This window comes from Haemorhous mexicanus, chromosome 21, assembly GCF_027477595.1.
Source record: "Haemorhous mexicanus isolate bHaeMex1 chromosome 21, bHaeMex1.pri, whole genome shotgun sequence".
Lineage (NCBI taxonomy): Eukaryota > Metazoa > Chordata > Aves > Passeriformes > Fringillidae > Haemorhous > Haemorhous mexicanus.
The window spans coordinates 3,954,930-4,058,747 of NC_082361.1; the positions used below are offsets into that span (position 1 = coordinate 3,954,930).

At 43.1% G+C, this 103,818-nt stretch overlaps 3 protein-coding genes across 10 annotated transcripts; 2 read left to right on the plus strand and 1 right to left on the minus strand.

The window, feature by feature from the left end:
• Window positions 1-882: 882 nt before the first annotated feature.
• TSC1 (TSC complex subunit 1) lies at window positions 883-27,506 on the plus strand. Of its 6 annotated transcripts, none has more exons than XM_059865573.1 (23): window positions 883-1,031; window positions 8,054-8,116; window positions 9,151-9,326; window positions 10,184-10,287; window positions 10,915-11,067; window positions 12,712-12,856; window positions 13,881-14,035; window positions 14,337-14,410; window positions 15,837-16,015; window positions 16,455-16,564; window positions 16,798-16,921; window positions 17,286-17,401; window positions 17,630-17,702; window positions 18,995-19,093; window positions 19,186-19,753; window positions 19,974-20,017; window positions 20,543-20,709; window positions 21,586-21,768; window positions 22,109-22,219; window positions 22,719-22,841; window positions 23,796-23,983; window positions 24,090-24,251; window positions 24,527-27,506. In XM_059865573.1, the coding sequence occupies exons 3-23, from the start codon at window positions 9,221-9,223 to the stop codon at window positions 25,005-25,007; spliced, it is 3,465 nt and encodes a 1,154-aa protein (XP_059721556.1). In that variant the 5' UTR covers window positions 883-1,031; window positions 8,054-8,116; window positions 9,151-9,220; the 3' UTR covers window positions 25,008-27,506. The 6 variants fall into 6 exon arrangements, with proteins under 6 accessions (XP_059721556.1, XP_059721557.1, XP_059721559.1 ...); XM_059865574.1 differs by having other exon boundaries at window positions 24,530-27,506; XM_059865576.1 differs by having other exon boundaries at window positions 23,799-23,983.
• Window positions 27,507-31,074: 3,568 nt separating this feature from the next.
• On the minus strand, window positions 31,075-34,586 carry SPACA9 (sperm acrosome associated 9). 2 transcript variants are annotated; one of them, XM_059865248.1, is made up of 4 exons: window positions 34,510-34,586; window positions 33,812-33,973; window positions 32,778-32,980; window positions 31,075-32,440 (listed from the first exon to the last, which is right to left on the minus strand). In XM_059865248.1, exons 2-4 carry the CDS (start codon window positions 33,953-33,955, stop codon window positions 32,110-32,112), a joined length of 678 nt encoding a protein of 225 aa, XP_059721231.1. In that variant the 5' UTR covers window positions 33,956-33,973; window positions 34,510-34,586; the 3' UTR covers window positions 31,075-32,109. The 2 variants fall into 2 exon arrangements, with proteins under 2 accessions (XP_059721231.1, XP_059721230.1); XM_059865247.1 differs by lacking the exon at window positions 34,510-34,586 and having other exon boundaries at window positions 33,812-33,980.
• A 171-nt stretch (window positions 34,587-34,757) lies between these two features.
• On the plus strand, window positions 34,758-102,574 carry AK8 (adenylate kinase 8). 2 transcript variants are annotated; one of them, XM_059865250.1, is made up of 13 exons: window positions 34,758-34,885; window positions 37,127-37,211; window positions 41,118-41,167; window positions 41,854-41,967; window positions 47,391-47,459; window positions 53,354-53,435; window positions 54,947-55,018; window positions 55,735-55,935; window positions 58,709-58,840; window positions 61,120-61,209; window positions 73,986-74,127; window positions 98,544-98,624; window positions 100,685-102,574. In XM_059865250.1, the coding sequence occupies exons 1-13, from the start codon at window positions 34,793-34,795 to the stop codon at window positions 100,920-100,922; spliced, it is 1,449 nt and encodes a 482-aa protein (XP_059721233.1). In that variant the 5' UTR covers window positions 34,758-34,792; the 3' UTR covers window positions 100,923-102,574. The 2 variants fall into 2 exon arrangements, with proteins under 2 accessions (XP_059721233.1, XP_059721234.1); XM_059865251.1 differs by lacking the exon at window positions 73,986-74,127 and having other exon boundaries at window positions 100,685-100,931.
• Window positions 102,575-103,818: the final 1,244 nt, after the last annotated feature.

A 103,818-nucleotide genomic window follows, 5' to 3' on the forward strand; every position in this document is an offset into this window, starting at 1 on the left:
TTTAATGCCTGTGGTTCCTGCTGGTCTCTGGGGACAATTCATCCAGACTCCAGAGCCAGACCGAGCACCCTCGGTGTCTCCCTTGTGAAGCTGCTCCTCGTTGGAGAAGGAAAAACACGGAGATCCCACCAGCCTGGAGACTGAAATGTTGAGTTTTAAACCTGTTGCACTGGCACACCAAGCCGAAGGCTGGAGATCCTTCCCCGTGGTGATTTCCTGTCTTCTGTCCTACCCGCATTTTCCACAGGCAGAAATTAAACTTTATCTGAAAGGATGGGATGTTGGTGTCCTTTGGTTGCTGCATTCTAAGGGGGGAAAAACAGAAAACAAAAACAAAGACAGAATCCTTGTGAGCGGATTGGATGACTGAGTCCTGAGGGATCCAAAACCAGGAGAAGGAAACGAGCTTTGCACGCTCATCAATTAAAATCAATGAGATTTGGGGCGCGTGCCCGGGGGTGCTGTCCGGGAGCCACCAGAGCCGTGTCCCGCCAGCACCCCTCCGCACACAGCGGCACTTCTAAGATGCTTTTTTATTCCCTTTCAGCACATCCCCGCACTTTGTACGGGACCCCCAGGTGAGACCCTAGAAAACGAAAAGAACCGAGACCCTTCCCCAGCCGGGCCGGGCCCCCGCCCGCCGCGTCCCCCCAGGGCCGGGCCTTGTTTACCGCCCGCGCGCGGCCCCGCCCCCCGCATCACGCGACCTCCTCCAGCCGCAGCGCTGACCCCGCCGAGATCCCTCCGCCGCGGGACTCCGCGGGGGCGCGGCGGCCGCGGGTTCGCCCCCCGCTCATCCCCCTCGGCGTGAACGTCCCGTGAGGCGGGAGGGGCGAGCGGGGCGGGAAGGACCGGGAGAGAAGCAGAGCAGACAGCGGAGAGCGAGGCGGTGAGGCGGGACTAGATTGTGCGGCGGAGGGATCCGAGGGGCGAAGCGCTGTGATGAGAAGGGGAGGCAGGGCCAAGATGGCGGCGCCCTGTGGGCCGGAGGAGCCCGGAGTGGTAAACAGCTGAGGGGAGGAGAGGGCGAGGTGAGTGCGCCGAGCCGCCCCCCGCCGCCACCGCCGCGGCGACACCGGGGACGGCCGCGGGGACGGAGAGGAGGAGGCAGAGCAGAGAGATGAGCGGCGAAGCAGGGAGAAGGGGCTGGGGGAGGAGGCGGCAGGAGAAAGGGAAGGGGTCGGGGGGATGGGGAAGGCGGGGGGGGGGGGGGGGCTGATGTTCCCCCTGCGTCCCCTTTCCTGCCTTCCTCTGTCCCCTTTCGTTCCTTCCAGACAAACTTGCTCCGGGGTGCTGCCCCTCCCCCCGCACCGCCCCCCCCCCCCCCCCCCCCCCCCCGCAGGGTCCCCCCACCAAAGTTCCCTTTTAATTACGTGCTTTTTATTGAAAAATGCTCAGCACCCCCATTGCAAAGGCTGAGTAGCCATTTCCAGGTTTCCCCTGCCTTGGTTACTTGCTGAGCAGGTTCCCTTGTCCGGGGTTGGGCTTTAAATAAAGCAGTTGGTAAAGTCTGTCCCCTCGGTGAGGAAGGCTTTTCTCATTTCCTTGCTCCTGGGTAGGTAATGTGAAGTCAGGATGTTGTTTACTTCTACAATAAAACATTTTGCTTCCTGTTATCACAAAGAACTTGGAAGGCTGCAGTTCTGAAGTTTTCACCCTTTGTTTGCTATGGATGCAGGCTCTGTCATTGTTTTATCAGTTTAGGCAGAGCTTCTTTCCTTGCTCTTTGGGGTTGGGGTTTTTTTAATGAATCTCTTACACGGCAATGAGTGAAAGGAAGAACGTGCCTTAAAGGAATGTATGATTCAAAACCCCTGGAAATGACCCAGAAACCAGGATCAGGTTTTGTGTGGAGAACTCTTTCCAGAGAACCTTCCAGTGGGTCCTAATACAGGTTTTCATTCTTTGTGTGGTCTGATCCTGCAGGTTCCTGACAATAACTTCTGGGGATAGTTCTTAGAAATCTGTCAGAATCAAAGCACTGCTGAAGTAATCCCATTAGGTGAAAAAAATCCCTCTTTAATTTACATGTATGAACAACTAGAAAGTAAATCTTTGAAAACTCTGGAAGTTCTAATAATCAGTGCAAACCTTGAGGATCCATCTGCCTGCTGTTGTCTTTGCTGAGCAGCAATCAGCTACTCTGCTTAGCAGAAACAGTTGTGCCCCACTGAAGTTTAAAATAAAATCAGAGGCTTAAAATCCTTTACTCCTTTACTCAGTGAAAAACCCTTTTTGTTTTGCTTTGGTTTGTTCGTTTGTTCTGGTTTTTAGCAGCCCAGTTCACCCAGGACTGCATTTGTGGGGAATTGCAGGGACTTACACCATGAAAAGATAGTCAGAATATCTAATAAGTCGTGAGATAAGCTTTAATTAAAATGATTTTATCTCTGTGTTTAATCCTGGCACCTTAACTCTTTCTTACCTTTGTGGTGACTAAAAAAGTGGCATTATTAATGGATTCCCATGTGAGATACACTGGCCAACTGCAGATGTTTTGGTGTTTGGACAAATATTTGTCTTCAGTAACTATTTGTAGTTTAAAATGAATGCTGGCTCTATTTGCAGCTGGACTGCTGGGATGTTGACTTGTCCTGATTCCTGAAATTCTTCCAACTGCCAGGCACCTTCTTGTCAGCCCTGACAGGAGCTGGGGATGTGATTCAGCCTCTGTGCAAACTGAGTGGCCTGGAACACATGCAGGGTGCAAACACACACAAATATATCTTTGGAATAGATGCCTTTTCATTTATTAGGAAGAAATCCTTCCCTTGGAGGGTGGGCAGGCCCTGGCAGAGAAGCTGTGGCTGCCCCTGGATCCCTGGAAGTGCCCAAGGCCAGTTTGGATGGGGCTTGGAGCAGCCTGGGATAGTGGAAGGTGTCCTTGCCCATGACAGCATGGATGAGCTTTAAGGTCCTTTCCAACCCAAACCATTCTGGGATTCTTAAATAATAAGCAAATAAAATAATGAAAGCATTTTGCAGTGGTGGAAGCAGGGGAGGGCACCAGATTTTGTGGCAATTGCAGACAGATGTGTATTTTAAGAAGGTTACAGCCTAGTGTCAGGTATTATATGTTCATGTAGTTTAATAAACATAATGGGGACAAGTAATGATGTTTCCTTTCTTAGCATAAGCATTTCTTTGAGTAGCACATTAAGATCCAGAGTAAAGTTCTTGCAGTGGTGAATTGCTGTCACTTTCCTGGGCATTATTCATGTTTTGTTTTTACTTTACAGTTACACATCATTTGCTATTGTTCTGTGTAATGCTGGGTTTCATTCTTGGAGCAATTAAGATGCCTTATGAGTACATTAGATAGGTTGCAGTGGTTTCAAGGTTTACTGAATTGCTGCCTAACTCTGTGAATATTTTAAAAGGCTCCTCTTGGGGGCAAAAAAAAATGCTGCAGAGATTTAGGAGTCTCAGTCCTTGTGTTAGTGACAAATTTAGAGCTCTCTGATCACCTGTTTGTAGTTGAAAAGATTCCATAGTTGGACTGACTTTCTGTGTGTAGTGTTAATTAAATTGTTCTGGAAAGCCAGGGCTTGTTCTTATTTATTTATTTGCTATTAATATATGCTGTTGTGTGTGAGGAATTACAATAATTCCCTGACTCCCTTTTGTGGCTGGTTAGCCTGGCTACTGCCAGAGGGTGAAGTGACATCCCTTCCATGTTTGGGCTTTTTATGACATGGATTGTTTTTAAACAATTTTCCTCTGACAGAAACGTGATGAGTAGCAATTAGCAGGAGTGTATTAGCACAGCACAGAGCCCAAAGAATCTTAAATATTGCTGAATATGATTTTCTCTCTCTGTTTGGGCTTGCTGGGTTTTTTGTGATATTCCTGTTCCCATGTCAGTTAAGCACCTGTAACAATATAGAGGAGAATGTGTATAATATCAAGTTATAACTATAAATAATGATCTAATTTAGTTATGGAATCTAGTATCAGATCTTAATACAACCAGGAAAATATTTACTATTAGAAAAAGCCAGACACCTTCCTTCTTTAAAGATGAATAAATAAATTGAATTGATTGTATTGCCAGTTTGAAATGAGGTTTAGAGTGTTTAGAGTTATTATTTCTGGGTGGTGAAAAAGGGAATTATCAGCTGCTTGCTTTCCTATGCCACCAGTGGTTTTTCTCCCTGCTGGAACTTTTCATTCATTGCTTATGTCACTTGTATAATGGTAATGTTCAGTTTAACTGTGAGGGAAATGTGAGATTGGGCATAGTTAGGAAGCATAAAATGGGCTTCAGTTTTTTGTGTGGTGAAAGGGAGGGGGTTAGGCTTAATCCTTTCATGACCAACATTTCAAAGATGTGAGTGAAAAGGGCTGCTGTGTTGTCAATCTGAATTTTTCTTTGAGCACAATTGCTGTAAAATCATTCTGTCCTCGTTCATGGCTTTTGCCAAAGCAGTACCTGGAGATGTGACCTGACCCTACCTGCAATAGAAATCAGATGGAAAAGTGCAAATCTGGAGCTTCTGGTCCTGTGGTGTTGAAATCCCCTTTCCTCTAGGGGCAGAGGGGGCAATAACCATTTACTGGCACACTCTAAATTCAGCTCTGCTTAATGAGGAGAGATAAAATGCTGCTGCTGATCCCCCTCCCCCAGAATAGGTGCTCCTGGTGTCTGAATTTGGGTGTTGTTGCAGCAAAGGCTGAGGGTGTGTTTGTGGTGTGTCCCCCTCCTCCCCACCCCTGCGAGCAGCATAACTGGCACTACCAGCTGCTTTTTCATTTGGCTTGGGATAAAAATACACTGAACAGAAGAACATCTTCTCTTGACAGAAATACTTACAGAAGTCATAATCTTTGGGAATACTCTGCTGTCTCTTTCTCTGTTTAGCCTTTTCCAATTAATATTTCTACAGTCTCTCACTTTGTTTCAAGTTTGTAGCTTAAACTGTTTTGTGTTGTTAAATTAGCTACTGAAAAAAAAAAAATTTAGACTTGGTTCTTGTCTTGTTGGCTTCTCCTTTTCCTTCTGTAAGATGGCTCCAAAGCTGTGTTGGTACTTTAATACTTTTTACTAAGTATATCTTAAAGAAGGCTCTTGAATATAAGAAATGCTGTGGGTGTGATATTTTCCAGTGAGACTAAAATGCTGCATTTTTAAAAGGTGTTTAAACAGACTTTTTTCTATGCTTTACTAACCAAGTACTTTTGGTCTTTTGTATAAAACTAGTATTAAAAGTTAGTGAAGAGTCAGTGACTCAAATCACATGGAAAACTTACTTGTTTTAATCCTGTTAGTTGCAAGAATGGCTGCAGGGATGTGGAAATTCTTCTGATGAGGGAATGATTGCAATATCTGGGGATGGAAGGTTAGGGAGGCTCATCTTGTAACTGTGTATTTGAGCAGAAAGCCCTGCTGGTGATGTGATACTGTAAAGGTGTCAGGGATGTCCTGCTCGCAGCACAAGTATCAATTCCAGATACAATTCCAGATATTCCAGATACCCTGACAGTCAGTGGCTGTTTCACAAGGTGATGGGAGCTCCTTAACCTGGCCTGTGCTTATCTGCAAGATTTGAAAATCACATCACAAATTCCTGGTGGGACTGTGATAAATCACACTGACACCACAGAGCTGAACTTCATCTGCCAGATCAGGGCCTTTTCTGACTAAAAGCCTGTTGCCTGTAAACTACTTACTCAGCTGCCTGTGCCTGAAAAAAGTGTGACATGATTTAAGACTATTGCTGGAATTTCCTGGCTTGGTCATTTGTGTCGGGCACGGATTTGGAGCATCTCAGTCTTACTTAGAGTTTAAAATGACAAATGACTTTACCTTGAGAAAGCTGTGATTTGCTTTTTTAAAGCTGTGGCCATTTGTGTACAGTGGGGTGACAACATTGACTGGTTTGATGTAACTTCAGATAAACTTCCACCTCCTGAGGTACCTGTGTGTAACATTGCCTTATTTTCAGATGTGCTTTGAAATACTTTTATTAATATTTTGAATACTTCTGGAGTGGAGACTGCTCTGCTTTAAAGAACTCAATGCATGATTGAAAAGTTGAAATAAATGCTGCTGGATTTATTGGCACAAGGTCACTCCAGCCATCTGTTTTAGTCAGGGAGCTTGGGAAATGATCCGTTACCTACCTGTGTGGCGTTATCAGAGCTGAGCTCCCTTATCAGCCTCGCCCTTATCTGATGGCAGGGTTTGTGCTGGCACAAAGTTTGAAATCCTCTTACCTACTCAACATTTAACAGGGCTTTTCCCCATCTGTCTGCAGAGGTATCAGGCTCAACAGAGCCTGACTTCCAGAGCCTGTCCAAAGTGTGGATGATTTCACCAGGCTGCAGGTTTTCCTCTGGCAATATCAGAATCTGTGAAACTGCTGTTGAGGTTTTTACTGGTGTGACAAAGATCCAGTCCAATATAATGATATTGCTCAAGGACAGTAAGAAAAATATCATTCTATTCACTGGTATGGGATGGGAATCAAAGAGAAGAGAGTTGACAAGGTTTTTTTGGAGTAAAAAAGCAGAGACTTGTGTTTCTGCTGCTTTAATTCTTAAAACAGGTTTTGTTTGCAGTTGCTCTGGGGATGTGGCCATACATCTCTTTTGTTAACAATACTTTAAAGAACTAATCATGTTGTTTAGGAAGCTGGTGAATCTGTTGCTTGACCATAGCTGAGACTGTATCCTGATGGAAATTGAGGGACAGCAAGGTCTGTTTGAAAGATGTGTTCTCAGAAATGAAGGAATAGTTTCCTTGGAGTGAGCTACTTCCCCATACAATATTGCAAATGCAGTCACTGAGTCAATTTAATATTATAATGATTACTAGAAGTGGAAAAAGCAGTTGATTCTTCAAAATGATTAACAGAGTGGAAGGCTGACTTCTTAGGTTGCATGGATGTGTGGCTTTAAACCTTTTGAAAGGATGGTGTCACTCTCTGGGCATTGTTTGTCTTCTAAACAGCAAATGCTTTGAAGAAGGAGTGGAAGCTTTGGAGTCTGCACAATGTAGGGGGAAAAAACCAATAAAAAAACCCAAACCAAAATCCTAAACCACAACAAATGCCAGCTCTGATTTTGTGAAAAGCATAGATCCATTCTGCTTTCAGTAAAGTGCAGCTTCCCTCACCCCAAGTCTCTATTATTATCCAAGTCTTGCACACACTACCAGCCAGTCTTAATGCAGGTTTAGCATTTTGCCAGCATTAGACTAGAAAGGAAATAGCATTTAAATCTAAACACTTCAGTGATCAGACTCTGCTGGCTGCTTGTACATGACCTGAAGTTTCATTTGGTCTATTCAGTTATGATCATTGAAAACTGAGGGTGAGGGGTTTTATGTTCTGCAGTGGTGATTACTGCAATGCTCCAGCCAGTTTGTTGCTACTGAAATGCCAGTTGGGAATGTGGTGCCATATTATCACCTTTGAATTTGCAATCAGTGCCAGGTTAAGTAAGCTGATGTCTGGTGGCACTAAGAAAAGTGACCTTGGGCAGTTCTGCAACTGCAGAGTGATATGTTGCAAATGACAAAGTTTACTGGTGGACACGTTAACTCCTGCTGTCCAGTGACTTTGTTTGAATATTTATGTTTAAATATTCAAGAAAGTAATATGTATATAGGTAATTACAGCATTATCATTTAAAACAGAGCAGTGATCTGTGGTCCTTGGCTAATGCCTAAAAATGTTTTGAATAGAATTTAAAGGCTTAAATTAATTCCTGTATGTTCAGAATAGAGAAGAATCCTTTCTGTGTAAGATTCTACCTGCCATAAATAAAACTTTAGCAGCTTTTGAAGGGTCACAGTACAAAACCATGGTCTTGTGAAAACCATCTAGTTTGAGGTAATTGCACAGCTTAACCTGTGGACAGCTCTGGAAAGGGCAGCTGCAGCACCATTTGGTGTTTTTCAGACTGAGGGCTGACTGTTCTCATGCAGGGGATGCACAACTCTTCTGTTCTGTGTAAAAAAACTTAGTGATGGTCTGAACATATACCTGGTGTGATAAAGAAGAAATAAATTGTGCCTTTTCTTAACCTCTCTCTGTTTTTTCTTTATTAGTGATCATGAAAGGTGTGTGGCTGACAGCATTGCAGACAGAAGCTCAGCTCATCCACAGAACAGGTGCTGTAAACACAACTGCAGTAAAAAAACAATTTTGTGTGTAAACTTGGTATGTGTCAGTCTTGCCTTCCATGGGGGAAGTGAAAAATGTATTCTAGCTTGGAGTGGGAGGGAAGAAGAAAGCCTTGCTGATAATATGAGGTGGGATCTAAAGCCAGATTTGTTCTTCCACTGGGAAAAGGTTTGGTATAGGATTCTTCTGGATGAAATAAAAACTGATTCATTTGGTGGTAGGTAGGTCAGTGTGACACCTCAACCCCTCTGGTGCTGTTATATGGGAAGAAGCCATTTTAAAAGCCTGACATGGCTTAGGTTTGCTCCTAGCTCTGTGCAGCTGACCAGTTGTTACCTGCACACTGTTGCATTTAATACTTTCTGCAGCTTTTGCTCTGCAGAGTTTGTGATCACAAATCACATGAGTGAAGTCAGAGTGTGTTGTGCTGCTCAGGCTGCCCAGGAGCAGCAGCTGCAGCAGCCCTGCTTGAGTTTCCCAACAGCTGCAGCCTGGCCACGTTGCAAAGTCTTAAAGCCCAAATCTCTCAGAGTGCAACAATGCAGAGCCCAGGGCAGTGAATTCCTGACCTGGTCACAGGAGTGGAGAAGGATCTGGAGGTGTGTATTTTCTCCAGATTTTAGTCTTATGCAAAGAACTGGAAAGGTGGTTTCAGGAGGAGTTGCTGTAAGAACTCAGGAGTTGAGGGATTCCAGGCAGCTTTTTGCATTTTATTCAAAACTTCAGCTTCAGTTTACTGACCTGGAGAGCAAATTAAAAAAATATGGTAAGAGAATGCTCAGACTGTGTAGATACTGAGGTCTTCTGCAAAACAGATTAATATCTTTGTGAAAAACACGAAGAAAACCCTGCTCATGACTCATTGCTTTTTGGAAACTCTTACAGCTTTTATTGCAGGTGTGGAAACCCTCACAATCCTCTCAGTGTTAAACGGGCACTTGTGTGGAAAAGAAATAGGAGAGATGAGAGATTTTGTATGGAAAGGGAAAAGTTCACTCATCTGCTGTTTCTTCTCTCCTAGTCTGGTAGAAAGACACCAATGAAGAACTTCCTGAAGTTTTAACCTCTACATTCATGTCAGTACGTGCATCATGGCACAGCAAGGAAATGTTGGTGAGCTCCTCTCAATGCTGGATTCTCCAATTCTGGGTGTCCTGGAAGATATAACAGCTGTATTCAAAGATAATCTCATTTGTGGTATGTATCCTTTTGTGTAGTTTTGGGAAGGGTTTTGTTTTTCACATCAATAAAGGTAGAACGATGTGGGATTTTTTTTTTCTATCAAGCACTGTCTTTGCAAATGCAGCTTGAAAGAAACTCTTGATATTTGGGGTTGAAATTGCTTTAAGGATTGAGGCTTCTCTTCAGTCTGTTTTGCTTAATGGCATGGCTCCTTCAAGGTCTGTAACATAATTGTTAAAACACTCTTACAAAATGACTGGCTTTTTCTGAGGCAGAGCCTCAAGTGTGAGCTGATGAAACTTTCTTTGTCAAGTGTATCTAGAAGGAATTAGGTGTCACCCACATTATGGGAACCAGCGGGATTTTGTTAATAAAAAAGCAAAATGAAAATCCTACTCCCAAACAAAACAACAGACTGAGACTTTGTGAAAAGTGATTGCTGCTGTTGAGGCATCACTTGTGCTGACAGAGCCTTTTCAGAGCATGAGAGCACTGCCAGTGTCCTTGTCCCTGAACTTGCTCTCCTTTATCTGCTGAAGGGAAAGAACATCAAGTCACTCCTGAACACTTTACTGGATGAAGCACCCTTGCAGCTCAGCTACCTTTGGGGTTTTATGGTGAGACAGGAATTGTTGGTTGTTAAAAAACCTGGTTCCTTTCCCTGAGCTGAATGCATTCACTTGAACAGTTTGGAACCAGGAAATGTAGTTGAGAGGTCTCATTTTCCCAAAGGTCTGCTGAAAACCAAGCATTATGTTAGAAATTGTGTAATAGTTGCTCAAAAGTTCTGCAATGTCCTTGTAGCAAGTGCTTAGTTTTTAGTCTATTGAGAATGTTTCTGGCTTTTTTCCTTGCTATCCCCAAACTGACAGACCGTGGGCCTATGCTTGTCAACAACCTGGTGGACTATTACTTGGAAACCAATTCTCAGCAGGCACTGCATATTCTGTCCACTCTGCAAGAGCCTCATGACAAGGTAAAAAAAAAAATCTTGTTATGGCAGATTTTAGCCTGGTATTGAAGCAGCCTTTAAATAGCATCCATTAAAACTCTAGGGGTTCCACTCTGGTGTAGAATTACCTTACTGTAGAGATGTAGTATCTCTGTAGTAAGAGTAGTTTAAGCTTTAAAAAAAACTTCAGAGGTCTCTGTTTCTTACAGAGTTGCTTAAACTGACCCAGTTAAGCAAAGAACATCTGTAAAGGAAAGGGTTTGGAGGATTAATGTTGTCTCTTTACAGTGCTCCTGGTGCAGGATGTGTTAGCCTAAAACAAATTGGGTATTTTGAGAGCAAGTCAGGATTTTGAATAGATTGGAAATGGCACTACAAATTGGCTGCTGCCCAGATGTTTTTTTTTTATTATTTACTTATAAACATTTCAAAGTGTAGGGACTGCTTCTGGCCTGTATAGTTTGCATTTGTCTATCAGTAGTCTCAAAGTTATTGCAGAGTTTTATTTCCTCTGGGATCTTTTATATTTGTAAAATGCCCATAATTTCCATATTGACAAACTGCTGAACGTAGAGTGGTGAAAAAGGGTATAGAGCAGTTAAATATAAATACCTTTCTTTTTCTACCACTCTCTGCAAAATCCTTTGTCAGCATCTACTGGACAAAATTAATGATTATATGGGCAAAGCTGCTACTCGTTTACCCACCCTCTCTCTGCTGGGACACGTGATCAGACGACAACCATCTTGGAAACACAAACTTTCTCAAGCACCTCTCCTGCTTTCATTACTTAAATGTCTCAAGGTAAGAACTGTCAGGGCTGTCTATAAAACACCTGATGTAAACTTGCATACAGATGCAAGGCATTTGATTCTTGTTTTGATGTCATTTAGCTAAGCCACAGTGCTCTTATGCTGTTATTGCTGACAATCTTGTTTCTAAAAGCCACTGTCACTGTAAGTTAGGAATGTTTATTAAAACTTTTCCAAAATAGGTTAAAGACAAGAAGGCCCTTGGTAAAGTTGGTGGATATCTTGAATATGAACCTAATGAGAATACAGTAGCTTCCCCTGGTGCAATTTGAATTTGTGTGTCCTCTACTTGCAGTGTAGATGGGCCATGCAATGGACTATTCCCAGGGGAAATTAACTTGGAATAGCAGACTTTCCCTTCTTAGCTACTGACATGCTGGATTACAAGGAGGTAGCTGTTCCCCCAAGCTTTGTGGGTTTTTTCCCTCATCTGCAGATTGGTCAGGTATAATACTGTACAGCACTGTACCAGTGAATAAGGAATGAAAAGTGCTTTGAGACCTAGAATGCATTGGCAGTAATGGAATTTATTATGATAGTGAAGAATCCACATTAGTCATGAAGTCACATTTAAATGCACGATGCAGTCAAGTGCCAGCACTCTTCAAAACAAAACCACCACAAATTTGTAACTGCCAAAGGAGCAGCTCCAGCTGCTGTTACTGGAACTCCTGATGTGCCTGACAAGTTTTGTTGTCCTTTGCAGTGTGACTGAGGGAGGAATGAAGTGTGTCAGAAAGCTGCTGGGAGTAGGACAGAGGTGTGGAAGTTCTGGGGATGTGGACAGAGGGTGGGGATGGACAGGAAATGTGCTCTGATAGGTTTTGTGTGACTGAGGGAGAGAAGAGGCTGTAAACACACAGAGGAGGATAAATCCCTAAAAACTGACTGTTCCATCAGCCTGAGTGGCTCCTGGGTGATACCCAGAGAGCTCAGCAGCACCTGCCCACAGCCTGACCAGTGCTCTGTGCACCCTGTGCTGACAAAGCAGAGGAGCTACCAAGGAAAATGTGCATTAAACTGAGGAAGCAAGGAAAGAGTTTGAACATTTTCTGTGTCCTTTCCTAAAATCTGATTCTCTTTTCCTGTTTTCATCCAGCCAAATGTTTGTACTGCCACATCCCTTTCTTGTGGCACAAGCCAAGGTGTTCTGGTCATTGTTGGAATTACTGCTGGGGAACTTTCCAGCAGCCAGGTTTAGTGGAAAAGCTTTTGACCCCTGTGTTGGTAACTGGCCAACACCCTTGAACACCCTGATCAGATCTGCAGTTTGTGAGCTTCTGAGTGCTGTGTGTGTTTAGCTGTGGGAAGGAAGGAAGATTGCACATAAGATGCTTCACATACCAGTAATTGTTTTTACTCAGCTGTGGAACTGTGGTGATGTTCTCTTTTTAACTAAGCCAAGTGTTTCTACAGAAAAGCAGCAGAGTAGGAGCAAGAATCCCAAATCTATTTTTTCTTCAAGTTGTTCTTTATGAAAAACTCAATAATCTTGGATCATTAAATTCTGGTAGGTTTCAGAGGGACTGTTTCAATAAAGAACTTTTTCCATGGTGATGATTCAATGTTCACTTCATCCTTGGAAAAAATTAGGTTCAACACATTTAACTAATGCAGGTTTTTTCCCTTCTTGCAGACTGACACAGATGTAGTAGTACTCACCACAGGTGTCCTAGTGCTAATAACCATGTTGCCAATGATTCCTCAGTCTGGCAAACAGTACCTTCATGATTTCTTTGGTATCTTTGGGCGTCTCTCAGCCTGGTGCTTGCAGAATCCAGGTGAGATTTCAACTTTGTTGCATGCAGTTGTGGTCTGCAGTATCCTTGTGACTGGTGTGCAGTTGGTGAGCACATTCTTTTGTGAGACTCTTAGTTTTCTGAGATTATTTAAACACAGAAAATGATGTGTTAAGCCCACAAGCTGTTCTGTTCTTTGAGAGCATGGGGGAGTTCTTTGCTCAGAATTTAGAAGTCTCTTAGAATCTTCCGTGTGGTGCTGCTACTGCATGAAATTTCACTGAACCAAAGTACTGCCCTGATGACAGTGAAAAGCAGAGATTGAATGGAGAGAGAAGGGAAAATGCTAATGTTTCAGGCAGATTTTGGGGAATCTGATATTCCCAGATATAAATGGGGGGGAGGGAAGAAGCAGCATATATAAGAGTTTAGTTTAATGTGCAACTATCAATAGTCATGAAGGTTGATAAAACTGGTTTTCTCAGAGCCCTGGCTTTGCTGAATTTGTTGTAAGGGGTCTGATGTCTAACACCAGCAGTATCTGTGAGTGTGGCTCATGGCTGAGTGAACAAATGCTGTGTTAAGCACATAGAACTGCTATTTAGAGAGCCATTCTGCATTGCAAGTAGGATTGGAACTTCTGAGGTGAATACTAAGATTTGTCTGTTATGATTGCTTTTGGTGTCTACAAGCTTTTAGTTTTTACCTTTTAAAGTGAAACAAACTTTAGTTTCCTTTTTAAATCATTCAGTCAGTCAGTCTTACTCTGGCTCACTATCTAGAGGAGTTTCAGGTTTTAACTTGAATAAAAACAAAGCTGTGCTTTGAGAATGACAGCACACTGGTTGGAATTAATGGTCCTTATCTTAATTCCTGGGTTTGCTATGAGCTGATGACTAAGTGTTGCTGTTTTCTGAGAAGACTTCACAGTTTCAATAGGGACTATTTGTACCTCAGAAGACTTGTTCCAGTTCACATTTCAAATTTCAAAGTACTTTGTTTACATTCTTAGAACTTTTGTTCTTTTCTCCAATGTAATGAAAAATATTCTAACTACTTTTTCCAGGTCGTGTGGCAGAGATTTATCTTGTCCATCTTCATGCCAGCGTTTATTCTCTCTTTCATCGTCTTTATGGAATGTACCCTTGCAATTTTGTCTCCTTTCTGCGCTCTCACTACAGTATGAAGGAAAACCTGGAGACCTTTGAAGAAGTAGTCAAGGTAAAATGCTGCTTATCTCTGTGTTATCTGAGGCAAGAAATTTATAGCTATATATTCCAATTTAATGCAATTAATTTGTCAATTTAGCTGAGGGCTGTTTGACAAAACAGTATAAAAACAAACGATTTGACTGAAAGCTCAGTTGGGATCAACTCTTGAAGCTGTGGTGATGTGTATTAACCTTATCTATTAAATGTAACTTTCTGAACTCTTGGGATCAGTAGTTAGCTCATCAGCTTTGTGTGGTTTAGTGCAATCCAAAGGTGCTGCACTGATAACAAGTCCTTCTTCTTCCTCGCAGCCAATGATGGAACATGTGCGTATTCATCCAGAGTTAGTGACTGGATCCAAGGACCATGAACTGGACCCACGAAGGTATTGTATGTTCTCTCTGCTATAAGGAAAGGCTCAAATTCAGCAGCTTTCTGTGGGTTTTTTTCAGAAGGTTGCAGCAAAATGTTTTGTATCAGCATTAGTTTGTGTGGGGGTGTTTTGCCACCCAGATTTGTAGGTACACCAGGTAAACATGTAGACTTTCCTCATCCCAGCTTTCAGCTGGATGAATAAGCAGAAACTGTTGTGAAAGGTCATTAGCAACAATGTTTGGGTTCTAAATTCATTTTGTGTCTGGGATGGCATCTGTCTTCTACTTTACTTTATCTTATTTTTATGACTTAATGATCAAACATCATCATAAGGATTTAAAACAGTTTGTCTATAATGAATAAAGTGAAACTGCCAGAGATGCTTCATTGGCTGAAGGTTTGGGTCATTTTCCTTGGGTTTCCTGAAGTATTTGATGGGATTTAAGTGTTTAAAATGGCTTCAGTGTGTCTTGTTTTGGTACCTAGATATTGGTTCATTTAACAGATCAGTTCTTTTAACAGGTATGTGTTAACATTATCAGCTGTATTAGTTTTCTTTAGCAATAGGCTCATTTGCCTGCAGCAGCACCACTTGCTGCTTTTCTCTTGTCTCCACAGGCCCAGCCACTGAAGAGGAGAATTTGACTCTTGTTGCTGCACAGTAGTGCTCTTGCCCTGCTTTTCAGAGCCACTAGGAAATCACTCCTAACTGGGAACCCATTGAATGTCACAATGCTCAATTTTGCAGGGGGGAGGGTGGCACCACTCAGGAGCACAATTGGCACAAACCTTCCAGTGGAAGCCTTCTCTTTTGGTATCTTGGACAGAGAGTATTTTACTTTCCAAAGCAACCCAGCCTTTCATAGATGGCCTTCTGGGCTTTCTCTTCTTTACAGTGAACTTCTATCCCCTGAAATACTGGGCAGATCTAATCTGGCTGTTTAATTTAGTGAGAAGTAGTTCTCAGGATGAAGGAGGTAGTAATAGTAAAAAACATTCCTCAAGCTTGGGAGGAAAAACACAGATCTGAAACTGGCATTGCAGACAGTGTTTGCTTAAGTAATACAGATTCCCTCCCTGCTGGCATGTCTAAATTTTGACTACCAACATCTGAGTGTAGTTGAGCTGATTTCTACAGCTGCTGAAGCTCAGGATCAACCAAGTCTTCGTATGCTGTTCCTCCTTTCCAGAGTGCTCCATGGCAGACCTTTATGGATCTCTGTGTCAAAGCTGTTTGTCTCCTCTTTGAGACCCCCTCTCACAAGTCATCTGGTTGCAATTTCTGTCTGGTGCCTTGTTCCAGTTTGGCTGGGAGCATGCAAAGCTGCCTGGAACAAATGAGCCATCCTACAAGCCAATTCCTCCTATCTCCAGGAACTCTTGTTTTTAACAATAATTGACTAACTTACTCTTTTGGATCCAAAAACTGTCTGCAGGTGGAAAAGGCTAGAAACTCATGATGTTGTGATAGAATGTGCCAAAATCTCCCTGGACCCTGCAGAAGCCTCCTATGAAGATGGTTATTACTCTGTGTCTCGGAAACTCTGCACAAGCTCAAAACATCATCAAACTGACCCCAGTGCCAGCTCTTACATTGACACACAGAGCAGCTATGGTAAGACCTGCCTGATGGCTAATCAATACCCAATTGCTGGAGAAGAACTGACCCTAGAGCAAAAAATCCTATTTCACTAATTTATCCCACTTAAAGTCTAATTCTTAGCCACCAGAAAATAAACTATCATTAAAGAAATAAATTCATAGATATAATTTCTGTATGCAGACATACAGAGTGTTCTCAACATTGTCTCTTCATCCTCTGTCCTCCCTACCCCAAAACAACAACAGCAACAAAAAAAGGCACTGTAGTATATTGTACTCAATAGATATTTTTTGGGGCTGGAGAAAAAGTCCCTAGCTACAAATGTGTATATTGAATAGATTTGAAATGCTTTGATTAAAAGCCTTTAAGTCCTAGCCAGAAGAATCATGGGTTTGTATTTGATGTGTTGGATGCTTCAGAATTTTGATTTTCTCTTTTATTTAACTTTCAGGGACTTCTACCCCATATTCCACTCCTCGGCTAACACTATCACAAATGCCAGGGCAGCTACCTCAGATTCTGAGCCCACAGTCCACGAGGCTGTCAACTGAGCCACAGCAGGTAAAGCAGAAGATGAAGCCCAGCAAGTTTTCATTCTTTGCACTTTCATAGTTTCTTGTGCCAGTCTTAAAAATCCATGGTTTTGAGCTGTGCTGTGAATTCTTCAGAAGATGGTGCTCGTTTCACATTTAATTGAATTTCCTGAGTTTAACTGGTTTGCTGTGTGAAGACCTGGATGCAGGTGCTTCACATGTTCCTTTTCTGAGCTCTGCTGTGTTTCACTCTGTGCACAGGTCACCATCTGGAGCCCTTCTGCAGTGTGTGGTATGACCACGCCACCGACGTCCCCCGGCATTGTCCCATCAGAGTCATCCCAGTCTGCATCACAACCCTCCAGCAAAGCTTTTGGCACATCTGGTACGTGCTGCATTTTGGAATTAGGCCTCCAAGGTTTGTTTTACTGGAAATTCTGGCTGTAAATTTTACTGGCAGTTTTTAAGTGGGAATGCCACATCATGCCAGTTGATAGGCTGGAGTGATTACTCCAACGAACTGAGTACCTCACCTAGAGCAGTGCTGGTGCAAACTGAGAGGGAATTTGTTAATTCAGTGCCAAAATCTGAAACAACTTTTGGAAACTGCATTTTTGTGTTGATGAACAGTTGAAAGGGATTTAAGAAGTAAATGCTATGAGGTGTTTAAATGTACAATTCTTCACATACAATGTTCAGCTGAAAGGAGGAAGGGGGAGCCTGCTGAGAGAACTTGTGCTCCTTTTCAGCAGGGGGGAAAGGAACACCTTTGGGAACACCAGCTACATCTCCTCCTCCACCTTGCACTTCAGATGACTTTGTGCATGTTTCACTCCCTTCAGCTGCTGCCACACCTCCTAAAAAGGTATTACAAAATTCTTCTGCTGAACTAATCTGGTTTTTTTTCATTGACTTGCCTTAATGCAGTGACCTTAACTGAGAAAGAAAAATCAGAGTAGGTGGTTTATAAAAAAATTTTGCATTTCACTGCAAAAACTCTTCTAAATGTAGACAACTATTGCCACTTCCAGCTGCACAGTTGCCAATGAAATCTAAGGCAATTAATGAGTTCTGGGTTTCTTTTGTTTTCCAGGAGGACAAACCAGATTCTGGGAGGCCTTTACTGCACCGACAGCAAAATGTCATAAACAGCGATAAATCATTGGGTAAACTCCATTTTCCTCTCCCCATTACTACAACCTATTGTAAACAACTCCAGTTTTTATTGATACTTGTTCCAATTCCCAAGCACTTTTTCACAGGTTCTTTTTTCCCCTGAGTTCTTTGTAGTTCTAGGATCCTGTTTTAACCTGTGATTCAACTTAAAACCTTCTTGTGATGCTTCTGATTTCAGTTTAACCATTCATGTTCAGAAATAGCTTGAGATTTTTTTACCTTGCTCTCCTGCATATTTAAAAATGCAAATATAAACTGAAGGCTGAAAAGGGATATTTATTTTTATAAAAGCTGCTTTTTTGAGGATTATTATTAGAAGCAGCAAGATGTATGTTAAATTGTGCTTCAGCAAGTTATCTGTCACATGTCTGCACGTAAGGATAGATATGATGCTCCCTCTTTTAAAGGCCTCTGGAAAAACTTTGTTTTCTATCTACAATTATATTGCTGTACTTGAACCTCTTTTAAAGTCCCATGGAATACTGAAATCAGTTTGTTGAGGATCTCAACTTTTAATAGATAAATGTAGATTCCATTTTCCATTCTCTGTCATCTACCTCTGTGACAGACAGAAGGGATTTTGGAACTGTATTTGAGACTTCTGTGCTGTGAATCTTAACCGTCTTCAAAGTAGAGATGATAGTGAAATTTAAAGCTGATTTTCTGGTGTAGTTGTGTAGTACCACTGGAATCTGAATATTCTGAATTCCAGGTTATGAACAAGCAAAGTTTTTCAGTGAGTTCCTGATCTGTGACTAAGCTGAGCATGAGATTTCTATCCTGCAGTGTGTATCCCACAGCTGCTGTCTCAGTTTTGATCAGTAGCCACATATTGGCAAATTTGTATTACATCAGATTGCTAAACTTCCCTTTTTCAGGCAGGAGCTGTGTCCTTGTGGAGCCAGCTCAGAAGCTAAAGGGAAGGTTAATGCTAATGTGGAAGTGGAGCAGTCACAGTGCACACGAGCCACCTTATTTTATTTATTTAACGGGTTAAATTGCAAAGAGCACATCCTTCCTTGCAGAGGTTGTGCAATAGCAAATGTTAACTGTACAAAATGACATTTTGGGATCAGGACTGCCCTGTGACTGATCTCTGAACTGTTTTCTATGTGGAATGGAACAGGAGTCAGATACCTTCCTCCTCTGAGGAAGCATCTAAAAGAGGAACAAGCTTTTATTCTGAGGACCTTGCAGCAGTAAGACTTGTGTTTTATGCTGTGCTAAGGCTGGAGAAAACAGCACCTGTACAACTGACTTTTTGTTTTCTGTTTTTTTTCAGACATCCCCAGTAGTAAAAGTTCAGTAACCTTAAGTGATCTTCCAGAGTTTTTAGGTGGGTTGTCGTTTGAAGATAGCGCTGAGAAGGACAGAGAGGAAGGTAATGTCTGCCCTCCTTACCTACATCTTAGCTAAGGAAATGCTTGTCCTGTTGAAATACCAGATGCATCATGGTGCTCCCCCTCTCCTCAGATGCAATATCTAAAGAGATCTCCGAGATCACCACCGATGCTGAACACATGGTGCCTAGAGGAGGATTTGACTCCCCGTTTTACCGCACAAACGAAAGTCTGTCAGGCTCTCAGAAGAAGACCCACTCAGCAGCCTCCAGTGTTCAGGGACACAGTCAGACCTCTGAGCCTTTAACATCTCTGGACAAGCCTGGGCCTGAGGGTGCACGGGAAACACCCAAACAAACGTTTACTCCCATAGACAAGCCCTGTGGAGGCCCTGGGGAAAGCCCTGCTGGGAACAGGGAAGGAACCTCTGGGGAGCCGAGTATTCTCACTCCCAGCCCTTGTAAAGTACCAGCACAAAGGAGAGTGGTGTTTGGGAGTGGGCAGCCTCCCCTCTATGAGCACCTCTTTGAGGTTGCATTACCAAAGACTGCCTACCTCTTTGTTGGTAAGAAGACTGAGGAGCTGCTAAAGAAAGCCAAGGGAACCCAGGATGAAGACTGTATGTCCTCGACTTCTCCCGTGGAAGTGCTGGACAGGCTGATTCAGCAAGGAGCAGATGCACACACTAAGGAGCTGAACAAGTAGGTGACTGAAAATCTTACTTTGCAGACTTTATTGTTACTCTTTTTTGTGCTGGCTTCATTTTAAGTTGTGCCGAAAAAGCAGCTGCACAGTTCCTCCCTAATCTTTTTATGCCAACTGACCTTAATTGTACTTTTACCAGGCTAAAAGCTCTTTTGAGGTGAACGTTTCATTTTTTTACTTAAACTTAGCTGTTAATGCTGCATTTTCTTTTTTCAGATTGTCTCTGCCAAGCAAATCTGCTGACTGGACCCACTTTGGAGGTGAGGAAATTTCTCATGTTTTGGCAATCTGTTCTTCTATTATTAGACTTGCTTAAACAATGACCTGCATACTTTTTGCTTGTGGGTTTTTAAGTAATACTGCAGAAAGATGATGCCCTCCACTAAGTCATGGTTTATCTGCTTAGCAAATAGCTATGTTCCAGAGAGATGAGCTGCTTTTTTCATCTTTGAAAAGTGCAGAATTCTAGACACTTCTTGCTTTTGACCACTTCAGCCTTGCTAAGCTTCAGAATGCTGCTGGTCATCTTACAGATCCTTGCACCTTCTCACTGCTCATTCAATCTAAAACGGATGGTTTTTCTTGCTTATTTATGTGTCTGTGTCTTAGTTTTGTGCTCTGAGGCTTTTGTGGTGGTGGTGGCTTGGTTTCTTTTTCTTAATCAAAGGAGCAATCGTTTTGAGGCATAAATCCATTGCTTTGGGAAAAATGTTTATGATTTTTTTGTTGGAGATCAAATAAAGCAGAGAGTGCAGCTCAGTAACCTCTTCTGTGTCCCACTGCAGGTTCTCCCCCCTCAGATGAGATTCACACCCTGAGGAACCAGCTGCTTCTGCTGCACAACCAGCTGCTGTACGAGCGCTTCAAGAGGCAGCAGCACGCGCTGCGCAACCGCCGGCTCCTGCGCAAAGTCATCAAAGCCACGGCCCTGGAGGAGCACAATGCTGCCATGGTGAGCAGGGACACAGCTCCACCACTGGCTGAGACACACTGGTGCTGCTGAAAGTGTTAATTGGCCTGGCTGGTGTCTGTTGGTACCACTCAATTAACAAAGAAGCCTCATTTGTCGCTTTATTGAAGTCGGTGTTTATGGAGTGACTCGTGTGTGAGTTCTGTGTGCTGCTGTTATTAATGTCAGTAGTTTGTAGTTGACTGCAGGCACCTGAATCCTTCCTGCTTGACCCCTGCCAGCACTTACCTTTGGGTAATGGTAAAAGCTTCCCTGTCAGTGGAGTGGATGTTCAATGCCTGGCTAAACACCTTGCTGCATATTGTCCTTTTGCTCCTCAAATGAGGACTAATAGCAAAAGCTTTGGAAACTCAAGTGTTGTTTTCCAGAGGTGTTCACTGTGATAGAATTTGAAGATATATCACTGAAGGATGTCTCAGTACAGATTTAGGTGTGTTTCATAACATTTTTTCATATTATAACTAATTCCATCAACAGTTTCACCTTCTGATAATTAACTACAAGAGCCAAAAATAAACTTCCAAGTAGGTTTTGGAAGATGGACTGTTGCTGCAGCAGTGAGGCCCCAGTCCCTGTTGAAAGCATGAAAGGCAATGGAAAAATAGACTGTTGCTCATTCATACTTTGAATGTGGCTGTGAGTTTTTAGTCTGTCCACCCTTATCACCATTTCATCTCCTTTTCAGCCAAAACCAAGCCAAGCCCCAACAGCCTTGAGAACATGCTCTGTGTAAAATGTTGTGTGTGTGGAAAAGTGTTTTCCTGTGTGCTGGTAATGACAGCTTTGCTTGGCTGAGCATAGATGTCCTAGCTGCTAAGCAGGTGTCTTGTCTGATGCCTCATGTGGGATTCTTAACAGAAAGATCAGCTGAAACTGCAGGAAAAGGAGATCCAGGCCTTGAAACTGAGTCTGCAGAAAGAACAGGCAAGGTACCACCAGTTTCAGGAGGAACATGATAATATTGTGGCTCAGCTTCACAGCCAGATCCGACAGCTGCAGCACGACCGGGAGGAATTCTACAACCAGAGCCAGGAGTTGCAGGTATGAAGCAACAACAAATTTGTTGTCTACTTAATGGTATTAAAAATAACCTTCTTTGTAACAAGGCATGAAATACCTGAGAGAAAGCTGCACATTTTTATTAGAGATATTGTCTTGATTCAGAATAAGGCAGTGCATAATTGAAAGTGCTTAACTTAATATCATCCTTTTATAGTTATGTTTTGTCGTGTCTTCAGCTTGGAAATAGGAAAAGGCAGGTTTGGAGGGGTCAGTATAGCTTGTTTTCCTGTGCTGGGGGTTTACAGCCTCCCAGCTCTGTGCCCTTGCTGTCCTTAGTGAAGTTTCAGAACCCTGAGTGATTTTTTTGTCACTTGAACAGACCAAGCTGGAAGACTGCAGGAACATGATAGCAGATCTGAGGTTAGAGTTAAAGAAGGCAAACAACAAGGTGTGTCACACTGAATTGCTGCTTAGCCAAGTTTCTCAAAAGGTAAGAAAAGTCAGTGTTCCCAGGGTCCCTTTGTGTCTTTCTGATTATTTTTTATCTGGTAGTTTTCATCAGGTGCTTTTTCTTTCTTGATCTGAAATAAGCCTGTGCTGAGCTCCATAGAATCTGATATTAATTGCACAGAAACAACACAGAAAAATATATTTTGGTGAAGAAACTCTAAACTCAGTTAAAGGGCTTCTGAAACTTCTTATTTTGGCTTTTTCCACAGCAGGGATTTGCAGATTGAGCATTATGAATTTGTATTAAAGCTCTGCTAAATCTTGACAACTGAGAGATATTGTTTATATCATAAGTTGAATGGAAATGAAAAGTTCTTTATAAAAACAATTTATTTGACACTTAACTACCTATGAAGCATTGGATTTTAGCCTTTGTTTCCCTTCTTCATAAAAATACCCTGTGAAGAGAGTGCCTGTCAGCTGTGACTCTCCTGAACCGTTCATCCCAATGTTGGATTCTGTTCCATTTCCCTTCCCAGCTTTCCAACAGTGAATCGGTGCAACAGCAGATGGAGTTCTTGAACAGGCAGCTGCTGGTTCTTGGGGAGGTCAATGAGCTGTACCTGGAGCAGCTGCAGCACAAGCACACAGACACTACAAAGGTACCAGTGCAGAGGACTTTTGGGGAGACTTCCCTTGAGGTCATCATCCAGCAGTTCCCAGCCCTGAGTTCAGAAGGAAAGGCTTTGTAACTTAACAGACTCTTTGTTCTGAAATTGATTTTCAGGGATTTGATTGTATGTTTGATCTTCTGTTCAGATGTTTTGTGCCCTGTGGGTTTGAGGAATATCTTCAGTGCCCCTTCTGAAAGTTAGGAAGAGATTGTTGGGGTACGCCTGGGGTCTCTTTTAGCCAACTGATGTAAATTCTAGCAATTTCTTTTCCAAAAGCCAAGACTTTACTGTGCTCAAATGTAACTGACAGCAGATTGTTGGTAAAATAATGCAGGGTAGTAGTGCCAGAATTTGTGAAAAGATCTTAACAAGGATTTTACAGGTTTTTGTGAGGTGTTACTTCAAAATGAGCATCTCAGCCTTCCCACTCAGTCATTTTCCTATTAAAAGTTAACAGTAACTTCACTGAAACTTCTGTGGTTCATATGGTTTTACTTCCTGACTTCAAAGAAACCTTTTTTTAATTAGAAGCAAGTAAATTACACAACAATATAACTGTTCCTGCGTGAGAGCACGTAATTAAAGAAGGTGAATAGTACACTGAAAAAAAGTTTTCTGCTGGTACTTAATGAAGGTCCTGTTGGAAAAATGGATTTAAAATAGAGTTTGTCTGCTCTAATCCAGTGCAGAACTGGCACGAGTGCTTTGATGAAAAGAGGTTTTCATAAGGAACATTAATGTGCTAATAAATTCCAGTGATGTGTTATTTTAATAGTGTACATCTTCAACAGGGCTGGTTTTCTATATCTGTTTTTAGAAATGCTGCTTTTATTCTGGCTTGCTTTAAAATGTGCCTATTTATAACATCAGAAACATGTCTAAACACCAATAAAAATAACACAGGATCAAATTAGACTTTACCATTGTGTTGTTTGCTTCGAGGAGGTTGAAATGTTGCACGCTGCTTTTCGGAAAGAACTGGAGAAAGCAAAGTTGTGTGTTCAGCAGCAAAGCCAAAGGCTCGATGCTTCCCAGAAAAGGATAGCTGAACTGGAATCTCAGCTTGCAAAAAAGGACCACCTCTTCCTGGAGCAAAAGAAATACCTGGAAGATGTTAAAATCCAAGCAAGGTAGGGGCTTCGTATGTAACATTTTAGCTGTGCTTTGACAGGTGCACTGTCACAGCTGAGGCAGAACCTGGAGATTTTGGACATTCTGGTTTCTCTCTTTGCTCAGGGGTCAGCTGCAGGCAGTAGAAAGCAGGTACAAGGCTCAGAAAAAAATCACCCAGGCCTTTGAGCTGGAGATCTTGGATCTGTTTGGGCGGCTGGAGAAGAACAGTCTACTGAAAAAACTTGAAGATGATAAAACAGAAGCAGCTGAAGCAGCAGAAGAAAGGTGAGGGTGGTGGTGTGAAATCTGCAGGACCCTTGTGGGATTATGTCAGTTTTGGACTTAAAGACACTGGATGTTGCAAAGCTGAGTGTGTGACACATCTGGTTACCCCCTGTCTCTCCTGCTTTGCCCCAGAAGTGTGAAAGGAAACCTGTTGAAGTAAATACCCAGAGGCAGAAAGGGAAAATAATCAAAGTAATCTGCCCTGGCCAGCATTTCCCTCTCCACTGTTTAATTGCTGTGATTTCCTTGACACTGTGTCCTCTCTCTTCCCCAAGCAGGCTGGATTGTGGTAATGAAGATACAGCAGGACACAGTGAAGAAACACTGGGTAGAAATGGAGAGACCAAACCTCCCAGCACCCGAGGCAGCAGTAGCAGTAAGGGGGGCAGCAGCAGCGAGCTCTCCACCCCAGAAAAACCCCAGAACCAGAGGCTGAGCAGTCGCTGGGAGACATCCATGTTGCTGGAGCCCTCCACTACTGTCCCACTGACTGTAGGTTCACTCCCCAGCTCCAAGAGCTTCCTTGGAATGAAGGCACGAGAATTATTTCGCAACAAGAGTGAGAGCCAGTGTGATGAGGAAGGGGTCAGCATCAACAGGCTGTCTGATGCCCTAAAGACTGAACTATGTAAAGATCCAGGCATGGAGTCAAAGGCCCCTCCAAGCCCCGAAAACCTCTCGCCTAAGCTCCAGGAAAGCAGTGTTGGACAGCTTCATATCATGGACTACAATGAAACTCATCATGACCACAGTTAAAGAGGAAGATAGTCAATCAGTGTTATTTTCATATTCTTGGCATAGAACAGGAGGCGTGAGTGCAAGTTTAACTAAAAGCTTTTCTGTTTCTTTGAGCAGTGGCTCATGCAGCGGAGCAGGATCGATGGCCAGGAACGGAAGGAGGCTGCTGAATGAATGCAAAGTGGATTTTTGGGTCTGGAATTGAAAATGCCCAGCCTAACTCTTGCTTCTTTCTCAAATTCAATCCTTAGCAGCGTGTACTAATTTGAAGGGACAACTGTTAGCATTTGCAAGTATTTTTTTTCCCTTTCTCCCTGTCCCCAGTCGAGTGGCTGCGTTTATGAACTTGAGTGCAATATGAGGCCAAATTAACATTTGTGAGTTTACTCTGAATGCTTTGTATTTCTTTGCAAACTTCCCATTTAGAGCAGTTGGTTGTGCTGCCTGTCCAGATGACTTCGGTTCCTTTCATCCTGGAAGGAAGCAGCACTAGGATTTCCAGTGCATTCTCTGTTTTTGCCTGTCCACTGTCCCACATCCCTCAGAGCCCAGCCTTCATTAAGTTGGAGTCTGATTGAGTACCCAAATGTTTAAAGAACATTGTACCTCTGCAAAATGATTCATTCACCCTAATTCATGATCACTGTTTATATTGTCCTTAACATTTCCTGGGAAGTTACATTTGAACAGACAAAAAGGAACTGTAGCTTGTAATGCAGAAGAGACCCTAAATGCTGAAGACTTGTTAAAACACCAGCTTCAGGTCTTCTTGGTGTTTGAAGTGTTTGCCTGATTGACCTCACCCTGGTTTGTATGGGAAAGCAGTTGGGGTGGGAGAAGAGAGAAGAGGAAGCTTTACTTAAGTAGGGAGAGGATGCAGAAGATGGAGGTAGAATTCCAAGCTTATGAAGATCTGCAGAGGAGGATTTGTTTCTCTAATCAGGGAAATGTGCTGCTTCACCCTTTTGTTCCTGATCTGAACAAGACCACCATGTTTTGAGTCCAAGAAATTGGCTTCATTCTTCCTGGCAATACCTTTTCAGGCTTGCCTTGCAGAGCATGGTTTCCTTTGGGTGCCCTCCTACTCAGATTGCAGCACATTTTTGAGTTCAGTGTCAATTTGGCTCTAGGTCTCTCCCCTTCACCCTCATCCTACTTCCCTAGGTGACAAGGCTGAGGAGGAATCCTGCTCTCACTGAAATCAGAATCCTGGCATGAAGCCTTTCAGTGTTAATCATGTTTTAAGTCAATTATGAGCCTTCTGTGAAGGAGGATTGTGGGATCAGGGCTTGTCAGTGGTCAGACTCAATCTCCTTCGTGACAGAACAGGGCCTGCTGTTAGGAAGGCAGTGCTTGTTTTAGGTGTCCCACGTGGCTGGGTCCAGGTGTACTCAGACGGTTCCGGCTTCACAGTTCCCCTGCATCACCCGTGGCCTCTTCTCCTAAACGTTCTGTGGGTGGCAGCTGCTGTTTAAGAACCACCTCACATAGAAATCAAGTCCAAGCACACTTGCATTTGTAGTTCAAATCCCTTCTTAGCCCAGGTGGGAACGATGCTGTCAGGGCAGCTCAGCTCATTGCTGACAGGACTCGTCCTCCCATTCCCGCCTCCTCCGTAACTCCAAGGTCTGAATACATTTCTGCCTGTCTTAAATTATTCTCCGTGTCCTTTCAGTTGGTCAGTCCAAACTCTGAGAGTAGAGGTGAACTTCAGTGGTTGTGTCAAAGCTGACTCTGCATGGAGTAGAGAGTAGAGAGTTGGTTGTAAGTGGCAGCCTGGTTTTGTCTTTAGGCTTTCTCAGACGTAGTGGTAGCAAACGTGGTAGCGCGTGTTTCGGTGAGATTTGGAGCTTTCCTGCCCCTCTCCTGCTGGATCCCAGCCCGGGGAATGAACAGTTTGCACACAAAGGGCCTGATGGGCCAGCTCAGCTGGGAATGTTGGAGGAGCTCCTTCCCATCCTGCTCTGCCGAGCCCGGGTCTGGCGTTCCCAGGAGAGGCAGGTTTTGTGTCGGTCACAAAAATGCCCTGGCAGCAATGCAAAGCTCTTTGGTAAGGTGGCTTTTTTTCTTCTTTTAAACAGGATTTTAGCACCAGGATAGTAATGGAAACCACTTTAGGTTTGTTTATGGACCACAAAGATTATGGAGGAACAAATTTTGCAATTTTCTTTCCTAAGTCTAAAAATCACGGATCTGCTGTATGTAGTTAACTTGCAGTTTGTTTGAAGGGGTCCCATCAGTGAAGTGGAAACAGATTTTTTTAACTGACTGCTTTTAGTTAAATCTAAAATTGCTGTCTTTGTCAAGTTAATCTGTTCCCTGCCTCGCTCTTTGTAAGCATGTTAAACAATCCACATTAAATGCCATAAATATGAAATACGAGGAAATGGTACAATCGTAAGCTAAAGAGAACTTAAACCAAAAGGAGGTTTTGCTGTCCTTATTAGAATGTTCTAAAATGTCAAGGCAGTTGCTTGTGTTTAACTGTGAACAAATAAAATGTATTGTTTTGCACTACTCTGTGTTAAATTCCCTGCCAGACCTTTTTGGGACCAAACACATGGAAGGGAGTTCAGTGTCCAAACATTTTCCCAGATGGGACAGTTCAGAGCACGTCAGTGCTGCTGCTCCTTTGCACAGGATTCACCATTAGAAGCTCATTTTTCTGCATGGAGCCAAAGCCTTTCTTTTCTTCTGTGACAAACAAACTCACCAACAATGTGCCAGCATAATCCATAAATGAACTGCAAACAGTTCAGTGCTGCAAGTCTGCTGGTGAGCTTCTGCATGGCCCTGCTCCTGCAGGCCAGGACTGCACAGTGATTAGAGAAATTAATAGCTGGAAATGTCAGAGCCTTGTTTGCAAAGCTGGGGCTGCTGTCAGGAGTTGGCTCAGTCTGTGCTTTTCAGTGCATACATGAGGACACTTCCCCAGACCACGAGGAATTTTGGGGCCACTTGATTCTAGTGAGGTAAGGTTGTTGTCTTGTTTTGCTTTTTTCTCCAGACTGGCACTTTCTCACTGGTTCTGGTCTTTCATTGGTTTTTATTCGTTTGTTTGGGGGTTTTTTTGTTTGGTTTTTTTTGGTTTTTTTCTTCTCTTCCTGAAATAAATGAATATTTGAAAGATTGCTCAAAGCAATTTAGTAATCCATACACAAGCCTCAGCATTCCAATTGAGGAATAAGTATAATTCTTAAATATGAGCAACACAGGCAATGGTCTAAGTTGTGCAAGGGGCACATTGTGAACATGCTTTGGCCAAGTAATGTTTATGGAGAAATTTATATAGAAATTACCATAAACATCATCTTAGAGTTCAGTGACACAGAAAGGTATTTGGAACCCTGCACTGGGATTAGTTCTACAGCATGGGGTAGTAAAATGAAAACAAAGCACAAAATGAATTTAACTTGCCCTTATGAAGAATGGGTTCAAATTAAGCCATCCCTTAAGCTTGGCATGGCAAAGCTGAACTTGCCAGTGTAGAAAAATCATTAGATAAAAATTACCCACAGAAGTGTATTACTGGGGTACAAAAAGAGAAAAATAAATGCCTTCCTTACTCACTGATGCCAAGTAGTACATTTGGTAGTTCATAACAGCTGATAATCACACAGGAGACATTAGGGAAGGAAATACTTCAAATTCAGGAAATGCAAATATCTTTGCTGATTGATTCTGATTTGTTGGAACTACTTAGCTGCTGGCACAATGGTGGATTTTTAAAGTGGTTACAAAATAGGAAATCACAGCAGCTGAGTTGCTTCATCCCTTCACACTCAGGAGCTCTGCAAAGGAAGCCTGGTTTGCATTCCCATGGGCTTTGCTTTCCACACAAGACTGTTCAAATACTTGACTTATGGTTATCACAATTTTGGTGTCTGTGGGCTTTACTTGGCTGAACCTTTTTTTCCTGAAGGTCTTTTCACTCCAGTTTTGGGCTGGCTGATCTTTCCTGCCTGCCAGACGCTATTCCTGGTTGCTGTGAGGCTGCCTCTGCACCTTGTGCTCGATCCTCAGCTGACTGAAAGCTCAAACTGCTGCTGCACCAGCACCAGGGGAATTGAGGACTCCCAGGAACACCTCTCCTGCCTCGGGGTGTTTATGATGTGGGGAACAGGCTGGTGGCGACAGGGAACAGCCGCTGGCTCTTCTGAAATTACAGCTCTGGGGATGGGAGTGGGAGCAGGCGGCCCCAGAGCTGCCCTGGGCTGTGTCCCAGGGGTTGGATACCTGTGACCAGTGGTAAAAAGGCCCTGTGGATTCAGGACTGGGGGACAGCAGGGTTGCTGGAGCTGTTGAAAAGTTGCTGGTGAGAGGTTTGGACACTGCTGTGAGGCGGCCGCTAGAGGCCCTGCCAAGCCCATCCCTTCGCTCGGCATCAGCTCCCGCGGCATCTCTGGGATGCTGAGTTTGCCTCCCTGGAATCGACCCTTCTGCTTCCCTGCAGAGCCCACCACCATTCCTGACCCTTCATCCTCCCCTCTCGGGGTCTGAGCTCTGGCCTGTCCTCTCGTTTTGTGAGAGGCTGGAACCCCATATTGAACATACAGAATGGTTTCTCACAGAATTGTTTGGGTTGGATGGGACCTCTAAAGCTCATCCAGTCCAACACCCTGCAGTGAGTGGGGGCACCTTCAACTACATCAGGTTCCTCAGTTTGACAAAAGCCTGATTTGACCCTTAGCTGAATCAAGGGAGCACAGAGATAATTCCTACAGAGGCCAGGATTCTGTTGATATCATCTATTACCAGCCCATGTGTCTATTTCAGCCTTTGAACAAAAAAGCAGCATTTATTTTCTGGACTAACTGACAGATCTGTAGGAAAGGCAGGCTGGTGCCCTGCCTGGTTTCTCAGTGTGTATCTTGCAATTTTATGCTCACTGAGGCTAAAGTAAAACTTTATTGCACTTTTGTGTTTGGCATTTACATCCTGTTTATGTAAATTCTTCAAACAGCTTGATTTGTAGTAGAGGAAAACAATTCTTGCTGTATCTTTTTGTCTTTTGAAGTGTCCATCCACTCTGGAAGAGGAGAACTTGTATGGAAATTAAGTAATTTGTCTGGATGTTTTTCTGAGACTTAACTTTGCAGTCTTCCAATAGACTCTGGTCTTGTCATTATCAAACCTCAGACTGCAAGTTTTATGCACTCATTTTTCTGCTTGGGTCTTAAAATTTTGGCTGCATGACACTGACTGAAAGGATAGGGCTAGGCTAGAAATTATTACTAACATTTGGGAACTGTTTCTTGCATGTATGAATCTTATGATTGAAATTAGGGAACTTTTTTGTGTGTATCACCTTGGTCAAGTGCAAAATGTCAACGGCACTGGAGTTTTGAGCAGCAGTAGTGGACTGGCTTTGGCAGGACTGTTCTGACAAACCATTTGTGCTGTGCTCATCCCTGGAAGCTGAAAGTGAGCTACAAACTGGAGAATAATTTTGGTCTCCTCACAGCCTGTGTGTTCAAATTTAAACCATAGGACAGAGCCAAAAAGGTTGGAAACAAGATCTGGGTATAGCATCTCTTGTGTCCCCAACACTTGTCATCATTCAGTCTTAACAGCTTGTCCTGAAAACCTTTCCAAGACAGCAACTGTGTCACTGGACACTTGTCTGCAAATGGAACACAACAGGGCAGCTGCCACAACTTGGATTTTTCACCCTGAAGCTGCCTCTGCACCAGGGATCTCAAGTGAAGCCAGAGAGGGTGACAGTGACATTCCACTGGCTGTGGCCCCAGTAGTGCCCAGGAGTTGCTCTGGGACCCTCTTGTTACCATTTTGAGTTCACCAAGGTTCAGCTCAGTTGGATCAAATCTCCCTAAAAATAGGGCTCTACTCCAGACTGGGTGGGTGCATTGCAGTGCAAGTGGATAGGGGAAAAGGAAGAAGAAAAAACAACGTGGGGTTATGAGAGGAATAAAAATGCTCCTGGAAACACTTTCCATTTCATCTGAGCTGTCATTCCTTCCTATGCCCCTCCTCTGTATTAATTCTTCCTTCTGTTTTTAGCTGCTTGTTGCAAAACTTGGTGATTTTAAGGCAAAAGCTTTCTCACAGCAAACTGAGCCTGGCATGCAAGGGGAAATTGTTTATTCAGGAGTGTCTTCCAGCAGGAGGTAATTTGGAGGGGACAAGAGCAGTCAGACACAGGGAGGAGACTTATTTAGAAAAGGCTGTAGGGTCTGAGACGTGCTGACCTCATGTTCTATATTCTGAGCCCCAGGGCCATCGTGGGACATCTGGCCTAATGTAATGCTAACCTTGCCTTGAAGCAGGGAAAGCACAGGCAGTTCAGTCTGCAATTCCAACAGGGACCATCTGAGCATGGTGCCCCCACCACATTCCCATGGATCACATGGACTGCAAATGGCTTTTATTTCGTAGAGATCTGAGGAGCACAGTGTTTTGCGGATATTTTGTTTGGCTGTTGTCAGTACACACAAACTAAAATGAACTCTGCTCTCCTTTACATCTCCAGCTCTGACAGCACTGGAGTCAAGAGGTGTAAGGGGAGATGTTCTGTGGTGTGAGGAGCTGCAGGAGGCTGCAGCAGAGCACAGCTGAAGAACACTGCACTCTGTAGCCAGTGGCAGGTATGGGAAACCTCCTTAGTGTGCTGAAAACAGGGATTCTGTGGTCCAGCTAGCCAAATTATTTCTGTGGGGCTGAGGGAGCTGCAGAGACAAGCCTAAATGTCAAAGACAAATCTGAATCCATAATGCCAGGTCTTGGCTGCTCTGCATCCCATCCTTCAGACAGGCAGGTTCTTCACTCCCTGGCTGTGGTAGGGAGGGGATGTTCCTCAGGAAGAAGGCTGAGAAAATGTAAAATCCTGTTTCAAATGACTTGTCTGAGAGATTAGAGCCTGATGAGTTCCCTGCTCCCACTGCTGGCCCAGGGAGCAGCTGGAGCTGCAGCTGCTTCTGTGGGGATGTGAGGAGCAGAGAGCAAATCTCAGCAAGGGAGAGGCAATGCTTGTGTCCCGGGCTGGCTGCAGGGCAGCTCTTCAGAAAGTGGACTCAGGATGGATCTCTAGTATTCAATGCAGTGTATTAGATCAGCAAAGTTCTTAAAGGTGGTGAGCAGATGAGGCAGGAGCTCTGATCCTTTAATAGGGGTGTTTGCCTGGTGGCCTCCAGGGAGCTTTCTTTTTTTGCGGACGTTGATTTGCAGCCAGGAATTTCTTGAAATCTTTTTCCTGCAATTTTACAGTATTTTCATTATTATTGGAGGTCAGAGCTGCAGGTGCTGCTGGGGAAGTGGGTGTCTCCTTCTTGCACCTGGCACATCCAGGACTCACAATATAGAGGACCTTCAGCTTGGAGTGTGTGACCCATTCCCTCATGCTGTCCAGCACGATGGGCAGCACGCTCACCACCCCTCCATAGCGGTGCCTCGCTTCCTCCAGGCTCAGGTGGTTCACAACCCCGTGGGGGTACCTGTGGGACAGAGGGAAACAATTGGCACAGGAGTCCCAGCCCTGGGAGCCACCCTGAGAGCCCAAGGGGGCTGCAGGGGCCTCAGGGCACCCCCCTGCCCTGCCATGCACCCGAGGGAGGATGGACAAACAGAGCAGCACTCGTTTTGTGCAGGGACAGTGACTCTGGTGTTTGCCAAGAGCTGGCACAGGCAGCTGGGCAGCACCTTGGACCTTCCCTACAGTCAGGGATGGGCTGTGACAGAGCTGCTGCAGAAGCCTGGGGGGAATGTGCAGTGCCAGCCCCCAGCAGCGACAGGCAAAGGCCAGGGGCTGGGCTGGGCTGGGGAGGCACCTACGTGGCTCGAAGGGCAGTGAGGTCGTTGCTGTCGTTCAGGAGCACTTTGCACTTCTCCAAAAGGCCTTTGGTGACGCTGTCCCCAGCGTGCACCGTCTCCATCTTCTGGCAGAGGCAGCGCAGCTCGTTGCAGATGGAGATGAACATGTTGAGGATGCGCCTGTCCGTGGAGTTGTAGCAGTGGTGGTCCTTGTAGCACTGCACCTGCACAGGGGGAAATGGCAGTGCTGCTGAAAACGGCACAGTGGGAACACCTCCATGGCAAGAAATGGCTCAGTGCAATGTCTGCCACAATCCTCTTCAAGGCAATGAGCAAAGCCCTTCTTAGGGAAGGGAGAGGCAGCCCTTGGAAAGGACAACCAGCTCCTTGTGTGTCCTAATCCTGGCAGCAGCCTGCCTTTCACTCTGCCTTTGGCATCCATCTGGGCTTTGGCCTGACTTCTGCCATCTCAAATCCACAGTTCTGATTTCATTTAGATTTTCCTTCCCTCCTCTGTCTCCAGGTGGTCTAAGTTCTACTTTTCAGTGCAGCATGCTATAAAAATTCCCAGACAATTCACTTAGCAGCCCAGCAAAGCCCTTGCCCACGTGGGACTCTCAGCCCTCAATCCATCATCCTCCCTGTGTAACTCAGCCATTATTTTTAATAAGCACTATAGAAAGATACAGCAGCACCAATACCAGGGGGAAGAGCCAGGCATGCTGCTTCCCACAAGCTGAGGATTACAGATTCCATCTGTGGCTGGGGAAGGAGCCTTGGTCTCATTGTTTTCCTGTAGCCTGTGTTTCTGGCTGGGCCTCAGCAGTGCTCAGCCAAAGCAGAAAGTGCTGCTCAGCCTTGAGCTTCCTTCTGAGACAACGGGAGGCCCCACACAGGTGATCTCTCCCCACCCCTTTGGTTACACACCAACCTTCCTGGGGACTTTTTGTCCATCTTCCCTTCAGGAAAAACATTTCTCCAGCCCCAGGTGCCCTCCAGCCCCGTGCTGTCCCTGTGGCCGTGGCAGGGAGCTCTTGGTGCTGAGGGATTTGTACCTGGACAATGGATGACACGGGTCTGATCATATCATGGGCTTCCTCCCGGGTGCGCTCCAGGGCTCTGATGAAGGTGAACTGCTGCTGCTGGAAGAGCTTGTACTTCTCCTCGATCTTCCTCAGGGTCTCCACCACCTCATTCATGTTCACTTATTGCTGGATCTGGGGGGAAAAGAACAGACAGGACGATGCTTTTTAGAAATGATTCAATTCTACGTCTGAGCTGGAACTGAGTAGGTTGGTAGAAAACTTACCAAAAAAAAAAAAAAAAAAAAAAAAAGGCAGGAAAAAGAGATCTGTTGTGCCGAAGCCCTGCAGTCCCGGGGCCCCCAGAAGTCACTCAGTGCCTTGGGAATGGTGCGGCAGAGAGCGCCGGGGGGAGCGGTGACAATGTGATGTCACAAACGCTGCCGGGCTGTGGGAAGGCGGTGCGGCAGTGCCGGAGCCACAGCGGGGCCGGAGCAGCCCCAGCGCCTTCTCTCCTGGCTGGGAACCATCGCCCCAGCGCCTGCCCAGCTCTCCCGCTCCCGGGGCCGGCCGGGCACGCAGCGCCGCCGCTCCTCAGGGAGCGCATCCCCGCGGAAAGATGCGAATCTCTCGGGGCAGCCTGGCCCGCGGCCCGGCCCGCCGGACCCGCCACGCCGTTCGTGCGGCCGTGGCCGCCCCGCTCCCGCCCCGGCGGGCCCTGCGGCTCCTACCGGCCGGTGTTCGGGCGGCGGTGCGGCAGCTCCCGGGAGGGGCCGGGCTGGCGGAGCGGCCGGGCCGGGCGGGAGGAGCAGGCGGGCCACGGGCCCTGGGCCCCGCCGCTGCCGCGGCCACCGCGCCGCCGTCTCCATGGCAACCGTCGCAGCTCGATGACGTTTCCCCGTTCCCGTTGCAGTAAACGAGGCTGTGGCCACGCCCCCGTGCGGAGATAGGCCGTTTCTCGTCGCGCGGTGATGACGTCTCCATTAGCAACGCATCTCGTTGCCAGGGGCGGCCATGGCGGAGGCGGACACGGAGGACTCGGCCCGGCCGTGGCCGCCGCCCGCGGGCGCTTACGCGGAGGAGCGGGGGCTCTTCCAGCTCCTGCAGGTGAACGGGAGCCCCCGCCAGCCCCTCCGCGGCGCGGGGAGGCCGGGCGGGGCCGGAGGAGGCGGGGAGGGGCAGCGGGGATCCTGTGGGAGGTGATGGGCGGGTGTCCGCCTGCGGGACGCGGCCGTGGGCTCTCCCAGTTAATTATTTTAATTGGCAATTACTGCCGCTGACACGTGTGATTTGATTTGCGGAAAAAAATGGCAACCCATGGCTAAAGGGGAGTGGAGGAAGAAGGGAGGGGCAGTGATAAATTGGGTGCGGGAGGACGCGGGGAAGGTTCTGCGGGGCTGGGCTGGGGCTGTCCCCGCCTGCTGCTCATCCCCCGGGTGAAGCCTTCACCTTGGGTCCCTCTTGTGCCTGTTCGGCGCTGTGTCAGAAATAAAGCGAGAAAAGCGCGCTTGTGGTGTGGCTGTGATTTCGGTACCTGGCAGGGCTGGCTCCCCTGCTTTAGGGAAGGGTGGGTTTAGGTCTGAAGTTCGGGAAAAGCCCTTGTGTCGTGCGTGGGGAGGTTTGTGGGAAGGACTAAAAATCCTGGTGCTGTTCTGATAGGAGAACTTGCTGTGTGGTGCTCTTAACTCTGTTAAAAAATCATTTCCACTCGCTCAGATCTCACTCAAATGCCCACACATGTTTAGTTCTTTTCCTATTTTCGTTTGTGCTATCATTTTTTTTCTCTGTTTATTCTGACTATTGCAGCGTGATATTTGTGTTTTGACTTGTTTTAGTTTTTTTTTAATGGAGTTCTGCGTTTTGCAAGCCACGAGGCATTGAATGCAGCTGCAGGGACTCATATTACATGAAATGTTTGTGGGATTTACTCAAGGTGGTGTTTTTGTGCTTTAGTTGTGTTGGAGCAGAATAATGACACCAACACAGGTTGAAATTGTTGTGCTAAAACATTTACAAAACACAAAATGTAAAAACTATGTGAGAACCAAAACATGAACTTCCCCCAGAGATTAACAGAACAACTCATGTGAAATTAAGCTGAGTTTAGCAGAACTGGATAAATAAAAGGATTTGGGCAAGAAACTGTGTCTATCACTATCAGCGTGAACATTTTTGAATTATAATAAACCAGATTTTCTTAGGTTTGTTATTTATAAAGGTGCTTATAAGCAAAATCCAGATTGCTTAAATAAGTGTTGCTGGAAAGTAATAATTTTAAAATGAACTTCCAATAAAAATACAAATTTCATCTTTTATGCCGTGTGCTACCCAGACCGTGATGCATCAGAACTTGCATGATCACCAATTTATAAACCAAATTGAGTGTTTTAATTATTCTAATGAAGTGGATGAAGTAGAAAAGGAAAACAGGCCGCTCTAATGACAGACAATCAGTTGGTGAGGATATAAAATTTTATGGACTAGATGGACTTTATGGAATTTAGTTGCAGATATGAAAGGGTTATGACTGCTGTTTGGAAATGTCTCTCCCAGCACGAGCATTTCTGAGCTTGTCTAAATTAGAGCATTAGTTCTGTTTGATGTTTAGTTTTAATTACAGGACTCGTGGCTGGGCTGAAATGTCTTGCTAGGAAATGTGTGGATTTCTCAGGGTTTTTCTTTTTTTCTGCCTGTAATGCCCAAATCCTCCCTCAAACCAGTGCAAGCTCCCCACTGTTACAGATGGGAGCTCAAGGGTTCAACATGAAAATGGGCTCCAGAACAGACATTCAAGGCAAGGCTTTAAGCCTTTTTTTGCTTTTTTTCCCCACCTTCTCCCCACTCCTTTTCCAGCAGGAGCCAAGGCTGGTGCAGGTGTGCAATGTGCCATTTCTGTGGGTTATGTTTTCCACAGCTCTCGTCCATTCTGCACTCCTCTGGGCTAGTCAGAGACTTGTGGCAATGTGCTAGAGAAGGCTCATCTTGCCTTGCAGAGACACAAAGTCAGTTAATTCTGGTTTTCAAACTCCTTGAATGATTTTTATGTCAGTGCTGCCTCAACCATTTTCGACCCCAGGCTGCTCGAGCCAAACCTTTCTGGTGTCCATATGTACCATAAATAAACTGAATTAAATAGGTTGGCGTTTTTTACTGGCAATTTTCTGACCCTCACCAGTTGTTCAGCATCTAAAATAGGTTCTGAAGTCTCAATTTTGTCTGTGAAAGAAAATAAATAAGCATTTATAAGCTGTTTAGGATCCTCATTGTAACATTGCTGTAAAAATGAGAGATATCACAACTGCAGAGCTGTGTTCAATTTTCCTCTGACTTTGTCCTATTTATTTCCAGAACATGCTTGAAGAGCTATTAATTCATAAGCCAGATGATCCCATTGAGTTCATGATAAACCACTTAAAGCAAAACAATGATGATGGTAAGTGGAAAAGGAGACACCAGAAATAGTTCAGCTCCTGATTTGTAAACAGCTGTTGGGAGCTGTGCTGCCGTTGGCAGGTGATGGATCAAACTTTTCAGGCTGAGTCTTGGGGAGGGGGGAAACAAAAAAAAAAAAAAAAAAAAAAAAAAAAAAAAAAAAAAAAAGGTGAGCATTTTGGAATACTTATAGGCAAGATGCTTTTAATTTCTTTTTTTAGTGGGTAATCTAATAAGAAATGCACTTTAACAGTTATAACAATGAAACCCTCTAAGGGAATAACAAAGAGTTCTGGTGTATCAATTATTAATGCCTCCTGTGCCCCATCTGATATTTCCTGTTGTCTTTAAGCTCGCTAATTACTCCTTTTGTCAGGTGTAAATTTGGGTTCCTATTCTACCTGGGCTGGCAGATTCTCTGCTTTCTGATTAGTTTGTTCCTCTCTGCTGTTAATGAGTTGCACAGCTCAGTGGCATCTCAGCTGAAGGAACAGTGAGTGTGTCTGCTCCTCTGTGGAACAAAACCTGGTAAATTGAATGGGAAGTCTGTATTCTGCACAATAAAAGCATGTACCCTCAATCAAATTATTTGATTTACAAACTGTTCACCCTTAGGCAGATTATATTTGGATATGCACAAGTGAACTGTAATTTTTGTTCTGCGTGAGCTGTCAGAGAGAGCTGGTGTCATGGAGCTTTGATGTTTCTTTAAAACCAGAGTAAACCATTATGAAAGTTCTGCTGCAGCATCAATGAAATCATTATCACTGGAGGTGCTGTGAGCTCTTAGTGGTGCTGATCAGATGGATGGTGATTGAAATGCTGCTAAATATGTTAAAGAAAAAAAAAAAATCAAATCCTGCAAATTGTGCCCAGCCTTTTCTGGTGCAGGCAGCATGAATAATCAATCTGGTTTGTAGAGCCATGGAAAATATGTGGAAGAATTTCCTGCAGTTTGATAGAATGCTGATAAAATTTCTTCACATTGGGCTAACATTTGTCCTGAAGCCCCACAGTATTATTTTAACAGAATTGGGCAGGTTTCCATCTCATGACTTCAGTACTTTGAGGCTAAAAACAGAATTACAGCAGTTGTTTGTCAAGGGGAAAATGCTGTCTGCTTTTGGTCTGGAAAACCCTGTTAAGGAAGGAGAGGAACTCCAATTAAAATTAAAGCCTAAATGTTGTTTTAAGAATAAATTATGTGGAAAATAATGTAACAGAAATGTGTAGCAGAGTTGATTTTACTTTTTGATCATGGCAGAAGGTGCTGACTATTTAGAAGAAAAAAAAAAAACCTTATTAGAGCCATCAGTAAAGTGATGAATTTTCATGATCTTGCCTTGCCTAGACAGTTTTAGCCCTAGAGAAAATTTCAAACAGAGATGTGTGGAAAAGAAGCATTGCATCTATCCCAGGTGTGAAGTTAGAAACCCTTTTTAATTAATAATAGGATCCAAAGTACTTTTAAAAATATAAACAAGTCTAATGGTGATTATATCTTGCAACTGCCTTGAAAATATTGTAGGTCAAATGTGTGGCAAAGTGTTTGTGCTTAGGGCTCTGTGCTATTGCTCTTTCATGTGTTCCTTCTAAAAACCTTCAAGGGCCACATAAAGACTGATAATTCTTTCATATTCAAAAATGCAAGTTTTCTACATGGTATCGTGGTTTGTGCTAATGAAAAAGGCTTTCAGGGTCCAAGTGGCATTTCTGTGAGCTCCTCCTTTGCACTCAAACCTCTGAAGGAATGTAAAAAAGTTCTGCCTGAATGTTCACTATGTACCCTGTGCTTCTTCTCTTTGACAAAGGATTTCTCTTACAAGTTAAGCAAATTTTGTTGTATTAATATTAATCATAAAATCTCTTGGATTTAAATGGAGCTCTGTGAGTCCAGGTGTTGTTTTGTGTTATTCCAGTATTCAAATAGGAATAGGAGTAGGAATCCAAATTTACACCTGACTGAAGGAGTAATTTGTTGTTGCTAAAATTGTTGTTGAATGTTAAAACTTGCTTTAGTCAAATGAGTAAATCCATAACATCTCATCAGACTAAATGCAGAATTAAATATGATTTGTTACCAAAGAAAAAGGCATTTCCCAGAATTTCCTGCCTTCATGTAGCTGCTGCTTTGGAGCTGCAGTATTAAATAGTGACTATTTGCTGGCTGGAGGGGTTAAACATTACACCCAGTGGTGTCCTGGCAGTGCCCCTGTGTCGTATGTTTGGGGAGAAGGCTTTAGAGGAGTCCTACAAGTGTGCAAATGAGTAAATCAGTGAATTACACTGCCCCATCTGCTGCCAGCCACTAAGCAGAGAGCAAACCAGATTTAGTACAAAGTGAGCATTTACAGTAGCCCTGGGCAATATTAAAGCATGAGATGGTGTATATAATGGTATGTTTCGTTTTTTATCAAACGTTTGTCCAAGAAAGCTGTGTATTAAAGCTTCAATACCTAAGGGCTTTCTTGTGAATTTTAAATCATGCTCCTAGTTAAACCTCAAAAGGATCTGTGGATGGAAAGGTTTTTTGATTTTCTTTGAAGTGGTTTGAAGAAGTTGATTAGTGTTGGCACCCAAGCACTCTTTTATGACGCTGTTTATAAATAATTCCTAAGTACCGGGCTGGAGTTTCAAGGTGTTAGATTTTAAAAAAACCCTAGGATTTAATCACATTACATTTGAAAGAAATTAGGTGATAAAAACAGCTGATGTATCCTTTTAAAGTATTTTTCTACATTGTGTACTAGTTCTGTTGCACTTGCAAGAACCAATAAGGGGGGAGTTGTTCTTAAACCTTCCAAGTCAGATAACTTTGTAAAGATGAATCTGTAATTTGGGTTTCATGTATGTTTAAAAATTGCACCTGCCCAATAAGTGCTAAGTGCATGGAAGGCCTCATGAAAATACATTTCACATCCTTGCCTGTCTGTTCCCATCAGACACGATCTCCCTTGGTTATGGAGAGCTGAGGAGGTTTTTGGGTGAGTGGATCCCCCCCTCTGCTCTGACCTGTGTTACTCCCAGTAAATACTAACCAGTCCCTCCTGCACAGACTCTGGTTTGGGGTTTTTTTTCCCCCCTGTGGTATAGGGGGGAAAAAACATCAAAGTTGTTAATATAAAATGACAGTTGAAGGGATTGCAGCCCAAGGTGTATTTATGGAAAAAGTTCCAAATACTTTCCTAAGAGCAACTCCATTTTCTCCTGTTTGGCTTGCCTCTAATCCATTCCCATCAAAGCTCAGGGCAGTAATGACTGTTGTATTGTGTTTGTGCACTGGATTAAGAATTCCTCAGAACTGGGATGCTTTTTTGCACCTTGCCTCTCAGGGAAAGGAGAGGGATGTGCAGCAGAGAAACACAAGAAACAGAAATGAGGAAAATTACTTTAAATGGTGACTAGAAAAATTCAAGGCTGCTGTCAAAAAGCATAGTTAGGGAGTCCTTCATTCTGCACTATCTAAATCTTCTCTGAGCCCTATTTAGGTGAAACTAAAAATTGAAATATTTTTTCATCACGAAATGTGTTAGTTCTGAGTCAATGTTTCAGGGATAAAAGTCAAACTCAGGTAAGGAAATGTTTGTACCTTATGGTTCACCCCTAAACTCTCCATGTGTTTCAATGGATTGAGATATACATATCTCATCTATCTCTCCATGTGACATGGTTAGAGTGTTAATCTCATTGACCATGGAGATTAAAGGAGGACCCAGGTGGCACTGATTTTCTGTTCCCCCTTTTTTTTCCCAGTGGAGCCCAATCCTGAAATCTCCACCAAGGCAGCTTTCCAGCTGAAATGATTGTTTCATGCTGGCTCCATTGATATTATGCAATACAAGGGTGGGAAACTGGAGGGGATTTCTGCTGTTCTGCACCTTGACATTTGCATATCCTTGTTCCACAGCTCCAAGAATTTGTGTCCTTGGCCCACCTGCTTCTGGGAAAACTACAGTTGTGAGTACCTTACCCTCAGTGTTGTAACACTTCCCACTCACTCTCTTACTTTCTGTTGAGCTCAGCATTTTGGAAAATTTTATTCTGGGAAAAGAATTTTGAGATTTATCCAAGTGGTAGATGAGCACAAGACAAATTAAAGGGCAGCATTCCTGAGGGTGTTACACCACAGGTGAAATATATATTTTCAAGTGAGGTCTGGGGGAACTCACTCAGGTAGTGAGACTACTGGAATACAACAGAATTCTGCCTGCCTTGTTTTCCCAGCCTTTTAGCAGGATTAATTAGCCTGGGGGAAGCAAGTTAATTACTCATTTGTGGTGTTCCCTTGCTGTGAGTTGCTCCATTTGCATGGTCAGTTATCTCGTGTCCACTGGCACCATTAAATGCAATGGTCAGAGGTGCATTTGAACCTGAGAAATGGCAGATGATGCTGGTGAGGGCATGGCAGGAAGAATATTTCCTTCTTTAAATTCTGTGTTAAGGTACAGGAGATAAAAAAGTCATTTTTCAAAGCTGGATACTCTTAAACATCTTTATAAGAAACTACTTAAAGTTGCTTATATATGTCTGTGTACTTAAATGTATGGCTAAGGAAAACTCTGTCTTTCTGCAGCCTTCTGAAAAAAAATGCTTCATTTTCTTTCCAAATATTTCAACCTGTATTTTTTTTTTTCTCCCCTCAGGCAATGTGGCTTTGTAAACATTTCAATGCCATACGTGTCTCTCAGGAGACTTTGTTATTCAAGGAAGCATTAAGGCAGACAGAGGAAGCAAAGGCATATAAAGAAAGAAACCAGGTGTGTAAGAGAATATCATAACAGTTGTTCTCGTGTCACAGAACAGGAATTATGTGGCATTCCCATGATTTCCACTGCTGAGTTGAGCAGATGAGAGTAAAGACTCTCTTCTCTCTGTGCTGTACATTGGTGTGTCAGGACACAGAGCAGTGGCAGGAGAGGGAGGCAATGCAAAGTAAAGGAAATTTTGAAAATACCAACCTTGGAACAAGCAGCAGAACTGGGAAAAACCCAGGAATGCACAATCCAGTGTAGAGAATGCTCCATTCTATTATTAAACACAGTGTCTTCTATCTGGGCATGTTTGATAATCTCAATAAAATAAGCATTAATCTCTGAGGTCTCCTTTGGTACAAAATGCTCTGGAAAATATGTACACAAAGAACTTTTTTTTGATCTGACAGTGCTACTTAGTTGTGCATGCTTGATTTCTCTGTAGCATGACACAAATAACTTACTTGGTGCATTAACTCAAAAGGAGGATGACAATCCAGTCAGCTCCTGACAGCCCTGGAAGCTCTCAAGCTGAGGCAGGAGCAGCTGACTCAGATTGTTGAATTTTCCCCAATTCTGTGCACCTGAGTTGCTCCAGTCAGATTTTTAAATCCATTTATTGTGGGGCATCCTAATTGATGTTCAAAACATTTTTTCCTGGTGTCATGACTCCCAGGATTAGTTGATCAGTAATGTAATTAATTGTCTTATTATTAAAAATTAGTGACAGAATGGAAAAACACATTGAAAGGTTATCTTGAATACAGAGAAGCATCTGATTCCTTTCTCCAGTGTCAAGGTATTCCATGAGAAATAGACTGGAAGAAGTCTGGCTTTTTGTGTCTTTCTTTAACAAGTCCACTAGTTTGAGTTTATAGTTTGTCCCTTATCACCCATTTTCATAAAAATTGAAGCAATTTCCTATCTGTAGGAATTCTACACCCCTGCTAAATCCAATTTAGAATTGGAATTGGCCAACAGATCTGTAATTTACTGAGATGGCAGATGGTGTGATACACAGATTTGGGTTTTTTCCTTAGAAAATTAGGCTAAAATAGGGTAGTGTTTATAAAATTGAATAACATACTGGATAAGTAAATGAAGTTTGGAGATTTCTCAAGGAGCACACTTCAAGATCTGAGAGCAAAGAGTTCACTGAACTCCCTGAACTCACTGGCAAAAATGTTTGCATTTGGCTGGGGTGATATAGAATTATTCTTACTGAGAATATGTACTTTGAAATCTTAGTTCTAATTATTAAAGATTGTTTTGATAGGTTCATAAATTTATACTTGGAGGGGGAGAATTTAAAACAAAAATTCCCTTTGGTTTAATTACTGTAATTATTAACATATTTCAGACTGTACAGATGCACTTTCAAGGGTGTCCTTTTGGGCTTATTTGATTTAAAAAGATGGATGGTGTGGAAGATGAAAGTCAAAAATGTCAGGGCTAATCAGGTAGTGAGGTGGGCCTGCAGAGCAGAGGCTGCTGGTGGTTCAGCACTGTGCAGTTTGCCTCTGGATTTGATTTTTAGACCCTAGGAGGAGGTTTTCACTAAATAATTTTGTTCTTTTATGTGAGTTTGTTTCTCTGAATGTAACTCCTGGAATTAGGAGGGAGCTCCTGGGTTCCTCTAGGTTGGGATGTCTGTTCAGGAACAGAACAAGAGCTTTTTCATGAGTTTGGATATAACCAGGGCATTACAAAGTTGTACTCCTGGCCAAAGCGATTTAATAAATGAAGAGGAAAAGCAGGAGCTAAGGCTGTGGTTTTTGGAGAGTCTGGTGTGAAGATCATGAACACAATTTAATGTTGTTTCTCACTCCTAAGGCTGCTGTGGCTGCATCAACCCCAGAGGCAGAGGTCAGGCAGTTTGAGGTCACTTGGCCAATGTCAGTGGATCTGGGCAAATGCTGCAAAAAGCTCTGCAAATGTTTGTTCACGTGTTCTACCCACTCATTTTACCAATCTTCAGCCAAGCTTTCATCTCTTTTGTGTTCCCCCATTAAAGCATTTGGGTTTTCCTGGCACAGGAAGCCATGGAAGGCACTTTTAAAGCTCCATTTCTCAAGTTGGACAAGCAATCATTCACCCACACATACCTGGCCACTTACTAATGAGCACAGCTCAGGTAGTGAATTTTAAATACTGAGTGTTCAAAGCAAAATGTGATCATTCTGCATGTAAAAATACTCTAAAAAGGAGTCAGATATTTTTGAATATTCAGTAAATTGAAGAACCACAAGCTACCAATAAATATTCCATGAACAGAAAAAGAGGCTACATTTTTGGATAAATCATTGCAAATTATTCCCTCATCTCTAGTTATTATAATGTTAATAGGAAGCATCCTCAGGTTTTCCTATAGTGAAGTCTAATGATGAGCTATTGCATGTTTCACTTTTCCTGTTAACTGGATAAAATAAGAAGTTGAAACAACTGTGGTAATTGTGGGTTCATGGGATGGGTGTGCTCTTAATGCTACACTAAATTGCAGTTAAGGTGTTTGCATAATACCTAATAACTTCAAACTGCCCCAGAGTTGTGTCACATCCCTGTGCTTTTTAAAAAGAAATAAAATAGAAGAGAAAAATAAATCCAAGGCATCCTTAACTATGCATGGTCAGCATTCCCATCTATTCCAGGGGAAGCCACTCTGAAGGAATAAAAAGAAACTGTTCCAGGTTTGTGTGTCCAAAAAGACCAGCCTTTCATGTGTATTTATCTGAACAAACTAAATCTATTTATGATACTCAGGGTCCTAAAGTAAATTTCTTCAGACTTGGTTGCTGTTCTCTCCAAGGTGCCACTTTGGAGAAGCCAGAAGTTTTTTAGCTGAAGCTGTTTTCAGAGCAAAACTTCCAAGAAAAATGTCTACTGAAAGAGCTGCCCTTCAAAAAAAGTGTGGGAATTTTATGAAAGGGGAATGAAATATAACTCTGATTAGACCAGGCATGGAAATTGAAGTATGATGTTCCTGAAATATCATGGAATATTTAAAATTAATCATGAGTGGGTACAGTTTTTCAGCAAGTATGGAAATAGTGATTAAACCAGCGTGGGTAGAAAAGTGGTCTGAACAGGACCAAAAAATCCCACAGCAGTTTTTCCTTTGCCTGCTCTGGGTGTTGGCACAGCTCTGTGGGTAAGGTGTGGTTTGGCTTTTACCAAATGTCTGTCCATTATTGCAGATTCCTGGGAAGTGCAATCCCATCTCCCGGGCTCACCATATATTTATGTGTTTATGAGAGATAAATTATAAATGGGCTGCCTGATATGTACCAGATATCCTGATTTCTAGTGGAATAATTAGGCATTCTGCAAGCAGCCTATTGAAAATGGTTTTGTAGGCCACTGCTCAGTGGGGGGAAAACTGCCCAGGAAATGAGACTGGAATGGAGCCACAGAGAGCAGAAGGAGCTCAAACACTGAAATACCTGAATGTGTGTCCTTGGCTGTTTTTGTGCAGCAAACCCCACTCCAAAGGCAGCAGTAAGAACACCAGTGCACGGAGAGAAGGGAGGATAAATTTGGTGTAAATTGGTTTGGCAAGGCTGACAGAGCAGCCCCCAGCAGTGAGCAGCCTGGTTTGACATGACACATGAAAGGAGCAGCCAGGCCCTGGCTGTCCCTGGGAGCAGCGTGGTGCCCCTTTGGAAGGTGACAGGTTCCAGCAGTGAGGGGCTGCAGGAGGCTCTGACAAAGCACCCTGGGACCTGCTGGCTCTCAACAAACCCAGCAATTTCCTTCCCTCCTGCTCTGCTACCTGCCCCAGTGTTGGCTGATGTGAGGAGAGGCGCTGAGAGCTGGGGACAAAAGAGATAAACAAAAGCAAACCCTGCTTGCCTGGGCCACCTGGGCTCTGCTGTGTGTGCTGGAGCACTTTCTCCACCCTCCTTCAAAGTGCCTTCTCTGGGACCATTTCCACCACTCCTTGTGAAATTGTTTCATCATCTAGTGAAGATGATTTTATGAAATCTTCCCACATCATCAGCCACATTTTCTCACTGTATGAATTGAAGTTCAAAGGAGTTGCTCCAAAGAATATTTTTTCCAGATGCCATGAGTTCCAGGATTAGTTGAGCAGTAATGTAATTAATTGTCTTATTAAAAGACGGTTGTCTAATTATTAACAATTAGTGGCAATTAGATTGGAAAAATATGTAGATTGGAAAAAATATGTAGATTGGAAAAATATGTTGAAAGATTATCTTGAATGCAGACAAGCATCTGATTTCTGCCTTATCTACCTCTCCCAGCCTCTAGATATACTCATTTTTAGGTTTATACCTTTCAAAGAGGTTAGGAAAAAGACATGAGAAGCCACAGGAAATGGAACTAAAGGGAACTGAGAGTCAAGCTCACATTGATAAGTGAAAGAGAATTTATTTTAATTGGGAGGTAGAGAATGTGATTGCAGGTTGTTTTTTTCTGATTATTCTTTTTACCAATAATGACAGACTAAATAAGACATTTATTGAAATGATTAATGGCTGTCATGAGCTGCATGGACAGAAGTTTAGACTTTGAGTTCAACTGGCTGACTCAGAGTTTAACCAAGTTCAGCATAGAATGAAAGCCTAAATTAACTGGATAGTGGAGCAAATTCTTACCAGAAGGAAAGGAGAGTATTGCTGATTTCTTGTTAGGAAATCAAATATAATGGAAGAAATGTTGACGAGTGCTGATCTGTATGGGAACTTTGTTCTTCTGTCACATATCCAATGCCTCCTTACAAAACATCTTTAGAGGTGGGCAAAGCAGCAGTCACAGAACTAAACAGCACTTTGAGAATATTGGCAAATGCAGTTTCCATCCCATTTCACAGTCCTGAGTTTAAAAATAAACTAAGTTCAACTGCAAAATACATTTTTAAATAAACCTTTTGGGTGATGAGAGTTACTTGAAGCTATGAAACAACCCTCCTGAAAATCAGGCTCTTTGTGTTGTTTGCTCAGTGTCTGAGGATCTGTTTGTGTCACTGAGAGCTGGCAGGTCCCTGATGCTGAGCCCTCTGTCACATGGAGCAGTCAGGGGTCAGCTCCTCGTGGTTAAAAGGAGACTTTGTGAATGTGATGTTCTTCTGGATCCCTTTGCAGGTCTGATGTCCAATGTGTGTGTCAGTGTGCAGAACTTGGCCCTGCTTCCATGCCAGTGTGCAAAACCCCCATGGATATTCATGCTCTGTGCTCAGCTTCCCTTTAACACTGATTTTTGTGCCCTTATTAACTCTTTGTCATTAACTCATGTTAATGACCCGAGACTCGCACGGAATTATTTATTTCTTTATTTCCAAGAAGACATCTCACTTCACCTTTAACCACAACGTGCCTGCATGGTAAAATTCCTTTTGAACTGCATTGTGAATATTCAGCCCTTTTTTTCTTTTTCTTTTTTTTTTTTTTTTTTTTGTGCTCTTTCTTTAGAAAATTCCCAACGCGCTGTGGGCCAATCTGATCCAGGAACGTCTGTCAAACGTGGACTGCATCAAACAAGTAAGAATTGCTCCTCAGAGGGCTGCTGGATAAGCACTTACACAACTCGTGCCTGGTATTTAGCATTCCAAGTCCTGAGCAGAGCAGGGAATGGGGGCAAATCATCGGGGCTCCCGAGCCAGTTGCTTTCTTGAACATCAGCGGAGGGAGTTTGGAGCTTTATTAACAGGATAAAGGGGAGGATGAGAGTATGCATATGCTAATCTTCCAGCACCGAGATGATCAAAGGCTGAACAAGCAGAGCTTTGTTGATTGCCTGGGGCAACTGGCAGAGATGGAGTGGACAAAAAAGATAAACAGAAAATAGATAGAAATCAATATTGTTAAGGTTTTTTGGCTCTTCTTGAGGAAAGGGGAGGAAAAGAGTCTTAACATTACTAATTTCAATTCTGTTTCTGGTTGTGTCTCTTTTTTCTTCCTGTGTTAGGAAACATTGCATTTGAATATATTGTCTTCTGGGTAATAATTAATATTTTCACTCTTAGCTTGAATAGGTTTAGTTGTGTTCAAATCTGTGGCATCCCGTGTTTCTTACTCCATGTTTCATCATCTGGGAGACTGAAATAATGATTTTTTTGATCCTTGGAAAGAAGAAGTAAAGGGATTTGCAGAAATCCTAAATGGTATCAACTTTTCTTCATAAAACACTGCAGACCTTACTGTAAAATTGACCTATTAATGTTGAGTTTGCAAAGCAGAATTAAACTTTGTATTGCTGTTCACTGTGCTTGAATTATATGGGTCTGATTTTCCTTGAAGGTCTTTTTAGCTGAGCTATTTTACTTCATTGTAACTCATTGTAGTTACTTAGCACTCCAGATTATATATCTGGTAGCACTCAATGTATTTTTTATTTGTAATATATCCACACAGGACCTAGGCCCTTCAGCTGACAGGAGAACCTGTTTAAAACCACTCATGATATATTCTCCTGTTAATTTGTGTGGTATTTTTAGTTCTTTTATAACAAGAGCTCTAAAACCTCTCAAAAATACTCATTTTTCCACATAGGTCTCTTTTTCTGATTAAAAGAACATATGTTTTCAGCAGCTACTTTTCCCAGTGTTTGTTAAGTGAGTTTTACTGTCAGTGTACAAGCAAAATCCATCACTCTCCACAGGCTGCATCCACCTTATTTTCCATCTTTTTTTCCCCCTGTGCTTTCTATAATTGTTGGCATGGCTTTAGTTCTCCTGTCAATAATGAGGGATGGGTCTCTCAGTGAGTTATTTTAAGTATTAGGTCATGTATGAGTAAGGTGACAAGGTGGTTAAAATGCCAACAGCTGCACAGAGCCCTGCCTGCATTTTATGTTCCTGTTGTTGTCACCAGCAGCACTGAATCAGTGCTGGGTGTCTTACACAACCAGGGGAGAAAAAACCTTTCTGAAGCTTCCCTGACATTCAGCAAGAATGGAGTGGATGTAATCAACCCAACTGAGGTTTCAACTGGTTTTAGGAAAACCACATTATTTGTTTTTTAAAGGTGTGATGGTTATTAAAAACATTTACATTAATAGATAGGTGCACACAAAGTGACCACAAATTATTTTCTCCTTTGAAAGGGGATCTATGCATTTTAAGTGTAATATTTTCTGCTTGTAACTCCAAACAGAATTAATGCTGTAGGGTTTTTACCTCACTGACCAGATTTATGCCATTTCTTTCAAAACATGAGTCAGCATGTTTTCACTGAGAATGTTCACAGATTAGGAGCAGCATGCTGGACCACAGTACCACCAGCTGTTTGTTTTATTTCTCCTTGTGGTGTCATTGCCTTGGCATTAATTGTGCAGCTTTCATCCCACTGACAGTAGGAGTACAGGATTTTTTGTGCCGTTGTTTTGACACTCACAGGTTTATAGATGTCACTGGCATTCTCTAAGGAGAACATTTTTATTGATCAACAGCTCTGCTGAGGCCCTGTATTATGTGTTCTTGTAACACAAACCTAGTCAGGACTGGGAGGGATCAGGTGGGGAGGTCTTGCAGCACACACAGGAAACTTATTGCAGGCATTATGTTAGAGCCTGGCACTTGTGAGGCTGATAGAGTGAATTTTCATCTTGCAGGGTTAGCACAGCTTGGCTGCAGCTCCTCTGGCTGCTGGGAATTCATGGAGTGGAGAGACATTGCTCAGGAAGTGTTTGGGGGAGAGCTGAGCCACCTTCCTGGAGGGTTGGGATCTTTAGAAACCAAGCTTAGGCCAGTGAGTCCCACAAAGAATGGCAGAATGAGTTGAGATTGGTATTTTTTTGTGACTGCCCTTGAAAGGGAAGGCAAAGAGAACAATGGCTGTCTTTGGTTTAATCTTGATTGGCTCTGTTTGGTTTTACCTTGATTGGTTCTGTTTGGTTTTACCTCAATTGGCTCTGTTTGGTTTTACCTCAATTGGCTCTGTTTGGTTTTACCTTGATTGGCTCTGTTTGGTTTTACCTTGATTGGCTCTGTTTGGTTTTACCTTGATTGGTCCTGTTTGGTTTTACCTCAATTGGCTCTGTTTGGTTTTACCTCAATTGGCTCTGTTTGGTTTTACCTCAATTGGCTCTGTTTGGTTTTACCTTGATTGGCTCTGTTTGGTTTTACCTTGGTAGCTAAAGGTAATAATATTTTTTCTGTGAAATTCCATGCAAACAAAGTGATGGTACAAAGATTTATCCTGGGAGAGAATGTGCCTTTTCACCACATTTTCTGTTTTCTGAGAAGAATGGAACTTTTTAAAACATTACTCCACTGACAGAACTAATGTGGGGCATAGAGGTTCCTTTCTAATTGGAAATTTGGCAAGGTTTGAGCATTTCCCATCATCCATACTGCTCATGCTGATGGGCTGCAAGAGCTGGGTTGTCACTATTTCTACTGCACTGCTCAGTCTGCTGTGCTCTGAAAATCTCCAGAATTTTAGATCCCTACTGGCAAAGCCATTACTGATATTATTTTTTTGATGTGTGTGTTATTTTCTGACCCCTTTCTTTATTTGGGAGTGAAAACCATGTAATACTTATTCAAAACCACTGAATAATAATGTGGAAAAACTGTTGTGATTATTTGTTTTCCTAAAAACATCTCTATTCATGACCTTTATGCTTCTAGCTAAGATTTTTTTTTTCTGATGTGCCACATAATTCAGGATTATTTCTTTCTGCTGTTTCTTTTTCTTTATTCAAAGGCAGTGTCAATTTTGGATTTGGTAATTTAAAAAAAATATGGAGGTGGTACAGGTCAAATAACAGGAGGGAACTTAAATATTCAAATCATTATTATTTTGGTGGAAAGGGTGAAAGTCTGTGGGCTTGCTATCATAGCTGAGGAGATTTACATTTGGGAATGAGCATTTCCTTTTCTCCAGATTCCTGAAGTCTGGAGAGGAAAGAGATGCCTTTGAAAGTGCTTCCTTGCTGCTGATTTTCCAGGGTCTCCAAGGAGCAGCTCACCTGGCACTAAGGCAGCAGCAGAATCTCTGTTTGCAGGGCTCATGTGGCAAAGGAGGGAGGTTCCCAGCTGGAAGAGAGGGAGCAGAGACCACAGAGTGCAGGCACCATGGAATTTCTCACTTTTAGCCTTTGTTCCACCCTTGGTGTGATAAGGTGCAATCCATGCCTGGATAGAAAGTTACTGCTATCAAGAACCAAAAAAAGATGGCTTCTTAAAGAAACAAATTTATCATGTGAAGTTCTTAATTACACTTTAATGACAGTCAGGAGGGCAGAAAAAGACCAGTGTTTGCATCAAGCATGATAGGCATATTTTAAGTCAGGTCTTGCTCTGCTGTGTCTTCCTTCCTCTTGCTCCATTCCCAAGCCACACTCCCTTTTCACTCTTTTTTTTTTTTCTTTTTTTTTATTTTATCTGTGACATCTGCTTGGAGCTTGTCCCTCCTGTGATAGCACACTACTTGCAGCTGTTCAGACCTCCAGCTCTGAGCTGTGCATGGGGTGCCCTGAGCATACGGCCTTTTTGATGTGTGATAAAACAGAACCAAGCCACTGGGGGTATGGAGAGGCAGTGCAGCAGAATATCAATAAACCTGTTCTGAACAAAGCTGCAGCTCTGTGCTGGAATAGACATTTCACTGAAGTGTCAAGTAGATGGATAATATATTCTAATTAGGGACTGACTGATACCCTGCAACTCAGAGACCTTTGGAAATCAGCTCCAAAATGCTCACTGTTTTTGTAAAGTGTGTTGGTTTTGCATTTGTTTAATGCCTTAAAATATATTTTCTGCAGGGAGATATTTCTTGAGCTTTGTTTTCCTAAATAGCCCAAACTTTTTGCTATAAAATTGCTTCTTGCCTGCTTTAAGCTTTGAAATTTGTGTGTAAACCTCTTGAAGTTTTCTGTGGATTGTTAAAAGTATGGATTGGTTTTTGTTATAGTATTGTTTTTACTGCCTGTTGCACATTATGTGATTTGAGCCATAAGCAGTAGTGACTTCAGGTTTTGTGGGGCAATTTTTGGTTTTTTTTTTAAATTTGTTTTGTTGTAGTTTCCAAAAATGTTGCACTCAGAGTGGAGAAAACAAGCCAGATTTGTAGTCTGTGTAAATTGGCATCGATTTATTTGCCATCAGACCTCAGATGCCATTTCTCCCTAGAAGATCTGGCCCTATATATATGCATTTTGTACACAGAATATTCCAAACTAGTGCTGAAGTTCCTGGAATAGCACTACAAACATTGTTCAGCTTTGCCTTCTGCAAGTCCCAAGGGATAAATTGATTTCTCAGCACCTGTGTGACCTTAGCCAGTGGTTCATTCTAATTTGGCAGAGCAAACACTGGGAGTGGCAAAAATGGCTTGCAGTTACTTGAGTCTCCTATTTTCTACATCTGTCAGCAGGATGACATGTTCCTGAAACCAGGCTCATTAAGGAATTTTAAATAGTCTGCTCTATTTTCTTGTGTAATTGGAATGGCCCATTCCCTCCACAGAAGTCCTGGAGATAGATTTCCCTGAAATACTTGGAGAACCTTTGGTCCCCACCCTGCCAGAGCACCAGATTTATGTGGGAGCTGAGAATGATTGCCAGCTAATGCAATATTAAAATATCTCCTTTATTTCAGCACAAAGATGGCTCCCAGATTTCCTGAGGAATCCCAAAGTTATTTTGAGGGGTGGGATAGAACAGCAAGGACTTGTGTGCTCAGGCAACTGACAGATAAATTAGGGAGAGTTCAGAAGATTCAGATGTGAGCTTGGGAAGTGGATTAGATTTCAAATACTGCATCAGACAAAAACTGAGTGAGGCTGCAGCTCTCTGTCGGTATTTCACAGATCTGTAAATGTTTTTTTAAAGATGCTCAATCCAACACTTAGCTGGCTATAACAAGGACTTAAGGGAGCAAAAAGCTCTTTTTTCTTTTTTCTTTCTTTTGCTCTGTTGCTTCATTAGCTCTGGGAATGCTGGTTCCATTACTGTGAGTTTTCCTGTATAATTTAAGAAAATAATGAAAGCATGCATATTTTCCTCAGTATTCTTGGCATTAAATCTGTCTTTAGATTTGTTTAGCTCCATTTTTTTAAAATACATATACACAATGTGGGTTGGTATCCTTTTGAATATTTCAAAACTGTAGAAATTGTTTTGGGTTGTTTTTATTCAAGATAGAAGTTGGTTTGTTTTTATTTTTAAGATTGAAACATGGAAAAAAAAATCATTGCTACAATCCATAAGTTCCCATTGCTGTGTGGCAGTGGAATCAGTGCATGCATTTCACAAAAATATCAGTGCTCCATGTTTGCTTTCTTCTCTCACAAGCATCCATGAGAAATTCTGTGCTGTGGAAGGATCAGAATGAGGTAATTTTTGTGTAAACAGCACTGAGATTTAGCATGAATTTTGGGGTTTTTTTCTCTTCCAGGATCAATAACTGTTTCATGTTTTTGTTCAATAGGGATGGATTTTGGAAGGCTTCCCTGAAAATCAGGAGCAGGCATGGATGCTGCAATCATCTGGCATTTTTCCTAGGCATGTTGGTAAGCAGTGCAAGGTTTGTGTGTGATTGCATCCAGGAGGAAAGACCAGAAGGGTTTGTCTCAAAAAATCCTCCATAAATTCAGTGCCAGTGCTGGAGACAGAGTCACCAGACAGCACAAGATTTCAGTGGGGTTGAAAGTCTGAGTAACCTGGGAGATTTTAAGCCCTGACTTTCACAGCCTTTTCTCCTTCCACATCAGAGCTCTGTAAATTCCAGACCCTGCACCAAGTGGGTTTCAGCAGCTAAAAGTGACTTTGCTCCTGACTTCCATCTCTAAAAATCAGCTTTTATCCTCGAGACTAAACCAGTTCCTCATGTGCTAAACACAAATTTATGCTTCTGTTGAATTAGGGAATGTAAATTTCACCAAGTGAAGTGGGAACATGATGATTTTAAGCTTGACCTTTCAGAGTGGGGCTGGATTCTGGCTGGTTTGGGGTGGAATGTTTTACAGACCTTGACAGCTGCCCTTGCCATACAGGAGAAGCAACCTGTCCCAAATTATAGCTAAAAGATCCACTTAGAATATAAAAAATTACTGCAATTGTGTGGAATGCAGTGGGAAATGATAAATGCAGAGCTTGCCAGTGCACAGAATTTATCCAACTTGATGAATTGTCACTTTGGATTTGATTTGGATGATATTCAACTGTTAATGAAGAACTCAGAATCGCTGCTCTAGAGTTAGGCAAAAATGTTTAATGTCTAGTACTTGCATGTATTTTTAATATACCTAATAACATCTGAAGTTGAGTTTTGCTCACAATTATATCTGTGCCACCAAGACCTGAATGAGAATCTTACAGCTCAGTCTGTCTAGTTAATCAAAAAGAAGATTGAGAGGAGATGAGATTTACTCTGTGTGAGTACCTTAATAGGGAGAAAAGTGCCTGAAAAAGCCATTTAATACAAAGAAGAAAGTCATAAAAAGAACTTGTTTGAAACCTGTAATCAAATGCACTGAAAATAGTAATTAAATTACAGTGTTTAACTGCAAGGATGATTAGCCAAAAGCAAGCCAGGGAACTGACAGGTTCTTCCTCTTTTGATGCTTTCTAATCAAGTTGGAACACTTTTCTGTGAGGTTATATATAAAAAAAATCAGTTTCACTGGTCTCACCACCAAAGAACCTGGGTGAAAGGTAATGTTTGTGGTGTAGAAGAGAATCAGTCTCAAGTGCTCAGTGGGAACTTCTGTCTGAGGCTCCAGAGACAGATTTTTATTGCTGCTGGTGATGTTTTTTGGATAATAGGGACAGTTAGTGCCCATGGGTACTGGATTCATGGATGTTTTATCCCACTGTATTGTGTAGTAGGTGAAGGAAAATTCTGATTAAAAGTGGAGTAAAATATTTGCAGGGAAAATGCTGAGAAATGAAATGTGCTCAAGATAAATTCAACCACCTTTAATGTTGGGATACATCTGAACAGTTACAGGGAATAAAGCAAGTTATTAGCAAGAGCTACACTTTTTAATTTTTTCTCCTTTTTTTCCTTTTTGTTGCCTAGTTATGCTCTATGCCCCAGACACTGTGCTGATTGAGAGGAGTGGTGGGAAAAGGCTTGATCCCCTCACACAAGGTGCAGTATTGTTTGTTCCTGACCTCCCCTGCAGTCTTGCTTGGTCTCAGAAATGTTGTAGTACTACTGATGGGGTTAAAATTTAAATGGGAGTCCTTTAAGAACTAGTAGGAATTTTTAATTATAAATTTCAGCTGTTTGGAAATGGTATTTGTTGTCATTCCTTTATTTTCAGTGCCAATAAAATACAGGGAAATAAAAAGGTCAGTATGTCAGTATTGAGCCTGCAAACTGGACTATGGCAGTACAGAATATTTAAAGGTTAGATCTGTCCATATGAGTTTATAATTTTGCTGTGCATCTCTGCTAGGTCCTGCTTTGTTTCTGAGGTGCAGGGATGCTTTTAGGGTAAATAAAATCATTTCCATTAGGTTAAATAAAAGCATTTTTATTAAATAAAATAAACTGTCAAATCGACTCAGCTCTGTATTGTATGTTGAGTTTTATCATCAATCATCCATCACAAGATAAAATCCTGCCATTGCTCAATAGGAAAATCAGGTTGGATGTTTTGAGGAGTGGAATTAAAAGGGACATTTTTAATTAGAGACCTGTTAATTCATGCTCTTAGTTCTGAGGAGTGGAATTAAGAGGGACATTCTTAATTAGAGACCTATTAATTCATGCTCTTAGTTCTCAGGAGTGGAATTAAGAGGGACATTCTTAATTACAGATCTGTTGTTCATGCTCTTAGCTCTGAACTATGTTCCCTGTAGAGGTTTTCCACACAACCTTTGACTGGCCAAGTGACCCCCTGGTGCAGCTGAGGTTGGTGAAACCAGAAGATTTCTCTGAGCAGGAGGTGTCCAAGAAGCTGCTGGAATATCACAGAAACTTCCCTGAGATTTTCCACATCTACCAGAAGGTTCTGAAATCCATCAATGCAGACCAGCCCTGCGTGGATGTTCTCTCCCAGGGTAAATTTGTGCTTTGTGGCAAGTGGGGCAGGTCCTGTTTGAGGGCCAGTTCCTGGCTCTAAGAGTCACTTTGTAGGATTAGGCAACACAGATGGCTCCCAGCTGAGTTGTGCTCTCCCCAGAGCAGCATTTGGGCTGCTCCTGGTTATTATTTTACTGGAGTAAGTGCAGATAACTGCAAACTCTCAGCTCACAGTCCTGCCAAGGAAGAGCTGACTCAGTAGAGCAAATGTCACCATCATTTCTGTGAGTGTCTCTTCTAAAAGGGAGCCCCGTGGCTCAACTGTTCATCTCCCAAAGGGCCAGCACCTTCCAAAGTCTGAGAACAACAAGGAGGAGTCGTTCAAAGCTGGGAACATTTCATTGTTTAAAAGCTGTTTGTGCTGGGAGCTTTCCTGTTCATCAGTTCTTGTTTGCCTTTGCTTGACTGTAATGCAATCTGACTTTTAATGTTGATCCTTCTAGAAGAGAATAAGGAAACTGCCAGAAAGACCAATTGATGCACTCTGTAGCTGTCAGTCTGCAGATGATCTCTTATATCCCAGTAATTTTGCATCTCAAAAAGGTCTTTTTTTTTTAATAACAAGTGCTGCACTTTTAAGATAAACAAGTAGGAAGTTTATATTCTGAATTTCCACATTAATTACCTCTAAATTACTTAATTAAATTTAAAAGTTCATATCATCATTCATAAAGAATTCATGCCTTGAATTGTAAATAAAAATGTGAGTGCCTGAATATTAATTATTATTAATTAATAATGTAGTGAGATAAATTGAAAACTGGAATGAAAAAATCCTCTCTAGATCTTTTTTTCTGCAGCGCATCAAGCAGCCAGATTTTTTTTAAAGAATAATTAGATGTGGAGACTGTCTAGGGGATCATTACTCCTAATTAACTTGGTTATTTACTGCAAATTAAGCATCATTTGTAAGCAGGGTGCTTTGCCTGTAATGTTTGTGCTTTTCAATACACTGGGTTGTGGAAAATGTTCAGAATAACTGGAGCACTGCTTGGGTAGCTGATACTCAGGGTTTGGGAAGCCATGCACCAAACACTATTTTCTAGTAGGATTTTCCAGGTTTTTTGTTTAGATTTTTATTGCCCCAGCTAGATTTTTTACTTAAAAAGAGCTCTCATAAAAATGAGCAGTATTGTGGGTTGTTTCACACAATTATGAAATGTGGTGGAGTGAGTGCAGTTGCTGCTGCCCTGATGTGGGAATGGCACCCATGCAGCTGGGCAGTGCAGGAGCCCAGCTCTGCAGGAAGGGATGGATACAACCCCACGGGGCTGCAGTTTCAGTTTCTCCATTCTTTAGGGCTGTTATGTAAAAATTGGAGTTTGCTGGAGGTGCTTCTTTATTAGAAAATATTTTCTAATCATACCAAAGCATCTAAGGGAGGGTTCCTTGAAAAATTGTTGGTACAGAGCAATGTTTTGACAAAGGCTCCTAAAATCCTGATCCTCAGGGTGTTCCCCACCAATCCTTTTGTGCTTTTTAATCTCATACAAACAGTCATGTTTAAGCTTGTCCTATTCCTTACCCTAAAATTATTTTTTTATTACAAGGACTCTTTAGAGAGTCTTTTATTGGACCTGAAGCTCTCTCAAAAACTGAGAGAGGCTGTAGCTCCTCTGGGCTCACCTTCAGTTGTGTCCACTGCAATCCCAGGGGAATCAGAGCCTGTGCAGATGTGTCCTTGCTGCTTTGGTCATGGCCAACCATGGCAGGTGGGATCAGTGCCAGAAAGTTTAGCTTTGGCATTTGACTGGTCCCTGGAAAAACCAAAAGATGTCACAAGTATGGCTTGAGCTGCTCCCTTCTCTGGCATTCTCAGCCATCAAATGAGCACAGCTGTGTCCAAATACAATCCCAATTTGTCCTCACTGCCAATGCTGTGACAGCTTTTGGCTTCTTGGTGATCTCTCAGGTTCTCTTTTGGGATGGTAACCAAGTCCAGGTCTCTGTGACGTGGCAGTGCTGATGATGCTTCACATGTCCCCTGGTCATTGCCAACCTGCAGGTTGACCTGAAGGTGCTATTTCCTGCTTGAAGCAAAATTTAGGAGGATGGTGTCCAGCAAATGAGTGGAATCAGGCAGAGAAGCTCAAATATTCTTTACAAGTTACACAAAAAGGATGGGTAAAAGAATAAAACATCCACACTCAGCTCTGTGCTGTCAAGGCTGAGCAGTGTCATGACACACTGTGCTACAAGTCTATAATATTGTAATTAGGAGTCTTAATCACACACAGCTGGATAAATGTCATTAATTTAACATCTCAAGTTTTTACACTTAAATATTTGTTCAGAAACTGCAGAAAGTATTAAATGTAATTACAGCCCTCTATAATTTGCATGGTAAAATTGTAGCTATCAAGCAAAAATTACTTCTGCTAAAAACAACATGGTAAGAGAGCAATTATTAATTGAATCTGTTCTTTAAAATGGTTTGACAGGCACTGATGAAAGACAGAGGAGTGTAATGATAGTGAGATTTCTAAAATGCCTCTCAGAGTAAATTGCTGACAGGACACTTTTATATCAGTGTCCTGATTTTGGGTGCAGAGTCTGGATGTTTGAGTGATAAAATAAACCATGATCAACATTTTTTTTATTTTAAAGAAGACAGTAGTTAATCAATGATTATAATTTTTTTTTAAGAAATGGGTTAATTTTTTACCTTTGAGAAGAGAGTAGGTAATGAATGCTTATATTTATTATTTTAAAGAAAAGGGTTGATTTTTTTGCCTGTCTCCCCTGTTGCAGTTCTTGCCTTTGTCCAAACCCGGCACAGATCTGCTGCCCCCTTCACACCCCGGGTCCTCTTCTTTGGCCCCCCAGGCAGTGGGAAGAGCCTGCAGGCAGCACTAATAGCTCAGAAATATGATGTTGTCAACAGTAAGTTCTCAGTAAACATGCACTTTGCTCCATTCCCCCTTTCTCTCTTTTTGATCTTTTCTCTTTTGCTGTCTGTCTTTCTTACTTGCTTATAAAATGTCTCTTTGTCCATTGCTGGGGATGTCAATTTTTTGAGGGAAGTGAGAAGTATTTGAATGAAGAAGTGTAAACCAAGTATATATGCTGTGACAAACCAGCTCTACGGTTTTTTTAGTCATCATTTCATCATTTTTTATACCTTTTACATCTGTATTTTTCTATTGTTAGACTCCTGCAGTGCTCTGAATTCTTCTGTGGATCAGTGGATCGTGAGGAATGATTTCAATTTCAGCTCTCTGACCAAAATTGGGGCACTTTTAAAACAGAATTCACTCTGAGCTTTAGTGAGGTCTCAGGCTCTGCACAGCTCAAGTAATGTGTGAGAAAATGAAGGAATTAGTTAAAAGTGCATCATCTTTCTTCTGTAAAGGAAGTCCAAAAGGTTCTGCATAAGACTTGTTCATGATTAGCATTTAAATATTAATAAAACATATTCTATAGATACAATATATGTATATAAATATAATATCTTATATATATATATAAAATATATTATGTATATATAAAAGTGCAGCTTGGGGATAGGATCAGTGCAGTATTTTCCATGGTCTTAGTGTCTTCTAGCAGTGGAGTGGTCATAAATAATTTTAAACAAATGTCTGGTAGATGTAAAATTTGCTGATTAGTCACATCATGTTAGTTAAGCAAAAGGCAGTATTGATAGAATATTTCTGCTGTCAGTTATTGTGCCATTGGTGTATTTTAAAATATCATGTGAAAAACGAAATATTTGTAGATTTATTCAAAGCTGTATTTTTATTAATTGTGTAATTGGCTTAAAGAAAACAAATCATGCTTAAATGTAATAAAAATTATTGTCCTTTTAAATTTTTTTTCAAATTTTTTTCTAAAACTGCAGATTTCATAGTGTTCCATCTAGGTCAAAATTTGCATTTTTTTTTCTAAAGTAACTACAATATGAGAGAGTTGCAAGTCTTCTTATTAAAAATCATCACCAGTGCTTTACCCATATGTTGAATTTTATTTTAAATATTCTGTTACCCAGATATTAGAAGAATTAAGTATTTAATACACAGCTGGAAGACCATCATTTTCAGAATAATATTCAGCATACACTTAATTTCTATTAGGCTATTGGGCTTGATGCTCAGGCTCAAAAATTTAAATCTATATTTAAATAGTTTCATGAATTGGATTGAATTTAGGTGTGTACTCATTAGGTGTCTTAAATTGGGGGCTGTGCACTGAGTTTCTATTGTGTTTTTTACACTATTTATTATGAATTTGAATTTGCTTCTCCAGGACAACTGGTGACTGTTCAAATTGTCACTTAAACATTGAATTTTATCAGTTTTGTCCCAGGAGCACTGCTGGGGGGGTTCTCACTCCTGTTGGCCTGGCAGTGTGATTAACAGCAATAAACTGATTAAAGGGCTCCATCTTCCCCCATCAAAGGCAGTGCCTGTCAGTGCTATTGATTCCAGGAAGAAAGGAATCAATTTAGGATTATTAATTGAATAATCTCCAGGGGCACCTAGAGCTAATATTTTTACCAGACTGGAGTTGTAACCAGGATTTCTGCTGTTGTGTGACCTCTCCATGTCCTGGTTCCCTCCCTCACCTGGGCAGCCAGTGCTCTCCAAGGCCAAACCAGGAATATTTCATGTACAGCTGTCCTGGCTCAAAGCTGAGATCTGCATCTCCTGGTGTTCTGTGTGTGTTTGAAATCAATGATGATATTGCATTAGCACAGGTTTTTTTAAATGCAATCCTTACATGATCATTAAGTGATCCAGGGAGGCCCTTCCTGAGCTGAGCATTGTGCTGCACCTCCAGCAGAGTGCTCCAGATGCTGTTCAGCAGCTGGAACTTTATTCAGTAATTACAAGTTTATAAAAAGTGGAAGCCACCAGCGATCCCTTGAGTTGTTATTTCAGAAATATATTTGATTAATATCATTCTCTCCATTTTTAATATGTTCTTTGCCAAATATATTCTTTTTTTTTTCCATTCCATATCCTCACTCTCCTTGCTTTTCACTCTGCTTGGCCAAAAAACCCCAACAAAACCCTAACAACAAACTCAAAAAACATACAACTTTTATTTTATTCAGTGACCTTATTCCAGTATGCAGCTTCTGGGTTCTTTTCTTTTCTTTTCTTTGTTGCCTCCTTTTTAAAATTTAACCTTGTGTCTTTTTTGTTCTTCCTTCCTGTTAGTTTGCTGTGGGCAACTGCTAAAGGAGGCTGTTGCAGACAACACAAAACTTGGAGAACTCGTTAAGCCTTACATTGACAGTGGATACCCAGGTAGGGCACATTGTTGTCTCATTACACTGTAGTTACAAATTTGTAGCAAAAACCAAACTGTGAGTGAATTTTTGTGGGTCAGATTCTAAGCAGAGTAGCCTGAAAGTCAATTAATTCCATTTATTCCATGGGATTTGTAGGACTCTGTAACAGAAGTTGGATTTCTAAGGGGATTTTTATATCCTCAAACCAAATATTCACTGTTCCAGCAAAATTCAGATTTCTTGTGCACATTCTGAAATCTGAATCCCATGTTTTAATCTCTAATTAAATCTAAATTAAAATTCTGGTATCAGTTCAAACTGTTTTTAAAGCACATGATTGTGTCAAATTGCTTTCAAAGCACAACAATACTGTGTTTCATTTTCTATTTATGTTGAATTTTAGAATGCTACCACAGTTTCCTCTACTTTCATGTAAATATTTTCAACTTAAACTTTCTTTGTACTTCATTTCTATCAGCATTTTTGGTCGTGTGAGGGGACTGCCATGACAAATGTTGGGTATACTTTGCTTTTGGAAGTTTCTGCAGGGATTTCAGATAAATCCTAAATACTGTGAGCTCCTGAGGGCAGCAGTTGTCCTGCTGCCTGTGTGTGGTGGGTGTTAGAAATCAGAGAATATCTGTAATTAAAGAGGAGAAATCATGTTGCAGGAGGGTGGAAGAATGTTTATTTTGCCAAATTGCAATGGCCTGGAAGAGGAACTTTCAGTGCTGTTTCTGGCAAGAGCCCAAATGGTTTCCAGTGCTACAAACACCAGGAGACAATTGTGCTGAAATGGGGAAATCTCAGTTAAACTTCAGTATTGATGGAATTTTGAGCAAAGCCCCCCAGAGCAAAGAGAAATCTTTGTTGTCCTTTATTTTCAGCAAAGAAATGTTATTTGGTAAGGTGAAAAGCTTGAAAATCTCCTTTGTTTTTTGCACAACAGCTTAATTCTGAGGCTGAATTAGACAGTTCTGATAAGTGAGCCTTTAAAATTAATTGAGATTAAATCAGGGTTCCCTTGATAGCAAACCCAGAGATTCAGGACTTTTGGAAAAGATCTTTGGCAGCCTGCAGCTTTGGGGGTGCCATCCCTCTGTCAGGCACTTTACCAAGGCACAGGGTAAAGGATTTTAACTCTGAGCTCCATCTCCAGTGCATGGATTGCATTTATCCCTAACTCAGTCACCAGCTCAGAGCATTCACAGCACTGCTGGGAGCTGCTCTGGGGAATCTCTGCAGCCTGACAGAGGAAATTTGGGCCCTCTGGAATGGGCACAGAGATCTGAGCTTGAGATACCCAGAATGAGCATTTAACTCAAAGGCAGGAGATCTCAGAGTGTGCTGTGCAGTGGATCCAGGTGTGGCAATAGTTCCTCCCTTTCTGACCTGGATGTGGCTGGTTTTGAGTGCAGTTTAACTCCCACAGGCAGATCCTTTCAAGCTCTAGCCCTGACTTTCATGGTATCCATTAATTTCAGAATCTTGTGTGCATGCTGTAATTTCACTGCCTGCTCATCTCTGTGGAGAGGAGGATTGTAAATACCTCACTCTCTAAATTTCAGTTATGGCTGAGATGGGAGTTTGGATGATCTCTTTATTCCAAGATAGCTCCTTTAAGAGCTTCCTTTACTAAAATGTTCTTTGTGTGTTTTATAAACTTCATCTTAACCATTAAAGTTCCTTAAAGGAGATGCATTCCCAGTAGAGTAAAATAATTGCACAGATCATAATTTTTAACCAGTCCTAAAAATATGCACATCCTTAGTCCAAGGGAGCTGCTTTCATTTCAGGAAAATGAAATTGAAGTTGTAATTCCTTTCTTCCTGCAAATTAGAAATTATTTCGGATCTAGATTAATTTTTTTTAATACAGCATGCACAGATAAAGCTGTACAACACTTCTGAATATTAATAGGGATCATAACTATATTTCTGTGCATTATGCTAAAAATTCTCCCTTAGATTTGCTGATATGCACATATATTTTTTATTTGGTGGGGCACAGCACAAAATTAAGGGCTGAATAAAGATAAATATCATCCAGCAAAACCAGAAATAATAAGTTCTGTCATTTTGCTAATCCTCCTCTCCCAGGGATAACAAAGAATGAATTTACATTAGTAAACACTAACAAGAATTCATTACTGCCCTCACAAGAGGCTTGGAGAAAATGGAATAACACAGAGTACTGAACAGGAAAGGTGGGCAAAGAATCTTTGCATCTTTTCTCTCTTGCTGCAGCCCAGGTTGAAACAGGGGGGAAATTCTCCTGCTGTGATTGACTATTGATAGTTTCCAGAAAATCTCACTTGCAAAAACTCTGTGTAGCCAATAGCAGACAGTGCTGGAAGTGGAAAAACAATCAGAACTTCAACCTTTCCATTGCATTTCTGGTTGTTGAGAGGCTTGGCTGTTCCTGTGGGTGGGGAATCCTGCAAGTGACATTCCACAGAGCAGGGGAACCAAAGGCAGACCAGGGAAAATGTTGTTCTCAAATCATTACTTGTCAAAACGAAAGCAGTGCCATAAAATCTCGAGGACATGCCTCATATATTCTTAAAATGCTGCCCCAGGAGACTGATGTCAGCGTGTTTCCCTTCTTGTGGACAGCACTGATTGCATACAATTAGTCATTTAGGGTGTGCCAACAGGGCGTGGTGTGGTGCTGCAAGGAGGCTCCAAGCCCTGCCTGCTCGGAGCTGACTCGTTATTGAGTTTTTGAGGCTCCAGTTCTGCTTGGCTAACCCAGATTCTTCGTGGCTTTAGGATCCATCCACATTCTTTGTGCTGGTTTTCCTGTGCTGCTGCTTCATGTATGCACCATGTATTTCAGGAGCAGCCCAGATAATTCTGTTATTCACCCCAAAAGGCAACCCAGTATTCCCATTGTCTGTATTTTCTGATGTTGGCTGTCTCATAAAGACCTGCTTTTTGTCAAAATCCTCAGTGATTTATTTTACCTAATGAAGGCAGCATAGATATTTTTGAGCCCATTAATTTTTTAATTCCCAGGACATTCTAGTCTACAATAGGTGCACACTAGATATTGAAAAATGCATTTTTGGGGGTAAGTTCAATAACCTGACAGCTTTCTGCCTGTCATAAACATTGTGTTGTGCTTTGGACAACCAGTCTGAAGTGCAGAGACTGTTCCTTTAGGAAGTTGTGGTCTCACTGAGTACTGGGTAGTTATTATTAACTATACCCTGGGCAGAAAATCACCAGCACTGGAGGCTAAGCCCAATCTTCTGGGCCCTAACTCCAGTTAGATTAACTCTTGGTCAATCATGCTAAATTCAGCACTCACCATTTGCTTGGGCAGCCTGGGAAGAAGTGGAGTAAGAGGTGAGTGCAGTGGCCAGGACCTTCCCACAGGCAGCAAGACAAGTGCCATAAATTAATTTATTTGGTTTGATTCCTTCTGAAATGTTCTGAGGAGGCAGTTCCATAAACTTGGCCCTCCCCTGGACAGATGAGACCCCACAGGCCTGAAGGAGACCTTTAAACAGAATTCCTGTCCTCAGATTGCTCCAATTCTGAGCAGGGCTGGATATGTCTCACTGAAACAAACATGAATTAAAAGTTCCATCTGCATGATCTTTGTTCACCATCTTAAAGATGTCTGTCAGAATTTGATACCCTGGGAGAACAAAAACAAAAATGCAGAAAGCATTTTTGATTTCCCTGCCTAAATGTCCCTGATGTTTGCATTGCATTAATGAAAGGACAAGCAGAAGCATTTTGGGGGCATCACAAAGATAGGGAAGGTCATCAGTCAGTTGGAATCTGCATGTCATTCTGTCCAGTTTTTGTGCTGAAGTAGCATGGAGGGATCCCTGCTAATTAATATATCTGTCATAAATAGAGCCAAGAAAAGTGAGATGACAGGAAAGCAGCATGAAGGAAAAAACCACTCCCAAACCAGTAGGATTCTGTTTTTCAGCTGGGAGAGCTGCTGTTGGTTTGGGTGATTGGTTTTTTTCCCACCAAAATGAAGATTCAGGAGGTAAGAGAACTGATTCATAGAACACCCATAACGTTGCACTGTTTGCAGCCTGTTAGAGTTGAACACACACAATCTGTGTTGGTTTTTTCCTCTCCCTTTTTCTGTTTTTTCTTTTCAAGTTGTAATATCTGAAGCTGTCCCCAATGGCAGTCTGCACGTAGGGGGTAAAATCTGGAATTCCCTAATTTCTCCTGTTTTCTAATAAAAACTATTACTTGTACAAACCCAGATCTCCCCTTCTTTTAAATTGCAGTGGTTTTAAAGGGGTGCCTTTTGGTGCAGCCTCTGAAAGTTGGGGGTCCCCTGGTGATTGTGATCACAGTCTCACCGAAAACACTTTGCTCTGTCGAGGGTGGGTTTGTTTTTGGATTTTTTTTTTTTTTTTTTATTTTGACATCAAATTAATATTCTCATCACTGAGCCTGAAACACAGATTTGACAATAGAGCAGCTCCTCTTTGTTAAAAACTCGCCGAGAGTTTCCCAGTTGAAAGGACGAGTAAATCTCGATATCTGAGGGGGTAAGCTCGGTTTTATTTCTTGTTTTTAAGAGTGCTGTACTGGAGAGCTGCAAGCTGTCTGAACATTGCACAGACCCTTTGGGAGCTCCATTGGTTTTCAGCAAGCCTTTGCATGCAGTGTGTTTGTACTGGCTGAAGACAGCGCATGGCTCTCTAAATAATTTACAAGTTGATTAATAGACTCACATGGGTATAATTAGAAGAGGGAGAGACAGCAGCTACAGTAACGGGTACAGTGCTTGGGGGAACTAGAGACTTTATTTTTTTTAAAGAAACTTTCTAGGGTGCTGGGCGTTTGAAGATAAGTTGGGAAGAGCTCAGTGCCTCTTCTCTTTTGAAGTGGAAATAGGACAGTTTGAATCCGTCGAGTTTAATTTTTCACAAGCTTTAGGGGCCCTGCAGTGCAACTCCCTTTTTATTATTGAAAAAAAACTCTCCATTTTTCTTTCATTTTTCACACACACACACACACAGAGTCCAAACAGGAGCTAATAAACAAATCGATTTTCTACTTTATTTAAGTTAGTTTTACAGCAATTCTGTAGCTCCCCTAAATGTGCACCTTGCTCACAAATAAACTGTGCAAAGTTACAGAGATATTTATGAATACACCACGCTTTAATTTATGCATTTTTAAGAAACCTTCACCTCTGTTTGACAATGCTTTTGAAGTAGCTCCGTTTTTCAAGTCAAACTTTTGACTTTTCCTCTGGGACTGCTACAAAGGTTTTTTTATGGAAAATAGGTAGCAGTCTTTTTTCCTACTAGGAGAAAATTGGTGGTCAAGAGAACATAATAAAAATTTATATTTTTTATTTTCTCTTTTAGGTGGCTATATTTTTATATAAGATGCAAGGTTGTAGAACAGAAAGTTTTAAATGCAGACATATAGGCAGTAGGTTGTAATTTTCTTCCCTGAATTTTACTTTTTCAGGTGTTGAATCACTGCAAGATGATAAATCAGAATTCCCTTTTCCTTTATTTGAAAATCTAGAATGTATTTTTCTTTATTCCACAATCCAGATTGGTGCATCTGTCTGGCAGATACTCAGAGCTGGAGTGAGCCTTGATCTACAAAGATATTTTTAAAGGCCACCCCACTTAGGAGTAAAAACAAAGCAACCAAAAAATCCACCCCAAAAAGCCAACCCTGGAAGCCAGACCAGGCAAAATAAATGTGATTTGATGAAAGAGAGGAGTGCAGTTGTTTTCTGGAGCAATTGTGGTAATCAATCAGTTCATGGATGTGATCCTGCCTATATAAAATGGTTTTGCAGTGATATTCACCATCCCTGCTGTTGCTGGAGGATCAATGTTCCAATATTTGTGCCACAAACCCTCTTGGATTTGAGTGAAGATGTGGCCCTTGGCCATTTGGGGCCTCGTGGTTGTCAGGGGCATTTAAACAGCAAAGTACAATATAAATGTGAAGTATTAATCTTTTATATTTATATTGATCTTCATTGCTGACAGTTATTCTTAAAAATGTAGGGAAGTGGGGGCTCCTTTCCTTTCCTTTCCTTGCAGCACTGTCTCCTCACCAAAGTGCTGCTACCCTGAATTCTGTGTGGTTTTGAGTTTGGGTGGAGATATCATAGGAATCTTTATACAAAAGCCAGAAGGAAAAGCACCTTGCATGCTGTCAGCATCCCCCTTTTTATGGAGTTTAACATAAAATTCTGGGTTTGGCTCTGTTTCACAGGGTGTGATACAAACAGAACCAGGCTGCTGCATGAAACAGCCTGACAAGGAAAAGATGAAACAGCTTTTGTGCATCCTTTTATATTTTTAAATGTCCCTTTAATGTGGCTGGGAGGTGTCAGGAGAAGGGGAGACACAGCCCAGGGCAGGATCCATCCCACTCTGGGGGTCTGGAGCAGGAGCTGGCAGCAGCTCCCTTCTCATCCCACGGGAAGCAGGATTTGGTGTAAAAAGCCACAATGTTTTTCACCCTGTTTGTCAGACCGATTTATTCATCTTTTTATGAAATAAACCCTTTATCAAGAATGGTTTGTAGGTCAAATTCTGCACCATGTTCTTCAGCAGAGCTGAGCTTTTAGAAATAAGGAGGAAATAGGAACTTGGTTGATAATGGAAATGAGGAGTCCAATGGGTTTGAAGTGTCGCTGTTCTCTGTGTAACTGTAGTCTCTCTCTAAAACCAAAAGGGGTAAAAATAAATAAAAATATCCATTTGTTTATGATTATATATTATTGATAATTTGGGATTGTACCTGCTTTAGAAATAGTATAATTTCCACTTTAATACAGCTAATTCTTACTTCAAATTACCAAAAACCTAAAAAAGCAAAAATAAAATCAAGGAACGACTAGTTCTAATATATGCTAACAACCAAAAATATGTTAGAGGCTGAAATTAAGTATTTTATCACATTATTTGTTTTACTGTATTAAGAGAATCACTCCGATTCTCGCAGAAGCCCTTCTCAGCAGTGTCAAACGAGCGAGTGAGACGGGGTTTCTGTAGGAATGGTCCCTTTGATGGATCGATCACCGCCCGCCTTGCGCTCGCAGGGTGCGAACCCGCGGCGGTGCCGGTGTTTGCTGTCCCTTCTTCGAACCCGACAGAACCGGAGATGCTTCCAGTGCTTCCGTGCCCGCCCGGCGCTGCCGGGGCTTCAGGAGGCCTCGGCAGCGTCCGGAGCGGGCGCGTTTTCCCCGAATTCCCAATTTTTCCCGACATTTCGGCGGCGCCGCGGCCGCTTCTGCCCGCGGGGCGGAACCGGCTGCGCTGCCCGCCGTGACCGCGGGGTGGCGACAGAGAACGGCCAACGGCAGGGCCGGGCCGGCTGAGGGCACCGGGACCAGCCCGGGGGCACCGGGACCGGCCCGGGGGCACCGGGACCGGCCCGGGGGCGCCGGGACCGGCCCCCGGGGGCACCGGGACCGGCCCCCGGGGGCACCGGGACCGGCCCGGGGGCACCGGGACCGGCCCGGGGGCGCCGGGACCAGCCCGGGGGCGCCGAGATCCTGCCCGCCTGAGAGCCCCGAGACGGCCGGGACCATCCCGGGAGCACCGGGACCCTGCGGGCCTGAGAGCCCCGGGACCGCCAGGATCACCGGGATCATCCCGGGATCATCCCGGGATCCTGCGGGCTGAGAGCTCCGGGATCATCCCGAGAGAGACAACCGGGATCCTGCGGTGCTGAGAGACCCGGGACTAAAGGGAGCATCCCGGAATCCTGCGGTGCTGAGAGCCCCGGGACAATCCGGGATCATCCCAGGACCGCGGGGCTGAGACCCTCAGGACCATCCCGGCAGCACCGGGATCCTAAGGGGCTGAGACCCCCGGGACTGCCCCGGAACCATCCCGGGATCCTGCGGGGCTGAGAGACCCGAGACTAACGGGATCATCCCGGGACCGTGGGGCTGAGAGCCCCGGGACAGAGCCGGGATCATCCCGGGAGCACCGGGATCCTGCGGGGCTGAGACCCCCGGGGTCATCCCGGGATCCTGCGGGACCGCGGGGCTGAGACCCCCGGGACCCTCCGAGACCCCGCCGGGTGTGGGGGCCGGAGCCCCCCTGTTCTCCCGAGGACCCTCGGGGTGGTGGGGTCGGAGCCTCCCGGGAATTCCCCCCGGAGGAGCCGAGCCCCTCTCCCGACTCCAGCGAGGCGAACCCCGGTGTTCTCCCGCCGGTGCCGGTGCTTATTCACGGTACCGGGGCCGGCTGCGCGCAGCCCTGGCCGTCCTCATCCGCGGAGGATTAGCTGGAATTATCGATCAGCCCACGCCATGGTTAATCACTGCGAAATCATTCTCAAACACATTAAAAACCAATTTATGCAATCTCAGTCGATACCATCTCTCAGCACCTTTACGTGGGCAAGAAAACAGAGTAGGAAAAGGGAATTACTCATTGTGAATCATCCAGAGTTTTTAGAGCAATAAAATAAGGAAATCTCATGCTTTGCTAAATTTGGGGTTTCGTGGACAATTCAGGAAAGTAGCATTTGGCAGTAGCTTGTACTCAGGACAAGATGTTACCTGTCAACTATTGGGATCAAGCCTCAGGCATCTGAATTAACTGTGAAAGTCTTCAGACCTTGCTAAAAAAAAAAAATCTCTATAAGCAGATGGGCAGTATTGTCAAAAGGACCTTTTAGAGCACAAAGCTGACAGAATTTGGATCTGTAAATGCATTTCTGCTGTACTTAGAATCGAGGTTTTATAGGTTTGGAGAAGTGAGCTGATACCCTTCAAAAGTCTGTTTTAAAGGGAAATACACGGAGGAGGTATCAATTTAAATATGATAATTGTATAGCTCGGAGCACTGACAGCATTGAAGTTATTGGAGAATAGTGCCCTGTGATCTCTCAAGTGGTGTTTTCCCCCTTTCAGACTGTGCCTTTAATGTTCTATTACTTTTGTCTGGAGCAGATGGTGTGATTTTGTAACTGATTGCCTGATTTTGTAACTGATTGCCTGATGCAGGTTTCTGTTAGCCCTGCAGATCCACGAATTGGGGAAGAGCTAATAGGCCACACTCCTGTGAGCTTCAGGAGGACGTACTTCTCATGAGAAGCACCTGAAAAAAAGGGTGCTTTTTACCTGTGAAAACCTTTGAAGCTCAGAGAAGTAAATTTATTTTTTAAATGTTCTGCTGGAAGGTGCTGATTTACAGCCCTGGAGGTGGAAAATCTCTGGGTGTCCACGCAGCAGCTCCAGCAAGAGCAGCAGCACTTCAAACCTTGTCCCCTGCCTGATCAAACCCTGAAATGATTAAATCACTTCTCAGATCCACAGCTGCCAATTCAGGGCTGTAGTCTTGACCATTAACGTGGTGACACAGGCTGGGAGATAAAGGGGACACAGAGTGTGGGTTGGTGTAGGCACAGACAAATTGCATTTCCATCTGGAGCTGGTTTGGCCTCATTCTGCTGCTCTTCCCTGCCTGGGGTTTGCTGTGGTCCTCAGCTATGCCTGATGCCCTCAGGAGTCACTGCAGCTCAGTGGCTCTGCAGCTTTACTTCTGAGGGCTGAATTTTACCCCTGTGCCTCAATTTCTCTCTCTAATAGAGATGTGCTCCCACCTTACCTAGGCTGGATATCTCTTTGCAGCAGCACACTGTAATTTTTAAAAGAAACTTATCTTTGCACTTCTCTAATGATAAAGTAAAATCTCTCTCGAGTCTCATTCCCCCAACTTTCAGAGTTGGAAACTCACACAAGGTTCTGTTGAAAAGGAATTGATTATTCAAAGCTCTTGTGCTTCATAATCTCCTTAAAACATGTAGATTGACTGTCTCATCAGGAAATCTCTATATTTTACTTTGCTCTATGCCCATTGGGTTATGTGCTTAAGACCAGGAGACCTCTGGCTACTTCCTCACGGGCTGTGTGCCCCTCCAATTACAGGTTATTAATTTGCCTTACATTCCAGAGACAGTTCCACATGAGTGAAAAGGAATTCTGTACTGCAGAGTTCTTCATTACCTACTCTGTCTGTGCTACAAAATAAGAATAATACTAATTTTTTTTTCTCTCTCTCTCTTTTTTTTTTTTTCCTTCCCTCTGGTCTGTGGAAGATGTTTTACAGTTTTAATGCAGCTGTTTTAAGTGTGACTGTTCCTGTTCAAGGGCAGCTGATGTACTTTGTAATGCCACCAAGCAGCCAACAAGCTCTGTTCCCCCATTGTGTTGAAGTGATAGGTATGTTTGCTAATCAAGAGGAGAGCAGAGCTTGCTGTCTGACTTGTTTATGTTTTATTTCTCACCATCAAGCTTTAGAGGGAGGCACAGAAAATATGTAAGCATCTATATTATTCAGTGATGTATATGTGTACATGCTGCTGCTGATGTCTTGCAGTCACTCCTGGCTGAAGGGAGAGATGGGTCAGGTGTCCCCAGCATTCCTCAGAGCACCCCAAACCTGGCATGGCATTACATCAACTATTAATTCATTGTCTCTGCATCTCAGGTTTTTTCCCCCCTTGTGTGATTGCTTCAGTTTTGTTCCAAAGTAGTGACCACAGTGGAGGATTTTGGCCATCAGGGTTCACAGGAGGCCTGTGGGAAGTGCTGAGCCCCAGGAGATGCCCCAGGTTCCCACCACAATTGCTGTTTCATTTCCTCCTAGGCTGCAGTGTTTCTCCTTCCCATATGAAGGATGGAAGCAATGTGGAACTGGGGAATCTCCCAGGGTCTGCAGGAAGCTCAGCAGCACAGGAGATCCATCTTTCTGTGCCATTCCTGGGCCTTCCAGCCTCTGCCCTGATCCCTGCTCAGCTGACAGGGATGTCAACTCTGCCAGAATCCTACTGCAGTTTTACTCATTGTTTGTAGGTTTTGTTCCAATGCCTTGCAAAACTGTTTTCAGCATTCTGAAATGAAAAAAATAAAATCATGTCAGCTGGCATCTCTGTAAATCCAAGTCGATGATTCCAGCAGGAATTGTCATAAAATAACACACATGAAGAAAGTTTAGTGCTGCAGCCAGAAATTCAGGGCTATGGGAAAATTCCACTGCTCTTTGTATGGAATGCATTTTTGGGAAAGAGAAATTTGGGGTTTGTTTGTTTTTCTTTACTCCTGCTAGGATTTGGGTTGGGTTTGTATTAATTCTTGTAAGCTGGAATGTGGGGGGACAACTGCCCTGGAAAGAGGCAACTGAAATTCTCCTGCTCTCCCTGCCATGCCAGCCTGCAGCTCAGTCTTGGGTAGGGGAGAAGCTTCCATCTGATAGAATTCCTTCCTGCTGCTGTGCTATAGTTGCAGTTAATTTTATGAATCCCATTTTTAACAGAACACCCAGTTTTTGCATTGTCATTTTGCTCTTTGTCAAGTGGGTGGGTTTATTCCATTCCTTTTTTTTCCTCCTTTCAGCAGATGGAGAATATTACTCTCTCTAACTTTTTCTTTTATAATGTGAAGTGGATATCCTCAATTAATATACTAATCTGTTTCCTAATTAATTCCCTGTGGTTTTCCTCTCTTTTTGCTGCTACATTGAATCCTGAGTGCAGTTCTGTAATTTGATTACTTAAAGGAGAAGCCATGAATTTCACAATAGAGTCACAATGTTAAATTCCAGTAGCAAATGGATTCTATTATTGCAGTTTAAAACCTGCTTGTTCCTGGGGTGGAACTGTGCACTGCTAATAATTCACTCTGCTAAAATCCAGGCAGATTGCTGTCAGCTTGTCCTGAAGAGAAGTGCAGTGCTAGAAATCTGACACATACACTCTCCTACAAGCACTTGTTGTTGTATTTTTGTATGCAGATGTGATGGCAGGGTGAGCATCAAAACATCAACCTGCCATGAAGGGGATTTATGTAGCAATTTCTCTCTTGTTTTCAGTGGAGGCACTGGAGTGTCAGACAGATAAAGGGAAGGGGCTCTCCTGCTGCTTGGGAATTGGTTTGGCTGCTGCTCTGGGAAGCAGCTCCAGGTGATTTTGCTGTCCTTTCTTTGGGGTGATTTGACACTGAGCCCAAGACATGACAGCAGTCATTGGAAAATTTAAAGTCACTCTCGTTGAACTTAATAATTTAATTCTGAGCTCACTCCTTCCTCCAAAAAAAAGAAAAAAAGAAAAAAACCAACCCAAAGTTTAAGTATCTTAATTGAAGCATTTTACTTTATAAGGACTCTAGTGAAAATGTGCAGGATACTTCCTTACTACTATGTCCCACTAAATAGAATTTTAAAAGCTCCATAGTAGTTGAAATGCCAGTCAGTTTCTTGCTGATGTTCTCTCTTGCCCTAAAGAAAAATAATATTAGAGGGATAAGAGCTTTTAGCTCTAAAATTAGAGGTTCATCAATGCAGTAGTTAAGGTTGTTGGAATTAATTTTGAAAATTGTTTTCAGTTGTAAGATCTTCAAGCCTTTGAGTAAATTGGAGCAGTAGCACACATAGACTGGCAGAACCAATATCACTGCAGAGTTCAGTCCAGAATGCTCAGAAATTCCTTTCCTGTCTCAGGATTTCTTTTCCACAACTCAGGTCATTGTTTTTGCATTTTGATTTTGTCACTGTGCCACCAGTCCAGTGTGGCTGAGAGGAAAAAGGACATTACAAAATGATGTGGGCACCAGGTTTTACCAAATCCTTTCCTTTGGTTCCTCATGAGTTTGGGGGTTCCATGACAACAAATATGCAGAAGCCAACAATGCCCAATGCCAGTCAGTCCTAAATGGGATTAACTCTTTGGTTTGGCTCCAGAAGGGCTTGTGAGCTTCTCCCTTCACTGCAGACTCAGCACACAGAATAAATGTCACCTTTTTCCTCCTCTGCAGTGCCAGACAACCTTGTCCTGAAGCTGCTGACAGAACGCCTGAGCGCCCTGGACTGCCTGAGCAAAGGCTGGGTGCTCTCTGGCTTCCCCAGGGATGTGAAGCAGGGGGAGCAGCTGCAGAAAGCACAGATTAACCCCAACAGGTGAGGGAGAAATCCAGCCATCACCCCACTGTGGAGGGGAAAGGTTTGGTTGTGGAAAGATACAGATCTTTGTTGATGTGGATTGTGCTGCTGCATCTCAGTTTTGGTTTCCTTAGCAAGGAAAGGGGTCCTGCTCCTGGAGAGGAGGAAATAGAGCCTGGCCTGACCAGTGCTCCAGATGGCCAAACTGTGGGAGAGAGAAGGGGTTTGTTGTTCTGGTTATTTGTTTGAGTTGCCTCTAAAGCCAAGCCATAAGAAATGGATTAAAGTTTGGATTATATGAGAAGATGTATTTTATTTGCAGCAGGAGGGGGGATCTACATCTTCTTTCTTCAGCATTGACATAATACCATGGAAATATATTGGTATTGCTAGGAGCTCATTATGAGACTTTTGGGTTTTGTGAAATAATTAAAAACAACATGAGAATTACATTTTATTTGAGCTATAATGAATTGTTCAGAAATGTAATATGAGAGACATCAGCATCCAAAGAGAACTGTTAGGAGTGCCAAGCAAATAAAATAGAGTTACTTTTCACAGCTGGTCCAAAGGTGAGGATTTAAAGTGCTGGTGCACTCATCAAAGCTGAGAGGCTTTTGCATTCCCTTCCCAGGCCCTCCTGGCTCTGTCCATCCCACTGGCTGGCACAGGGGCCATTCCAAAGGCAAACGTTGGAAATTTGTGATCTTTCTGCTTCCAAGGAAGATGTTCTTATCTGAAAAATAGTGGTAGGAGAGGTGCATTGCCCACATCAGTGTTTAATTTGGCAAAGTGACTCTTCCTGTGTGATTTGCCCTCCTGTGTAGGGGTAGAAGGATGGAAAAGGTTGAGGTTGAGTAGGAGAGAGAACAGAGAGGGGTACAGAGGGAGGGAGCTCTGCACCCATCAAGGTTTGGAAAGGGAAGTGTGTGAAAACAGCAGTAACTTTATTTATCCAAAGTAAGATTTTGTGCATCTTAAACAGGAATCCATAGCGTGGTAAAAAATGGAGAAAGAACCTCCAAACTTGTGTTGGACTCAGTGAAACATAATTTCCCAGAGATCATTCTTCTTGTGCATTTAGAAGGAAGGTGCAGAATCCCTGAACACTCAGAGTCCCTGAGATCAGTGGGAATTCTGGAGTGTGCCCCATGTGCTCCTTCACAGGATTGAGACCTCATCAAGGCAGGAAGAGCAACTCATTATAGACCTGGATGGGTGGAAATTCAGCACTGGTCCATTTGCTCAGGCTGCCTTCACTTTAAAGAGCTCTGCACATTCACATCTGGGTTTAGAATCTGGTCCCTGTTTTATACAGGGCTTGAAGTGAGGGACAGAAATAGGCATGGAGCTCCCTGATTGATCTCAGAGCTGATATTTGCCATGAAGCTGAAGTGGAAGGGATGTGAGGGAGAGAGGGTGATTATAAACAAAAGGACACATTGCAGCACAGGATAGCAGGGCAGTAATTCAGTTTCAGTTGTGATGCTAGTTATAAAACACTATCTGCAGAGGTGGTGTTTCTGACATCAGGAGAAAAACCTGATAGAATTATAGCCTTGAAATCAATCTGGGAATAGGATGCAGAAATCTATAAATCAGACACAGAACAATCTACAAAGTCTCATTTTTAGGAGGGCTCAGTTGATGAAATTAGATTAAAATAAATTTACATATATATCAAGTTTATTATTAAAATCTAGTCACATCAGTAAACAAAATTATTTGTGAAAGAGAATGTTACTCTGCTTTTTGAACTCAGAGTAGACCTCTTTGGCTGATCAGAACACAGAGTTATTGTCTGCTTGTCAAGTCACAAATCTATTCCTTAGAGCTAATAAATGGTTAGTGTTCAAATACTATGTTTTATCTGACTCCCACCTCATAAAGCTACCACACATAATACTAAATTATACAGCATTGAGCAGGATCAGTCTCCTGACTCCTCCATCTTCTAGAAAGAAAAACAAACCTAGTAATTGATGGTAGAAAAGAAGGAAAATAAAGTTATTTGAAAACAAACAAAATGGGCTATAAAGTTTGTTAAAATGTAATAGTAAAAAAAAACAAACCCTGGTACAGCATCAGCTACAACATCCAAAGAACTGCTCTGGAACAAAAAGGAAAATAATTCAGTTTTCACTGAAAAGCAGGGGGTTCTTTAGATTAGAATTTGCAGCAGAGTGAGGGTTTGCTGGTGGACTGGCCCAGGAAAAGCTGCAAACCCTGTCTCCCAAAGAGCCCAGAGAGGAGGGAGCTGCTCTGAGCTCCCCCTGTGAAGCAGCTCCTGCCTAAGTGGACAGGATCCTGCTGGCATTGAACTGGGGCAGCCTTCAGGGCAAATAAGGAGCCGGGTCTGTTAATGGCCTCTCACCTGGGACTAAAAGATTTAACCCTTTAGTGCCATTAACCTCTCAGTGCCCACCTGAGCAGGATCCACAGCCACGGGGTGGCTGCTGAAGCTCTGAGCCACTCACACAAAGGGCTGGCTTCCCTTCCTCACCCCAATGAGTGTTTTAGCTGTTTTAATTAGTGCTTGAGCAGCAAAATAAATGTATAATATAGCCATGGGTGGTTCTACTGAAAGCTCAGTATCCACCGAGGTGTTTTTAAATCCTTTCTGTTCTCTCTCAAACTTCAAGTTAAAATAAGATTCAGCAGCAGGGTTGTGTTGTGAATCTCTGGTTGTCACCTTCAGCTGGTTCCTGATCCTTCCTCTGCTGGGCCAGCTTGAGGCAATCAGAAATTTAAGGATTCCCTGAGCAGAAGAACTTCTAGACTAATCACCCTTTTCCTTGAGCTTAAAATCTCTTTTTAAACCTTTGGGCCACCAAAGGAAAGGAGTTTCTCATTTCACTGGGTGTCATATCAAAATACTTCATATTTTTTTCCAGGTGCATTTCTTCTCTTGAGAAGCAGTCACAGACATTCCCTGGTCATGTCTTCCAATACTCCTGATTTTCTAAGCCTCTTGTATTTGCCCCTCAGTCACCTTTTTCCCAGACAAAGAACCTTGATCTGTTTATCCTTTTTTTCCCTAGAAATCATTTCACTCTTTTGATCATTCTCTCCCCTCACTGGGCATTCCAGGTTGTTTTTTTTTTTTTGCTGAGGTGGAACACCCAGAACTGCATCTGAGGGCAGCACTGTATCCTGGAGATGGAGATAATAAACATTTTTATTTTGATCTTAACTCCATCACTCATAATTGCTGATATTCTATCAGATGTTACTGGGATGGGTTTTGGATGAACATCTTCTGTGTGTGCACTGTGGTAACTGAACATTGTCTCTTTCACTGAAAATTCACCAAAAATGTACAAAGTGTCAAAAATCTCAGTTGAGTGGGTTCAAACTCAGCAGAGATCTAAAGAGAGCAAGATTTCTGTATGGAAGTTGGAGGCAGGGGTGTGTTGGAGCTCTCCTCAAGCCCTCCCATCAGTGCCAAAGGCTCTGCTGCTGCCTCTCCTGGGATTGCCACTTCCCCCCTCCATTATTTCCTTGGATTTGTCCTTCTGATCTGAATCCAGGGTCAGTTATTTTGCTTTTCAGTGTTGATTAATTACATTACAAATAATACAAGTGAACAGACAAAGCTGAGCCAAAGGATTGGCCTAACAATACATCCATAATTTATTTCTAATACCCATTTTTCCAAAATTAAAGTTGTTTCTTTCCCAGCAGAGAAAATAAACAGCAACAGCTTCTCCAGTGCAAGCTTTCCAGCAGGGTTTTATTTGGTCTTCAAAATGATGTGGCTGTGTTCCCAATTATGTCATCTTTTTACATAATATATTTAAAGCTTCTTTTTCACCACGCTGCTGAGAACATGTATTCAAACAGTTTAGGATAATGAAGTCCTAATTTCTAAGGAAGAATTTTTGAATATGTTGAAAAGGGAGAAATCATAATGGGGGAAAAAAAAAAGGGATTTTTTGGAACTACTTGGTCTTTACATGGGGCTTTCCTATTTCTGCAGCTGATCCCAATGTGGATTAGGGATAATAAACAGCCTATTAATGGAGGCCTGAACTAGGAAATGGAGTTGGAATCAGCAGTAAAATTCAATGGCTGGTGAAGGTTAATAACTCCATTACTATCAGCTCTATTTTTGAGCCGTTTGAAGAGCTGGGTGTTAGCCTTCCCTTACTCCTCATTAATTGAGCTAATAGAACCCCAGTGACCCCACCATGCTGCCATTATCTGAGAGTTTACCAGACATGGACTGGAATACTTATCACTGAATATGTATTCCTCAGATTCATTTTTATATCAGAAATATTTTTGTTAGAGATCTCCTGCCTTCAGGTTCCTTTTTTGCCTTTTCATTTCTTTGCTGCCTTTTGCAACAGCTACTTCTTTGGAAATTACATGTAAATGACTTAATTAAATCCCTATCAAGGAACAAGCTAATTCCCAAAATAGTTGCATCAAGGAAACATGATAGTGATTGAATTTATCTGACGTGGAAAAATCTTACAGAGCATTTTAAAAACTTTGACCTAATTTAAATGATGGATGTTGTGTATTTATAATAGGTGTGGTTTTAGTTGATGGCATACAAAGGAGGAATGTTATATCTTATTTTCTCCTCATTTTAAGCCAAAAAAAAGAGAGAAAAATGATGTGCTAATCAAGGGACTAAATCAGTATAAAAAATTTGCCTGCACCAGAGAGACAGAGAAAGTGTAGGAAGAGTCCAAGTGAACTATGTAGGATTTGGATTAATTTGTAAAATAGTAAAATAATAGGCAGCACAATTCTCTGTTTCAATCATTCTCTTTTTTTTTTTTCTCAGCTCACTCTTCCAGCCATTCTGTGGCTGCTGCTTTAGTGACTCTCCACTCTCACTAATTGGTTTGGGTTCATTTTCCCTTTGCATTTCAGTGCTCCCATCTCAGCTGGGCTCTTCTCCTCCATCCCCAAACCAAGCAGACTTTTGGTAAAAACCAGGAGGCAGCTCCTGCAGAGCTCTGGATGTTCTTATGGAGCAGAAACTCTCTGGGAGGGGTGGTTTAGGTGAGGAATCCTGGTCTGTGCTCCCCACAGCAGAGACCCTGCCCTGCTCTGAGGGACCACAGCAGCCTGGCCAAGGGGGGAATCACAGCTCCTCACCCAGCCAGAATCCCAGTGTGTACTGGGCAGAATTAGCAAATCTTCCTCTCACCTGAGACTCATCTGCTTCACTCAGGAGGTGGGATCAGTTTAATCCAGTTTCTGCTGCTGTGGCCTTCTCTAAGATACAGGACTAGCTCAGTGATTTCTTCTCTCTTGATGCAAGTGTTTGGACACTCATCCTGCTCCTTAACAAGATTGCCATTAAGTCATTCACCTCTGTTTCCTGGGCATGCAGAGATGGGCTCAGTCTGCTCAGGAATCTCCCATTCCCTCCCATGTCCCTCTGGCAGGAGGGCTCTGCTCAGCACTCCCAGGGGTTACACCAAGGGCAAAACCTCACCCTCATTCTTCTGCCCACACAAACCCAGTGGAAGCAGCTCCTTGTTCACATTTCTGAGGTGCAGCCAATCCTTACTCTCCATTCTCCTCCTCCTCACACCGTGCTCTCTCTTCCCTCCTTGCACTCCACTTGCTCTTAAATAATCCAATAGATAGAAAATTGGATGATTACAATAAAAAGATTATGTCACTTCTGCTGCACATTCTGCCTGACCTATATTGGTCCCATAAGAGCCTTTCTCTCCTGGGGAGAAGCATTAATATGCATCTTGAGCCAGCAATAACAAAACATCAAATGCAGTTTTAAAATCTTTCTCTGGGCTTTCTGTAGGATGCTGCATTTGCTGTCACAAGCTGATTTTGCTCCAACAAGAATAGGAGGTATATTTGGCTTCAGTTGTGGGAGGCAGGGATTATTTTTAGAAGTTACCTCATCTCATACAAGCTCCTTTTGATGGCTGGAGTTTGTGTGGTGAAATCCTGGATGCAGCAATTAAGGAGTGCTCTGATCTCAGCAAGCTTCCAAAGTCTCCAGGAAGAGAAAGAAGAAAAGCTTCTACTTCTAAGTCAGTTTTTTTATTTTTACTGTTATTTTTAAGGGCCCAACACCACATGAACAACCCTTTCATTCCTTTTACTGCTGAAAGGAGGGAGATTTTCCTGCAGTAACTATCTCTCACAAACAAGGAAACATTAGGAAACCTGAAGACTTTCTCTCCTGGTTGCCCTCACGTTGGAACTGTTTCTCTTGGAAGTTGCCACCAACATCAAGGCTGCATTTCTGAACTCAGCACCAAACTGGAGAGGGAAAATTCTGTGACAGCAGCAGAGTCTGGGCTAATTTTGATGGTTTTTTGGCACTGGCAGCCAATTTTAGACTAGCCAAAGCAAGGCAGCCATGTCTCAGTCCAATGACAACTTTGTGATACCAATCTCTACAAATCAGCAAAGGCTGTTCAGGGCATTCACCTGAAACCCAATTTTGGTTTAAGGGATGGAGTGAGAGAGCCAAGGAAATCCAATGTTGTCATTTAAATAGTAGCCAAGTCTAACCCTGTGCTTCCCCCTCTGCCCTCTCTGCTGCAGTTTTTATTCCCACATTTTGGAGCATCCCCAAGAGCTCCCTGAGCTCTCCTCAGCTCTCTGTTTGCTCTCTGTTCATCTCCTTCCCTGTGGCTGACTCTGGGCTGGGATCCAGCAGTGCTGGGGGTGCTGTGGCAGTGCCTGAGCTCCTCCTGCAGCTCCTCTGGAGCCTCCCTGGCCCAGATTCCCTCTGAACCCAAATCCTGCTGGGATGGGCACCGAGGAAAAGCTGGGGCTGCACTCAGGCACCATCAGTGCATTTCATGGTGTGCAGTGCTGGTTGTCTCACTGGGTAAAATATTTTGTCAATTCTATTTCCTCATGGTCTAAGGCAGTCATTTTCAAAATTTCACCTGAATTAACTCAGGAGTTAGCACACAAATTAAAGCCATACAGATGCTGGTTTTGTAGCACTTTTGTAGTGAAGATGCTGGTTTTGAGAACTGCCTAGAACCAGAAAAACTTTTGCAAAATGAGTGAGGGAGGAAAATTTAAAATACAAAGATATGGCAGCATTTAAATTGAATTAACCAGGGCATTTTCTTTGCATTGGTAAGAGGACATGTGTAGATAAAACTGAGGAGAGTTTTGCATGTGTGAGAGCTGTAAATGAAGACATTTAGTGGCTGAGGAAGCAGGAGGGGAAAGGAGGGCTGGCCAGTGCTGTCCAGCATCTCCCATCATCATTCCTTCAGTGGTGTGGTGGCTGAATTTGGCTGAATATTCTTCTGAATAAATGCAGCAAGGCCAGCCTATATCTTGTACAGGTTAAAACTGAGTTTACGAACTCCTGGAATTCAGAATTTCTGAGAAATTGGACAGAATTTCAGAATTTCTGTAAAATACATAATTTCTGTAAAACATGGGCAGGATTTTTGTGCCAGCTGTGCTCTGATTTAGGGATCTCATTGGATCTGGGACTAATCCCAGAGTAAGGCTTTACTCAGAGCTCATGTGGCAAAATTACCCATGCAGAAAAGCCTCAGCAGAACAGGAATTGTGCTGCTTTTGCTTGGAATCTCCAGGCTGAAGGAAGACAAGTGCATCAGTCTGTAGCAAATATAATACAGTTTTGGTGATTAAAACTGACAAGGAATATTGCAAATTGAATGGAGACTGGTTTGTCATTACCACAAGGATTAGAAAGTGTGATCTTCATTAAAACATCAGTGGATTTACTGCTCTTTGCCTTGGAACAAAATATTTGCTCAGAATTTTCTAGTGAGTAAATTTAGTGAGTGCAGGGCAATTTAGAGGGGGGAACTGAATCCTGCCATGGTTTATTCTGCAGGAAAGATGTGGGAGTGATCCCTGGAGTCTGACACAGGCACTGGATCCAGGTCTATGGGCTTGGATCTCCTGCAGTCACATAAATGTGTTAATCACTATCACTTAAATTGGCCTCCTTTGGCTCAGGTGTAAGAGGTGGCCCAGGGCTTTTATGCTTTGCCAGGTTCCTATTTTCTGTCCCTAAACCCATTTTGTTTGCAAAATTCCATATTACAGAATGCTGTCCTTTGAAATACACTTTGTGAAAGATTTTTATCTGCTCCACAGAGGATTTAAACATTACCCTTTCCTTACAGGTCCTGAATCTCTTAGCTCAGTGGGGCACTGCCATGCTTTGATAAAAATAATTCTTAAAGAATTGTGCTCTGCCATTCTTTTGACATAATGCTGATTAATATCCCACTGATATTCACTGAGTGAACAATCCTGTTCTGTTGAGAGACTGACCAAAGGTCAAGGTACAGAAGGTTAAAAGAGTAATGGTTTCATTTAACCTTCTAGTAAAAGCTGCTACTTCTGTGAACATAATTTAAGCTGATTTTCAGGAGAAGTCTGTACAAAAGGTTCCTCCTCACATACTTGCAGTGAAATCCAAGGATTCATATTGCCCATGAATGTGTCCCAAAGTTAAACAGATACAAAATAAAGGAATAAAGTGTTTTTTCAACCCCTTGAGTCCTGTGCACTCTTTAGTTTTACCTTTTTTTTAAATACTTTGCAGCAAGACACTGAACTGTCAAAACTAAGTGGTGGTGGGTGTGGAGAACCTGCCATATTTTTGTAAAGTTTTCTTTCTCCTTTTGAAAGTGCAGTTTTCTGCACATTTCTAACCTCCATGGATGTAGGTGAGACTGGGGGTAGCACGGTCGGGACGGATGGAGACGAGAGATCTCTGAAGCCAAGTCGTGGAACTTGCGGTTTATTGCAAAGGGCGTGGGTACAGGGCCCTGTGGGAGCTGCCAGCTGCAGCTCGGAGCAGGCCCGAGAGAAGAGAAAGGATGAGAGGGTAAGAACGTAAAAAGGCAAGAGCTAAGAGCAAGAGTAAAAGCAAGAGAACAAGAGCAAAAGCAAGAGCATAAGAGAGCGAAGTTCTCGTTACAATACAATAAATCATCTTCTGTGTTGAATATTCTGATTCTCACTAACTAATCTAGTACAGCATACAAATCTTATAGCATTTATATACAGCCTATAAGAATCACTACATTACCATATTGTGCTACATTTTAAACTCTAAAACCTACTCTTCGGACCCCTTCTGCCAAGCTGGCAGGGTCTGCTCTGACCCTTGGACCTGCCTGCTTGCAGAGGGTCTTGTATCATCTAAAGGGGATTACCTTCAGCCGGCCACACCATTGTTTTCTTGTTGTTCAGTAACTAAGGGATGTCAAAGCTTGCTTTCATTTCAATCTCGCTTATAGTTTCTGTATTCTCAAAATCTTTTGCCAGGCAATCATATTTGTAAGGCTTTCTTCTTTCATCTTCCCCAACACATGGATGCACAGGTTTAACTGGCACAGGAACAAATCCTGAGCTTTCATTCCACCAGCCAAAAGAGAATTTACATTTGGAAACTTGCTGCCATTTTTTTTTTTTTTTAGCAATATTACTGCCAGTCCATTACACTGAATCCAGATTTTTATTAACTTTCTGTGAAGAAATTGCTGGCATGCATTTTACTTTGTGATTATTAAAGAATTCAGTGTACTTCAGTTTGGTAATTAGAATCACAGAACCCTGAAGGTTGGAAAAGATTTTTAAAATCATCAAATCCAACCTTCCACCCAGCACCACTGTGATGTTCACCACTAAACCATGTCCCCAAGTGCCACATCCACACATTTTTGAGCACTTTGAGCACTTCCCTGGGTGACCACATTTTCCATGAAGAATTTTTTTCCTACTCTCTAACCTTTGGCTCAACTTGAGACCATTTCCTCTGCTTCTTACAGCAAGTGGGTGTTGCTCAGAAAAATCTTGTGTTCAAACACAGCCAACCCAGTGGTGGCAGGAGAAATGACTGGACATCAAGACCTGGGAAGTGGAGGAATTAATTCAGTTCTTAAGGTCTTCTCTGTGCCTGCACATTTGCATCTCAAACCTGGGGATTTTGATCAGCACAGCTTCCCAACTGCCCTGTCTGCAAAAGCTTGAGAGGAGCTTCCTTGGATTTATTAAGCATCACCTTGTTTCAGTGCTAAGGGCAGGAGAGCTCCAGCATCAGGCTGGATATTTGGGTTTAGTTCTTGTCTTGTAGGATTTCTTTTCTCCTGTGGTTCCTAAACTTCTCCTGGTGGTGTCTTCCTTCACCCCATCCCTACCTGACCCTGCTCTGGATCTCAACTGTTGTTTTACCTTGCTGATGGTTTGTCTATATTTGCTTTAACCAGATGCCCCTCTTTGCATGCAGCACTGGGACTCATCCCCTCTCTCCTATCAACAATAATTAGCCTTGTAAGACTAATGGAAGAAATCGTGTCTAATTACCCTGTTGAAGGCCCAATTATGTTATTAACATTTGTGGGCTATAAGCTAATGATGAGGAGAGCCTCTCATTTGCATAGCATTAAGTTAATTGAGCTGGAAGCTATGGGGTGGATGGCAGTGATGAGAGCAGGATTCTGTTACAGAATGGATAATGATGACCAGAGCAGGACAATTCACCTGACAGGTTTATTAATTAACAGCTATCTGATTACCTCAAAGAAATGGCAAGTGGCAGTGCTTCTGAAGGAAGCTGCAGTATTTTTTTTAATGAAAGCTGCTCTATCACTGTGGATTTCTGGGGTGATTTATGGTCATGGCAGTGTAAGCTCTTTCCTGGAAGCCAACAGAAAAAGCTGTTCTGGTTTCCTCCCTGCCCTTAAAAAAACATTCTGCAAAGGGCTGACATTTGTGAATATTCCTCATTCTTACAAGGTGCCCAGAGTCTGTGTGCTGCTGAGTTTGTGTGGTTGTCTGAACTGTGAATTTGGAAAGTTCTTAATTGTTGGGTAACCTGGAAGCTTTGCCCTCAGAAGAACCAGAGGATTTGATTTTGTAAAAAGTGTTTTTCATTATGTTAGGCAGGATTCTGTGTATACTAGTGGGGAAATAATATAAACATTCAGCTTTTCACATTTTCCTCCTTTGTGCAAGCTGCAAGAGGAGATGAGTGCCCTTTCCTTCAGTTTATTTCAGGTACAAACAGATGTGCATAGTGGGTGGGCCTTTTAAGGAACAGGAGTCTTCATTTAAAACAGTTCTAAGAAGAAAAATCCATCTTTTTCTTTTTTGTTAAGCATCAGATTCTGTCTGATTAATTCCAAACACATTGTAATTCACAACAGGTTCAGACAGAGTCTTGTTTGAACTAGAGTATCTTTGAGGGGAGAAACTACTCTGTTTAAAAGTTGCCTGTGCAATCAATCCAAGAGTGAGTAACTTCCTATGCAGTTACTCATTATTAGGCTCCCACACCTCAGTCATGAATGGATCTGAATGTCAAATATAGTTCCCAGTCAGCAGATCTTTGATATTTTCTTCATCTACTCTGAAGAGCCCATTGTTAAACCCCATGAGCTCCAGACCTTACCTGGTGACTGAAATCCTCAGTTCATCCTCAAAATACTTTTGACCAGACACATCTCAGGAAAAAAGAGAGCACTACAGACTTTAACCTCTCAGATAATGACTTTTGATCCATTTAAGTGGCCTGATGATTAGTGTGTCAATAGTAATAGACATGTGAAGAGCAGAAACTTACAGATAAATTGTATTCACTGTTATTTTCATAGAATCATAAAATATCCTGAGCTGGAAGGGACCCACAAGGATCAGGGATCCCAACTCCTGACCCTGCACAGGCATCCCAACGATCCCACCATGTCCTTGCTGTCCAAATTCTCCTGGAGCTCTGGGGCTGTGCCCATTCCCTGGGCCACCCTCTGGGGCAGAGCCTTTTCCTAATTCCCACCTAAACCTCCCCTGGCACAGCTCCAGCCATTCCCAAGGATTTATATGCAAAAAGTTTCCCTATATTCTGCATCTGGCATTTGTTGGGCACCAAGGAGCTGAGAACATTGATCTGATGCTGGTAGAGAGGCCAGAATTTCAGTTCAGTTGCTGCATAGAGACATTGACAAATCACCACAGGCACTGCTGGTCAACAGGAGAAGAGAAGAAAAATGAAAAATCAGAGTTGAAGGAAGTAATCAGGGGGAACAGCTCCTGATCTGAGCTGTTCAGTGGTCCACTTTCAGTTTCAGAGCTGGCAGGAAGAGCAGATTCCATGGATTGAGGGTTGTTTATTGCATGGAGCTGAGCTCTCGTGGTCACCTGTGTGATGTGGAGCAAGTCAGAAACATCTGTGTGACATCTCCTCCATCTCCTTCCAGCCTGTGCTGGTTCAGAGCCTGTGGTTGTGTGGAAATCACTGGGAGAGGTTGTTCAGGACAGCCAGCACAATGAATAAAAGCCTTTAATGGAATTTAAACCCTCCATCCTCCTCATCCTCATTAGCTTCCTGTAATCACCAGCCCACACAGTCAGTGTGGATAGAAATATCTTTACCATATAAATTAGATTTTCTGCAAGGTGTTCTGTGGTTCACCACGGTGCCTGGCTGTGTGGAATAGACAAACACAGATCTGATAGAGCAGGAATTATGTATTTAATTCAGAGTTCTGTATAGAGTGCTCATAAAAGCTTGATCATGATAGAGGGGCCAATAAAAATTTGGAAACACAAATATTTCTGTAGGAAATGGCTTTGTGAAGCATTTAGTTGTTGAGTAATAAGAACAACAGAGAAAATCAGAGTCACAGAAGCCTCTAGGTACTGATCTGATGGGTTATATATGTTGCAATGATAATCATGGTGAGGGAGAATTTTTATGGGACCAGTAGCAACAAATACATCAAGTCCTGCCAATTTACTAATGAATTCATTTTTCTTGTGCTTGCCCCACTTGTTATCCCTGCTGTTCAGAATTCAGCTTTAAACCTGAAAAGCAGTGGATGGCACCTTGGAGTGCTGAGCTGCTCCTCTGAGTTTGTGTGAGCTGAGTGTTTGAATCTTGGGCCATTTCTGGAACATCCATTACTTGTGTATTTAGGCACCAGTCCAGCCAGACAACACAGGGACAGGTATTTTAGGAAAGCTCACATCAAAAAGTGTTTTAAATGGCCAAATTGTAGGACAAAACATTCTGGCAGCACAGCTGGTGCTCTGTCAGTCTGTGGACTAGAAAATAAGAAGAGAACCTGTAAGAAAAATAAAAGCAACCTAGGAATAGCTAATCAGGGTAGAAAGGGTGTTTTGGCTGCAAGGATTTTTAGGGCTGCAGAGAAAAATTGAATAAGATTAAAAAGTGTTTGTCCATCCTGTCTGACAGATGTGGGGGAAGATGGAATCATTTGTTACTTCTCTGTTTTTCCTCTGCAAACAGCAGCAGCAATGAGCTGGCAGGCACAGTGAAATGCAGTTAGCAAAAGTAATGGGAGTTGAAAGTTTGACCTTTTGTGATGGAAATTTGATATGAAAAAAGGGTCTTTTGATAATTTCTCTATCCAATCAGATGTAGGAGATGTCTTGATCCTGTTTCCTTATTTGCATGCTGACTGATCTCATTTGAAAACCCAATCATTCAGAAATATTGGGACGTCAACAGAAATGTTACAAACAAGAAGTTGTTTTATCTGAAAGGTCTGCAGGATGTCATCTCTTGTTTTTCACTCCAGTGGCCTGATCTCTTCTTCATGATTCCATGTTTTTATTGGCAGGATAAGTTGAACATATTGAAATGCAAATAGCCCTTTCCACATTGAACTGAAATATAGGAGTTTTTTTCTGTATGATTGATTGTATCCAGGGCACTTCAAAAGACACAAAGAAAATACTTTCTGCAGTGCCTCTGATTCCTTGATATTGCCAAGTTCTGACGTTCCCTGTTAGCAATCATTGGCACAGAGTGATTCCTGAGCCTGCTCTCACCTCTGCTTTTCTCCCATGTAATGCCCACAGTGCTGCTCACTGGTCCTGGGACACAGCCCGAGCTCAGATTTCTGCACAAACACTTCTTTTATTACCAGCCAACACTTTCTGTCGCTGTCCCAGGTGCTGAATGTCAGAAACGTAACTGAATGGATTTTACCAAATTGCAGATGTGTTTAATCCTACAATGGGTACTTCAAAGCCCCCCAGGATCACATGTAGTGTGTAACACTGTCCCCATGATTATCTGGAAATTCAGATTTCACTGCCCACTTAGGTGAGTTTAGGATCAACTTTATCTCCCAGACAATTTAACCTTTCTATTTTCTGGAGCAGGCAATCCAATTTCCATTTTACTCAGCCTCCCAGTGGGTTGATGACAAGTTTTCCTGCTGTGTGACTGGTGTCATTATCCCTTATTTTGGAGCCTACCTGTTAAACTAAGCCAAAGTTTTGCATCACTTAACCCAGAAACTGGGTTAAGTGATGCAAAACTATCAATATATGGTAGTCCTGAATAAAGGGAATTATTTAAGATTTTTTTTATTATTATTTGCATGCTTTTTAACATTAGTGTCAAGCTAAATGAGAAATCTTTTTTCTTTAGTACCCCGATTTTTTTCCCACCCAGACTGCCCTGAGCTGATCTGAGTGCTGCCCTGGGAAATGGATGTGCACTCCTTCTTTCTGGGGCCACTTAGGTTTGCTCTCCTTTTTAGAAAAAAGTAACTATTCACTGAATGTAGGTCTCTTGCTGAACACCTGCTTGCAAAGACATGCTGATTTCTGGTGGAGGGCTCTCCATAGGGATTGCTTCCAAACCCAAATCCTGGAGGGAACAGGTGCAGGGAAAGGGATGAAGCAGATTATAAACTTTTCATAATAACTTATATTGGAAGTTGCTGAGCTGGTGTTTGTACAACACTTTGGAATGGAAAGCTCCAAATTAGACAGGTCAGGATTTACCACAGAGTCCCTCAGGTGGGTGACAAAACACCTTGCCAGGGACACATGGAGGTCTGCAGTCTTCATCACTAAGTTAAGGAAATTCTGTATTCACCCAGTTTGTTGTTTACTTAATAGAGTCCAGGGTCTAACCACAAAACAGTGCCTGTGTGAGATGTTTATCTGATGGTGCCTAATTTCTTCAGCAATACCCCTGGATGTGGGCTGGGGATTTCACTGCTGGAGGAACGTGCCTGTTTTGACTGAGGAGTAACTTGACTGATAGGCCCCTTCAAATCCAGAGAATCTGTTTCATCAAACCCTGTGGCCTGTCAGCTGTGGGGGAGTGCTTTGTGAAACAGCAGGAACAGCAAATTCCCCCATTCCTTGTGCAGCAAACTGGAGTTGTTGGGATGAGCAGCTCGCTCGACTCAGCAGCTCTCGGAATTAGACACCGAGCGTTCTCCCGGGTGGGAAATCAGCCTCCTTCATCTCTTGTGTGTTTTAGAATATCAAACCAGCTCAGTTTAAACATGATGTGTTATTCTTGATAACCACAGCAATCTAGCTCTTCCTTGCTGGATTTTTTTAATGCACTTTCCTCTCCACATTCCTCGTTCGCTCCTCAGTATTAGAAAAACAAAAAGCAGCTCAGCGCACCAATATTTTCTCCACGGTGAAGTCAGCATAGAATATTAGTGTCCAAAAAGTTGTAAAACAAAAGACTATCATATGTTGCACCTTTTAATCATGTAATTGCTGAGTGACATTTAACTCTGAGGCTTTAAGTTACTCCTTTTCAGCCAGCCTTCTCCTCGTGCCCCTCTCGTCCCTCCCTCCTCCCAGAGCAACCTGCTTTTGCAGAGTAGTGCTTTAACTACACTGAAGTTTGGCTGGGCTTCTACATATTACAGCAGCAACACGAAAGCAAACAATTGAAGTATTTGAGAACAATGAAATATGTATGGCTATCTGTGACAGCCCTATAAAGCAGAGCAATTAGCCGCGTAATCCGAGAAAGCCAAAGCGCCCGGCAGCCCACGGTTCCCTATTAGTTAAATGCTTTTTGTACGTCCTCATCCCATCAAATCAACTAACACTTCCTTTAATTGGTTCATGAATTATACAGCTCGGGCTGCATTATAATTTAATCACCAGTAAACATTCCTGGGGCCTGCTGTAAAGTGTATAGCGCTCATTAATTCCTTAATTTCAGCAGATGGAAGGGGAGATCGGATGAACGGTGGCAGTACAGAGCGCCTTGGGCAATGGAAGAAGGAAAAAAAGGTGGGGGGCCGTTTAGATTTTTTAAGGGCTGTCAGAAACTCAATCTGTGAGCTGTCAGCAGCCTGGACCCGCTCCCCCCTCTGCCTCCCCCTGCCTTCACCCCACCTACTGCTGCAAGTGACTGACGGATTCATATGGAGCCTTGTCAAGCCGTCTTTAAACATCAAGCCAGCGGGTAAACCAAGCCCAATGTAAATTAATTCTTGTCTTACGGGCCCCCCTTTCTCTGTCCCCATGAATATTTCATGGCGGGCAGCATAAATATTAATTCTAATAGCTCTGCACAGTGGTTATTATTTCTGTTTTATGACAAATATTCATAAAATATTCAGGACCCTTTTTTAGAACATTTACACACTTGATTGTGAAATTTTCCAGCTTCCTGGGGACACAGTAAACATATTGGGGTTCTCTTGATGGACTTTTTTCTCTCTTAATTAATACTACGCCACATTAATATTTAATCAGATTTAGTTTTCCTTTCCCCACAAGTGAACCCTATTACATTTGAGGATTTATTTGACAGTATTTAAACAGGGAATTTTTATTCCCTATTATGAAATTGGTTTCCTTTGACACATATATAAAATGACACATTATAATCCATTCTTTTATTCCCTCCCCTTGCCCCCAAATCATACACTTTTTCAGTGTCAGTTCTTTTATTTATTTTTACATACCAAATATCTTACCAACGACAAAAGTTAGTGTTTAAATGTTGGGGGTGGGGGTTAAACACAATTTTCTCTAAATTTGATGCAGTTTATTTAATAAGGAAGAAGAGTATAGGTTTTACCCTTGTTAGGAGCAGGAGGTGCTGGTGCCAAGCTGCAGACAGGTAGCAAAGGCATCAGCCCTGAGATGAGTTTGCTGGTGCTTAACCCTGGAGTTGTTGCTCTGCTCCAGATTTGCTTTGCAGAATCTAATTATTGCAGGGTTGCAGGGATCTGAGGAAACAGGCCTGCTTTGGGGGGAGAGGGTTCAGGTTCCTGACCTCGGGCCTCTGGGGCTGCAGGGGCTCTGGATTATCTGAGAAGGGGTTTGATTAACCTCGTGCAGGGCAGAAATGGTGCCAGCCACACTTCTCTAAAGCACTGCTGGCTGCCATCTTATTCTGTGATTCATAAAGCACCGCTGGAATGAACTCCAGGGGGAATGCAAAGATGCTGGAATAACAGCTGAGAGTGAGGAGGAGGCAAAGAATAGAAATGAGGAGAGAAATGTAAAGCAGTTCTGAATGCAGGTATTAATGCATCCAAGCCACTGATTGCACACAGAAAGAGTTAATGTTGCCTCCTCCAAAGAAGGTTTAAAAATGCATTGAAGCCACTCCTACAAGGCCATTTGCTCTCTCTCAGAGTGCTCTGTAATGTTTGCACAGCCCCAAGTCCTGCAGACCATGGAAGGGCTCTGGGGTTCCTTGCTGCTGTGAATCCATGGAGCTGCTTTGCTTTGTGCCAGCTCCAGGCCCAGTCCATTGCTGTGCCTGTTCCTCCTGTGTGAGCTGGTGTGGCCCCTGCTGAGCCACCAGGCTGCTGGGGTGGACCCTGTCACCTCAGCTCATCCAGCTGGGGGTGGAAAACATCTACCAGAGTCATAACTCTGCTCTGCTGGTGAGGGGAAGGAACATCTGCAGCCACAAAGGGTGTTGTTCATCTCACTCCCCTGGCCAGCAGCCATGTCCTGGGAATAGTGCCCCTCTGAGCTGCCTTTTGGAGTTATTGCACAGAAATGCATCCATTTGAAAAGATCCAGGGTCTGGAAATAGCTTGTCATGCCATGAATCTTTGTAAGAGCTCAATGAGCAAAACACTTGTGCTGATTAACCTGTGTTTTAGTGTTTATGCAGTGCATTTCCCCTTATGGTTGAAACCTAGAGGGTGAAATTACTTCCTGAAATAGAATCAAGCCTCTTTCATCAGAAGATATCCCAGAGTTTGAAAGAAATCAGTGAATAAAACCTCCCAACAGCTCCTTCCATAAATAAGAGATAAGGATCATTTTATCCATTGCAGAGACATGCAGGAGGAGTATTTAGGGTCGGGAATAAACTGTGATTCATGTTGAGTCAGGGGTACAGCCTCAGCAGAACCTTTGTGGTCTGGTTACCCATGGGCAAAACACCTGGTGGGAGCTGCACTGAGCCCTGAGCAAGCCTTGGGAGAAGGTAGAAGGGATCTGTGTTCATTTTTAAGAGGGGAATTGGGGATGCAGAATGTGATTGTGGAAGTATTACATGCTTGGCATCCTGAGTCTGGGCCATGGTGCTTGAGAAGGGGCTTAGCCAGGCTTTCATTCAGGTTCAAAGTGTATTTCTGCCATAGGGCAGGGGATGCTCTTTAGGGGAATTGGTTGATCCAAGTCAGTATCTCTGGTTGGAAAGTCAACAAAGTTAAAATGGTCAGGGTTTTCTCTGGAATTACCTGGATTCACATCTGAACCTCCTTGGACCTGTCAGGTTGGACCACTAACTCGATTTGTCCTGTTGTTGTGATCACTCACTGGTGCTACCCAAGGAAAAGACCTTTTTGCAATGCTGATAATTTTTGAACCCTGACCACAGCTGCCATCCAGCTCCTTTCTGCTTGTAAAATCCAGAAGTTTGTACAGATTTGTGCATTTTTGAAATTTTTAAAAGCTAATAACATGGTCAGTGTTAACAATGAGAGTCCTAGAGTTCACCCAGATCCAGGACAGTTTCCAGAGATGGTTTTGTCCCTCTGCCATCATTCCATGATGCCTCCAAGGCTTTTCCATGCATTTCTGAGAACTCTGTGATTTCCTTCCCCACCTGCTTTGGCTGCTTTGTGAACCAAAGGGAGGAGTTTGTGTTTGTGCCAGGGATCTCCCAAGGATTGTACCTGTGGTGGCCTTTTAGGACCTTCTGCATCCTCACACTTCAACCTCAGCTCTTTCTCACCTTTATATTTCAGTTACAGAACTTGTGGCCATTGCACTGCCAGAACAGCATCCTCCAGGAGAGCTGTTTTCCATGGGGAATTGTTCCACAGCATCAGGAGCACTGTTGATATCTCCATTTGGAGTAAGATGTTCTCATGAAAGGCACAATTATCTGTAGCCTTGACTTTGACATTTTCTATTTGTCTGCCTGGAAAAGGAGATAATTTTTTGTCTCTTCCTCTCTCTTTCTTTCACTCTCTCCTTCCTGTTCTTTCTGCTCTGTTTAGCTGAGGGTCTGTCAAAGTTCTGCCAGCAAAGTTTGCTGTAACTTTGACATCACACAGGCATCTGATCTTCACTTTTTTTTCTTTTTTTCTTTTTTTCTTAAAGCAGACTGATGTGGTACGTGGTAAACTGCCAGGAGCACTTGCTAATTTAGTACTTAATGACAGTCACAGAGAGTGTTTTTCTTGCCCCTGGAGAGGTTTTAGACACAGCTGGGGTAGATTTGCCACTATCAATTATGCACAATTTTAAACAAGAATTGGCCAGCAGGGGCCTCTTTTTTTTTGCAGAGTGCAGAGCATGAAGAATGGGAATATGGCAGCTGGTACCTGCCTGAGACAGAGAAGATATATAGGAGTCAAGAAAATAAGGGGAAGATTAATAACTTACTATTTTTAAAGTTGCAGCTTCAACTCAAAAGTTTAAAAGCTGCATTAAAAGTGGCCCAGTATTGGCTGGTGGTGTATTTTTGTTTCAATTTAAGCATCCTAACTTGTTGCAGAGCTTGACCTGGCCCTGGTATAGCCAGAAGTAAGTCAGTAGTCTCTGTTTTTAAAAGCCAGGTAGGGATCAGGATCCTGTCTCAGATGTTCTGTTGTGATGTCTTTACAGCCTTAAATGAAAACAAGGTATGGATTTGATTTCCTGGTATGATCTGATTTCACAGACAATAGTTCTGTAAAAAGGGTTTGGCTTTGGGCTCCACTCCCCCAGTGTCACAATGGGAAATGCCAAGGATGAGAATGTGACCTAAGTAAACAGCTCAGGTCTAGAACAGCCAACATCTGGCTCCATCTAGGTCAGCCTCATGAAGCAGCTGTGCTTAAATGCCAGGACCTGGCTGCCAGGCAGAGCTGCAGCTCTCTGGAGATGTGAAGGCAGCTGGCAGGGCAGTGGAGCCATCCTGGAAAGGGGCTGTCCTTAGCAGGAGCATTCCTTATTCCCTAGCACAGGACTCCAGGATTCAGGCACACCTGCTTCTCTTACAGCAGCACTCCAAAAGTTTCCCCTCCAGGGCTGGAAGCCAGTGTGGTTCCATCCAGAAAGCAGGAAAACCACCACCAAATAAATTCTTGTGAGGACAGCACTGAGCACTGCCAGTTGTTAATAACTTGGATTAAGTGGGTTGGTTGCCATCTGGAACAAATGTAGCTCAGGATTAGCTGAATGCTGCTGTGTAGGTCACAAATCCTTCACTTATGGTGTGGCTGGGACACGTTTTTCCAAAAATCCTGTCTCACAATCGGGGTGAAATAACACCTCTGCCACCCCTGCTCTCCCCTCTCCTCCCCCATTTTCCAGGGGAAGCATCAGGATGCCTTGATGACCTCCAGGCTCTGAGATGACACTGCCTGAATAGCCAGAAGTGGCTGGAATACTCTTCTGGAATGCCAGATGGCTGCTAGGAAAACAGAGTTACATTCCAGCTGCTAGGGCTGGAATACATTTCATCACCATCCAAAGGCAGCAAGTTCTCATTTGACTGGGTACACAGTGAAGGTGTCATCATCATTATTAATTTGTTGGAATTTAATCTCTCTAATGTATCTGGAAGCTGCACTAGATTAGATAAATGATGTCAAGTACAGTGAGGAAGAGCAGGATTCTGACACACAGATTTTTTTGTGCCTTTTAACATTTGTGTTCACGGTTTTATCATCTATAAAAGCTGACAGGACTGGACCTTTTCCCACATGTCCCTCTCCTGGGAGATGGAACAAAGGAGAGAGGACAGAGCTGTGCTTAGGAATCTCTGGTTTCACTCACTGGGAGTCAGGGGGGACATTTATCCTCAGAGACCTCAGGGGCTGCACCAAGTTTCCCCCACAGTCTCCAGCTGGATGCCAGCGATTTTTGGTTGCCCACAGGTGGATTCTGGCCCTGTGGCACAGGAGTGAGGATTCCTGGTGGCCCTGTGGCCAGCCCTCCCCTCCCCTCGGTGCTGAGTGACACCACTCCCCTGCTGCAGCTGTGCTGGATGCTAATCCAGCAGGGTAATGTCGTGTCCTTTGATATCAGGCTGTGTTTCCTCTCCTCCCTGTCTACCAGTTCTGATGACATCTGTTTCATATTTCCCCTTGATAGGAGCTGTGACATTACAGCATCCAAAGCCTGGCTGATTCCTAAAGTGAGCTTTGCAGGGGATGCATTTATGTGAGGAAACCACACCTGCTGTGTGCAAGGGGCCAAGCTCTGCTTGGAGAGGAACCCAGAACTTGCAGGGATTTGTTCCACTTGCTGCTGGATCAAGGTCACAGGTGCAGCCCTCTGTGTTATGAGGATTTCCAAGAGAAATCCATCAGATGTGTTACCTGGGCAGTTGGAGGGTCAGCTTTGTTATGTGAGCAGAGTCACAGGAGCCTGAGCAAGGGACAGAGGCCAAATGTTGCTCACAAGCTCCTTGAGGAGCTGCAGGAGATGGATCAGGTAGCCAAGGCTCACACTTCCCAGCCTGCATCCATGGAAATAGGCTTTACTCCTGTGAGTAAACCTCCTGGGGCTGCCTAATAGACTGTGTGGGGTATGTGTCTCCTTCCAAATGGTAATAAAGCTTTCTAATTGGGAGTATTTTAAGTCTAGACTGTAGTTCTGTCAGTGCTTTTCCCCTTCATCTTTTTTTTTCCCCTGCTTCTGAACGATTTTAAGCTGACAGCCTTGGGGAGTGTTGTTTTCTCTCATCTGTGGGAGATGTGTGGAGTGGCAGGGTGAGGCATCCCACCTTGCACTGGAAGGACCCTTGGACTGGGAGTTTGTGCTGCTGCTCAGTGAATTCTGTGTGTGCTGTTTCCCAATGCATGTGGGGGAAAAAAAAATCCATGTTGGCAGGGATGTCTGCACCCTCCCACATCTCCCCTAACTCCTCTTTAATGGTGACACCAGGCTGGATAATAAGCAGCATCTTGTTTGGAAAAGAAGGGAGTCTCAGACAAGGCTTTCAGAGTTCATTTTGTTGGCAGCTTTTTAAGTGGAGTTTTTTAGGCTCTTCTGTTTCAAATCCCATAATACTTTTTGTGTTCCTAACTATGAATTACGACAAGCTTTCTTGATATGCCAGGTTATAATCCTTCAGTGGGTTTGTTTAGCTCAGGATATAATAGGAAGCTCTATCAATTATCATGACTGTATAAATGTTGTTCCTCTCTACTAGAATATTCATCTTGAGACACATCATCAGATGTTACCTGTTGTGACAATCACGTTTTTGTGCCATTGTTGGGCAACAGAAACAAAGAAAAACAAAATGTTAAGAGTGTAAGGGATAAAAGAGTGTTGAAACTGTTGTTCTTTTCCTGTCTTTGGAATCTCCAAGATCTTGAATGTTTTATTCCTGGCTGTTATTTTGTTACCACAGTGTGAATAGAAGTCATTATCTGTAAACATTTGAAAAGAGAGATGATTTTCATAACTTTAAATCCTACAAAGGATTCTAGTAATCTGCTATGTGCATGCCAAGGTAAAGCTCAGCCTTTCATCTGGTCTGATCCCACCCAGTCAGTGTAAAATGTTCCTTTGGTGAATGTCTAAACCACGCAGTATCTCCTGTGAGAAGCAGACAAAAATGAAAACAGGAAGCCTGGCCTTGAAGGCAGCAGCAGGAGAAGGTGTGTTGTAAAGAAAGATGTATTTACAGCCTTCAGCTTGTGCTTCACTGGGAAAAATGATATTCATAGGTTCAAAGGAGCCTTATTTTTTATTTTGTTCTGAGCTAATTGTTAAATGTGATCTTTGTGCAGATCTGCCCCAGTCTCCAGTAGCTGGGGGACAGGGGATTCATGTCTGCACTTTGTCAAAAATTTTCTGCTGAGGAGTTTTGGAGCACAAATATAAAATTAACAGGAGCACTATAAAGAACCAAATAGACAAGGAATCCATGTGGGATGGGCACAGCAGTTTATATGCAGCAGTGGGATGTGTCTGGGTGCATGTGGAGCTTGTTGTTTTCTGGTTCTGCATCCTTCATCCACGTCAGGGAGTTTGTGTTGCCCCTGTGAAATGGGTTGGCAGGTCCTGCTCCAGCCCCCAGGGGTGAAAAGCTGTTCCTGGTGTGGGACCCAGCCCAGTGACACCATGGGGCTGCTCGATGGGAATTGCAGATTCTGATCTTCAAATGAAGCATTCAGCATTAATATTTCCTTTTAGCAGTGTCACCAGCAAGGCCCAGCTGTGCTGAGCTGCTCCCCGTGCCCTGGCAGTGCTGCTGGAAGGGACAGGGAACTGTCAGCAGCATCAGGGGGCTTGTGCTCTGTCCTAGCACTCATCCTGCTCTGAAGGGTGCAGGGCAGCAGTGGGAGAGCAGAGGATTCACTCTGGGGGGAGACAGGGGCAAAAGGAGTGGAAGTGGACTGAAAGAGCAGCAGGAAAATCCCTCTCATGGGCTCTGGAGAAGTGCAGAATTCTGGCAGACAAGCTCTTTCTCTGTTCTTGACAGGAACAGCAGAGGTTTTTATTTACCTTTGGGGTCATGCCATTGTGATTCTGTCTGCTGGCTGGGTTGGGAAGTGGGTCTGGAGTAGTTCAGAGGGCAGTGCTGGGGTGGTGAGCAGGCTGGGACAGACTGAGAGAGGCTCCAGCTGCAACTCCCCCAGCCTGAGCTGTCAGAGCACCCAGCACACACAGCCCTGTGCCAGAGAGCTCCTGCCCTGCTGAGCCTGCAGACCAAGCAACACATGAGGAGAGGCTGTGCAGAAATCCTGTGCTCACGTTTGTGACTCTGCAGGTTTGGGGGGACTGCCATTGCCACGGTTCTTGGGTGAGGATTAACTCCCACTCTGAAGGTCACAAGTGTCACTATGATATTTTCTGAAAAAACCCTTTGCCAGGATTTCTCTCCTGAGAAGCTGAGAGGCCTCAGAAAGGAAATGTAAACAATGATTGTCTGCTGCTGTGGAATGCAACAGGTGCATCTTTGATTGGTCCATGTTGGTTGTTTCTAATTAATGGCCAATCACACTCAGCTGGCTCAGACTCTCTGAGTTAAGAGCTTTTTTTATTCATTCCTTTCTATCCCTTGCTAGCCTTCTGATGAAACCATTTCATCTATTCTTTTAGTAAGTTTTAATATATCCTTTTCTTTTAATATAATATATATAATAAAATAATAAAACATAGAGTCAAGATTCTCATCCCTTCCCTCATCCTGGGACCCCTGTGAACACCAGCACACACAGGTGCTGTTCTCAGGGTGTTAATTCCTTTAATTGTGCTCTCCACAGGGTGTTCTTCTTCAGCCTGCCCTACGAGTCCATCATGGAGCGCCTGTCCCAGCGGAGGACTGATCCTGTCACGGGGGAGAGGTGAGCACTCCTGCCTCATGTCTAACGTTTTCCTCACTGCCAGGGAGATGAAAGCACCAAATAGGCTCCTTAGCAATCTAAGGAGCTCAGGAATGCTCTACTCCTGCTTAGGGATTCCTTAAAAGAAGAGGTAAAACTTTCATAGCTCCTGGAGCACCAGCCCACCTTCCTGCTGCAGCAGCTCCTCAGAGCAGGGGGGGTTTAAATCCTGGTGCCTGAAATCCACAGCAGCAAATTGTTCAGGTCTGACATTTTAATGGTAACTCAGTTGGTTGGGAAAATAATGCTGAAGGAAGATGTCTGAAACCTGGCCTAAATGCAGATGGTTTCCAGACATTCCCATGGGAATTCTGAAGGCTTCCCAGCTGGGGAAAATGGAAAACTTGCTGCATTTTACTTCCCCAGGCTCCTGTGATGGTCCTGTGTGCTGGGAGGTATTGATGTGTTTCCTGCTCAGTAGAACAAACTCATTTGTGTCACTGTAAGGTTGGTTCCTCTCACTGGTGTCACACCCCTTGTCTCACCAGTCACCTTCAGCATTCCTGCCTTCTCCACCCTTCATTTCCAGGGAACAAGTCACAAATAAATTGATCTTCCCAAATACCTGCTGGAGTTGGCATGTGTTCACAACTTCACTTGTGGCCTGGCTTTATGATCCCCCACACATAAATTTTAAACCTTTATTTTGCTTTTCTAAAGGCTGAGAGCATCCTATTGCATCAAAGACAAATCCTGAACCCTCCAAGATTAAGGCCATAAGGAGTGGATTTGTCCCAAAGTGATGGATGATTATTCAGACATCTCACTCGAGGTGCAGCATTAACTTGTGACAGCAGCAGTGATTTGCTGTAACTGCTCTCTTTGCTTTAGTAATGAGCAATGTGGTTGTTCAGCAGAAAGGAGCAGGCTGAAGCAAATCATTCCCACATCTTTGCATTTCTTATCATTAGGATTAGGCTGTTCAGTATCTGCTCCACTTCACACGCTTCCCTCTCTCACACTCTGGGGTTTATTCCTCACAAATTCTCCGTGAATTGAATTCTTTTAGGTGCTGGGTCTAATCCTTGGCGTGTGTAAATCCTGTCCCTCTCACTGCAGGGCAGGGGGTGGCCTTCAGCTGGACCCTAAGTAATTCCCATGTGGAAGAACTCTGTGTTCACATGGTTGGGTGCAGCTCTGCAAAGACACAGACTCTGCTCTCTCCTTGGTTTTGCATCTATCCCAAAATACCCCAAATTTCAGGAAATTCATCTGTTCAGGAAGAGGGAAAAGCTGGTTTTGTGTTAGGGCAGAGGAGATATTTAATCACAGTTAGGATTGCCAATTCTAACAGGGAATTGAAACACTTGATTGCAAAGGAACTTTGAGAGGTTGTTGGGAGCCTTTGGCAATGCAGGAACATCATCAGAATTCCTTTGGTGTCAGCTGAGCTGGGCTGTGGCACTGCTGCAGGACTCTGAGGAAGAAAATCCTCTTTCCTGCTGAAGTAACTGAGGGAAGCCACAACTGTGAATTGAGCCAAGCCAAATTCGGGCATTTGGGAAATCAAAAATAACCAAAACCTATCTCAGGTGAATTAACCTCTTTTTACCTTCTGCTGCTACATTAAGATGTTAGCAATTAAATGCCTGAGAGCCTTAAACACAGTTTAAGTGACAGGTCCCAGCAATGCTGGACACAGGGCTGTGTTTATGTTTAAGGTTAGGGTTTTTTTTAGATCCTTTTTTAAAGACAGGAATCAAAGATTCCAAGTGAAAGATCTAGAAATACTTCTGAACCCAGAGCACTGGGTAATGTAATAGAAATTTCTCCTTGTGTGGAGCAGATGAACACTACCAGTGTCCCCTCCAGAGAAACCCTTGGCCTTTGAGGATCTAAGATTCTTGAGGGCAGAAATGGCAGATTATCTGCCCTGAGATTTCCAATCTTTGCTTTAAAACCCCAGCCTGGAGCAGAAAGAGGCCAAGGGACTGTGATAGGTGAGAGCATGGAGTACCTGCAGGGGTGGCTGCTGTGTCCTCAGGCTGAGCTGAAACTGTGGCATTTCTTCTCCCCTGCAGATACCACACCACATTCAGACCAGCTCCCACTCCAGAGATCCAGGCCAGGCTCAGGCAGAACCCCAAGGACGAGGAGGAGAATATTGAGAAGCGCCTGAACATCTATTACAGCAATGTCAAGGCCCTGGAGGACTTTTACCAAGATGCCTTTTATGTCAATGCTGACCAAGACCCTTATGTTATCTTTGAGTTCATAGAAAGCTGTATCATTAAGCCCCTTCCATGTAAAAAACATTAGAAGTTTATAATTTAAAGGGAAGATTTGTGGAAGAGTTGTTTTTAAATTTTCCCTGCAATATTTGCAGTCTGGTTGCTGAAGTGGCAGGTTATCATCAGCAGGGAGGGGGAATTCAGCCAAGCTGTGCTAAATCTGAAGCTCACCAAGGCTGAGTGAAGTACAGAGGGTAAAAATTTGGGTTTCAAGGGGAAGTTTTTTGGCTTTTGTTTCATGATGCAAGATAGGAAACACTGTGGCTGAGGAAGTCCTATGTTTAATTTGAATTTTTTTTTTCTGTTTCTGAATAGTAGTTTTGTCTTCACTGTGTAAGACCCATGAAGCCAATTTGGAGTATTAAAGCTGTTAGAGGTGTTTGTGTCTTAATTCTCCACCAAAGCCACCCAGGCACTGTCCCTGCAAGCAAACCCTAAAGCAAAGAGGAAAACAAAACTCCCAGCTCTGCAGTGAACTTTCTCCACAGTGTTTGAGGTCAGGGACAGAGGTTCTAACTCCCCTGTTAACTCAGATTGGTTAAAAAGTGCTGACAAACCCTCTGCAGATGCAGTGGCCATCCCCATTCTGCTGGGCAGAAAGAGCAGCTGGACAGGATACCCAGAGCCATGGGAAACTGGTTGCAGCTCCATCACTTGCAGAACCCAATCAAGGACACAACGAGCTGCAGAGCAGGTGGGTCCCTACATTCTCTTTTCCTGGGGTAACAGCTCCCAGCCTGTGGCTGCTCTGCCTGAGCTGTGCCTGGGCATGTTGGTGTCCTGAGTTTCTTTTTTGTTTCCTCCTCTGGCTGGGTATGGTAGCAATGAAAACTTTTTACCTGGAAAATCTCTGCTGAAAGCCTGCTGGCTGTCTCAGACTCTGGCTGGGGAAATGCACGTCTTTAAGGGGAGTGATCTGTGCTGTGGTAGAGAACTGGGTTGGATGCCTCTGTTATGTTTCTCCCCTGTGTGTCTGTGAATTCCCCCTGCCAGGGCATGGAAAGGAGCTTCAGGTTCCTCCTGAAATCCTCAGGGAAGGTGCAGGCAGAGAGAAGAGGATTTTGGCTTTAGGTGACTCCTCTGGTCCCATTGCTGTCAATAGATTTGGGTCTCTGTTGTTGTCTTTGGCAGTGTGTGTCTAGATCCATGTGGAGAAATGAAAAATGTACGGGCCAAATTTCCTTCTTGCTCCTGTATAGTGACTTCAGGTGGAAAGACCCAGTTGTCCAGGAGGCAATGGGGATATTGTGTTATTTTGTGAGAATTTAAAGTCAGGATTTTCAATACTTTTGGGAGGGGAGGCCTGTTGATGGATGGGAATTGGACTATCTGGCCTTGAGGGTAGCTCTGAAAGTCTCAGAATAAATATCTTTGAAACCTAAGAAAGCTAAATCCAAGCAATCTGAGTCCCTGGTTCCTCTTGAGCTGAGAAATTCCAGCCTGTAGCACCAGGCTGAGGCAGAGGCTGCTCCCAGGCACAGGGGCCAGCCAAAACCCTTGTGTTCAGCTGGCCAAGGACATCTTTAACAGCCCTACCTGTTACAAATGTGCTGGTTGGTGACTGCTTGGGCAGCTGGGTTTTCTGCCATTGCTATGAAGATGTGCTGCAGCATTCATGCATAATTGGGAGCCCTTCTATTAATAATACATGGGAAGCTCATCTTGCTAATATCACCTTCATCTGAGCGTTCCTACTAAATATTTTGATAGATGAAATGGGGAGAGAGTGTATTTAAATACTGTTTGTACTGCAGCTAGGGTACAAAAGGGACAGTGCATCTTTAATTAGACAGGTACATCTGCTTAATTAATTTAGCTGTAAAGCCCTTTTTCCTCTTCATTCTTTCATCTGTATGCGGATGCTATATTAGTTCCGCTCCGCTGGTTCCATAGAAACTGAGAAAAAGAGCTCAGTCTCATTGAGATGCACTTGGCATGTCTGGGTAGGAGTCTCAGGTCAGTGGTCAACCCCCAAGGGTTTGCAGCAGGCCTGAAGTGCAGAACGTCAGGGTTAGCAGAACATGCTAATACTCATGTAGAACTCTCCCTCAGAAACAACTAAAACAATTGACATTCATTTAATTACTGTAAACGAAACAGCCCCTGCATGACTTTGCATAGTAAAGCCTGTTAATACCAAAAAGGTTCAGTGGGTGGAAGGAGGAATTAGGCTTTTATAATTGGAATGCAACACTTGAAAACCAATTTGGTAACTAGGCGTGATTTTATTAGCATCTTATTCTGGCAAAACAAATGTTGAGCAATGAGAAAAACAAGGTGAAGAGGAGGTGGTAGGAACACAGCAGGGATCAGACTTTACTGATTGCACAGCTTTGCTCGGGTCTGGAATGGACATCTTCCATCACCCTGCCTCCCAGAGACACTTTGTGGAGAGGGAGCCTGGAGCTTGTGCTGTAAGTTTTAATAAGTTATGCTGTTAATTATGTAGTTGGTTTGTCCAATTGTCCCACAAAGTTTGGTGTCCACCAGCTCCGGACAGCAAGTCCTTCAGTGGTGGAAGAGCACCTGAACACCCCCAGGCAGGAGATCCCTCCTCCAGCAGCACCTCTGCAGGGACCCCCTGAAGCTCTGCAAGGATTTCCCTGCTCTCACATTTCCCTGTGAGGCTTGGATGCTGCTCAGGGAATGGAGTTAACCCCAAGCTGCTCTGTGGTGAGGGCTCTGAGGAGCAGGGATGGCTCATCCTCCTCCTCTCTCCCAAGGAATATTTAAGGTCTTTATGTATGCACTGACAACCACAGTATTTCCTCTCTGGAAATACTCAATAGGATTGAGAGGATGAGGAAACACCAAAGGAAAGGGTGACTGAATGATGAAGTCCCAGAGCCATAAGTGAACTGAGGTCCCTCACCACCAATCCCAGGGCAGGGGGTGTAATTTGGAGACACAGGACTGAGTCCTCG

What these genes read in the sequence shown, in the direction of transcription:
- TSC1 (XM_059865573.1), top strand. Translation starts at nt 9,221, where the DNA reads ATGGCACAGCAAGGAAATGTTGGTGAGCTCCTCTCAATGCTGGATTCT. An exon ending in CTGGTGCTTGCAGAATCCAG is followed by an intron (nt 12,857 to 13,880) that starts GTGAGATTTCAA and finishes TACTTTTTCCAG; the next exon opens with GTCGTGTGGCAGAGATTTAT. An exon ending in AAACAGCGATAAATCATTGG is followed by an intron (nt 17,703 to 18,994) that starts GTAAACTCCATT and finishes GTTTTTTTTCAG; the next exon opens with ACATCCCCAGTAGTAAAAGT.
- SPACA9 (XM_059865248.1), bottom strand. Translation starts at nt 33,955, where the DNA reads ATGAATGAGGTGGTGGAGACCCTGAGGAAGATCGAGGAGAAGTACAAG. An exon ending in CCGTGTCATCCATTGTCCAG is followed by an intron (nt 32,981 to 33,811) that starts GTACAAATCCCT and finishes CCCCCTGTGCAG; the next exon opens with GTGCAGTGCTACAAGGACCA. An exon ending in CTCACTGCCCTTCGAGCCAC is followed by an intron (nt 32,441 to 32,777) that starts GTAGGTGCCTCC and finishes TCTGTCCCACAG; the next exon opens with GTACCCCCACGGGGTTGTGA.
- AK8 (XM_059865250.1), top strand. Translation starts at nt 34,793, where the DNA reads ATGGCGGAGGCGGACACGGAGGACTCGGCCCGGCCGTGGCCGCCGCCC. An exon ending in CATATAAAGAAAGAAACCAG is followed by an intron (nt 41,968 to 47,390) that starts GTGTGTAAGAGA and finishes CTCTTTCTTTAG; the next exon opens with AAAATTCCCAACGCGCTGTG. An exon ending in GCACAGATTAACCCCAACAG is followed by an intron (nt 74,128 to 98,543) that starts GTGAGGGAGAAA and finishes TGCTCTCCACAG; the next exon opens with GGTGTTCTTCTTCAGCCTGC.